Source organism: Marmota flaviventris, chromosome 3 (genome assembly GCF_047511675.1).
Source record: "Marmota flaviventris isolate mMarFla1 chromosome 3, mMarFla1.hap1, whole genome shotgun sequence".
NCBI lineage: Eukaryota > Metazoa > Chordata > Mammalia > Rodentia > Sciuridae > Marmota > Marmota flaviventris.
The window spans coordinates 137,331,871-137,466,354 of NC_092500.1; the positions used below are offsets into that span (position 1 = coordinate 137,331,871).

The following is a 134,484-nucleotide window of genomic DNA, read 5'->3' on the forward strand; positions in this document are numbered from 1 at the left end:
ATATCAAATAAATGCATACCTTTTAACTCGAAATTTGTAAACTCAGCTCAAGAGTAGTCGCTCCTGAGTCTGGGTAGTAAGTTTGACCCATCTAATGTCGACAGACTTGAGATGATTCTTTAATTCCAAGTCTTTGGAACAACACATATAATTATAGGGAAAGAACAAAAATAATTCCTTAATATATTTGTTGACTGAAATTATTTAATCACTTTGGGAAGGTAAGAAGAATTATTACCTTCTTCCTGATTAAAAAATGGGTAAATTCTTTTGCCATTTGTAGCTGAAGGCAAATTCTTAATTATGATCTTTTTAGATTTAGCCTTATATCTTATTCAAAAGGTCTCCCTCTTGTTTCTGTTCTTAAACTTTCAGAAAAAAAATCCAACCAGTTGTTAAACCAAGGCAGTATTAAAAATTAGATTATATAAACTTAACATTAAATAAATTAAATTACAAAGTAATGTAATTTATATACAAATACAAATATAAAAGGCAATAAGTACTAAAAATAAACACTTTCCAATTATTTTACTGTTTTATATTATATCTATCTTTTGTATGTGGATAGTGGAAATTCTATATAATGATATGTTGGCATGTATTTCTTCCCAACTGTTATCAGTTAAATGATATTGGTAGCTTGAAATCACTATAGTGGGTGTATTTATCCTGTGAAAACCCGCAAAGACTAGAAAACATGGTTTTTCACTTCTTCTACCTCAAAACTAGACATATTAAATCTTTACCAACATACCACTGGTACCTTGCCACAGGGCTTTCCGAGAGAGGCCCTTCTCTCTGTTTTCCAGAAGCTGCATCTCCATGTGACTCTGCAGTTTTTGTCTGGGATACAGCTGACTGGTCTAAGAGTGAAAAACTAACAGCAGATCAAGCTAATGTTTTCTCTTCAGAATTTGAACTAAGATTCCCTAAGACTGGTGGATGAATAGCCAAGTCATGCTCACAGCAGTGGTTAGAATAAATATCCTTGAAGTCTAATAAGATAGGTCCCTAGAACTGACCTCATTACCACACTTCTTAGGACCTTATAGTATCACTTTCCTCTGGATTCCATCTGATTTTATCTTTTGAATATATCTTTTATTTGAGCAAATGTGATTATTATTCTATTCCTTATAAATTAATGTGCCTTAAGAAAAATTATTTTACATGCTTGAAGTTTCTGATGATTCCAAAATAGGAACTATCTGAATGTTGGGCACAATCAATGCAAAAGTCTTGGCTGTGTAACCCAGAGAAGATTATTTAAATTGACAGCCTCTCAATTTCCTCATTGGTTAAAATTAGAAGTATACACTTTAGTGGTTTTTAAGCCCCAAGAATCTATGGATGTACTTAAAGTCCTCTATAGGATTTGAAAAAGTTACTTTAAGTAGATCAGGATATGCCTCCCTTTTCAAGTAGGGATATTCTGCTGTTACCTACTTTGTAATTTGGGTCTTCATGTAAGATTTATTTTGACAATTTCCACCAAATACTCTCTACCTCCATCTCCTCCAAAAAAATTTTAAAGCTTAAAAAATTTCCAGACTAAGCTCTCTCTAAATTCTTTTTCAGTCTTCTATAACTTTACAAGATAAATACATAATATTCATGTGAATATTACAAAAATACTTAATTTAAAATTTTTTTTCTGCTGTTATTTGCATCATTTTTTCTTATTAGAGAGTTTCAAAGAAACCAGGGTGGTCCTACTAATCAACTCAGTCTCAGTCTGGTAGCTCATCCTTGGCAAATATTCTCACCCATTTTTCCTGTGAATCCTGGGCCTGGTCTGACAATTTTGCTTAACTCAGTGTTATGGATAACTAATACCAATCAACTAGAGTTGGCAAGAGATGAAACCAGTTTGCCACCCCTCAGAGTTTCTCCATGTATGTATACTGACTTATCTTATGCTATTCTTGATGTCTCTAATGGTTCCCTCTTTATGCTGAGCTTTCCATCTGTTCTGAAGGCTGCCCTTCTGTTTGGTTATCTGCCCTTAAAGCAATTTCCCATCCAACACCTGACAGTCTGGGGTGAGAGCCAGGGACAAGAGTATGTACTGGTTGTACTAGGCCTTATGACTAGATACCTACTGAGTTTGTCCATATGGACCTTTCACAGGAGAGAGTGCTGCAAGTCAAAGAAGATAAAGCAGTAGGTTATTTGCTTAAAATATTAAGTTTCTTTTGGCCTTTGCTTAATAAATAAGAAAAATAGCTAATGAACATCTTTCTAGGAGTTTTCAGTTATTGAAAGACATTTATTATACTCCGTGGTTAAAACTTTTTAGGCTAGCCTCCTCTTTTCCTTTCTAGTCACTATCATCTACCCAGGAAAACCACTATGTTAATTTCTATTATTATTGCTCTTTTGAACGTGATGAATGGAATAATATAGATAGTTCTTTCATGTCTGGCTTCTTTGACTCAACTTTATGCTATGAACTCATCCATATAATTACAGGTAGTTGAAGTTCAATAAGTTTTATTGCTTCATAATTTTTAATTGTATGAATGTAATACTTTTAAGATGAGGCATCAGATGTTTCCCAGGCTGGTCTTGAACTTCTGGGTTCAAGTGATCCTTTCTGCCTTTGTCTCCTGAGTAGCTGAGATTACAGGTGTGTAATCTGTGTAATCACTGTGCCTCCAATTTTTTTGATCCTGGCTATTACTGATAGGCATATAAATAGATTCTGGGTGTTTTTTCCCCAATTACAAATAGTGCTGCTATAAAGCCTCCTCAATATGTCTTTTGGTAGACATAAGTACATATTTCTTTTGAGTATTTTACCTAGGAATGAAATTGATATGTCATAGGACATGCATATATTTACCTCTAGTAGATACTGCCAACAGTTTTAGAAATATTGTATTATTTATTTTGGTACCTAGTGTTATGCTTGTGTAATGGATGATCATTTTCTTACTCTGAGGCTGTTCTCCACCAGAATATACCTTGGGTAGGTGTGGAAGCTTTAATCACTATCAGACATGAAAACAGGATATGACAATTGAGAAAGACTCACCTGTTTTCAGGGGTGGCTTTGCTGGTTGCAAGTCTGAGCTGCTATTCCTTGTTTCCCAAATATATCAGTCCTTGCCACTAAATAGTAGACAAAGACAGAGAAGTTTGAAAGACCTAAACAATAGGAATCAAACAATGAAGCACCATCAGCAAAGACCTTGGAAACTGTGTAAAACAGACTGGATAGTTGTAATGGTCAATGTGAAACTATTACTAGTCTTGAAGTTAAATAGTTAAATGTGTGTGTAACTCACAACTTGGTTGTTGTCACCAGTGAGGTGACAGAACAAAAAGGAAGGACTCACCAGTCAAGTTAATGGCCTTTAGTCATAGATCATGCCAGACTTCCTCAGAGGACCAAAAGAAGTGAGCTGCAAGGTCTAATCCAGCAAGATTCTGCCAAAGTAATGTATAAGAGGAAAGCCTCTGTACTAGAATCTCAAAATCACAAAACTTGTTCCTGTCACTTCATTCCATGGTCACATTTGGTCCTTTATCCTTCTTTGTCAACCCCTTTATTTCTCCTTTTGGCCTCCCATCTGGGTTGATTACATCTCCAGATGTGCTGCTTAGTTTATCATTTCCTTTAGTGTCTGATGAGCCATGGTGTTTCCCTCCCTCTTCCACTCCACTACATTTTCTTCATTGTAATTAACATCATTAAAATACTCTTGCATGCCAATAACTGGGTAGATAAATGGTCTGGCTTCATGTTGCTCAGCTATAACTTAGGTATGGGTAAGAGAAAGGGCAGGGTGCAAGTCAATGTCCTTGGGATATGAGCTAGTCAAACTAGAAAACAGTTACCTCAATGCCTTGGGTAACTTGATTCCTATAGTCCTGGAGGCTAGGGAATTGAGCTCCAGATTCCTGGTGGCTAGCACTCTGAAGACAAAACACCACGGAAGGACCTACACTTTCTCCTTTTATTCTACCCACTTTCCCCTAAGGAAGACAGCTATGAAGGTGGGAAACAATGTTTATGACAACTTTCCTGAAAAGGAGACTGTTCAGTTTACTCTTTGGTACATTTGCTCTGTCAGAATTGGGTAGGCCAATGGTTTGGGGTACCTGGACACAGAGTCTTGGTTGTAAGTGCTCCTCCTATTTTAACTAGTCAAAATTCAGGAGCTCAGAATGTATAAAGTAAAGAACATGTTTTAATAGAAGTTTTGTTAAGCTATTTCTATGCACGTGTACACACATACACACACACACATATATATTTACAAATATATGGTTTATTAACATGCTTGGAGCATTTTAGTTAATTAGAAACATGGGTTTAGGAGGCATTCACCTCTTCAACTTCATTATTTTCTAGGAAATTGTGGCCTCCGAGGCACTATAATTAAGATGTAGCAAAACCAAGAATGTAGTCCAGATTTCTTGCCTTCTAACTAATCATTTATCCACTGAGATATGTGCCTTCTTAGAAAACACTTTTTGACTCAATCCTTGCTGTTCAAAAATTTTAAATATGTTTCAGAACATTCTTTTTACTTAGACTGTGGTGAATATTAAGTGATATTTCTTTGAAGGTGTGGGATCTCATTATGGCATAGGGGCATTACTTTGTATATTATTCTTAATAGAATTGACATAAAAATGAAGACAATGGGCTGAGTGTATAATGACCCAACAATAGTATCTGAAATTTAAAAAATGACTCTGATTCAGGTGTGGTGTCCCCACAAAGCTCATGTGTGAGACAATGCAAGAAGGTTTGCAGGAGAAATTATTGGGTTACATCCTTAACCTAATCAGTGAATTAATCCCTGATAGGGATTAACTGAGTGATAACTGAAATGGTAGGATGTAACTGGAGAAGGTGGGAATTGGGGGTGTGGCTTTGGGGTATATATTTGTATCTGGCAAGTTAAGATCTCTCTTTGCTTTCTGATCACCATGTGAGCTGCTTCCCTCTGCCACACTCTTCTGCCATGTTTTGCCTCACCTCAAGCTCCAAGGAATGGAGCCAGCCTTCTATGAACTAATAACTCTGAAACTGTGAGCCCTTAAATAAAGTTTTCCTCCTCTACAGTTTTGCTGGTTGGGTTAAGTCATGGCAGCAAAAAAAAAAAAAAAAAAAAAAAAAAAAAACTGACTAAAACAGATTCTAAATTCCTAATACTATGTGTCTTTGTATAATTTTTCCTACAGAAATTAAATTCAGAAAAATATCTGCCTAATAAAGGGATTTGGTTATTTTTGTGTAGCTATAGCTATAGAGCCCTGGACATGGGAAGAAAACAGTAACTATTCTTAAGGAAATTGGTTTTTAAAGGAAAGGTACAATGGAAAGTTGTAATTAAAATAATTTTCACACAGACATTTTATCCAAAGTATTCTATAAGCTGAAATCCACAACATCTTATAGCAAACTTTAGCTTCTGTTTGAATAAATTTCTTGCAGAAATTATATCATGCGAATTTACTAAGACTATAGAGAGTTTAGTATTTCCTTTAGATCTGGAATATCCCCCAAAGGCTCATGTGTTGAAACCTTGGTACCCAATGCAGTAATGTTAAGAGGTAAGGCTTTAGGAAGTAATTGGATCATGGGGGCTCTGATTTTACTGAAAGATTAATCTATTGGTACGTCTATTGGGAAGTGGTAGAAACTGTAAAAGGTAGAGCCTAGTTGGAGGAAGTAGGTCATAGGAAAGTATCTCTCTCTGGTCCCTTTCTGTTTTCTAGATACCATAAGATGACAGCTTCCCTCTGCCATGTCCTTCTGCCATGATGTTTCTGCCTTGCCACAGTCCTAAAAGCAATGATGCCAGATGATTATGGACTAAAAATATGAGCCAAAATAAATTTTTTCTCCACTAAGTTTATTTTATTAGGTATTTAATTGCAACAATGGACAGCTAACACAAATAAAAATATATGAATATAAATGTATGAACATAATACATGTTTAAGATCATCTTAAAAATTGTTCATGTGTAATATGTTATTGTTTTTATCTCCCTAATTCTCTTCAGAGCTACTTAATTTTAATTAAAAGCAACTAATAAAAATTTATGAGTCTGCTCAAGAATTCCAGCATTAGGACATGTTGGAAATTCATGAGGAAATCAGGAAATTGTGTTGAATTCAAAGTAAACAATTTTAGAGAAACTGTTATATTTTTTGGAAAAATTAAATGGAATTCAGAGAAATTGAGGGAAACTTCTTAATAAAATAAGAAGCTTTTTATTACATAAAACCAACAGGCATGAATAAACAAGCAGAAATGACATCCTAAACTACGGGTTTTGTTTATATGTTATAAAAGATGTTTTTTTGCCACTTTTGGTAGCTTTAAGGAAGCAAAATCCCACTGACTTCTATTAAAACAAGGTGTTAGGAATAGGAGTAGCAGGACCTGGACATGAGAACTTTATTTTGGTTGCATCTGAAAGCCCTAATTTTTTAAGAATTGCCATAATGAACTGATCTTAGTCCCTTGTCACTGTAGCACAACTGAAACCACTGGTTAGTCGTCTTTATAGCTCTAATATGCTTTGTGAGCTTCTCACCAGTCCAAAATATGGAAACCTAAGCTAGCATAACTCAGTATCAAAATTGGGGTTAGAGGTGGGAAACCCTATAACATATGAAGAATGTCATATACATTTTCTCATAAGACAGTTACTGACAATGTAGCAAACAAACAAAAACACAAAAATAAAGAGCAAAATGTGCTTATCAATTCTTGTGTTTATACCAACGGCCTCCCACAAAAATTAAGGGTGTGTTTTGAAATTTTGTCTTTATCAAGAATTTAAAAAATCCTTCACTTATTTGTTTAATACAGTTCTGATTTGTTGAACTGAGTGATTTGGGCATATTAATGATTCTAAAAATAATAAAAAAAAATTAACGGTAACCAAAAAAAAAAAAAAAAAAAAAAACAGCATTAGACTTCCCTCAATAAAAGTACCACTGTGTAGTTGAAACATGGTTTGACATAAAATCTGAAATCTTTATGACTTGGACCAAATTTGTTCACCTCATCTTTGTTGTACCTGGTAAGATACAATTGCAAATTATTCACGACCTCGTGTCATAAGATCAGGATACCGTTAGGCGGTGTGACTTTCGTAGAGGAGTGCTATCCAGGGCTCCGACACCCACCCGGCAAGGCAGAGGCAAGGAGCCACGGGGCCCGGGACACCCAGCACCCGAGGGCTCCGGAGTTCCGCTGACCCCGCTGTACCCGGCGGTGTTGGCTTCTGGCGCGGCCAGCTGCCGGCACGATTATTTACGACTGCGTGGTTGGACTGAGGTCGCAGGGCCGAAGAACTGCCAGGATTCGCCGCCTCGCTCTCGCTATTCCCAGGGTGAGCCCCCGGCCCTGCCACCGGCAGGTTACCCCAGGCCTGGAGTCCGTAGGGTCTCTCTCCACAGCCGCGGACCGCTCCGCCTCGACTTCTCGCGAGGTTTCGGTGCCCCCCTCCCCCTCCCTGCTCCCTTGCAGCGCCGGTGCCCAAGGCTCCCGCTATGGCTGCACTGCGGAGGCTCCTGTGGCCGCCGCCCCGGCTGCCGCCGACGCTTTCTCCTCACCAGCCCTTTCTTGGGCCGTGGGGGAGGCCTGCGGGGCCGGCCCCGGGCCTTTCTGGACGGCCCTACTCCTGCCAGGAGGATGAGGAGGGGGCTGTGGCTGAGGCAGCTTGGCGGCGGCGGCGGCGCTGGGGAGAACTGAGCATCGCAGCGGCAGCGGGCGGGGGTCTTGTCGGCCTCCTGTGCTACCAGCTGTATGGGGACCCCAGAGGCGACTCCGCGCGGGTGCTGGCGCCCGGGCGTCCTTCCGAGAGCGCGGCCACAGAGCTCGAGGACCTGCCCCGAGGCCGGGGACTGCTTCCCATCCCGGTGGCTGCTGCCAAGGAGACGGTATGTGCACGAGCGCGCGCGCGCGCTGGAGGCGGCCCGCAGGTGACGCGCGAGGGTTGGGCAGGTATCCCACCTGTGCACGGGGAGGGATGGTGAGGACTATATGCACGGTGCGACTGAGACCGTAGGTCACGGTAACACTGGACGTTGAAGCTTGTAGAGATATAGTGAGCTCCGTGGCCGTGGGTAGAGAATCTCCTGTGAGCGAAACTGAGACCTAGGCCGAGCAGCCTAGGATTTGTTTTACTAAGTGTTGGGAAGACATAGATGATACTGTCATTGACGCATCCGGAGCTTATGGGTTGCTACAGCTACCGCCTGTCAATCAAACACTCCTCCTTCTCCTCCAAAATAAAACAAAACACGACTCAGAAAGGGGAGGAGAGGTAAAAATGTGAGAGCTACGTGTGTGAGAAAGGAACCACCAGACTAGGCAGGGCAAAAGTAAATGATTCAGGAAATCGAATGCAATAGGATGAGCTTTGAAGTAGTGGTCTGAGGTCTCAGAAGTCATTATATTAGTGTATGGAAGTACCAAGGATAGAAACGCTAAATCTTTGTAGCTTCCTTATAAGTCAAAATGAAAGATGTGGGCTGGGAATGTAGCTTAGTGGTAGAGCACTTGCCTGCTGTGCATGAAGCCCTGTACTCATTTACCAGTGCCAAAATAAATAAATAAATAAAAATTTAAAAAAGGAGGAGGAGGAAATATGGTGACATCAGAATGTAAAAGGGGGAAAAAACTATTCAAGAAGAGTATATTTCTCTCCCACCTACCCCATTAAAACAAGAATTAAGGGGCTGGAGATAGAGCTCAGAGGTAGAGTGCTTGTCTGGAATACTTGAAGCCCTGGGTGCAATCCCCAATATAACAGCAAAGTTAGGAAACTATAAATGAAGCTCCTACAGAGGACTTTAATCACATGAAAATGTCTAACTATAGTTGATAATATATATTAGACAGTTGATAATATAGGTAAAGATGAGTGTGAGGTAAGAGTGACTAAAAAGGGCATAATTGATGTTTTTATCACATCATCATATTTAATAAAGAAATGCAAATAAATAGAAAAATTGTCTAGGGAAATTTTCCTTGCTACACTAGAAAAGTGTGAAAAAGTTAGATAAAAAAATAATTTAGAAAAGAGACAACTGTACTGTTTTTAACTTTAGTGAAATTTTGTAGCTTTTATGCTTTGTGTAAATACATGGTGGTGATCTGAGTGCATTGGTTATTTTGATGCAGGTCATTGATGCATTTAGGTTAGGGAATCTGCTTCATGGAACTTCTCGAAATAAATCATAACCACACAACCCAAATACTTTTATGTAATGAATACTTAAAATAACTAGCAAATACCCTCAGCATTCAATACTCTCCTTCTCCCCCAAATAGTACATTTTTGTGGCTTAAGAGGAAAGGTATCATTAAACTTTTTTTTACCAAGTTGTACCAGGTTAGAACTTTCAGTCAACCACAGTTGATCTGGGAATAGATTAACAAGGTAGGGAACATGTAAATAGTATTTTCTTCTTTTTTATAATTAATTTTACTTTTAAATGGAGAGACAGTAACATGCAGTTTTCAAAACCAACACTCAGAAAACTAGAACTCAGGATCCACCACTTACTAGCTCTGTCATTTTGTGCAAATTACTTAATCTCTCAATACCTGTTTCCTTATCCATAAAAGAAGATAACAGTCTCACACTCTTATGAGAATTAGAAGGGTTAATATATTTAAAACAGGATGACACACCTGGCATGTAGTGAACATTCAATAAATTTGTTTAATTAATTTATTTACGTATCTATTTTTTTACATATTGCTTAGTGTGTATGAAAGTTCCTGTACATTGTTTTAGAAGTCATATAAAACTGGAATTCTGTGTCTTATCCTTCCCAAATCTCTGGTCCTACATTTTGATTGTCATACCCTTTTTTTATGTGACCTTTTGTCACCTCTCTGAAAACTTTTGTAAATTTTTTATTCTTGATTTTTAAAATGTTCACAATAATGAGCTTTGGTATGTATAGTTTTGTGCTACATACTTAAGGGCCCTTTCAATATGGAAATTCATGTCTAAAATTTTGTGTAAAATTTTCTTGTACTATTTCTTTGATATTTTCTTCTACATTTTTTTTTTTTTTTTTTTTTTGGTTCTCATTTTCTGGAACAGCTAGTATTTGATGACAGATCCTAATTTAATTCTAATGTCAATCTTTCTTGTATTTCAGTTTTAACAATCTTGTAAGTGGTTGGCTTTTATGGAAAATATCCTTGCCTTTATCTTCCAGACTTTCTTCTGAATTATTAATTTTAGCCATCCTATTTTTTTTAGAACTTTTTTATATTCTATGTTCATGGGTTCATGTGTTACAGGCATTCTGTTTTGTTTTGTACCAGGGATTGAACTTAGTGGTGCTTTACCACTGAGCCACATTTCCGGCCCATTTTATTTTTTATTTTGGGACAGTGTCTCCCTAAATTGCTAAGAGCCTTGCTAAGTTGCTGAGGATGGCTTTGAACTTGTGATCCTCCTGCTTCAGCCTCCTGAGCATTTGGGATTACAGGCATGAGCCACCTGGGCCTCTTTTTACTTTAAGAATATAACTTGTAATTTTGTTTTGTTTTCTGCTCTGTGCATTACTTTGTTTCTTCTAGGTTCCTTCTTTTTTTTTTTTTTATTTTAATCGCTGTTTGAGTTAACAGATTCTCACTTTTATTTTGCAGATTATCCTCACATATCTATGGTTGTTGCCCATCTATTATTTGAGATCTTCTCAAAAGTTCTTTACATGAGCATGGCTTTTCATTGGGTGATCATATTTTTTATTAGAGCAGCACTCAAATGTCAGCATTTCATAGCACTTTTTTTTTTTTTTTTGGTATCATTGAATTTCTTCAAAGAATTAGAGAGGTAGGGGAGCAGTAATATTCTGGATGCAGGGCCATGTACATAGGTATAAGAACATATATTGGGGAAATACCTAATGCTCTACTTATGTATTATTTTTAATCCTATTTTTAGTTCCATCACTTACAAAGTGTCTATATAGCTGCTTGTGTTTCCAGTACCTCGCATTTCTGAGATTTATACTTCCATTTAGTCTTTCCCAAGAGTGCCTCTGCTCCCCTAGGTCAATTATCACTCCTCCATCTCTTCAATTTTACAGAAATGTTGGTGAATTCTCTTGATTGTTTTAATCTCTTCTTCTTTTCTCTTTTTAGTCCTTATGTATTTATGCCTTTTTAAATTTCTTTACTGTGATTTTAGTGTAGTTGAGGAGGAAGTGATTGAAAGAAACTTAGGGGATCAGTCTGCCATTTTCCAGAAATATTATTTTAAACCCATGCTTTATTGGATTTTCCTGAAGTAGTAGAAATGAAGTGATTCTTTTTGATGTTTAAGACTATAGCTAAGAACTTTTTTAAAAGCAGCGTATTATGCTGAATATGTAAGCCTGGCACTTAAATTACCCTGTATGTGTTATAAGGGTAATTTAATTGATGGGACTGAACAGCAATAACCTTTAGAAATATGGTTCTCTTGCCATAAATTTGAATAGTTTTGTTTTAAAGATGCTAGCTGAAAACTTCTACCACAAGGCCTTCGCTGACTCCATAGATTTTTTAAAAATACTTTTGCTTATCCTATACTCTTGGATAATTACTCTTTTGTAATTATTTGTTAATTCTGTGTTTTCTCTGCTTCTCTTAGTCCTGTAAGAAGAAGCATTGTGTTGGTTTTGGTCAACTTTATGTCTTTGTTGCCTCAGGCTAGAGCTTATCTCTGGTGATAATAAATATTTGTTGAATTAAATAAGCCTATGTTAAATATTAGCGTGGGGCATGAACATTAAAAAGCACAGCCACAATCTGGGAGAATTAATGTTTAATATTTTCTTCAGCTAAAGTATTTGTAGCATTTGAATCAGGAAGACTTCAGACAAGGTCAAAATTCCAATCTTTGGGAGACCAAATCACGTGACACTATATTTATTTTAATTGTGTAAGTTTGACTTGCCAAAATTTTTAAGTAAACCTTGGCCTTGTACTATAATAAGATTATAAAGATGCTGACAAGATTTTTTTAGAATCTAGCTTTATCATTATTTTCAAATATTTGTTCTAGAACCACCTTTTTGTTTCAGGCTCAAAATAAGAAAAATCTGTTGTATTACTTCATACACTTTAGCATTTTACTTACTATATAGAACTCATAACCTGTATTTGGTTTGTTCATTTTAAGAAGCTTCAAACAATTTAGTTTGATTCTGGAAAGGATAATAAGTTAGAGCAGTTTTGTATCTCTTTTGCATTTTTCTATTAAAATGTCCAATAATCATGCATTTTAAAGTTTCTTTCACTATGTATCTTTTCTAATCTATTTTCAAAGCCGCATATCTTGAAATGTGAGGTTATGCTTATTTTTTCCACAATGTTAAAGAATTTACCATATGCGTTAATGGAGAAGAGTGAAGAAGGTCACATAGATATGAAATTGAAGATGAGTTAATTCTGTGTAAAAATACATTGTTGTTTAGAAAGCTAAATTGGATGATCCCCTTTTTTGGTTTCCTGAATCAACTCATCACACAAACAAGTCTACCACATTCCACCTGTACTACATCTAATGGCCTATGTAGTAGGACACATATAAAAGAGTGTAAATAAAAATAAAATAAAAAATAGGTCTGGGGGATATGACTCAGTGGTCGAGTGCCCCTGAGTTCAATCCCTGGTACCCACCCCTCCAAAAATAGTGTAGATTATTTTTTCTCTACATACATCACAGAGTGAAATTTAAATACATTTTTTGGGGAAAAACACTTCTTGTTTCTGATTACACCAAACCTAGAGTTGTGAAAATGAATGCAGCTTTTTTCTGGTTTTTTTTTGTTTTGTTTTGTTTTTTAAAGACAGAGTGAGAGAGAGAGAGAGAATTTTTTTTTAATGTTTATTTTTTAGTTTTCTGGGTTTTTATGAAGAATGGTTTTGACCTTTTTTGGAATTTTATTTTATTAGATTCACATTGGAAATCAGGACATGAAGCAGTCATAGACAAGCCTTTTTTTTTTTTTTTTTAATGTCATAAAAAGTTTGTACCTTGAATAAAACCTTAAATTAAACCAAACTTACTTCTGTAATTATTTTCCAAGACTTGGAAATTTTCAAATAATGCCAGGCAATCAGTTTACATAAAAGGTATGTAACATTTTTTCTTTTTGGTCTCTGTACTATAATCTACATTTTGAAATTGAATATGTGAGAGTGTGTGTGTGTGTGTGTGTGTGTTTTGTTTTTTGTTTTTTGGTACCAGGGATTGAACCTAGGGGCACTTAACTACTGAGTCGCATACCCTACCCTTTTTAAACTTTATTTTGAGAAAGGATTTCACTGAATTGCTTAGGGCCTCCCTGAATTATTGAGGATGGGCTTGAAATTGCAATTCTCCTACCTCAGCCTCCCAAGCCACTGGGATTACAGGCACTTGCCACTGCAGCTGGCCTGGATTGTATTTTTTTTTTTTTTTTGGTGGTGCTGCTGGGGATTAAACCCATGGCCTTGTGCATTCAAGGCAAGCACTCTTCCAACTGAACTGTATCCCCAGCCCCCTGAATTGTATTTTGAATTGAAATTCAAGTGTATTCATGCTTTCTAATGTAATTCTTAACATGTAATTCTGCTTATATAATTTTGAGATGGACTGCTTGACTACTAAGTACAATGTGGCTACTCTTTTAGAAACCAAATATATAATTTATCTCTAGTAATTTTTTGAGAAATAAATGGCATTTTCTACCTGAAGATGTAAGAGGACAGTTGGGACCATCAAAGCAATTGTACTAACTCTAAATTTTATTGAATATTTCTGGGATACAACAAGTTCTTTTGATATCTACATAAATTCAGAATGATTAAATCAAGCTGATTATGCATAATTTTACATATCAGTTTTAACTTTAATTTTCGAAGCTTCTTTGAGGGAGAGTTTTTTCATCACTCTCATTTTACAGATAAGCCTTGTGTATTGTAAGATTTTAGTAAATTAACATTTAATGAGTTAATGAATCTAAAATCCAGAAACAAATTCTTTTTTTTCTAATTCTTGTAGTTTTTTAGAAATACTATGTTTACAAAGTCATCTCGTCCAAGCAAATTTGCATGTGACTTTTATAGAGATTGGGAGATGATCTAAGCACCTTAAAGGGAAGCAGAATAATAGATGTCTATAACCTCTCTGTGTTACCTGTTAGGAGTAAAAACTAGAAGCAGCCCTGGTAGCATTTGCCGCGACATGCAACTAAATCAGTCAAGGGTCACTCCAGGTGAATTGTGCTGGCACTAAATAATCACACAGACACAGAAAGTACCTTTTTCTTGGGGTTCAATGATGGCTCTTCTGCTCCAGCTCCTGCAAGAGAGGCAGGCAAAAGAGAGAGACCACGCTTGAAACCATCCCATTTATTGGAGGGAAAAACATTCCAGAAGCTTCAACCCAAATAAGGCAAGGGATTGGGTTTCATGGGGTTGCTTGGTGATGTCTTGCTGTCTGCAGTTTGAATGACATATTGGAAAGCCACACCCATCTCAGGTGTTGTGTGGTATCAAAAGCAGAGCGAGCGAAAAGGACACATACATTGCACAGCCCAGTCACATCAGCAATGTTAGTCCAGTCCCCTCATGCTCAAAGGCTCATAGCTCACACACACAGCCCATGCATGGCTGGCTTGCAGCAAGCATTAGCAGATGTGAATTAAATATCTAATTTTAGCCTGATGAAATTATAGGTGCAAAGTGCATCCATTTTTTTCTTTCTATAAGCGTATAAAACAAAAGATTCATTTTCTTTGGAGACATCCTTAGTTTTTCAGCATTAGTGGTTAGTCAAATGCTTAATGCTTTTCTCATTATGAGATGATTGTACATGTACAATTGTATATCTAAAGTATTAGCTACTTGATTTCCATGCTATTATTCCAAAGTTCTTAGTAGCTATCAATGTAACAGTTCTGTCAGCAAATGGTCCCTTTAATTTCCTTACTCTCCACTTTCTTTTAAATAATATACATTAGGTTGGTTGTCCTGGATATAGTTTTTGGACTTGGAATGGTATTATGGAAGATAATTTTTATTAGAGGCTATGATTCTATCTAAATGATTATTGTTGTTATTTGGTACCGGGAAATGAACCCAGGGTCACTTAACCTCTGAACCACATCCCTAGCCCTTTTTTATATTTTATTTGAGATAGAGTCTCGCTAAGTTGCTTACAGCCTTGCTAAGTTGCTGAAGCTGGCTTTGAGCAGTCCTCTTGCCTCAGTCTCCCAAGCTGCTGGAATTACAGGTATGCCCCAGAGCACCCAGCTAATATTACTATTTTTTTGTGGTGTTGATGCTGGGGATTGAACCCAGGGCCTCACAAATGCCAAATGTGTTCTGACACTGAATTATATTCACATCCCTAAATAATTAATATTTTAAAATAATTTTTTGTCAAGCAGTTTCTTTTCATTTCATAGCCATAATAATCAAGATTTCCATTTCCTATCCTATTTGGAAACACAATAAATGTTTCCATCCATTTGTCTATCACCCATTTGTTCATTGAAATGCTTTATTCAAAGAAAGTTTCTTGAAGTATAGTAGGTACTATGAATTTTGTGGTAGATGGAATAAAATTTATATACTTTTGTAGTTTATAATCAAGGGAGAATACAAAGTAACTCTTATACAACATGGTAAAATGATATAACAGGAAAAAGAGTATACTAGGGAAGGATCTGTAACCCAGACTGGAAACCTTAAATGTAGCTTCCTGGAGGGAGTAACATCTAAGTTAGGATTTGATGGATGAATAAGAATTATTAGGTAAAGAGGGACACAGCAGTGAGCTAAAGGAAAAGTTTCCAGTTGGAGACATAGGTCATGAGCTCATGAGAGAAATCTGTACTATAGAAATCACAATGAATTCCACTTTTATGTATAGCTATAGTACACCAGTTAAAAAAAGCAATAAACAAAAAGAAGAAGACCAGTAGAAAAGAGGAAGGGGATCAGGGAAAGGAGGAAGGGAGAGAGAGGGGAAGTATTAGGGATTGAAGATGAGCAAACTATGTTAAATGCATTTATGATTATGCCAAAATGAACTCCAATATTATGTATAATTATAAGGCACTAATAAAACCATCAAAAAAGGGAATGGTAAAGACAGTAGAATGAATCAGACATAACTTTCCTATATTCACATATGAATACACAACTAGTGTAACTCCATATCATGTACAACCACAAAAATGGGAAGTTATACTCCATGTATATTATAAATATATATATATATATATATATATATATATATATATATATATATATATATATATATATATATATTTATGTGTGGGGGGTGAAAATACATTCTACTGTCGTGTATACCTAAAAAAAACAAATAAAAAAGAAAAACATTAAAAAAGAAATAGATTTGAAAATCATCAAATATTAAGAATGGATGACATTGTTCAAAATATGAGAAGAGATACACATGTAAGGAGCAAGTACTGGTGAGCATCAGTGACTTAAAGGAATGAAGGAGAGAGGGAGCTCAGCAAAAGCTGGGAAATAAAGTCCAGACAAGTGAAAAGAAAGCCAGGAGGGTCATAGAAGCCAGTGAAAGATAGTATTTGAGAGAGGAAGTAATCAGCTGTAGTGAATGCTACCCAAGAAGTCAACTAAGATGAGAGAAAATATGCATTGGGTTTTACAAGAAGAGTTCATGAGTGATTTTGATAAGACCTTGGAGGTGAAAATCAGATTATAGTTAGATAAATTTCGATTGAAGGTGAAGAAAAGGTATGATGGGAGAGTTAAGTGTTGACAATGCTTTCAAGAATTTGGCTGTGAAGGGGAGAAGAGAGAATTGTAGCTTGAGCAATTGTAGATTTATTTATTTTTTTTTTACGGATGAAAGACCCTATGTTTAAATGCTGAAAGAAAGATAAAATTTAAGGGAAATAGAGGATAATTAATTTGTTTAAGTCTCAGGTAGAAGAGGAAGATAAAAGTTAAAGCACTAATCAGAAATTTAAATTTGGATAATAGGAGGAACACCAATTCCACTGTAATAGTGAAGGGATAAAAGGAAATAAATTTAATTGCAGGCTTAGTTACAAGTAGTCACAGTAGTTCTTGTCTGATGTCATCTATTCATTCTATGAAATAGGAGGTAAAATCATCTTCTGAGAGCAAAATACAGAACTGTATGGAGTAACCATGACACATTTGGGAGTGAGTGGCTTATTGAAATAGCCACTATAAAAAACTAGAAAACCATGAAATCTTTTGACTTGCCGTATTTTGTATTTATAAAGTTAAATACAAGCTTTTAAATGGTAAAATGAATTTTTAACTTGGTCTTGAAATGCAGTGTTTTTACATGGTCATAAGTTTTGCTGTTCTAATTTAAAAGTTGTATATGTTGTCCTTTTTTTGGACACATATAAACTATAGTAATCTGATCTAATTAGTACTTTTTTTAACCCGTTATGTCATATTTAACTTAGACAGGAAATGCACCAAACTTTTAATACAATACAGATATTATAATTTTTGTTTAAACTCAATGGGCAAGTTTTAACTGGAAAATGTTAGGTCTCACCGATCTCCCATAATTGTTATGCCAAATACTGAGAATTGTTGTCGGTTTATTTTGTGTACTATAAACCCTCATGTATTAGAGATAAAAATGTGTTTTTAAAAAATCAAACAGGTGGAAGTGTAACTCAGAGCACTTGCCCAGCAAGAATGAAGCCCTAGGTTCATTTCCAAATGCCACAAAAAATAAAATAAAATAAATGAAATAAACAGATCCAATAGGCCCTATTTGTGTCTATTTAGCATTAACAAACTGCTTAGTCATTTGTGTATTAAACAAGATTTTCTAAATTTATTATTTTCTTCTTTTAGGTTTGTGGTGAATAGAGATCAGTGTGACCAGAACTTTACTCCCTTTCTGTTTTCAATCTTTATTGGGACCCTCTCCATATTACTTCCTATCCAAATAAACAGATCACAAATGAATTTTATGTGCTCATAGTAAAGAGCACATTCTTAGCAAACTCTTGGTCTAGTATTGTGCAGATACTCTATCACTTGTCTGTCATGTTCCCTTCAACCTGCCAGCCCTATTGATTTCTTTATTGTTATAAAAGTCAGGTAACAATTTTGGTTCAAGTATTTTTATCATGTGAACTTTATAAATGAAAGTCAAGACATCTTATTTGGAGAGACTTTCTTTGATTCATGTTTCAGATGTAATGTTGTATTGTGTTAGATGTAATATTGTATTGTGTTATTTGTGAAGAACTCTGTCTTACCTGAGATAAGGCTCTGCCTTCCACCTTACTCCATGTTAGAATAGCTCCAAAATAGGCTAAACCTTAGGTCATTTAAAGTTGTGTTCAAAAGTTGATTTTTGTTATAAATATTACTGTGATCTCAAACAGGGGATATAATATATAGCTAAATTATATTCGAGGTAATAAGAGTCATTTTTCTTGCTTCATAGCTATTTTACAAACTGAATATGTTTTTCCTCTGTTCATCTTGTTTTGTATTTCCTTGTAAAATGTGTAACTCTTGCCTGTTAGTGTTTTGCAGAGGCACTGCTTCTTAAAAAAAAAAAAAAACCTGGGTTAGTTTGAGATAAGCCATCACCTATAGGACAGATAATATTTAATGCTGACTTCTAGTACTAATACTAACTCCAATTGAATGAAATGGGCTACTGTAAAATTATAGATATTGAAGTTATAACCAGTCACTTCCTCTTTAAGACTGGTGAAACTGGGTATTTGAAAACAAATACTTGGAGACCAAAGTCAAAGAAGTAAAAAGGCCAAGGAAAAAGCAGCCAACAGTTTGGCCCTTGCCCTCTAAGGTCAGCTAGTGCCCAGAAAACAATGGGACACCTCTCCAGGCCCTGCAAATTTGGTGGGTCACCACATTAAGAGGGTAGAGAACAGGAAGACAACGAGTACACATTCTGTAAAGAGGAGGGTCATTGAAGATGGATATGTCCTTGGTGCTTCCAAGAAAAGCTACATATGGTTAGCAGGACTCTGACCCATCTTGGCAGGTGGCATCGCTAGTAAAGGAAAGCTAAAGGAGCCAAGAGGCTTCACACACATCCCTAAGAAGAGTGATCTCTGAGGAATCTCAGCTGACTTTTTTTTTCCCGTAGCTTTATTGAGGTTAAATTGAAGTGCAATAAAATGCACATATTTGAAGTATTCATTTTGATCCATTTTGACAAGTATGTAATCAAAACAATCAATATAAAGAACATTTCCATTACTTTTTTAAAATTTGAAATCATGCAGACTGTGTTTCTTGCATGATTTATTGCATTAGAAAAGAATCACCTTAAAATATATAGAACCTCATCCCCACATGTAAACTATTTCAAAATTAAATGGCATACTTATAAATATATTAGAGGTCGAGAAAGAAAGCACAAGAAAGGTAAATAAAAAGTGCTTTGAACTAAGTGATAATAAAAGCTTAAAATATCAGGATCTCTGTGATGAAACAGTACTAAGATGAACATTTATAACTTAAAGAACTTGTATCAGAAAGAAGATAGAATAACAAATTATTTTCAAATTCTGCAATAGGAAGATGAAAATGAGAGTAAGTAGAAATATATGAAATAGAGAAATAATACAGTTAAAATTTGACAAAAATCAAACAAATCTAATCAAGAAAAAAGCAAGAACACAAAAATTAATATCAATGGAATGGAAGCTATCAAAATAACACTGTAGATGATAAAAAAAATCTTAAGGTAATATTACAATTGTATGCCAACCTATGTGATAGCTTACATAACATGGTCTATATTAGATAAGGATCCCTGTGCTGCTTGAGAAAAAAGTGTATTCAGTCATTGATGGATGAAATATTCTATATATGTCTATTAAATTCTCAATTGCATTTTTTACTTCTTTAGCTTCTTTAGTTTTTGTTCAGAAGATATATCTAGTAATGAGAGAGGCATGTTCAAGTTACCCAGTAGCATTGTGTTATGGTCTATTTGATTTTTGAAATTGAGAAGGGTTTGTTTGATGTACATAGGTGCTCCACTTTGGGGGTGGCATAAATTTTTACAATTGTTATAGTCTTGTTGATGTATAATTCCTTGAAGCAATGACCTTCTTTGTATCGTCCGATTAACTTTGGCTTAAAATTCACTTTTTCTGATATGAGGGTAGAAACTCCTGCTTGTTTATGCAATCCATATGAGTAATGTGTTTTTTCCCGTCCTTTCATCTTTTTCTGTGGATATTTTTGCCTATGAGGTGAGTCTCTTGTAGACAGCATATTGTTAGGTTTTGTTTGATCCAGTCATTTTTAGGATATGACTTGTATTCCTGATCATTTGGGTTTATTTTTAGTTTTTAATCTGAATTAGTTTCTCCTTTGGTTGACTTCCTTTAGTGTAGTTCCTTTCTTTGCTGGTTATCACTATTTTTAAAATTTCATCTTCATGGAATATTTTGTTGAGAATATTTTGTAGTGCAGGCTTTCTAGTTGCAAATTCTTTTAACTTTTGTTTATCAGGGAAAGTTTTTATTTCATCATCAAATCTGAAGCTTAATTTGGCTGGATATAGGATTCTTGGTTGGCATCCATTTTCTTCCAGAGCTTAGTATATGTTATTCCAGGACCTCCTAGCTTTTGAAGGTCTGGGTTGAGAAATCAGCTAAGATCCGAATTGGTTTCCCCCTATAGTAATCTGATATTTTTCTCTCACAGCATTTAAAATTCTTATTCTCTGTGTTAGACATTTTCATTATAATGTACCTTGGTGTGGGTCTGTTGTAATTTTGTACATTTCGAGTCCTATAAGCCTCTTGTATTAGACTTCCCATTTCATTCTTCAGGTTTGAGTCATCTGGAGTATGATGCTCTACTCTCTGGATTTCTGGAGTAAAAGAGGAATTTAGGCAGAGTTTAGGTTTACATGGGACTCAGGCTCTTTGCTGAATGTCAGTTGGTCTGGAGATTTTGTCAGCACACCTCCAGTGCCCAGTGCTTACTGGTTCATGCTTGAAGACTATATCCCAGGGGTCTCCCCCTGGGTACCTCTTGCTTATTAGGGGACCTTATTCTTAGTCCCCTACATCACCATTGGACCCCATGTTTCCTTTCTCAGGTTCAGTCTCCAAACCATCTCTCCCACCGCCACCCTTCTGAGTTTCTGGCCAGATGTGTCTCTCCTGGCTGGTTCTGCAAGCAGTTAGATTGGAGGGGCAGGGGTGGACCAGGTGGGTTTCCATGACTAGCTGTCCCCTGTGTAAACATTTATCTATGTTTGATTTTCTCCTGGTCACTTAAGCACACTCTTTGTTGTGCAGCCTGTGTTTACTGGGGCCTGTATTTAGGGCCAAACTCGGATTTCCAGGAATCGACTCCCTCAGGTGCCATCCCCCATGCAGCAGCTGCAAAATGTTTCTTTCCTTTGCCCTCCTCACACTGCCTGGAGAGATGGCTTCTTTCCTCACACACAGATATTGTGCAGTGTGTTTCTCAGGTTTCCCAGGCAATGTTCTTGACTCTAAATGCTCCATACCCAAACACACCTCAGGCCTCCCAAAAATGTGGTTCCTCTAATTCCTTTATCCTTCCACCATGCTCATGGAGGGACTGCACTGTATGGTGCTTCTGGCCTGGCTGTGGCTTTGGCTGTGCTGCTGGGGATTTCTTCCTTATTTTATTATATCCAGCTTCCTGAGTCCCCAGTCTGCTTTGAATGTCTAGTTTTAAATTCCAGTAAAGGCCCCCCCCAACACACACACCTTTTTTTGTTTACCCACCTTGCTGAGAAGCTGCCTGTCTGCTTTCTTGGTTTCACTCCACAGAGCAGCCAGGAATGCTACCTCCTGTTTCACCATATTGAAAACCTCCCTCAACTGACTCTTAGGGGTAAATAGGAACAAGGTCAGTTTTGACCAACTTGGTCTTAAACACTTGGCAGTAGAATATAGCCTGAGCACAGTCCTACATGAACATTTTAAAGAAAAAACTTTTTTTTTTTTAATGTATCTGAAGATATACACTTCTGTCAGCCCTACCAAAAGTATGTAAAGCTGGAGGCTATAAAGGAAGAGTTCTTGCATGAGAGTGCCTAATAATTGTGATCACAAAGGACTCTATAATTGCAAATTTGACCTGAGTTAATTTGGGTCTGATTTCACAGACCTAAAAGTCTTCCTAACATCCTACATTGATAAAATTGATCTGTTTTTCACTGATGTGATTATGAGTTATGTCTTCATGGTTTTCAGAGACTGGCTTGAAATACTAATTGTCTTTGTGCTAATGGCTCACAAAAAAGTAAGGCTTTGCTGCCTTGTTATTATCTTAGCATGATCCCTGCAGTATGTATGCCTTGTCCAGTCACCTGCCATCAGCCTCTGTGTACCTCTGAATTGCTCTGATGCTGAATACCCATAACTCTCCACGCCCCACCTGAAAGAGAACAGGGACTTTGGGTTACATCCCCCAAATTTGCCCCTGCAGTTTGGAGATGTTGTTGCCCATTTTTCCATAAAAATGGAATGTAGAAATTGACAGAGCAGAAATGTAACAGTGGTCCACTTGTGCTTTGAATATGGCCCTTGCTGCTCTGCTGTTGCAATTTATTTTTAAAATGAACATATTTTTTTCTCTTTGTCTCTCCCTGCTCTTCCCTAATTTCTCCCCCTCCCTAATCTCAGGGGAAATACAATTACCTTTCTTCCCCATCCTAGGCAGAGTTATCTGTCCTTGAGTACACACCCACCATAGGAACAAAGTAATCCAGACTTTGGTACCAGAAGATCTCAGAAATGACTGTCTCCCAGATTAACAAGTGAATTACAGCTCCAATAGAGAACATGGGAAATGTAGCCATTGAATCACCTCTTTTAAAGCCCCTTATTCCTGCTGATGGTCAGCATCACAACCTTTGGAACAGGAGTCCCCTGTTTTTCTCCTTTGCTAGCAAAGCAATAAACCTTCTTTGTCCTGTTTCTCAAAACCATGTCCTCATTATTTGTTGGCATCAAGGACAAGGACTAAGCTTTTGGCAACACAGCGAGGCACATTTTCTCACCAGTTAGATTGATACAAATACCAGTAATAACTGCTGTTGGCAATGATGTGATATAACAAAGGATTCTCATACTCTGCTAGTAGACATATATATTATTCAGAAAATAGATTGTTGTTTTGTAGTTAAGTGACTCAGCAATTCTGTCTAGGGTTAGGAGTGTACCTCAGTGGTGGAATGCTTACCTAGTATACATGAGGCCCTGGGTTCCATCCCAGCTCTACCAAGAAAAAGAGAGGGCGGGGAGGGAGGGAGGGAGGGAAGAGGAATTAAAAAAAAAAGGAAAGAAAGAAATACTATCTAGACATAATGTGCACAAGGAGACATGTTTGTAACAGTCTTATTACATGCCTCTGCTAACTCCTGTTTCTCATCCTGTAACAGCTACTGGACATTAAGGGCTCCACTATATATTTAGCATACTCCCACTTTATCTTGTCTCAGGTAAAAGGAAATGATCTATTGGAAGTAAATTTGCACAATTTACTACTTCCTCAAAACTAGAATTGTCTTCATCCCACTTCCTTTCCTGTAGTTTCACAGCAAAGAATGACTCTTCCTATGAAAATAGAGAAGAGAGTTTGGGGTTGATTATTTGGCATGATAGTGATTTTTCCCTAACAGGGCTAAGGAGCCCGAGAGAGAGTTAATCTAGCTATAGAGTGATTATAGAATTTTGTCCTTGAATTATGAAAGTAGGATGTTAGAGAGCTTTCAGGCTAAGTTATTAGATAACACTGCTACTTGAATGTTGAAGTTCTTTCCGACGCGATTGGGATGTTGAGGAATATCATGAGTCATGTAGTACAGTCCTCTTAAATAAGTAAGTAGGAATGACTATACTTGCTCTTGTCAACTATAGTCATTCCTACTTACTTATTTAAGTGATATAATGAGTTTATATCTGCCTTCATTAATATCAGCAATGACTAGCATCCAGGGGACTTTGGTGGTGGAGATGAGCAGAATGTTTTTATCATCACACTTACCAAAAGGTGGTTGGTAAAAGACACAGTTCCACAAGTATGTTGAACTCTTTGAAACATATTTAGGGTGAAATTCTAAACAGTTAAAGAAGATTTTTGCAAAAGTAAATATTCTACTTTTAAATGCATAAAATCCTTCAATAACTTCACCTTAATTTATAGGATATATCATATTCCAGGAGCATTTTCTTTTCCTTGGGACTTACTCTTCTCCAGAAATATCAGATTAAGTTATCTAACTGCATGTTTTTATTTTCTGCTTAATTCTTTTTTAAATTTTTTTTATTAGTTTCTCAAAACATTATAATGATCTTGACATGTCAAACATTTGATTCAAATGGGGTATGAATTCTTATTTTTCCACGTGTACAGATTGCTTATCAAGACATTCATATCATTACCAAGACCCATGAAAAACATAATATACAGACTCATGTTCAAATATATTGTTTGTTAGAGTAGGCAGCTAGTTTGTAGTAACTAGACCTTCAAATTTTAGTGGATTAATGCAAAAGAAGCTTACTTGTTGTTTATGTAACAGTTGTAGATGGGTTCCAGGTTTACAGGAAGACTCCTCTGTGTGGCTGTCTTCCCTAGACTGATAGAGACTTTGTCATCTTTAACAAGTGACTTCCAAGGTTAGCCAACATGAAACATTCCAATTAAGCCAACAGGGGAAGGTTGAGAAACAAAGAATATAGATGGAAATGTTTTATGGGATATGTCTACAAGTGGCATCATCCCTGCCACTCATATTCCATTTTCTAAATTGTTCATGTGGCTACATCTGACTGCCAAGAGATACTGGGAAATGGATTCTACCTGTGTGCCTAGGAAGAAGAAGAAGTAGGTAATTAGCAGATTCCTCAGTAATGATGTGCCACTGCAAAATAAAACAAATTTTCAACTTTTTCAGTAGGTAGGGTATAGTATTTACTTTCTTATTTCTCCAGTTATCATTTTCTATTTCCCTTGATGTAATAACTCTTAAAAGTAGAATAAATCCAAAGTCATGAAGTTATCATGGACATTATTCCATTTTAAACACATTTAAAAATGTATTTTCTTTCTTCTAAGTTGCCATATTACTATGTTGAAACTTATCTTTTTTTAAATTTTTTTTTTTTTTAGTTTTGTATTTTGTGTGCCTTTATTTTATTTATTATTATGTGGTGCTGAGCATCCATCCTAGAGCTTCACACGTGCTAGGCAAGCGCTCTACACTGAGCCACAACCACAGCCCTTAAAACTTATCTTGTAAGACAAATTTCTATGTTGTATTAACCATCAAGTCCACCAGGCGACCAGCACGCTGGTTTCATTAAAGAGGTTCGTGGCATAGAAGTTAACTAATGAGATCAAAATAAAACACACAGTCTCAATTACCTTTTTTTATGACCAGGTCCAAGACGGCTCTCACCTCTCTGGGTGTTACCTCGAACCACTCGGTAGGGCAGCAAGGCTTACTCAGGGCTAGCAGGAGAGAGAGAGAGAGCACACCAGGGAGTGGCCTTTTATTGGGGAACAAGAAATTCAGGAGAAAATTCCATCCAATGAAGGTCGAGGGGGGCAGCATTCCAAGGTCAGGGTCAGTGATTGGCCTAAGGGTCAGTGGTCAGTCACACCCCCACACGGACAGGCTCTCGCACCTGGAGAGGGTGGGGATAGCTCCGACACAGTTTGGCCAGAACGCCTCACACCCAATCCGGGAGATGCCCAATCACGTGCGAGAATGGCTTCCCACAATCAAGAGCACCTGTATCACCTGTAATTCCAGTGTTTGGGATGCTGAGGCAGGACGACTGCCAATTCAAAGCCAGCCTCAAAAACTTAGAGAGGCTCCAAGCAACTTAGTGGGACCCTGTTTCAAGATAAAACATACCCAGGGCTGGGGATGTGGCTCAGTGGTTAAGTACCCCTGTCTTCAATCCCCTGTGTTCAGTACCAAGAAAAAGGAACGTGTTTTCCCTACCAGTCCAAGTTTTGACATTCATTTTTCCCTTTGCACCTTGTTCATACATTTTCAGCTAATACTTTATTAATTAATATAATTAATAATAGCTATTAATAATATAATTAATATAGTTTTCTCCACTACCAAACATCATGTACTTAACTTTTAAATTCTCAGTTTTAAAAACTGAGTTTACATAAAAATTGTTATCAACAAAAGCATGTGTATCACATGTAAGTATAGGTTTTCTATTGTCATTAAGTAGCGCTCAGTCATCTCAGTCTGCGGAAAAAAATCCTACTGCCTTGATAAAACCTGAGGGAAAATCTGCGTTCTACTTCAAGCCTTACAGTTTCCTCGTAACAGGAGAAATTCATTAGCCTTAGTCTTCTGTAAAACCGGCACCATTTGAATCTGGTCTAGAGTCATTTTCCAGGTGTTTATCTGCTGGAAATCTATGAGCTTGCTATGGTTCTGTGCAAAAACTGCATAATTCTATATTTGGGAATAGAGAAGAATTTATTTTATTTCTTTGAATTATCAGTCCTTTACTTTTATAGATAACTGTGAATATTTCAAACTGAAAGTATTGAGACATTTTTTGGATAATGCAACTGAACCTCCAGACAGTGCTCTTCAAGATAAAACTCTTAAGAATTAAGTTAGATGTGCATACTAATTATACCTTTAAAAATGTTTATTTTTAAAAATGAGATATGATATCTAGAGAAGTTCAATATGAGTGCTTTGCCACTACTTCTCTGACTCTGTGACAGTGATTAGTTCACTTAAACTAATCTTTTTCTGTGAAATGTCATAGTAATTGAATTTATAAGGTCCTTTTCAGTTATTCGGTTCTTTCATCTTAAAATCACATCTTTTTTGGTTTTTACTAGTAGTTGTTGTAATATTAATTCAATCCCCTAATCCTGTCCAAAACTAATTTTAAAACCTATTTTATAAATTAAGTACTAGTTCTGTAAACTTTGTCCCAGAAAATGCCTTTTTGGCTTTTATTACTGTTAAATTCAAGTGATACTAAAGTTTTTTTTTTTTTAATATTTATTTTTTTGGAGTAGATGACACAACACAATGCCTTTATTTTTTATGTGGTGCTAAGGATCGAACCCGAGTCCCGCCTGTGCTAAGCGAGCGCTCTACCACTGAGCCACAATCCCAGCCCTGATACTAAAGTTTTTCCAGAGAATAACAATGCCAATGTGATGGGAACAAATTGCCAAAACTAAATAACATCTGATTTTAAAAACTTTTTCATTTTTTTCAGTAATTTCTACTATGAGAAATTTAATAGATATAATCTCTTGTATTTTCTTGCTCTTTCATAAGTGATTTTTGCCAAATTTAAAAGATAAAGAGCTAATGTTCCACCATTCAGAATGAAAAGTTAACATCTTAATATATGTTTCTAGTTTTTTTCAGAGAGATACACTTATCATACATGTTTGCTGTATTGTTTTTATATCTTTATTTATTTTTATGTGGTGCTGAGAATCGAACCCAGTGCCTCACATGTGCGAGACAAGCGCTCTACCTCTAAACTACAACCTCAGCTCCATGTGCTGTATTTTTCAATGAAGGACATAGCTTTTTAATAGTTTCTCTTTACTTTTTAAAAGAAGACTTTATTTTTTGGAGTAGTTTTAGGTTTACAGTTAAACTAAACAAAGTATAGAGTTCGAGTGTACCCATTTCTACACATGCACTCTTCCCCCACTATCAACATCTTGCACCAGAATGGTACTTTTGTTAAAATTTATGGATCTACATTACCATAGTCATTATTACCCAGAGTCCATATATATGCATTAGCTTTTACTCTTGGTGTTACACATTCTGTGGGTTTTGACATATGTATACTGATACTGTATCCACCATTATAGTATTATACATAATTATTAACTGTTTACAGGGGATTAGTCGTTAAGAAGGGATAAAAAATTGAAACAATACTGTAAGGCTGAGGGAGAGTACCTTAGAAAGGAGCTAACTTGGAAGAGAAGCATTCTGCCTAGGTTGTAATTTGGGGCTTATTAGCAACTAGACGTTTTCCATGGTTGCTGGGCCGCAGGAGACTCCTCATTGTAGGTGCTTCGAGGCTGATTCATGGGTAGGCAACCTTGATCTGTGACCAATGAGCAGGAGACTCTCCCAGTGGGAAACAGGTGGGTGAAGGACTCGGGGTCCTATCTCAATTACTCATTTTTGTCTATTTACAAATGATCCAAATAAGAGGGTCCATAATGAAATTTCTTAAATAATCAAGTTATTCCAGGGAATAAAATGCCAGCTTCATAAGGATTACCTGCTGGAACATTTGAAAGGCTTTGATTGAGTTTATTGATAGATTACTTGGTCTATGGTTGATCTTATTAACTGAATATTTCTGTCTCCCCAGATTGAAGCTCTAACCCCCAGTGTAAACATATTTGGAGATTGAGACTCTAAAGGAGTAATAAGAGTTAACTGAGGACACAGGACTGCTACTAGAGAGCTTGTTTCCTCATTTCCTTCCTCCCTTTCCACATGCTCTAAGAAAAGGTCTTGGAGAACATAGCAAGAAGCTGGTCATCTACTAACCAAGAAGAAAGTCCTTACCAGAAACCAACCATGTAGCACTTTGATCTTAGATTTTCAGCCTCTAGAACTGTGAGAAAATAAATTTCTGTTGTGTAAGCTATCCAGTCTACGGTGCTTTGTTATGGTAACCCAAGCTGACTAACAGTTGGTTAAGTTCAGGGTGATTTATTTTGGGAAAAATAATCTGAACTGTTAATAATGTGCTATTCCTTTTCTTTCAGTAACAATGTAGGAAAACCATCTTGGAGTCATTGCATAACCAGGCCTAGAGGACAGTGGTTCAGTTCATAACTAGAGATTTTGTCATTAATGGTCAGCTATCACTTTAAAGAAATAGAGTACCGTATTGTGTAATCTACATGTTTGGGACTGAGCCAGGAAGACTGAGAAACAGGTGATAGAACATAAGGCAGATGAGAACAACAATGAAATGCCAGGTAGTTGGAATAGATTTATCACCATGGACATTCTTGAAAGTTATACATCCTGGTTTTTAGTCTTTGGCTGATCAATTACACAAATATTTAAACATTTTTTAAATATATACACCTGAAATTTGAAGATAAATGAGTATCAGATAATTTCCCATTTCAAAAAAGAATCATTGAACATGTTTGGCTTTATTGCTTTCCCCACTCACATTTTTCTGAAGTCAACTACAGTATTCATAACAGACAGCTATTGACTTTGTGTGTGTGATGCTGAAGGTTGAACCCAATACTTCATGTGGGCTAGGTGAGAGTTCTATGTCTGAACTATACCTTCAGCCCCATTACCAACTTTTACTATTTTGTTTTAATTTTTAAAGGAAACATTATTAAATAATTACAGTAAGCATTTTAACTATCTTCACTCATTCATTTGTTCAGCAAATGTTTGAGAAACTTAAAAGCCAGAAATTCCTCTAGGTGCTGAGGAAACTGAAGTGTACCAAGTAAACCCAAATCCCTGTCTTTGTGATATTCATATTTATGTAGAAAGTTGGAGATACAAATTTTGGGTTTTTCAATATACTTATAATATATAAATGCTAGATAAAATCATTAGGAGAGAAAGTACTTGTAGCTTAAAAAACAAAACACAACAACAACAACAACAACAAAATGAGACCTGGCAAGGTGGTACACATCTGTAATCCCAGAGATTTGGGAGGCTGAGGCAAGAGAATCACAAGCTTGAGGTTAGCATCAGGAATTTAGCAAGACACTGTCTCAAATTTTAAAATATATATATATATAAAGGGCTGGGAATGTAACTCAGTAGTAAAGTGCCCCGATTTCAATATCCAGTACAAAATAATAATAATAATAATAATAATTTTTTAAAAAATTAAGTTACCCAAAAGGGAACACTAGAGGGGTAGGAAGAAAATCAGGAAGAAATGGGAAAGTGAGAATATAAATTATTTAAAGGAAAAGAAAGTCTCCAACTGTGTCAAGTGCTATGAGATGAAAACTGAGAATTCACCTTTGAATTAAGCAACAAGGAAGTCATTGATGACCTTGGCAAGCAGTTTTAGCAGAGGTGTAGGGTAGAACCTGCTGATTAAGTTCAAAGGAGTGAAAGGAAATTGGATACAGGAAATGTAGACAGCTCTCTGTGATAGCCTTGCTGTGAGGGATAGGAAAGGAAGGGCAGGGAGGAGGGGGAAGGATAACTAAAGGGGGAAGTGAGACACAAAACTTTCTAAGATGGTAGAAATAGCAACTGTGTTTGTTTGAAGACAAGTACTCTATAGAAGAGGAAAAAATATTGAAGTTTCAGGTCAAGGGAGGTATTACTGGAGCAAAGTCACTGAATAGGCAAGAAAAGATGAGCTCTAAATAATAAACCATCGTGCTATACTGCCTCCTTAAAAATACTTTCACTTATAGCATCTTATCAAATATTGAAATGATATATACAAAAATGCTTGTACCCTATAAATAAGAGCTACTATAACAATACAAGTAAAACTTTTAAAGTCATAAATAGTCAGTTGCTTTATCTAGAAGCTTTCTTTCTTTTTTAATTTGATCTCAGCCAGTATTATACTATCTGGCTTGTTTTCAGCTGTGTCTATTTACATACACAGACATTTGCTAAGCATCAAAACATTTCACCTTAGAGTACTTTGGGATTTTCCCATACTGGGAATTTGATGTTTAACCTTTCGACCACCCAGCAAGCTAAGAAAATGTTACCTCTTTTATCTTCTTAAGACTCTTTTAAATAAGCCTGAAGCCAAGTGAGAAAGCCAAATGTAATGCTCCCAAGATCAACTTTTTTTTAGCTACTTGCATAGAATCTCATGTATGTCCTGAAGATTCTTGACCATAAGATTCTTAAATGTAAATTTAAAAAATTACTTGTTTGTTAATGTTTTATAAAAATGTTGCTACAATTGTCAACATCAGGTAGGATTTTATCAAATGCTCCACTTCTTATATGAAATTGAGCACATTTTAAAAATAATTTTTATTTTTAAAATTTAATGTTAACTTGATTCAATATAAAGCAAATGTGTTTTAATGAAACTAATAAGAATAAGTAATCTTGATAATTTTGGTTAATAAAAATGATCTTTACTTTTCCTTCTTCCATTCTTCATTATCATTTCCCTGTTTCTTGGTTGCTAAAAGGTAATACATTGTACAATGTTTAGATAATATAATTGTTTCAAGTTACTTCTTTATGGTATTATCAGCTTGTAGTCATCAGTTTCTCTAATTGTCTAGTAGTGAATCCTTTATCTGGCATTTAATCTTTCTCCCTGGGAAAACCAGACCTTACCACAGAGTGAATTTTCTAATCGTTGACCTGAAGTAACATGAGACTGTCTTGGCAGTGAACTGTGCTTTCTGTTATTCATAGGAAGGGTAATGATGTACTCTATTGCCTGAAGGCCCTAGTTTCTGTACCTTAAGAAGTAACATCTAAGTACTGATTGCAAAGTTCTGTGTTTGGAAATTCCAAGAAGATAATTACATTGACACTATATTTTTATTTCATTTAGAAAGATAAGATAACTTAAAAATGGAACTTTTATCATACCACTTATTAAGCTTCTCTGCTCTGTCAGTATGACTTAGAGGATTCACAACTTAAAGTTATAATTATTTTTATGAATAAATTATGTACATTGTGAGTATTTTTGCAATTTTATTTCCACATAAAATTATCCATTTGTATAAGTAGGAAAACTGAGGTTAAAGACCTAGAATGTAACTCCCAATTTCTCAACAAGCAGACAGGAGTTTTCTAGAGATAGATTTCTTAAATATTTTTAGCAAAAAACAATATTAAGTAGTCACTGTAAAATGTTTTCCTAGGAGGTATAAGATGTATTTTCCCTAAAAGGAATAATGTGAAAAGGCAAACTTAAATTCTCTTCTGGCTATAGATTTCTGTGATTTTTATCTTTCTACTGCAAGGCCTCACGCTTAAGATAATTCATGTTTCAACTCTGAAACATGAAACACTATACAACTCTATAGTTGTATAGTTTTCAACAGGAGCTTTGTAATACCTTTTTTTAATACGAAAAACTCCAATTCTTCAACAAAATTTGCTGTACCTAAAAATACTGTACATTACCTTAAATTTGTGATATCTATATTTTTCTATTCTGTAAAAGATAGCACTATAAAATTATCAAAATGTGTAATTATAATATCCATGTGATGCCAAGAAATTATAACTGTATTATATTTAATAGGAATATTTGTCAAAATCATAATTGGTAGTTTCAGTGTTTTGAAGTTTGATATTTTATTTTCAGAGTGAATTTTATACTAATGAAAAATGAAATTGTTAGAATTTAGACCATATCTATACACATATATGTATTTTTAAGAAATTTTATATTTTGTTTCTGTTACTTAGGTTAGATTTTAGAGTCATTATTTTTAGAGTCATTTTAGATTTTAGAGTCTTTTTTTTTTTTTAGAGTCATTATTTTTGTTGAATGTTTTGAGTATATCAACGTGTCATCAAATTGAGTTTAGTAATAACTCAGTTTTGTAATTATGGAGCAAATTTTTGAAGACCATGATCTTGATCCCTGTAATTGGTTGAATTCAGTTTTTATAAATTAAACTATAGGACAGTTAGGGTAATTACTGCTCAGCATTCCCTAAATAACGTAGGTAGGTCTGTAGAAGAAGAGCTAAAAACATCTGTTTATACTTTATTTTTTCTCAGTATTCAAGGATGGAAGATCAGACCCAAATGTTTTCTTAGTCTTATTGGAGTGTTTTGTGAAAAGGTCAGAGTTATAGAAGCATTTTGCCAAATTTGGAAGAACAAAGCTAGGGAGAGTGCAGGAGCAAACAACATTAAATTTTGAGCCAATGGGGGTTGTGTTTTAAGATTTTGAAAGATACATTCTGCATGGAATAAAATGTTTGGAACTGTTGGCCAGAGTGAATCAGTAATTTAATGTTTCCTGCAAAATTGATGAAGGTAACCTTGATGAGGCTTTTAATCCTATAGATTTTGATTGTTTTAGATGTTAGTCTTAGTCTCTCTTAAACACACACACACGCAAACACACACAGTTTTAAAGTTTTCCCCCAAATCCTTTATATTTCTTTACTCCTAATGTCACCCAAAGTGGTATGATAGACTGCAAACTATAGACTATAATCTTTTCATGATAGTTAGAATTTGGATTCTCAGCTGTGTGCCAACATCCCTTGCACTTAAGTGTGGCTAAGTTACTAGGTTCAATTGAACGTGAGCAGAAGTGGTTTATAACATTTCTAGTCCTAGCCTATAAGTGCTACTCACATGAACTTCTTGACATTCTCCACCTCCTTTGAATGATGGTGGCTGAGGCATCATTACCCTGAGTCTCTGAACAGCCACATGAAGAACAACTCCTTGATCCCACCTCCATCCCCAGTCCTAGTATGTTCTTTCTAGATCCTTATGTAAGAAAGACATGAACTCACTTTTGTTGTACTTGAGCCATTTTATTTGAGGAATTTAGACCACCCTGTTTAATATAGCAGAGAAGAAGTTATTTGGAGAAAGCCTTTATTATTGGGAAGGGAAATGATTGCTTTTTGACAAAAATGAGTTTGTTAGCGAGATTAGTCTCCTACATTGTCCTGGTATCAAAGTTTACCTAACTGCCCATCTGTAGGCCCAGCCTCACCACAGACGCTAAGACCAATAGGATAATATAAGAAACTTCAGGTTTAATGGTTTAATTGGCCACTTGGTCATTGTGGAAGTAACTAATCCTTGTGATTTATCTCTAGTCATATATCTAATCCTCTATTCTTAGATTTCTGCTTTATATTTCAGTGACCTTATGCCAGTTTTACAGAGACTAAATTTCTTCTCCTGTACCCAGGCTTCTCTAGATGTGATCTACTCATCGATTCTTTGAATAGTAGAGTTCAGCCAGTTTGCATGCTGCTGGTACCTCTGTGCATCACTGGTATTCCTGGCTAAGATCCAGAGTCTGGATCTTGTTCAGTACTATGCCAAGAAAATCATACACTGTATCTTGCTTACCTTTCCTATTCTAACTTTTCATTTCTTCTACTGCCGTCACCATCTTTGATAAAGCTCCTCCTGTAATCCTACCAAATTTGAGGTTCTTTCATGTTATATTCATGCTTTGTTTGTAGGGTTTTGTTTTTGTTTTTGTCCAACAACATACTGCTTTTTTCTATGTTAAAACTTCTGATATTCAAATTTGAAAGGTTGTACTCTTCTTCTTCATGGAAGGTTTTTCAGACCTTCCCTAATGTATAAGTTGACAGAATTCTTATTGGATGCTGTCCATTTGTTCTTTTCATTTAATTAGTCAAAACTTAGGAGGTTTTGTGAATTTCAGTAATTCTTTTGAGAAAGGTATTATGGAAACAAAAATTACTCTTAAGTTGTAGAAAGAATTGATAATGTTTAACTGAAGGAAAGAAACCCAAATATTATGTGGTTAGTAACATTGTAGTTATTTTAAAATTTTAAGTACAAAAAACTTCTTAAAGTCCAAATATGCAATTTTATATATTATAATGACTTAGGAGAAGTGCCTAGAATTGAGTTTTTCAAGCTTCAAGAATTAAGTGAAAGTTATTTTAAGATTTTTTTACCAGAATTCTTACTCTATTTAAATAATAAACATCTTATAACCCCCTTAAGCCTTCTTATTGTAACAGCTAAACTTAATCAGTAATCAACATTAATTTAAGGATGGCATATTCAGCCAACTTTTAAAAGATAAACACCTGTGCAACTTGACCCATAGAGGTAGCCAAGCAGACTTTGCTGAGTGGTTTGGCCTGCTGAGAACCGCAGTAAGTAGCTGTGTTACTGTACCATCTTCCTGGTAGCCCTGAGACGTAGGTAAGTAGCCTATTTACAAAAGGTTGGCTCACTGAGGCTTTGAGAAGCATATAGGTGTTCTTGCCAACCTACTCTTGGCCCAGAAAGCAGTTGGGCAGCCTCAGCCTGCTCTGAGCAGATTGTCCTCCAGATACCCCACATAGTTACCCACACAGGCCTCAGATCTGACAGGGACCTCATATGGACCCACTAGTGTGTCCCAGTCCTTTGTGCTGACAGGCAGCCTACTTCCCTACCAAGCATGATGCATCACATCTACTTGGACCCACCCAGGCATTCTTTCCCCTGTGTGATCACAGAAACTGATGAGCCTCCCACATCTATAGCTGGACACACAGCATCCAGAGCTGTCACTGAACCCACTCTGCCTCAGAGATTTGCAACCCAGCCTGTGGTGCAGTTCCACAATTCCTGCAGTGTAGGCCACTGAGATGCCCATAGACATTGTTGATTATAGCTGAAGAAGCTACACACTATACTAAAGCTCCCACTTGGAACCAAAGCCAATATAGCCTATTCAACCAGTACTTTAGGACATATCACCAGGAGAAAGTCTTTTACTATGAAAACTACCCTATAAAATTAGTAAAGGCAACTGATACACCAAATGTACAAAAAGCATGAAAAACCAAGATAACCTGCTGCCTCCAACAGAATACATTAATTCTCTAGGAACAGATCCCAGAGAAAAGGAAATTGACCAATTGCCTGAAAAAGAATTCAAAGTACTTATTTTAAGGAAGCTTATGAGATAAGAATGACAGACAATTCAACAAAATTGTGAAAACAATGAATTACATGAATGAGAAATTTAGTAAAGAGAGATCATAAAAAAAGAACAAACAAATCTTGGAGCAAAAGATTTCAGTAAGTGAAATTAAAAATACAGTTGAGGACCTCAACAACAGAATAGGTTAGACGGAAGAATTTCTGAACTTGAAGATAGTTCTTTCAAAATAACCCAGTTAGACAAAAAGAAAAGTTTAAAGTATGAAGAAAGCCTTTAAGACCTATGGGACAACATTAAGCAAACAAACTTTCACATTATGGGTGTTCCAGAAGGAGATGAAAAGAGAAGAGAAAGGCATAGAAAGCCTATTCAACCAAATAATTGCTGCAGACTTTCCAAATCTTGACAGATAGACAACCGTGTCTAGAAAGCTCCAAGGATTTTAAATTTAAATAGATCCTCTCCAAGTTATATCATAGTCAGACTGTTAGAAGCACAAAGCCAAAGAGAGAATTCTAAAAAGAGCAAGAAAAAAGCATCAACTAACATATAAGGAGATCCCTGTTAGATAAATAGCAAGGTTTGAGCAGAAACCTTATAGACCAGGAGAAAATGGGATTATGTGATCAAACTCCTGGGATTTGGTGATGGGGAAAAACCTGAAAACCAAGAATACTATATCCAGCAATGTCTTCAAAAATAACCTTTTCCTAGGGCAAGCAAAAACTGAGAGAATTTATCACAAGCTGACTAGCCCCCCCCCCTCCGCTACTTCACCCCTCACCCCATGCTTAAGATAATTAGTCAAGAGAAATAAAGGGGAAGGGTATCCAAATTCAAAAAGAGAGAGTCAAATTGTCACTGTTTGAAGATGACGTGGTCTTATATGTAGAAAAATCTTAAATGCTGCACCAAAAACTATTAGCATTAATAAACAAGTTTAGTGAAATTGTGAATGCAATATTAACACATAAAAATTAGTATTGTTGCGGTATGCCAGAAGTGAATTATCCAAAATAAAATCAAGAAAGCAGTTTATTTACAATAACTACCAAAAAAGAAAATAGAAATAAATTTAACCATAGTGTTAAAGGTATTTACAATGGAAACTATAATACCTCTGAAAGAAATTGAAGAAGATACATAGACAAAGGAAAGACATTCTGTGTTCATGGATTGGAGTAGTCAATACTATTAAAATGTCCATTCTATCAAAGCCATCTAGAGATTCAGTACAATCCCTACTAAAATAACTCTACCACTCTTCACAAAACAATAATAATAATTATTAAATTTGTATGGCGCCACAAAAGATTCCAAGTAGTCAAAAGCATTCTTGAGCAAAAAGAACAAAGCAAGAGGTATTACACTATTTGATTTCAAAATATACTACAAAGCTGTAATAATCAAAACAGCAAATTATTGTCATAAAAGCAGATGCATATATCAGCAGAACAGAACAGAAAGCCTAGAATCAACCTACACATTTATAGCCAACTGATTTTTAACAAAGATGCCAAGAACACACAGTGGAGAAAGGACAGTTTTTCATTTTTTCCAGTAAATGGTGGTGGAGAAAATAGGCCTCCACATGCAGAAGAGTGAAACTGGGCTCCTAATCTCTTTCCAGTTACAAAAACAACTCAAAATGGATTAAAGACTTAAATGTAAGACCTGAAATCATGAAACTACTAGAAAAAACAAGGGAAATGCTTTAGGACATTGGAATGGGCAAGGAGTTTTTAGACAAGACCCTAAAGCATAGGAAACAAAAGCAAAAATAGACAAATGGGTTATATATCACTAAAAAGCTTCACTCGGTAAAAGAAATAATTATCAGAGTGAAAGGACAACCTACAGGGGCTGGGGATGTGGCTCAAGCGGTGGCGCGCTCGCCTGGCGTGCGTGCGGCCCGGGTTCGATCCTCAGCACCACATACAAAGAAAGATGTTGTGTCCGCCGAAAACTAAAAAATAAATATTAAAAAAAATTCTCTCTCTCTCTCTCTCTCTCTCTTTAAAAAAAAAAAAAAAAAAAGGACAACCTACAGAATGGAAGAAAATATTTGTAAGCTATACATCTGATGAGAGGTTAGTATCCAGAATGTGTAAGAACTCCAAAAATTCAATACTAATCAAGTAACCCAATTAAAAATGGGTCATAGACTGATATAGACATTTCTCAGAAGATGTACAAATAGCTAAGAGGTGTATGAAAAGATGCTCAGTCTCACTAATCATCAGGGAAATACAAATCAAAACTACAGTGAGATAAAATTTCACACAGGTGAGAATGGCTATAATAAAAAAGATAAATAATGAATGCCGGTAAGGGTGCAGAGTGGGAATGCAAATTAGTACAGCAATTATGAAAATCAGCAGAGATGCCTCAAAAAAATTACAAATTGAACTACCATATGATCCAACAATTCCATTATGGGAGTATGTCAAAGAGATATCTGTACTGCTGTGCTATTGTTGCACTATTCAGAATAGACAAGAAATGCAAGCAACCTAAGGGCCAGCAACTGATGAGTGATACACATACAAAATAGAATACTATTTGACCATAAAAAGAAAGAAATTCTGTTGTTCGTAGCAACATACATGGAACTGGAGATCATTTAGTTTAAAGTTAGTCATGCACATAAAGACAAATAGTGCATGATCTCATCATGTCTAATCAAAAAAAATCTATCTCATAAATGCTGAATGTTTTCTCTGATATAAGGTGGTTGACTCATAGTGGGGTAGAGAGGGAGAGCATGGGAGGAATGGATGAATTCTAGATAGGGAAGAGGGGTGGGAGGGAAATGGAGGGGGCAGGGGATTAGCAAGGATGGTGGAATGTGATGGACATCATTATACAAAGTACATGTATGAAGACTTGATTTGGATGTCTACATACTTTATATACAAACAGAGATACAAAAATTGTGGTATATATGTGTATTAAGAATTGTAATGCAAAAAAAAAAAAAGAATAGCATTACCTTAGATTAGGTAGAGGGAAGTGAAAGGGGAAGGCAGGGGATGTGGGGATAAGAAAGATAGAATGAAACAGACATTATAACTTTATGTATGTATGTGACTGTATGACCAATATGATTCTACAATATGTATACTCAGAAAAATGAGAAATTATATCTCATTATGTATGTTATATCAAAGTATATAAGTACATTCTACTGTCATGTATAACTAATTAAAACAAATTAAAAAATTAATTTAAAAAAGCCAAAAAAAAAAAAAGTCTATCATAGAAGTGGAGAATCAAATAGTAGTTTCTAGAGCCTGGGAAAGATATGGGGGAAAGCAGTGGTGGAGAGAAGATTGTTTGTTTATGGTAAAGGGGTACAATTGGATAGGAGAAACAACATGTTCTTTAGTACAGTAAGATAACTATAGTTGACAGTGATTAATAGAATATCTCAAAGTAGCTAACGAGAGGTATTTGAATATTTTCAACACAAATAAGTGATAAATGCCTGAGGTGATAAATATGCCAGTTACTCTGATATAATCATTGCACATTGAATACATCTTTAAATGTTACACTCTACCCAATAATATATACAATTACTACGTCTCAAAAATGATAATATATCTTTAAAAAGATAGATATCCTTAAGCTATAATGTATTTCCTTTTTCATTAGATCTTTGTATTCTCTTTTGTTATCTCAGTCTAAATGCTTAATTTGATATTAGAAAACTTTCTTTTGGTTTTCCTTAACAGCCCAAACATTTCTTCTGATTGTCCATTTGACTATGATTTAGTATCCTTTGGGCGCTTATTACCCAGTGGCCAATTATTGTTTTATCCACAAGCATTCATTTATTCATGCAGTAAATATTTACCTAGCCTCTTACACATGTCAGGCACTGAATTAATCAGGGAGCTAAAAAAGTAAGAATTTCCTGTTTTTCTCAAAGAATTAATGCTTTAATAACAGAGATATATAGTAAACTCCCCCATTGTGAGTGGGGAGAAGGAATAAAAATGATGTAATAGGAATTTATAAGGGAAATAAGTAGAATTTATAAGGTAAAATATTGACTCTCAAGGAAAATGCATTGTTAGCATTTAAGATTAATCATAAGAAAGGTGGTCATTGAGTGTTGATCTGGGGCAATAGATTATAAAATAAAGAGGGTATGAAAACAGCAGAGTAAAAAGAGTATAAGAATCACATATTTCATTTGATATGGAGCAAAAATTCATCTCTTTGGCAATACCTGGGAAGGTATAAGTGCTCATGTTCAGAGAAATTGCAAACTAAACAGGGAACTGAAGTAGAACTAAAATATTACTCAGGATGACTGTAGTTCAATGACTATCCCAGCTTCTAGAGCTCATCCCGGGCACAGATGAAAATTAGGTTCATTCTTATTTTTAATCAACAGGTTTGGCTTAGACTTTGGTTAGCATCGCTTCATTTCATAAAGTTTAACAGAAAATAAACATTGAATGTATTGATAATTAGTAGAGGTCTACAGCAGAAAGAATAAAAATAAAAAAGCATTAAAGAGACCTGGGAAGTAACAACACAAAACTCTGGGTGGCTAGAAGAGCATGCATCACAATTCCAGAGAAACTCTTGAAAAGGTCTCAGGCACAGGTTGGCAGGGAAAAACCTAAATACTGAAATTGGGAAATAGAGAACTCAGAGGTGAAATTGGGAAACCAGATGCTCTTTTCCTGTTCCAAGAACAGGACAAGCAACACCCAAATCCCTGGCCTGAGAGTATTTGGTTACCTCAAACTTGGCACAGGATTGGTTCCAGAGACCGATGGGAAAGCATGAATTCAAGACATAAAGGATTACATTCAATCTCTTAAAAATTTTAACTAGAACAGATTTTTAAATTGATATTTTAATAAGGTATAGATAACCTCCATGATATGATATGATACTTATTACCTAACAAAACTTGTGTTACTAGTCTTTTCTGAATTGAAGAGCTTGGTTAATAGGTTTGGTAATAATACTAAAACCATCCAAACAAAGCTAGGACTATATGCAGACAAAATATTTCACCTTTTAATACCATTTTGGAAAAGGCATATCCAAAAAATATGGAAATCAGAAACTTTGTGTAATGTTTACTTTAGAGAAATGATTTCTTTGAAGCTAAGTTAGCTCAGTTTTCAATTATCTATTCTCTTACCCTTCAGTTTTTCTTATTAGCCAGTATAAGACTAAGGGTTTTCTCTTTAATATTTCTTAACATTTTAAAGGCTGTCACTTCAACTTCTCAAATATGTATTTTTCAGTTTGACTGTTAATCTACAGAAATTAAGATTTTTTTCTCAAATTACTGTGACTTCTATATACCCTCTCAGTCACTTTATCCCTTCAGTTCATAAATAACATGGCCCATATGTTACCACTTTTGAAAGACTCATTTTTAAGTGCATAATATTGAACTGATAATAATGATTTTCCCTTTAGCAATTAATGTTTTAACAACTAATAAATATAAATCAGGCTTTTGAGCTTTCAGATTGGCTTTTATGCTTTACGCTTATTGGTGGATTTTTACTATTTTGGAAATTTTGATACAAAAAGTATCATTTACTGAAAAATAAATATTAATGAAAGATTATTTAGGTTAATTTTAAGCTTTAGAAATTAATTTTAAAGGATAAATGATTTAAATAAGCAAAAAGTGGAATTTAAAATAAAGTGGATTAGCTAGCAAATACAGGTATATTTGTATTAACCTATTCCTTGTAATATGAGACAAGAAATCACATGCCATTGTGATCCAGGGAAATGGCTGTATTTGTTTTTTAAAAAGTTCAGAATATTAACATGATATAAGGTCATTGTAATTTATAGGCAAGCAGAACTGACAAAAGAATTAGTAAACTGATTTGATATTTCCTCCTTTATTTGTTGATGAGTGTTTCTGAATGTTCATAATAGTGATGTTAAAACTTCAGAGGGTTGAAATTTTTTTTTTAAACTTTGAGAGGTTCTAAAGTAAAGCTAAATCTCTTAAAGGTCTGGATTCCTTCTGACATTTCGGTAATGAACTGGCCTGCAGCTTCCCTTTCCTCAGAGATTCTATTATATCAGATATTCTCAGCAGAACTTCATGAGCTACTCTATGATAATTTACTATATACTGTGAAGTTTTACTTGGTCAGAACTTTATTACAGTAAAAAATTATTAAATTCTTCATCTTGTGCCATTATATCATAGTCTGTAGATAAACTACAGACAAGTAAGCATGTAAATTCAAAATGGTTGAAATTAGTTAGGCATATGTAGGCAGAACAAGCTTATTTATTTACATTTGTTTCTAAAACAGTTTTAGATTAAGTAATCTTCCAATTGATTAATTGTTTTATAATTAATTCATCTGTATATAATAAACTCATACCAAGTATTTGTTGAAAGAATGAATGATTATATATTAGCTTATTAGTTGATGTTAAATATTCATCTTGGAAAGTATACTAATTTATTTATTAGTTAATAAAAGGAGACCAGGTAGACACCAATTCCTGATAATTCTCAAAATCAATAGCAAACATTACTTTTATTAGTGGTTCATTAGAAGCATCCTCCTCAGCCCTGTGAAGATCAGAAGTTCAAGGCCAGCTTGTGTAGTAAACAGGACCCTATCTCAAAAAAAAAAAAAAAAAAAAGTACTTTGTTATAGAATCATTCTCCTCAGAACAAATCAAGAATGGTTAATATTATTATATTTTCCAAAATCATTGTACATGCCTATACTTCTGATAACTAAGACAATGAAAATAAGGAATTACAGAAAGGAGAAGCTACAACTGTCACCATTTTGAAAGAATTTATTATCATGTACTTAGACAAAATTTAAAAAGTCATTCAAATTAATGAGACACTTTACTAAGATAGTTGGACACTAAGCAAATACATTAAAGTTCCCAGCTTTCCCACACATCAAAAATAACCAGTTGAATATATAATAGAAATAAAAGTTCTCATTCTCAATTTAGATTACTCAGAAATTATAGAAAACTACAAAACTTTAAAAAATTTTTTTTTCGTTGTTGACAGACCTTTATTTTATTTACTTATTTATATGTGGTGCTGAGAATCGAACCCAGTGCTTCACACATGCTAGGCAAGCGCTCTACCACTGAGCTAGAACCCCAAAACTACAAAACTTTACTGGAAGTTATAGTTGAAGAACTGAATAAATTCTATTTCTATTGCCAGGTTGGAAAAATAATATTGTGAGACTTTCATGTTTCCCTAAATAAAACCAAAATTTGGTGTCAATCCAAACAATACTAGTAGGAATTTAAAAGTGTAACTTGACAAAGTGATTTTGAAGTTCACTAACATTTTTTAAAGCATACTTAGAAAATATAGTAATTAAAAAAGTATTCCATTAGAGTAGAAAGACACAAATAAGTCAGTGGAAGAGAATAGAAAATTTTAAACCCAATCCAAAGATTGATGTCCTCTTCTGCATTCTTCCCATCTCATTCTCAGATAACCTGATGAGTCCAGTTATCCTCAGTTGTTGGCAATTAGACTTTTCTGAAATTAGGCCAGTTTAGTGGGATTGCAATAATTGTTCTTCACTTTTTTGCCAGTCCATATTTCATTTGAGTGGTACCAATATTTATTAGATTGTGTGATTATACTAAACTGAGACAAGGCAATGGAAGAAGCAACAAGCTGGTGGTATCAAAGCTTTTTAAAGCACCTATACTCTAGTTTTCTCTTTAATTCATAAATCATATTCTTCTCTTTTAGGGTGCATGTGTGAGCCCATGGGTGTGTACACACACAAACATATGCATATATTTGGGGGTATTTGGACACAAAACATTCCCATACTTCTCCCCAACCCTTCTTTTAAGATGAGACCTGTGGGCACCACCTAATGCTGTTATCAAAAGTGATGAGCAAGGCAACAAGGGGTGAAATTCATGCAGTGAAGTATTAATGATAACCATTAACACTACTTGGTAAGATTTGTTCTCATACCCTTATTTCAGTGGTTAAAAATGCAAATATCACAGGCTGTTAAAGTAAAACTGTAGGAAAATAGTAATAAGCGCTTGAACAAAGGTGGTGACAATGGGTGGATGTAAGAAATTAAAGGGGAGCTATAGGCTTTGTTAATTGTTAGCAGAGGTAAAGGAGAAGGAGTTGTAAGCATTAGCTCATAAAATGTGGATCGAGTTCCCAGCTACAGTGGTCAAGCAGGTTTAGCATGCTGGGACAATTAATAGACTATGCTTAAGGAAGGAAAATTTGATGAGAAAACAGGCACCATAGACACTAATGGCAGCACGAGGTAGAGGCAGAAATCACAGATCAAGTCATATTAAGTTGAGGCAAATATAAAGTTTATAAGCAAAATTGTGATTCATTACATTCATCTGAGGCTTCAAGTTGTGGTACAAAAACAGTGGGAGTTCAGTCAGTGGCCAACCATGAAATTCACTGGAGATAAATCATGATTGATTTGGGTTACTAATAAGCCCAGGGAAATAGTCTAGTAAGAAAAAAGCAAAATAGGCGCAGAATAATGTGTTCAGTAGGCTTTAAAAGTGTCAAGAACCGAGAACTGGGTTGGAAAAATATGCATTAATATTTGTTTATATGAGCACGGAATACGTGAATTTGCCTCGAAACTGGTTCCATAAGTTGCACATAGGAAGAAAAATTAACTGGAAAAAAGACAGGAATAAAGGAGGTTGTTTTACTGCCAAAAAAAAAAAAAAAAAAGCAGGGGGCTGGAAATATAGCTCAGTTGGTAGAGAGTGCTTGCCTCACATGCACAAGGCCCTGGGTTCGATTCCCAGCACCACCAAAAAAAGCAGACTGATCACAGGCAAGATTTGTTTTCCAGCTCTTAGAGGAAGAAAGCCCTGGAATATGTGTATACAAGGTTACTAAGCTGGTAACTTAGCACTAGTAAGGGAGATTATTGTTCATAATTATCATTAGGTTGTTTAGTGTATCATGTTTTACTTGAGGCAGAGCCAAAACAATTTCCTAGTATCTATGGATTGCTTGAGCAGTTGTTATTAATATAATACTGAGCCCTTTTGTCTTTGGTATGGGTTGCTTTATCTTCGAGATACCATTTTCTTTTCTTATTGCTCCACTTAAGAATTTTCCAAAACCTTTTGTTTTCTGTTAGATTAAATCCAGTGCTTTAGCCTGGGGTTCAGAAATCATTATTAACTGGCCATATCTTCCCTTTACTTCTTCATGAATGTAAATCCTCTATTCCAGGGAAGACCATCATCATCTTTCAAATGTGCTGGATAAACTTGCAGGGTACATCTCTCTTCAAAATACATAAAACTTGTATTTTCTTCTTAAGGAAAACTTCTTTTTAACATCAACCTATAGTACTTTTCTTCTATTTACTTTCATTTGACGACTTATTTACTTTCTCCATGTTTGTATCTTTTCTTTTTCCAACTAGTATTGTGTTACTCTACATAGATTGTAAACACGTTAAAGTCAGACACCCCTTATTCCTTTTCGTGTACATACCATCAAAAAATGGGGAATGGGACTAGGGATGTAGCTCAGAATCCTTGACCAATGTCATGTACAAGGCCCTGGGTTCTATCCCCAGTACTGCAAAAAAAGGAAAGAAAAAGTAGGGAGTGAAATTTTCTTTCTTTTAGTGTTTATTTAATTATTTGTGTAATGTTTTGAAATGTCATCATCTTCAAAATGGTGGAAAACATCATTTGTCTGACTTTTCATTTAATAAAGTGTTACTTAGAAATAAAAAAGTAGTCTCTTTGTTGAAAATGCTTTTGGATAGCTTGTTTTGGTTTCCCAAAGGATGAGATACTTAAATAACTTTAATATTTTGTACATAATTTGCTTTAAGACTCAATAGGCAAAAAATAGAGACAATAAAGATAATAAACTTGCCATCCTAAATAAGAAGTTTTTCTAATATAAATTAGTTTTATGAAATATGTGAAAATTTACATATTGTTGGTGAGCCCATAAATAACTATAAACTCCTTTAGGATGTATAAAAAGGTCTTGCCTAACCAATTCTACTCATAGGAATTAATCCCAAGGAACTACTTGTGGATATTTCTAAATATTTTCAAGCCTGATTTGAGGCGGGGCTTGGAGTTCCGGGAATTGAACTAAAGGGTACTCGACTCACATCCCCTATTTTATATTTTATTTAGAGACAGGTCTCACTGAGTTGCTTAGCATCTTGCTATTGCTGAAACTGGCTTTGAACTTGTGATCCTCCTGCCTCAGCCTCCTGTGCTGCTGGGATTACAGGCGTATGCCACCTCGCCTGGCAAGCTGATTATTATACCATTGTTTTATAATAGTAAAAAGCTAAAAATCATCTGAATATTTAGCCACAATGAATTGTTTATTATTACTTATAAAATCTTACCATGAAATATTATAGTTTTTCAAAATAGTCTTCTACTTTAATAGTGACATAGGATAATGGTCCTAATAGTAAAAAAGACTATAGATTACTAAACTCTGTATGTAGTATAATCCCATTTTTGTCAAAAAAGAAAGCAAAATAATTATATCTATTGATTTTTAAATTCAAAAATCTTCCAATTATATGCAGTAGCTACTAGAATATCCTAATGTCATAAGAAAGTGGCCCTGATATATTTAATGGAGTTCTGATTATTGAATAGCATAAATAGTTTAATTCCATTTCTTTTGCCAAAAATGATACGATATATCTATAAATATTTAAAAATGCTTCTACATTGTATAGACATTAATTTTATAATCAGGAAATCCTTCTATTAAAAAATTAATTTCCTATATTTAGTTCAGAAAGAAAATAAATAACAATGGAAAATTGTCTATAAGGAAATGAACAAAAACAGGACCCTCCCCCCCACACCATCTTCTAATTCTGTTCAACTTGACTCTAGGCAAAATTCAGAATGACTCTTGGTGGTTAATATACCATAATGATCTAGAGTTAGTAATTCCAACTTTAATTGAAACATTACTTCTGTATGATTACCTTAGTGATAGTCATGAGCAGCATATCAGGCTTTAGTTTCTCCTTTTAGAAAATTAATGGACTTAAATGAATTGACTTCTAATCAAATAAAGAAGTATATAGAGAGTACATGGTAAGCATTCAGCAAGTGTTGGTGTTTCCTCTAAAGGTACCACTGGCTCTGTAATTTAATGTTCTCTACAACCAAAACTTAAGATATAAACCACTCAAAAAATAATAAATCTTTGAAGTGCCTATTCAGAAATCTTCAAGTCTTTAATGACATTCAAAGTAGAATCTTTTGATTCATTTTATTCATGTAAATTACTTATTTATAAAATGATGAAGGTTCTCCAGAATACCAAATATTTTCACACTTTTTCTTTACTTGATTAATTTACTATTAACATAATTAAAGATATTTATCTTCTAAAAGGAGAAGTTGTTTCACACATTCAAAATTTATTTGCTTTATTAACTTTAGGTTGCTGTTGGCAGAACAGATATTGAAGACTTAGACCTCTACGCTACATCTAGGGAAAGGCGATTTCGTTTGTTTGCATCTATAGAATGTGAAGGGCAGTTATTCATGACTCCGTATGATTTTATTTTGGCTGTTACGACAGATGAGCCCAAATGTAAGTATATTTTAAGATTATCTTAATCATGTTAGATTATATTGTTATCTCTACTTTGTAAAAGTATGCAGCAGTATATGCTTTTTAGAATAACTAGAAAAATAGTATAGTATTTCAAGACATATGCTATACAATGTTACCATAATATTTCTTATAAACCCTTATCTATTTTCTTTTATCACAAATTATCAATTGTTTCCTCTTCCTTGTACATTAAAATTCAACACCAACTTACTTTTGATATTCTTTATAATAGGCCCTGCATACTCATACTTTTATCTAATCTGAACAGATTAATCTCTTTTGCACTTGTCATTGCTCCTGCAATATAAATGTAGGTTAATTTTTTCTCACATTTCCATGTGTTAGTGGTTCTCAAACCTTTTGGCATTATGCACATTCTTGCAAATTTCTTGATACCTAATTTAATAACAGATAACTGGATTCTCATATGTGTTTTTGTTTTCAACCTATTGGAATATATATTTTATTCATATAAATTACTTATTTATAAATTGATATAAAATTTCTCCAGAAGACCAAATATTTTCACACTTTTTCATTTACTTGATTAATTCATGTAAGTATATGAAGGATATCCACCTCACTGATAATGGGAGTGGGTATTTTCATATCTTTTTCTGATAATTGTAAATATTCTTTGATACTGTCTCACAGCATGGCTAGTGGTAGTTCAAGCTTCAAAAGCCTCCAAAGATAGTGATGAAAGAGTAATGACTGGCTTCACTGAATGAGGTTTGAAGAGAAAAATTATGATTTCAGTTTAGACATAATGTGTTTAAGATATGTTGAACATATGAAAGATAAGACAAGTGGATCTGTCTCAATTCATTTAAGTTGACTAAAAGAAAAATCAGAAGTGTTTAGAATCATAGAAGCCAAAGAAAATGGCCAGAATGATCAAATAAGTAGAATACTATTGAGAAGTTAAATAGTACATCTAGTGGATGTACTATAGTGAAGATTATTGATGATTTTTTTAAAGTGATGTTTTAGTGGACTGATTAGGGCAGAGACCAGATTGTAGGGCTGCATAGCAGATGAAGAAGTGAATATAGTGAATGTAAACAACTCTTTGGAGATATTTACAAAAAAAGAAAGGAAATGTGGCTGGAGTGGAATTTAAGGTAGAGGCTGTTAGAGTCCTGCAGCCGGACTGTGGCAAGAGGCTTGATCTTGGAAGATTTTAGCCTATAATAAATATATTTTTAAATGAGATTTTGACCATTGACTGAGGGAGTAGCATGTAAAGGAGAGGAAACTATGTGAACAAAAATATAAAATCAAGAGGGTATTGGTATACTTATAGCAGCCCCTTTGGGAATATATAGGGCAGTAATAATAGAAAAGGCTGGAAAATTAAAAAGGGCTCCTTTAAAAAATAATTTGAAGGCTATGATAATTATATCCCCCTTATTAAATTGATTTTGTATAATATGGATTTTTAAGTGTTTATTATTAAGTAGTCTGTATTAACTTTATTAACTGCAAGTAATAATAACCTCAGAAGAATTTTTGGAGATTGAAAAACTGCTTAGTGTAGTGCTTGACACAGTGAGAATTTAGTGAATATTGATACAGCCATCATAATCATCATCATCACTTGAGTTCATAACCAGAATTTTTTAAAAATTTGTTTGAAAACTAGAAAATTTCTTGTTTAGAAATTCCTCTTTAAAATTTAGACCTTAACAGGTGAATTTCATATTTAGAACTACAATTAGTAATTGATTACTTTTATACATCAAAAATTATTAATTTAGATTTTTTTTTCTTTTTTCTTTTTCTTTTTTTTTTTTTTTTAGTTGTAGGGACACAATATCCCCATTTTTTATTTGTTTATTTTTAGGTGGTGCTGAGGATCAAACTCAGGGCCTCACGTGAGCTACAACCCCAGCCCTTAATTTAGATTTTTTAAAATGTATTGTTTTAAAAATATTTCATACATATAATATTAAAATATAAAGAACATAAACTATAGCTTAAGAAATAAAATATTTCCAATAGAATTTAAGTCTTTTCTCTCCACCTAAGTTATATTTACATATGTAGTAATTTCATATGAGACAAATGAATTTAGAAAGTCAGAAAATCCTTTGAAGAACAGCCTTAATGGCTCTTTAACCTTTTTACTTTTACAAAAGCTAATAATATTGAACATGGAACATTTCCAGCAGAATGAATATATCTTTTGTGAATAATTTACTGTGGTAATCTCATAAACCCTACAAAACTCAAGAGTATGTCTAACTTCCTCTTTTGATAAATAGCTTATGAACATTGCATAAGAACATGTGCATGTACTTTTGCACCATTCATTTTTCTTCCTTTGTTTTATGGGTATATTTTAAGAGCAACAGAATCATAAATATTATCATAAATCATAAATCTGTTCTTTTTTCATTGTTAAAAAGTAAAGTGGCATTATTAAATGAATATATAGTCTTATGGTTAATGTTATTGCTAAATTATAATTTACAGCCTGTGATTTTAATCATTTGATTACATGTTTTTATACACTCTCTTTGGTAAAGGAAGAATGTTATTATGACATAGAAATCTATCTCCATGAAAATTATTTTGTCAAAGTTTAGAAGCTTATTTCTTCTCTTTGGTCTTAAAATGAGTTGTTATATTGCCTTAAAAAGAGTTGCATAGCAAAAGAAAAGTACCTTTCTTGTAATTTTTAATTTGCTGTATTGTTGATTATACATTGCTCCATTCAATATAGAAACAATGATTGGTTGTCATCAGTGTAATAAAGCTAAAATAATATATACCAGTTTTCTTAATGCAGCTGTTATAAGACTTACTCAATTTGGAAATAATTCTTAGGCAGGCATTACATATTTATAATGTTCAAATATGAACAAAAACAACAAAAAAACCCAACAATACTGATTGAACATAAGTTTTATAATGCTTGCAATTTTCAGGGGTGTGAAGAGGAAATAGAAAAAGAAAGTGATCCCAAATGTTTTATTCAACTACAATACTAGTGTTCCAAGATGTTTCTTAAGTAGCTGTAGCGAAGAAGAATGAAAAAACACAATAAGAGTTTCCCTCTTACTTTACCTGCTCTGTCATCTCTTTTTCTCTTTCCCCATATCCTTCTTTGTCCTAGAGAGATCTTATCTATGAATTATTTTCAGGAATATTAATATATCTTATTCCTATATGAATATTTTATGAATATTATTATTTGTGCTTTTAATCTCATAACATGTTTAATATGGAATAAATTCACTTTCTTATAAATCCAGGAATCCATCACCCTGCCACCTCCCTTTCCCTCCCACCCCTCAGCCCTATCTAGAGTTCATCTATTTCTCCCATGCTCCCCCTCCCTATCCTATTATGAATCAGCCTCCTTATATCAGAGAAAACATTTGGCATTTGTTTTTTGGGGATTGGCTAACTTCACTTAGCATTATCTTCTCCAACGCCAACCATTTGCCTGCAAATGCCATGATTTTATTCTCTTTTATTGCTGAATAAAATTCCATTGTGTATATATGCCACATTTTTTTTATTCATTCATCTACTGAAAGGCATCTAGGTTGGTTCCACAGTTTAGCTATTGTGAATTGTGCTGCTATAAACATTGATGTGGCTGTGTCCCTGTAGTATGTTTATTTTAAGTCCTTTGGGTATAACCCGAGGAGAAGGATAGCTGGGTCAAATGGTGGTTCCATTCTTAGATTTCCAAGGAATCTCCATACTACTTTCCATATTGGCTGCACCAATTTGCAGTCCCACCAGCAGTGTATGAGTGTACCTTTTTCCCCACATCCTCGCCAACACTTGTTGTTGTTTGTCTTCATAATAGCTGCCATTCTGACTGGAGTGAGATGATTTCTTAGAGTAGTTTTGATTTGCATTTCTCTAATTGCTAGAGATGTGTATGAACACACGAATTGGTATCAACATACTTTATATACAACCAGAGACATGAAAAATTGTGCTATATATGTGTAATAAGAATAGTAATGCATTCCGCTGTAATTTATTTGTTTTAATCAATAAAAAATAACATATTCAGGAATCACCAAACTAAAACAATCTCGTTATGGAAAAATATTTCCTATTCTACTGATAATATTTATTATGAACAGTTTGTAGTACATGAAACAGATAAGATCATACCTTAAATTCAGATCTTGAGATTTAAAAATCCTTGCTTTTTGGACATAGAAGCCTGGCTTTGAGTTATGCTTATAGATGGCTACTGAATATGGATATACATTACATGGAGTATTTATTATCTAATTATTTTATATTTATTTTAGTTGCTAAAACATGGAAGTCGCTATCCAAACAGGTAAGTTAAAGCTCTTGGTATACATATGCATGCATATTCATATACACAAGCATACAAACACACATACACACACATGTATTTATATGTATTTTTAAAATTAAAATCACATCATGGTACTCTTTTTTTTTTTTTTTAATCCTCCATGTTGTCAGAAAATAAAAAAGGTAGAGAATTCCAAGGACTAGTAAAGCTATAGCTCAATGGTAAATATCATTTGTAAATGTAAACTGGTATACTCCTATTTGGAAAACAATTTGGTATTATCTGATGAAATTAAAGATAATATACACCCTGAACTTTGCAATTACATGTCTGGGTTTAAATTCTATAGCAATGCATACACATGTACCTAGTAAAGTTAAACTTGAATGTCCTTTATGACCCATTAATTTCACACCTGTGTGTATAACTAGAGAAACCATTGCTTATATGCAGGAGAGGTTCACAAAAATGTTGGTAGATTGTTCATAATGGCATAAAATAACATAAATATTAATAGTAGACATATAAATTTTGATATAGTCATATGGTAAATAGTATAGAATAATGAAAAAAAGGCTTTGTAGTAATGCTATAACTAGATGAACCTCAGTGAAATGTAATGATAAACAAAATAAGCAATTCACTTAAGAAATATAATCCTATTTACATAAAGTCCCAAACTGGGAAAGTAAAACCATATTACTTAGGATTGCATTCATAGGTGGGAAGACTGAGAAATGATTAACATAAAATTCAAGATGTCCTTTACTTCTAGGGGAGATAAAGGGTAACATCATCAGTGAGGGGCTTAGAGAGACTACTAATGTACTGATAATTTTCTATTTTTTGATTTAGTCATTTCTAATTTCCTTAACTAAAGGGAATCCTCAAAAGCCTATGGCAAATGACACGTTTTCTGGTGAAACATTAGAGACATTTTCTTTTAAAGTCAGATATAATAAATATATACCTGCTATTACAACTATTTCACTACATTTTATTAGAGGCCTAGCAAAGTATTACATCTCATTAGCTTATATTTCTAGTTTGCCATAACAAAGTAGCACAAACTGAGTAACTTATCAGGCATTTATTTTCTCACAGTTCTGGAAGCTAGAAGTCTAAAATCTGGGCATCAACAGGTCATTTTCTTCTGAGGCCTCTCTCCTTGGCTCTCGATAGCTGTATTCTCCCTCTATCTTCACATAGTCTTTCCTCTGTGAATGTCTGTGTTCTAATCTCTTCTTATAAGGACACTGGTCATATCAGATTAGGGCCACCTCATACAATTACCTTTAAAGAATACCTCTCCAATATAGCCAGATTCTGAAATATTGGGAATTAGGACTTTACATATGAATTTGGGGGGAAGGAGGACACAGTTCAGGCCATAACATGCAAAATGACAAAGAGGAAAAAAAAAGAAAGGATCCAGTGATTGGAATAGTAGCAAATAATATGCCTGAGAGAAAAATTTAAAAATGCAGAGATTTATTCAAATAAATTCAAGGTTATTATTGAATGTAAGATCAGTGAACCAAAGTTAATTAACGTGCTGGTTTGGGGCTTCTGCCATAGCAGTGGCAATTAGAAATTATTATCAAATAAATGAATTTCACAAGAATTATTACATACTTAAAAGTGTAATAATAGAAAGTGTGGAAGAAGTTATTAAGTCACATTTTTAAAAGGACAAAAGTAAATGAGCTGGGCGTTATGACACACACCTGGAATCCCAGCAGTCTGGGAGGTTGAAGCAGGAGGATTGCCAATTCAAAGATAGCTTCAGCAACTTTGGGAGAGAGACCCTGTCTCAAAATAAAATAACAAAAAGGGCTGGGGATGTGACTCAGTGGTTAAGTGCCCCTGGGTGTATTTAATCCCTAGTACCAAAAAAAAAAAAAAAAAGAAGAAGAAAGAAAGGAAAAAAGACATGAATAAATGGAGCATCATATTCATGGATGACAATAAGCTATCTCATAATGATACTGGTTTCCTCCAAATTTATCCATAAATTTAGTGCAACACTAACAAAAATTCCAACAGAATTTAGAAACCATATAAATGTCAATCATTAGAGAAATGGATAAAAAGAATTGTAAAACACACATACCAAAGATAAATATAGTAATATAGAATTAAGATAAATAAATATATTAGAGCTACATATATTGAAGTGAATAGACCTAGAAAATACAAGGATAAGCAAAACGACAAGTTGTAGAATAATATAGACTGTAGTTCTTTAAATGCAATGACCTTTTCAAGGATGTATGTGGTCCAAGTCATTTTCATTATAATGCTGAAAAGATACTTGTTTTATTTACTCTTACTCCTTCAGAGTGTAGATTTTTCTAAGAGGCTGCATGATGAGTGATGACGTCATTGCTCTGACAGCTAATGGAATGTATGCTTGTGTATTCTTGTGCTTTAAAAAATTTTTGTTTTTACTTTAAAATAGATTTACCCATATAAACCATATGTCTTTGAGGCTAACAGTATTTTTAAGTATGTAAAGAGATGAATTTTAGAACTGCTATTATAGACAACTGCTATGAAGCCATTAATATGAAAATGAAGAATATTTGATAGGAAAATATGCCCACAATATATGGACTAAAAAGAGGATGTTCCAAAGTAATAAAAGGAGGAAGATTTAATATTTGCAGTAACAAATGCTATATAAGGATTTCCAGCTACAGAATCAGATAAAAAGAATATTAAAACTTACATGTGTTTATCTTGGATCGTAATTATTTTTTCTTATCTATGCTTACTAATTTTCCTGTGATGTATATGTATTAACTGTATAATTAAAAAAAAACTGTACTCATTTGAGAAGGTTGTATAAATACCTTAAAAAGCATCTGTAATTTTGGGAAACTTAATTTAACTCAGAAAACATCTATTCAATACTTCTTGCAATACTGCAGTTTAATTCTGACACTAATCACCAAGAGATTATATAAAGGCATGTTACCCAATGAGACTGCCTTCATTTCAGATGCTTGCTGTAAGTTCAGGGATCTCCAGGCACCATATTTCTGACCTACAAAACCAGGGGTTTGCCACAGTTCCTTACCACAATTCCCCTTAGGTTTAATGGAACTCAGAAAAATGCTATGCTAATGATTACAGTTTTATTACAAAAAATACAAATTAAGACCAGTCAGATGAAGAGACAAAGGGTTAGGTCTGGGAGGGACCTGACAAAGAGCGTTTTTGCCGTCTTCATGTGAAATCAGGGGGTGTTCACCAACCTGAAAGCTCCACTGAGCTTGGTATCCAGGTCTTTTCCAGATCTTTTCTTGGGGTTTTATGACCTAGTATGATTATTTGAATCATTGACCATATGTATAACTGAACTCAATTTCTATTCCTTTTCCTCTCAAGACATTATGCCTGGGTCACTTCAAATCATAGTGTTCTTTCTGGTGATCAGATCCCATCCTGAATCATTTCCTTAGCATAAAGTCAAGTGTGATCCAAGATTTATAGTCTCCCTCCCAGGGGCCAGGGTCAAAAGTCAGTCAAGTTAACTTTTTATACAGCACTGCAACATACAAGAGAACAAGGTAGGCCCTGGGGATAAGGAGAGAGATTCTCATCATGAATCAAAATATAAAAATTTTAATAAATCTTAAGTCCTCAAAGTTATCAGAAAACAATGATCATTTATAAATACCACAGAGTATTTTCGGATACTGCCACATCAGGAAGTATTTATTTGATGTGTTTCTGAAACCTGCATATGCCCCAAATTTCCTGAGATATATGAAAAAACAGTCTGATTCAGTAGGGCTGGATATAGGAATGGAAATTCATTCTTAAGTTCCCAGGTAACACCCAGATTGTTGGTGAACCACACAGTTTGAGTAAGAGGGATCAGATATAGAAATAGAAGTGGTCTCTGTTTTTTTTTTTTTTTTTTTTAATATGTTACTAAGCAGAGTGGTTTTTAAATTTCAGATTAGTCTGTTATCTTACCAAATCCTTTAATCAGTATTCTTTACAATTAACCAAATTACAGTTTTTATTTAGTAATTTTTATGAAGTATGCACAATAATTCAAAATTATTATATGAGCAATGATACAAACATTTAAATTCTTTAATAATATCCCACCAGCAGTGTGTTTTTTTTTTTTTTTAAAGCTGACCAGATAGCAGTTGAGTCTGTGTTCTTTCCTATTTAAATTAAAATCTGAAAAAAATTGAAACTGGTCACAACTCAATATCCCTGTCTTTCCACTTTATCAGTTGTCCTTATTCTTTGAGTCACCATAAAAATACTCTTCATTCCTTTTTAGCATATTCCTTTATTAATCTCCTCTGCTCAAAACCCCCTCAATCCAGTAATGCTGAAAAGAACAATATGAGGCCAGGTGATCATATTGACCTTGATGAAGAAATCCATGTGGCTTTCATAAAACTATTCCTTTATAACTGACTCCAGAACTTAAACTTACTGTTTTATCTTAATATGGTTATCTTATCTATATATAACTCCAGTTACTTATCTGAAATTTTGAGTAGCTCTAATTCATTATAGGATCTTTATCATTTATTTTATATTTGCACTGTGGGCAAATATTGTTATTTTGTGGGTGAATAAACTGTAGGACAAAAATAGGATAAATATACCACATTTGAGGTCTTTTAATTGATTTTTTTTTTGCTTGAACATTCAACTTTTTAACTCTATTTTTTAAGAAAGTATTTACATATATGACACCTTCTGTCATAGGAATTAAATCAAATGCTTTCAGAAACACCACCAGTTTGGAAGGGATCATCAAAGCTATTTCGAAATCTTAAAGAAAGAGGTAAGTTAATTTGAGTACTTACACATTTTAATATTGACACTGCTGATTATACTATTCATGTGTGTATATTTCTCCCATACCTGTAGTAATTTTTAAAATTGCATATATGTATATAATATAGAGAGAAAAATCTGAAAACTAAAACACCAAAACATGAATGCTTTTGGATAGTAATGTTATATTTGGTGGCATGATTTAGGATGGTTGTTTTTATGTTATCTTTTTTATGTATATTACTTAATCTTCCATATTTTTTAATGACAGAATGAACTTTCATAATTTAAAAAATTACTTTTTGAAAAACCACGTTGAAAAGCACAAGTTATATTTACCACAAAATAAAGCATGCTTCAAAGAATTAGATTTTGAGCTATTGATGTAGCTCAGTTGTAGAGCACTCACCTAAATTGCATGATGCCCTGTATTACAAAAGAATATCCCCAGCATTACCAAAGAAAGAAATTTTTTTTTTAAAAAAAAAAGCTAAAAATAATAGATCTTCAAGTATCTATTTTTCTTCCTTTCATTTTGCTTCTAAGGAATTATGGATATTCCTGAATTTAATCACTATGAAAAACTTATCAGACATGTCTTTTGGCAGCCAAATTTACAAAATCCACCTGCTTAATTTACTCCATTATTATTATCCTGTATCTAAATTAATTTGCTTGGAATCCTATTACATGGCTTTTATTGCAGTTTTCTTTCACAACATACTTTTTGTACACATTTATGGAAAAATTAGTTAATGAAATACATGCATATTAAACCTTAAAAAACCTTTAACCTTAAAAAGAAATGACACATACTTGTTTAGATTTTTAAATAAAAGAATATGCAAAAAAATTAAATTAAAATTAAATTTTTCTTTTTCATCTTTGCTAATCAGTATTGGTTTGAAAATATTATACTTATCCTAGCTTAAAGATAAATACTTTGAAGGAATATGGTTATAATTCATATACTTAAATTAGAATTAGAAATTCAAATTTCTGCTTGGTGTGTTGGTAAACACTTTTCATCCCAGCGTCTTGGGAGGCTGAGGCAGGAGGATTGCAAGTTTAAGGATAGCGTGGGTAATTTAGCAAGACCTTCCACAAGTTATTGAGACTCTGTCTCAACATAAAAAAATTTAAAAGGAAGCAACAGCTAAGAGTTCAAAGTAGATGAAATAAATAAATAAATGAGATTTTTTTTTGCATGAACACTTAATCTTTTAAATCTATTTTTTAATAATAAATAAAGGGCTAGGGAGGAAGCTTAATGATAAAGCACCTTTATGTTCAATCCCCAGTAAACAAAAAATAAAGAAAATTAAAAAATATTGCTTCCACCTGTTTCACATGGAATTTTAAAAATACAACTTATCTTTTATTATAGACTTTACATAACTATGGTTTTTAAATATTTGAGAAACCTGGGCCAAATTGTCTTTAAACAGTCTAATTTTTTTTTTTTTTTTCCTGGAAGTTGTCTCAAAAACTATCATACAGATTACAGGGTAAGATGATAGGATCAGTAATGTTCAAAACTCAGAAGGAACAGATAATTCTGGTCAGACATAATCAGAAAAAAATGCATAGGAAAAGGAAATTCTTTTTAGCTAAGGAAAAGCTTTAATCTAAAAGCCCTAAATTTAGGCATGTCCTAATATTCCTCATGTTATATGCATGTTTCTATTTTTCTTCTTTTCAGGGAGAGCATTTATTCAGTACTGTTTAAATAGAACTATCTGTAGTGGAGAAAGCATTCTACTTCTATGCTGTTTCATATGGTATCCACTGCCAAATGTTGCCATGGAGCACTTTAGATGTGGCTAGCATAAATCAAAACTGAAAAACTGAATTTTCAGTTTTATTTGACTTTGATTAATTTAAATTTAAATAATTGCACTTATTCAATGACTACCTTGTAGGATAGTTTGTATCTATGTCATATGCTTCAGATTGTCAAGATAATTTATGATTCAATAAGCTTTAGAGCCATCAGACTAGGTAAAGTAGAGAAACTCAGAGATACTTGCCTTTTTTTCTTTTCTCCCAGAGATTAAATGGCAGGGCAATTATAAACCTAAATCTTTAGAGCTATTGAAGATTAATTTTAAAATGAAGAAGCTCATCTGCTTGAAATATTACCCAATAAGAAAAAAAAACCTGAAATACACAGTATTTATAAAAACTTGTTACATAGACTTAGTTATAACAGCCAACTATAATGTATCGTGATACAGGAATTAAACAGTATTATGCTTTTTAAGGAGCTTTCTTTAAAAAAAAAAAACATTTATTTAGTTATATATGAACACACAGTATCTTTATTTATTTATGTGGTGCTGAGGCTTGAATCCAGTACCTCACCCATATGAGGAAAGCACTTTACCACTGAGCTACAGCCTTGGCCCCTTAAGGAACTTTCTTTAAACTTTTTTTATTGAATTCTCAGAAGAAACCGAGTTGACATCTTATCCTGTTTCTAAAGATTGCAGCATTACTATATGCTTAGTGTTTAAAATACACACACACACACACACACACACATGTATTTATTTATTTATCCTGAGTAACCTTGAATAAAGTGAAAGGTTTGTCTATAAACTTTTCCATTTTTATTATTGGAAAGCATTAAGAATCTATAATTCCTATTCAGAAATATTTTCAGTTTTTCTTGACCATTTTTCTTAAATTACATCATTAGTTTCATTTTGTTTTTCTTCCCTATAGATTAAGCCACCTTAGTAAGCATGTAGCCCTACAGACAGGTGCTTACCATGATCAAGACTTAAACACTATTAAGTAATTCTCACTTTGAGGGTAATCTTAAATTTACTGTCAAATACACACTGCATAGTAGTTATTAAAATTCTTTTTACCAACCAGCAAGTCTTGTGTACTCCACCAGGTGAATTAGAACAATGAGATAGGATAATAGAGGTAACAAGTCCCATTTCTCTTTTTTCCTCTTGCATTTGGCATTTGTTTTTTCTTTCTTTTCTTTTTCTTTTTTTTTGAGTGTTCTCTACAGAATCTAAGTATTGTATCTTTATATACATTGACCATTTCAGAATCTTTCTCCCATAACATTCACGGAAATCAACCAGAACTATCTGTCCATAGGTCACCATGTTCTAGTATAAACAAAAGAAGAGAATGCTTTCAGAGCTTCCTCGATAGTTCACTTCATGTCTCTGACAAACTGCCTGAAGTGGCTTCTCTTTTCTTTGTTCTGTAACAAAGAGAGTAGTCTCAAAGAACATCAGATAAAATGGAAACTTTAAAGTTCACAATCTGATTATTTAAAGATTTTTTAATACCCTTTAACTAAACATCAAAACTATCTGCTATTTAGATAAATAATGCAGACTTATTTCTGATTATAATTTTCTTAGTATTTTACTTAGATAATCAATTAAACCCTAGTTTTGGGTGTTCTAGTCCAAAAGTAAGAATTCAAGTAACAATGTATACTTTTATTTACTTCAAACAGACTCCTTTTAAAGTTAATTATGGGGCTACAGAAAATTCAGGGTGCAGGGTACATAAAGTGTAATCCATTAAATTAAATTAAAAATTTCTTAGTGTACATTTAAATATTATTTTTCAAAAATAATAAATGATAATTAGACAGCAGGAAACTGGTGACTATAAGTCTTATTTTTTGAATGCAGTATAAAAATTGGTTTTCTAAGGAAGGATGTCTTAATGTTTTATCCAAGTGTTACTAAATATTAATCAAGCTTTTCGCAGTATTAACCATTTCTGCCTTTTTTAGTTTCATGTTGGATTCATACATGGAAAAATAGCATAAGTTTAAAAATTACAACTATAAGTGAAATTATAATTTTCCCTTTTTTTGCCAATATATTTGAGAGCATTAATGGGAATTTTATATATGTTTCCAAAGTGGTCTGTGGAACAACTAAATTAAAATTAATTTTGCTGCTTCTTTTGCAGTTTTTTTTATAATAGCTTAATCTCCTTTAAAACAATAGTTAGCATCTGCTTATTTACAGTGTCTTTTGCTAGTAGAATATTTTAATTTAATACATAAGAGGAAAAGTAATATTGTATATAGCATAATTGATACTATTTTTCTTCTAGGTGTGATTTCTTACACAGAATATCTTTTTCTTTTATGTATTTTAACAAGTAAGTATGCTCATTAAATTTATTTCTAGATAGAGTTTTCTTTTTCAATGTGAATCTTGGAAAATAGATCTTCTTTAGTTTTTTTTTTTAATATTGAAAATGACTTTAGGCTTATCTTTGCTGTTCTGCAAAATTCATGTCTAAATGCTGCAGAAATATGCCAAGCATAGCACTATTAAGAGTCAAAAATGTTTTGGCTTGCGGTCTAGTAATTAGCTCATGAATTACAAATTTAAAATCAGTCATTTTGGTTTTATTCTTCATGAAGCCCCAAAGATCAGGACATATAATTAAGTTCCTACTGTACTCATTTGAATCAAAATTTCTGCAAGACTAATGGGAGAGAGTGAATCTTGAGTCTCCACACTAGTAGTCAATCAGAATACTCATCATTCTTACCCTAAAACAGCTTTGTTATTCTCTTCCTCACATCCAAATAATAACATGGTTTTTGCCTACTAAAGAAAGAGATGGGTATGCTGTGAAATTTTCTTTTGAGTATTGAACACAGCTGTAAAAGCTTCTAAGGAGTTTGAAGAGAAAAGGTATGAGACATTTGGATTAGAACTAAGAAAAATATGAAAAGAGGACTGGCAGGATGTGGACTACATAATCTATAGTATCTATGTATTAGTGTTCCCTTTTCCTTTTTATTTTTTTAACTTCATATTCTCGTCCAATGTTTGTAAGGACTTCCTTTGTACATGTATGTTTTAGTCAGCTTTTTTGCTGCTGTGACTAAAAGATCTGACCAGAACAATATTAAAGGAGGAAAAGTTTATTTAAGAGCACACGGTCACGGTTTCAGAGGTCTTAGTTCATAGAAGGCCAGCTCCATTCCTTGGGGCTTGAGAACATCATGGTGAAAGAGTGTGGTGGAGCGGAGCAGCCTACATGGTAATCAGAAAGCAGAGAGAGAGAGAGAGAGAGAGAGAGAGAGAGAGAGAGAGAGAGAGAGAGAGAGAGAGAGAGAGAGAGATCTCCACTTGCCAGATGCAAATATGTACCCCCAAACCACACTCCAGTTTCCACCACCTCCAGCTACACCCTACCATTTCAATTACCAATTAGTTAATCCCTATCAGGGGATTAATTCACTCATTTGGTTAATATCTTATAACCCAATCATTTTTCCTCTGAATCTTCTTGCATTGTCTCACATGTGAGCTTTTGGGGGGACACCTCACATCTAAACTATAACAGTGTACTTTGAAGATCTTTTTAAAGCTTAAAACTTGGTTATCAGAGATGGTGTGAATTTTTCTTTCTTTCTAAAGTCAATGGTAATAAAATTAAGTTTAGATTCCTAAAATACATGCAAGATTTGGCTAACATAAAGGATTTTCTATTGTTTTTCATATTTTCAGAAAAAGATATTATGGGTTAAATAAGTAGAGCTATCTGTTTCTCCTTTGCCAGGTTCAGGATTTCACAATGGGTCAGTAGCAAGTATATCTGTAGTGGGGTATATCTTGCAGGGGTCCTTTCTAAACTTTATGCCAGTCATGTCAAAAGAAAAGTCAAATACTTTGAGAAAGTGTGTGTACTGAGCTTCTATTTGAAAGACATGTTAAAGTTTTCTTCAGCCCAGGTTTCTTCTTTTTGTTCTAGAAGTGAAAAGAAAAAAGAGTGAACCTTGTTATAAAGTTTATAAAATTAAAGCAGTTCATTATCTGTCTATAAGTGTTTCCTTTTTATTTTTTATTATTTTAACTTATGAAACTCTTTCTCAGAAGAGCAATTGTTCCTTGTATTTTGGAGGAATTGGGAATTACATTATCAAACATCTTTTTTTTATATTTCTCTTTTTGAAGCCTTCAGAAACTTAAACCCAAATCTGAAACCTCTCATTCTTGACCTTTACTTCCATAGGTCATTTGAATTATAATTTTCCAAATTGGAACTGTTTCATTGTGTCATATTTTTATTTTTTTATATCACTCTAAGTAGTTAAACATTGAGATTATTTCAGATATGATGAGCTGATAGTTTTTTTTTAACAAACTAACAGACTTTGAATGTTTATTTTTAGAAGAAAAGTAGTCAATTTTTGCCTTTTGTGCTATACAGTATTATAAGATACTTTTAAAGTATATTACCAGTTTGGTTATTAAGTCTGCTATTGTGTTTATGTCTTTATAGTTTTTGTTAAATTTAAATAATAGTAACATGTTGCTTTTATTTTCTTGGTTGAGGAAAATATTTCCATAATGCATTTGAGAAACTGTTTACAACTAATACAGATTTTGTACTTTCAAAATACATTTTTCCATTTCTTGAATATTTTTTCTATTTTTTTATGACAGAGCCACATGCAGGTTTTAGAATAGCTTTCAACATGTTTGACACTGATGGCAATGAGATGGTGGATAAAAAGGAGTTTTTGGTGGTAGGTATATTATGTGCTGCATTTTATCAATAATAAATATTGCTTATTTTATATGTTTATGCTTTTGCATTATCGAAGTACTACTCTAGAGGAAAGAGTGAAAAATCTATACTTCAACTTTAGTAAAGAAATATATACTCATACTTTCAATAATATTTTCATTGTAAAAATAAACATTATGTTCATAGTATAAAGATGATTAAAATTGTGTATAAATACTAGCTAGAAGTTTGGAATGTATCAGATATTATCTATTGGATAGATAACAAGCAGTCCTAATATTATATTTTCCCAGGTTAGTATTCAGTCTTTATTATATCAACCACCTAATCATAAATATTTGCCATAAGCATTTTCCTTCCTTCTCAATACAGGGTCTAGATAGTTTCCCTTTTTCCTTATCACTTCCACTCACTGGTGCCTTTTATTGCAGTATTGTATCCACTTCCCTATTCCCTTTTCTTGTCTTTGAATAAGGGCTGACAGTTCTTAAGTATTTATAGGTAGATCTTTCTTACCTTAGTCCAGCCTTAGTGCTGGTCTGACAGTGTCTTCAGCTGCTCATTTATCTTCCCGCCTCCTCCTCCAGCATTTTTCTCTTTCTTTTTACCTATGTATCCTGAATCTTTTTCTATGGTAAAATTTCTGTTTTTGCTCTAAAATAGAAATTAATTTTTCCTTAAAGTAGTAAGGTCTACCCTTAACATTTATGTTCAAATCTGTCTTTACCTTCATAAAAACAAAGGGGAAAATGGCACATAGTCATTTTACTTTCTATTTTTGTTTTTTTTTCCTTTGTAATACAACCATTAATAATCTCTCAGAATACCTCTTAATAAGCTTCAAATTTACTTCACAGACTAGAACACAGATGAAATCATTTTTTTCTCTGGTAGAAAAGAGAAGAGAGAAAAATCCTCATCAAAAGTTCATTAGTACCCATTCAAAGGGAAATAAGCAAGACTAATTAGTGGGATTTATCAAAAATCTTAAACTAACAATGGAATATTACTCAGCAATAAAAGAGAATAAAATCATGGCATTTGCAGGTAAATGGATGGTGTTGGAGAAGATAATGCTAAGTGAAGTTAGTCAATCCCCAAAAAACAAATGCTGACTGTTTTCTCTGATATAAGGAGGCTGATTCATACTGGGATAGGAAGGGGGAGCATGGGAGGAATAGATGAACTCTAGATAGGGCAGAGGGGTGGAAGGGGAAGGGGGGGGGCAGGGGGTTAGCAAGGATGGTGGAATGTGATGGACATTATCCAAAGTACATGTATGGAGACACAAATTGGTGTGAACATACTTTATATACAATCAGAGATTTACGAAATTGTGCTGTATATGTGTAATAAGAATTGTAATGAATTCCACTGTCATTTACTTTTAAAAAATCAATTTAAAAATTAAAAAAAAATCTTAAACTAACATCCACATAGCCCTTGCCTAAGGGTAGTCCCTGAGCCAAAGCCATTGGACCTGTAACCTACATTCTAGTGCTTTACAGAATTGTCAAGAGGTGGGTGTTCTTAGTTTTGTTGCAATAAATGGAAATATGCTAAAATAGATAAGTTTAGTGTAATGTAGTTTTGTTATGATAGTACAGACTGTATTTGGGAAACTCTCAGAATATGTCTATTTAGCTAAGAAATTTTGAGTAAGTATTCTATGTCAACACTGCTAAATTCTACCCCACTGACATATAGATTAACTTGGAGAACTCATTCCCTTGAAGTAGTTTTATATAGATGGCTTTTGGAATGCTGTCTGTTTATGGAGATGGGAGGTTAAAGTATTATATTGACCTCCTATTTGTTTCTACTCTACACTCTTCTTTGGGTTTTTGTTTTGTTATACTGGGGATTGAACTAGGACCTTGTTCATGTTAGGCAAGCACTCTACTACTGAGCCACATCCCTGGCCCTCTACCCTCTTTCAAAAAGCTGCTTTCCCTTTAAAGCTGGTATCCGGTCTTTTCAGTTGCTGTACTACTGCCTGATACATGATAATTTGCCCATTTGAGAAGCACTCCTAAAAGCAGGAGGTGGTCTAAGTTATTTGAATAAGTCTAAAGTCTTGGGAGGTAGCATATTTTATTTAACTTTCATCTATTGTGTAATGAAATAAGAATTTGAAGTAGTGTCCAAATATTTTCTTTGTTTTCAGAATACACCTAGCATAGTGTGATAGGTAGGTGCCTCAAAACTTTTCTTGGGTATTTGATTGTTGATTAATTTCCTTTCAGCTTCAAGAGATATTCAGGAAAAAAAATGAAAAGAGAGAAACTAAAGGAGATGAAGAAAAGCGTGCAATGCTGGTAAGAAATACTTTATAGTGATTTCAGGTGGGTTTTCCAGGTGAGAATTACTTTATTCACGCTGGGAAATAGTAATTGAAGTTAGAAATTTTCTTGAAAACTTTTTACAGTTGTTATATAGAAAAATTCTTTGTGTCTATATTCCTCAATATCAATATTTACATTAAATATTGATATTAAATATCTGTACCCATAGTCACATTCATTAAATCATTTTCATTCATATTATTGTTATATGTGAGATTTGAAGGGTATATCATACAGCATATTAATGCAGATCATTATGCATATAAAAATTAAAAGGTGAATTGCAAAGATTTAATTATGATATAAATGAACTTAATGCTAATATAACAATATAAATGTTGGAACAAATACAAGGCAGTAATGTAGATTTTTATTAACATTCATAGAAATATATATTATAGATTCTTCTTCTGGAATGTATAATATTATTGTCTTATTCTGAAGTTAGAATTTTCTAAGCAACATTTCCTTCCATCTTATTACCAGTTTTTTTGTTTGTTTGTTTGTCTCAATTATTTCAGCCTAACAACAAGTCAGTTCAAGTTACAAAAATAACAAATGAGTTCAGAGACATGTTGTCAGACACTATAGTAGGCACTTTGCATGAATTTACTCATTTAATCTACCTAACAACTCTCTTATTATCCACAATTGTAGATGAGGAAACTGATAATTGGAAAATATCATATCCAAAGTTATATAGCTATTAAATAGGAAAGCTAAGATTTGCGCCCAAGTATGGCCAGCTCCAAAACCTGAACTTTTTTTTATTGTACCATATTTCTTCTTATGGTACTTATATACCAGAAATACAGACATGTAAATAATTGTTTTATTTGCAAATTAGTCCCCCTTTAAAGTAATTTAATTGTTTTATTTTTAAAATAATTAACTTCATTTTTTTATTCTCATGGTTACTTGTATTAGTTTTTCTTTAAACATGAATTATTGATAGCAGTTGGGCACTGTATTAATTCCCAGTATATTAGTGAAATATTTAATTATATCTAATTTAATAAATTCAGATTACCAGGACTATGAAAGACATATACTTCATAAGATATTTGACTATGATAAAATTATCAATAGTTGATATTTTACTGTGATGAAATTATCAATGCATTATGGCAACACTTATAGAAGACTGTCTTAAAAAAACAAAGAGCTGGGTGCAGAGGGGCATGCCTATAATTCCAGCAGCTCAGGAGGCTGAGGCAGGAGGATTGTAAATTTGAAGCCAGCCTCAGCAATTTAGCAAGACCCTGTCTCAAATTTTTAAAAAAGGGGTGGGGGGAGGTACTGGGAATGTAGCTCAGTAATAGAAAGCCTCTGGGTTCAATCTCTAGTATTGCCAAAAAAAAAAAAAAAAAAAAAAAAGAGCTGGTTCTGATTATGTTAGGGAAGTATTAAAGGGGTATTAGGTAGTTCTCCACTTAATTTAGGTCTCATAGTTTCCAAATTGTAACTAATAAATTTTATGTTGATAGCCCTGTAAATGTTTTCATTTAAAGTATTTGCAAAGACAACTAGAAAATTAAATACATTCTTAAATTTTATCTCCTATACATAATACATTAAAAGAGTAAACAGTTATTCTAATTTTAATAGATTACCTCTAACTATAATTCACTGAATCAGCAAGTTGTTAATGAAATAATTTAAGTAGATTTAATTATGTTAATGAATTTGGTACGCCTTAGTAATAAATAGAATTTTAATGGATAGAAATATAATTGTTTCATTTATTTGTGTATTTAAAATACTTCCAGAGAGGATTTATTCATCTTCCAATAAAACTACAATATGATTCTAATCATTAACATTTATTAAAACACATGCATCAAGTAACAAAGGGCGAGAGGAAGGGAAAAAATATTAGCAGACAGTACACATTGGTAAAGTATACAGTATCAGCACAAAACTTATCTTCTTGAGCTTCATTACAGCCAAGGTAAAGAAAATTTAATATTGATTTAATGCAAATATTTGTAATAATGATACAGTAAAATCTCATTAACTTGAAATTATGAAATCTGAATTACTACAGCATATCCAAGTTGTGTTGTTTTATATGTATATAGGTCAATGAAGCATCCTTAGCAAATATATGGGTAAAGATATTTTTTTTTTTTTTTGAGGGAGGTTACCAGGGACTGAACTCAGGGGTACTTCACCACTGAGCCGCATCCCTAGCCCTATATGTAAAGGAATGCTTACTAAAGTCATTGATCTCCTCAGGTGTCTCAGAAGTTTTATCTTGTATGATTTAAATAGTGCTCCTAAAGTCTCATTTATATAACTTAACTATCAGAACTGTTTCTTAATACAGGAATAATCTTTAGTTCTGCTTCTGATTGACATTACTTTTCAGCAGTATAGTTCTCTACTAATATTTATTACAATATTTAGTGATAATGTTAGTTTTAATTTACTATAAGTAATTGCATTTTAAATAATGCAAACTGAACGAATAAATTTTATTTTTTACTGTTGTAAGTATAGAGGATCATTTAGAACATCAAGTGGTGCTGTCAAGATGCTATAAATGACAGTATGATTCTACACATTCTTAAAATATTATGGTTGAGTTTCAAAGCAACTAAAATCCAGCTCATTGTGAAAATATGTGGGTTATATTAAAGAAGCAGCTTGGAAAAAAAAAAAGAAGCAGGTTGACATAGGCTGAGGAGCCAGATTTTTGGTGTTTGAATATTAACTATGCCACTTGTTATTGGTGTGATCTTGAATAAGTTTCCTTAACTTTTCTATGCCTCAGTTTTTTCTTTTGTACAAGTAGGGTAAATGGGAGTAATGACTACGACTACATGTGATTTTTATGGGAATTCAATGAACTAAAACACATGCCATTTAACAGTAGCCATTTAACAGTATGCAAAATATAATAGAACTCAAAAAGGTTAACTAATTATAAAACTTAATAGAATCACATAACTACCTTATACTAAATATTAACATACTCAAATAAAAATTAAATTTTAAATTATTTCCATATAAAAAAATAGCTATATTTGAGAAGGAGTTAAATAAACATAACATTTCTTGGGATACTTACATGCTAAGCTCTGTGCTGTGTTCATAATAAATGTTACTCCCATTTTTGTCCTTATTACAGTTCTCCCAGGTAAGTACTGTACCTGTTTTATGGACGAGAAAATAGTCTAAGAGAGGTTATTTAGCTTGTAAAATGTCATAGCATTGATAATAACAGAACAGAATTCCAGTACAAGTCTCAGACTATTTCTACTGTCATGATGCTATATCTAGAATTTCGCCCATCCCATGTAAAATTGCTGAAACCCGTCCAAATAAAGCTGCATACTTAAGAGGAGTATGTCTTACTCAAAACGATAGTGCTATCAGGTTACAATGAGCATGGTTGAAATGGTCACAAATTCACTAAATGTTTTAATTATATGAAATTTTTAAAACTTTGCTACTCATCTTTAACTTATCCTACTTGCATTGTGTGTGTGCTCTATATAGAATGTAGCATAATGATTTGCCCTTCCTAATTGATTATTTTGTCGTCTTTTTCTTTTTTCTTTTGCTGTTCTTGGGTTCATTCTGAAATGTGACTCTTCATGTGGCCCTTTGTGCTCTATGTCAGCGTCTTCAACTTTATGGATACCATTCTCCTACTAATAGTGTATGTACAATACTTTAAATGTTCTTTATGTATATAGCCCTCACCTGTTATACTTGATGATGTTATTTCTTTATTATACTTGATGATGTTATTTCTTTATATAAAGCTATATCTGATATTTAGAATGTTTTGGAATTTATTGAATATAATAAGTACAGTTGAGCCAAAACTGTATTTATATTCTAGGAAGGAATTTACATTTCCTTCCTACACTTATAAGAAGACTAAAATAGACAGAGTGATTATACATTTTTATTATCTTTATATTAAAGGAAAGGTGAGTGAACAATAGCCACTAAAAACTTTAGTAGAATTATTGAAATGTTATATTTTTCAGCAATATTTGAAAAGGTGTATACAAATAACAGAGCAATTAATCTGTGCTCCTGTGCATCATGGGTAGTTTAAGATCTAGATCTATCCATCTGGTACATAATCTCTGATCAGTTCTAATAAAGAAGCATATTAATAGACAAACTTTTTAGTTTTTAGTACATCTCACAGTGTGTTTGTTTTTTCTGAAATTCTTATTACCTGCCTATTTCTCTGGTCTGTACACACAAAAATTTAATGTAAGATGATAATTGATTTATTTAATATATCAGTGATTATGTTAGTTTTCAAAGAAGATTATGATTTTCAGACTTGTCTTGAAAAATTTGGGAATTCTTATCAGTGAATTTCTAAATTTACTTTTCTTATGTTGAGCTTTCTTCTCTTTTGATAAAGTCAGAGCTTGTTGGTTAGCCCAGCTAGTAACTAACCTACTAAGAATAGACCATGGCCCTTTTTGTAATGGACAATAATTTATTTATTTTCTCCAATGATCATTCAGCCACTTACAAGGCTTCCTCATACTCTAGCAATTCCACCTGAGAAGCCCTTGAATTCAGGTGATTAATTCATTATTATTCTGAGAGTATTGTAGCCATAGTGTGCAATTCTAAAAGTAAGTATATTATCTCATATACTGAATATTTAATCAAAATTCCAAATTATAAAAACTAACTCTTGCCTTTGATTTGAACATGTACTAAGACATCAATAACATAAAATAAACTCAGGTTATTTTGCATAGTCACAGGAATTGATCTAGAATAATTAGGGAATAAGTCAAGTCTGTGGAACTCATATAACTGTTTTAATCCTTGAAGAAACTGTAAAACTTTTTCTACAAAATTTACTGCTGTTTTCCATTGGATATAGTCTATCATTTTCTTAATTTTTTAAAAGAATTTCTCTTAATCATTTCAAAATTTTGTAAAGAATGTGTAAAATGAAAATGTAAAATTTGTAAAAATTACAGATTGTAATACCATCTGCCTCATAAAACATAATAATACTTATAACTTTATATTTTGTTTCTGATTTGTCATCATTGTATAAGTTTTTGTTTTTCTTTTAACATCATAAATAGTTTTCATATAGGATGATTATCTGCTTTTTAAAAACATGTCACAGGGCTGGGATTGTGGCTCAGTGGTAGAGCGCTCGCCTAGCACGGGCGGGACCACCCGGATTCGATCTTGAGGCACCACATAAAAATAAAGGCATTGTGTTGTGTCCATCTACACCTAAAAAATAAATATTAAAAAAAAACACATCACAGAGTAATTGTAAAAAGGAAATAGATTCTAACAGCTCTAGTTTAAACTATATAATACAAATTGTAGTCACTCATTAAGAGAATAACATTGAGAAGCAGACTTAAAATGCATATTTCACTTATATTATGCTTTCTTCCTTAAAAGGAAATTATGTGTATGATCTTATATTTCATTGGGTAACATTTTTCTTTTCATTATTTTACAGAAGACAGCTTTCCCCCCATGTATATAATGCATATGTTAAAGTGATATAAATGGCTGTTATTTTTATTCAGTCTTGTGAATTTCATGATTTTGAACACCGTTGGTAGTTAAGTTAGTTTTATAAATTTTGTCTTATAATAGAAAAAAAAATTTGTTGGTATTGGGTATTGAACCTGGGCATGCTTTACCACCGAGCCACATTCCCAGTCCTTTTTATTTTCTATTTTGAGACAGGGTCTTGCTAAGTTGCTGAGGGTTTGTTCAAAAACGAAATGATTATTTTCAAAAACTGCAAGCAAAGAAAGAAAATATTTAAAAATTCAAATAACTTGAAAAGGTATATAAAATATCACTGAAGTATTACACAAATATGTTAGTGTAATGTTATAAATTAACCAATAATTATTGGATATTTTCCAGAGTTGTAAATTAATGGAAGTGATTAGGTATTATGAAGCTGAATATAATCTAAGAGATTTATAATAATTAGTTTCTACCTTGGGAAAGAAGTTCCTTTAGGAAAGTCAGTGGCCTATAGAAGAGATTCTTTGACCCCTGTATTAGCCTGGTTCCAAGATTTAATCCCTTTTATAGTTGATTCTGCCTTTATTCAGTTAAATTATTTTCTACTTCAGCAAGAGATTGAATATATTTCCTTGTGTCCAAGAAGATAGTTGTTACCTTATATAGCCTATTCCATTCCAAGTAACTGTGATTCTTTTCATATTTTTCATATAATCAGCTCTCTTTTATTTTCCCACACAAATAAAAAGTAGTATAAAAATCCAAAAGAATAAATAATGTTAAAGTCAAGTATGTTTGACTTCACCTTGCCTTGTATTATGATTTTTTGAAAGATTATTCTTAATTACCCTAATCACATTGCCATCAGAAAATGTACCAGTAGTTTTTATCAGTTACTTAACATGTGTGAGAAGTGTTTTATGTGCAAAAACCATGTCAATATTCATAAGTAATCTTTATTTTGAAAGAAGATATTCTCCAATTTGGGGTATAGGGCTGTAATATATGTACATATTGCCCTGCATGTTAATTATGTGTTTTAAATCTTCTGTTATTATTGATTTTTTTATCTGCTTCATCTGTCAGTTAGTATATTGGATTATATATCACAATGATAGATTTATTAAGTTGTACTTATAACTTCCTTAATTTTTGTTGCAATGCATATTTTGAAGCATTATTATTACCTGCATAAGAATATGGATTATTTATATCTTCTTAGTGAATTGTATCTTTTATTATGTAAGATACTAATTTTCTAGAAGTGCTTTTTGCCTTAAAATCTAGTATGGTAATTAGAATAAATACACTACTTTTGTTTTAATATTTTTATTATTTTCTATTTTTATGGGTTTTTTCTTTTGTTTCCCTGTAGTGATAATGAAGCTTTCCCTGCTTTTTAAAATATATATTCAGCTCAGAAATTTATTACAAATAAAATATAAATATAAAATAAATTAGTAATTATAAAAAGTCTAGCCACCATATAAATCAAGAAATAAAACATTGCTATATTCAAAGAAATTCTTTCACAAGTGATTGAAGAATCATAATCCCTTGCTGTCTTTCATAATAGTCTTTTATGTAGATCTTTGCTTTGCTACTTATTCATCCTAAGCAACATAGTTTAGTTTTACCCATTTTTGTGCTTCATATAAATATAATCATATTATATGAATTTTTTGTCTTCTTTAGACACACTACCATGATTGTCTTGCCAGTTTCATCTCCATTATTGTATATAGTCCTAATTCATTCTCTTTTATTGATGTAGGCAATGATTCTCAAACTTTTTTTCTTGTAATCCCATTATATTGTTGTAAATTATCAAGGCTCCCAAAAAGATTTTGTGTTTTGTATCTATATTTACCATATTAGAAATTAAAATTGAGGGCTGGGGTTGTGGCTCAGTGGTAGAGTGCTTGCCTAATACATGTGAGGCACTGGGTTCAAGCCTCAGCAGCACACAAAGAAATAAATAGAATAAAGTTTAAAATTTTCCTTTGAAAAATAAGAAATTAAAATTGAGAGCCAAGCGAGTCAGCACATACCTGTAATTCTAAAGACTCCAGAGTCTAAAGCAGGAGGATCACCAGTTCAGGTCCAGTTTGGGCAACTTAGTGAAACACTGTCTCAAAATAAATAAAAAGGGCTAGGGTTGTATCTCAGTGATAATGTGCCTCTGGATTTAATCTCCAGTATTGCAAAGAGAAATTAAAATTGAGGATTTAAAAATATTAATCCATTTTCAAATAATAATAAAATTTCATGACATGTAACATAAGCATTTTTTTTTTTTTTATTGCACTGGGGATTTGACCCAGGAGTGCTCAACCCCTGAGCTAAATTCCAGTCCTTTTTCTTTTCAATTTTTATGTAGAGACGGGATCTTGCTAAGTTGCCCAAGATGGCCCGAACTTGTGATCCTCCTGCCTCAGCCTCTCAAGTCACTGGGATTACAGGTATACACAACTGTGCTGAGCTACATAAGTGTTTTTTTATGAAAAATAACTTCTTACAAATATAGTAAGGAGTGGTATTGTTTTATATTCTTTGCAGACCTCTGTAATGCTAGGCTTAATAGAAGACATATGGTTTCTCATAGCCATTTTTACATTTAGTCTATTGCAATGTTATTTTGGCAACAAATATTGTCAGTTGTTTACTTCCAAGTGGCATCTCACTTGATTCATGTAAAAAAAAAAAAAAAAAGTCTGCCAAATACTGAAGTTTAAATAACCATAATTTGTCTATCATTTGTTCTTTCTTTCTTTCTTTCCTTCCTCTTCTTTCTTTCTTTCTTTCTTTCTTTCTTCTAATTAGGTATATATGACAGCAGAATACATTTCGATTCATTGTACACCAGTGGAGCACAAATTTTCATTTCTCTGGTTGTACACCTCATTTGTTCTTTAAAGTAAGAATGATGATTCATGAAAAGAGTGGCTAGTTCATCTTGCAACACAAACCATCACACAAATGTCCTTACTTCAGAAAAATCTTAGTACATCATTGCAGCAGAAGTGCTTTATGCATTCTTCTTGTTGTTTCATCTAACCAAATATTAAAAAGATGTATATTCAACCATTAAACTCTAATAAAAAATATGTATATTCAAAGTTTAAGCAAATATATTCTTAAGCAGAATTTCTTTCTTTCTTTTTTAATTTCAACTATAAATGGGAAGCACTGAAGAATATCATGACTTTGGTCTTTAGTGACAGTGCCTCATTTGCACTAAGGCCCCAGAAGTTTTTATTTACCATTACTTTTACATCATCAGTACAAATGTCAACACACTACCAAAGGCAAATCATGTTTTTAAGATGCTTAGTGTAGCCTTTTTGGTTATTCTCGATGAGAAAGTTGGTACTAATTACTGGCCTATTATTAATTGAAGTCTGTTAGATTATTTCTACCTCTATTTTAGGTGAGTTGCTTTTAACAGTGTGTATTATGAATTTTTCTTGTTTCCTTTTGTCCTGGTTGACAATTTATGCTTTTTAATTGTAGAATTTAGTTATTTATATTACTGATTACTTGCTAATCTATTTTAGTCAGTTTTTTTTTTTTTTTGCCACTGTCATCAAAAACGCTAAAAGAACAATTTTAGAAGAGGAAAAGTTTATTTGGGCTAGGGTTTTAGCGTTCTCAATCCAGCTCCATTGTTTAGGGACCAAGGTAAGGAAGAACATCATGATAGGATTGTGTGGTAGAGGAAGGCAGCTCAGGACATGACACCAGGAAGCACAGAGAGCTCCCCTCAACAGGGACAAAACGCATAACCCAAAGTGATATACCCAATGACCTGCCACTTCCAGCCACACCCTACCAACCTACCATGGCCACCCAATGAATTAATCCAGTTAATTCATTCAACTGGATTAATGTACTGATTAGGTTGAGGCTCTTATAACCCAATCATTTTACCTCTCAACTTTCTTGTATTATCTCACACATGAGATTTTGGAAAACACCTCATATCTAAACGATAACAGGCCAGGAGCAATGGCATACTCCTGTAATACTAGCTAGTTGGGAGGCTAAGGCAGGAGAATCACAAGTTTGAGGTTAGCCTCAGCACTTTAGCGAGACCATAGTAACTTAGTGAGACCCTATCTCAAAATAAAAAACAAAGAGCTGAGGGTGTGGCTCAGAGGTTAAGTGCCCCTGGGTTCAATCCTCAGTACCAAATAAATAAATAAATAAAATTATAATACAATTATAGTTTCTAATATGCTATTTTTTCATTTTCTTCCTTTTTTTAATCAACAGAAGTTTATTTTTAATTTTTTTCTTTATTCAAGTTAAGAAGACATTCACTATAATTTGATTTTTTGAGGAGGGTGTATTCTTGAAATTTTAGTAAGTATGCTTAAAATAATAAAATCTTAGCTTAGACAGTATTATTTATTTTCTTCTTCAAAAATAGAACATTAAATTGCTTTAATAGTTTTTATTCTCACCTAGCATGAATACTTAGAATTGTTGTAAAGTGTGTTTTTCCCCTAATACCACAATTTAGACTTTAAAAAAAATATGCCATCAATGTATATTTTGGATTACCTACATGTTTGCCATTCTCCCCCCACCCGCCCCCAGTACCAGGGATTGAACCTAGGGCCACTTAACCACTAAGCCACATACTCAGCCTATTTATCTTTTATTTTGAGACAGGGTTTCACTAAGTTACTCAGGACTTTGTTAAATTGCTGAGACTGCGTTTAAATTTGTGATCCTCTCACCTTGGCCTTATGGGATTATAGGCATGTGCCACCGAACCCAACATGTTTACCATTCTTTACTCCCTAGTTCCTTCTTTAATCTTACTCCTTCCTAAATCTCATAACTTATATCTACAAAATATATCCTCAAGTAAGAGTCTTTTGGTGAATTAAAGAAAAACAGGCTGTGAGTGTAGTGCAACGGTAGAGCATATGCCTAGCATGCACAAGGACCTGGTTTGATCCCAGCATCACCCCCAAATAATAAATAAATAACCGTCTCTGAAAATATCCTTATTTTGACCTTGTTTTAAAAAATAATTTCTCTGAATATATTTTCTAAGTTGACATTTACTTATTCTCAGCAAAAGATGATATCATTTCATCGTCTTCTGGCTTCTCTTACTGAAATTGAAAGGAAAACCCTGAATCTAATTATTTTCCTTTCTTAGGTAATCTGTTTTCTTTTTGACTGCTTTTAAATCTTCTTTGCCTTTATTTTTCTACAGTTTTGCTACAGTTTATCTCTCTGATTTGTTTTTTTTTAAGCATTGAAAATATGAGGACTATTTTCTTCCATTTTATTTTTCACTTCATTAATTCTATCTGTATATAATCTGATTTTAAATTTAGTACTGATTTTTTCATGCCTAAATATTATATTTGGGTTTTTTTCTATTAGACCTAATAATCTTGGTAGTCTACTTTTCCTAAATAATCCTTTCAAATCTAGGTTCATACTAAACTTATAAAGCTAACTTTGCATTCTCTCTCTTTTTAAATATATGACAGTGCAGAATGCATTACAATTCTTATTACATAATAGAGCACAATTTTTCCTATCTCTGGTTGTATACATAGTATATTCACACCAATTCATGTCTTCATACCTATATATCTAATCATTTCAGTATCTGAAACCTGGTTCCATTGTTTGTTTATTCTGCTGTGTCTCATATATGGTAGCTTTTGTTCTTTAACATTTAGTGATTTTGTGTTGTAAGGATATATTTGTGGAGGTATCTTTGTGAGGATTTTTTAAGTTGTTAAAGGTGTGTACTTTCAAAGAGAATTGTGCCTGTTGTTTTTCCCCATGACACACCTGGGAGACATGATAGCCCCACACAACTTTAAGTTGCAATTGTCAGATTGCTGTTTTTAGGTCCACAGTTGTCGCAATGCCACAAAATGTATAGTTTTCTTTCATTTGTGTGTGTGTGCGCGAGTGTGTTTAAATATCATTGATAGTAAAGACAGTTTACTGTCTGCTTCTGAGTTGTTATTTTTTTCTTTAGTTGACCTACTATCTGAGTATCATCTTTCTCAGATCTTAACAGTTATGTAGGGTATTTGTCTGGTCAACTTTGGGAAGCCATTATTCTGCTTACCACAGTGATACGTTGCCATCTCTAAATGAATCTTTCTTACTAATTTCCTCTTTTCCCTTATTTTCCTCCCTCCTTTCTTCCCTTTCTTCCTTCCTTTCTTGCCTGCCTACCTTCCTTTCTATCATAGATAGCATTTGATGACTTGAATAGGATCCTCCTTTGACTCAGCTAAAAAGGCATAAAGAAATCTTGACCAAAACTGCAAATTTAAGGGAGTTTTACCAATAACAGTCTCAGAACTCAAGCAGAAAATGTATCACACTTACAGGGTACAGTACATTCAGGACATCATATTGCCTGTGCCATCCATTTTATAAATTATTCTGAACTATATGTGTGTCTTTTTTTTCCTTTTAAATGAAAGTCTACACTAACATGACCCTCTGATAAAGGAGCCAAAGGTTAGATCAAAGACAGTGAGAAGACTTCTGGAAGTCTTTGCAAATTGCTCTCTATTTACATCGCAAAGCATCATAGTTATCTATTTCATAATCATCACAGTGCTCAGTTACATTTGGACATTTTCCCTTCATTTTTTCTCTTAGTCTATTTATATATATTTTGGTTGCATATTTTTACTTTGTGTTTCTTGCTATTAAATTCCAGTTTTATTTTCATTGCTACTTTAACCTTATTTTAAATATACTATTATATTTTCCTCATGTTACAGTTTTCTATTAGTTTTGCATATTCTGAAATATACTTAATTTCATTACCCAAGTTATCAATTAAAATATTAAGTACTAGCTCCAGAATAAGCAAATATTTAGGCATTAATGAATATGCCTAACAAATTACAGTGATTCATTAGCTTTTTTTTCTGCAGCAATAGTTGCTACAAGTATATTGTCCCTGCCCTCAGAGCCTTTATAATTTGAAAGATGGTGTAAGATAAAACAAAAACAAATATATCCAGTTATAGCAATTCAGTTATATTCTAGCATAATTTAGTCTCTGGAGTGAAGTGATGAGTATAAAGCTTTCTGTAGGAGGAGACTTATTGAGCTGTTATATTCTAAACATCTTTTTGATTTTAAAAACTTGCATATTATCCTGGTAAATATACATTTTTAAAATATGAAGAGTAAAAAAATCTTTATATTTTCTTTATCTCCTAATTTTTTTGAATATTTGTGTGTGTGTGTATATGTGTGTGTGTGCATGTGTGTGTTGGTGACTAGTATTTGGCAATATGGAAAAGATGTGAGTTTACAAAAGGAATCATTTCTATTATTCCAATAATAGTGTACAGTAAGCCTTATTTTCTATTTTGATAGGTTTTACAATCCTGTTTTAAAAATCTTCTATTAACCTTCTAAGTTACAATTAAAAATGCATTTCATATTCAAAATATGTCTTAATATTTGAGAGAAAGAATTTAATCTAGTTAGTATCTATTGAGGTTATTTCAAACCTACATAAAAGAAAATGAACCGTGTTAGTTCAATGTTTTGCTAATTTTACCTGTTTAGTTTGTAACTACTTAGTTAATGCTTATTTAGTTAGAAAAGGTAGTGATGGGCAGATTTTCTCTCATGTTGCCACAGTTATTACTTATGGTAACACTTATGTCTGTGTTAACATTTTATTGACATTTTATTAAATTGTGAGTAGTAGGCAGCTAATTAAAATTAAGACGATCTTTGAAATAATTCCTACACAACACTATAGTACTGCACTACAGTTTTATTAATGGTACCCACTTTTATTTTTATCTATCTATCTATTTATTTATTTTGAGACAGTCTTTTGCTGTCTTTCCCAGGCTAGCCTGGAACTCCTGGGCTCAAGGGATCCTTCTGCCACACCCTCCAAAGTATCTAGTACTGCAGCTGTGTGCCACCATGCCCTGCTGACTCTAGACTTTTAAAAATTAAGACCAAAAAAATAAGTAAAGTTCTCACATGTCTCACCTAAGTACAATATGGTGCATTTTCTTCTGTCAATAACCAAAAAATTGCCTCACCTGAGAACCATGTAATCTTCCCTGATACATCCTGATTTTTTTTAAATGTTTATTTTTTAGTTTTTTAGGTGGACACAATATCTTTATTTTTTTTATTTATTTATTTTTTATGTGGTGTTGAGGATTGAACCCAGCGCCCTGCACATGCCAGGCGAGTGCCCTACCGCTTGAGCCACATCCCCAGCTCCCATCCTGATTTTAATTATTTTTTTGTTTAGAGATTCAAGTTCGGCTTGCAGTCCAGCATTTTCATAGGAAGATTATAATACTTTTTAATCTTGGTATCTTCTTACTAACCAGTACTGCGTTAAAAGCTAGTGTTTGATCCTTGTAATAAAGATTAGAAAGTGCCTTATCCATTCAAAATAGACATACCTACAAAATTGCTGAGTGGTTTTGAGGCAGTCAACTTAAATAGGTGTATTTCTTTTTAACAAGCCTTGAATTAATTTAAACTTTGTTTCTCCAAAGTATATGGATAAGATTATTTTCCTTTTGGTACATTGATAAGATAATGTATGAGAGCCAAAAATAATTTTTAAATTAAGTATAATATAATAGGTCACTACAAACTTACCAAAATCTTCTACATATGAATTTATTTCATACCAGGTTATGAATAAAAATTTTTTTGGTGGGGGGATTGAACCCAGGTATATTCTGCCACTGAGCTAGATTCCCAGCCTTTTTATAATTTTTGATTTACAGATGGGGTCTTGCTAAATCACTGAGGCTGTCCTTGAACTTGGATTCCTCCTGCCTCAGCTTCCAAAATAGTGGGGATACAGGGTGAATAGTATTTTTGTATTTTCTTAGAAGTTTTTCATGTCTCAGTAGAAGGGCAAAGGGAGGGATTGGAGAAATTGACTCTTTTTGACAAAACCACATTGAACTTAGAAACAGCAGCTATATACCAGTACACCTTTGAAAGCACTATGAGTTTACCAGCAGTGTAATTTAATACTGTTGTATGCAGCAGAAAACAAAAAAGGTAAGCTAATGTGTTTTCTTTTCTTTTAAGGTCAGTTAGAAAGACTTAGAGTGTATAATTGTCATTCTTTGTAACTATTCTTTAGATTTCAGTTGTGCTTCTTAAAATTTCTATAGGTACTGAAAACAGATACTGAGGAACTTGTCTCCAGAAGCTATTGGGATACACTGAGACGTAACACAAGCCAAGCATTGTTTTCAGATCTCGCAGAGGTATAATTAAACCTCAACAAGGTCCTTGTACTATTTGTCATTTTGTTAAATCTAGTCTTCATTTTGTTTTAGAGTCACAGGATGAAACAACAAATGTACAATATTTTTTTATTCAGTAAAGTAATAATTACTACACGTAAACTGTATTTGAATGTCAGCTGTGCTGACAAGGGCTGCAAGACAACCTACAGTTGTCTGTGTTAAATGAATTTCCTTCTTGTTAAAACATGATTTGCCAACTTAATTAAAAGGAAACAGTGTGTGGTCAGAACAGACAATAAAGAAAGAAAGGAATAATTTACTTTGCATTATTTAAGATTGCCAGTGCATGGTGAAAATAAAAAACAAACTGCGCCTCCACCAGGCATTCTGGCCTCAATCCTCAAAACATGGCAGTGGGCTAGCTGCAGCACATTGTCACCAAAAGTGATTTCCTGTCTGATTTCCTGTGCTGCTTCCTGTCCTTCCAGCAAAATGTTTACTGTGCAGGTGGTGGTAGGGGTAGGGGTGGGGGTCAGATCTGCTTCTATCCGGAGTAGATCTGCTTGGGGACGTGGGCTATGCAGATCATGAGGTGGTAGGGGAGGCCAGAGCAATGTTCCTCGCCAAGCAGGCTTGGCCATGCATCTGTGCCTAGGGTGAAAGTGACCTTCTCACTCTGGGACCCTGGGAATGGACACAGGGTGACCCCAGCACCTGGCAGCCAGTCTTCCTGTGACCCTCCTGACAACAGTGATGCCACTTGCTTTCTATGTAGTTGAGACAGGGCGTAAGTTATTGTTTGCATTAAAAAATCGTGTTCCCTGTGTACATTTTTTAAAAAAGGAAATGTCTCAGAATTGTGTGAGGGTAAAACTGTTTGAAAAATCAAAAGAAAAACAGACTGACCCTATTTTAGTTTTATTATCATTTTTTAATTTAGTATTGACACGTACCTTACTGCTGCACATAGGGTAGGCTGCTTCTACCACACCCCATTTTTGTTAAACCACAGTCAATAGAGATTTTAATTTTAAAGGATGGGCTGTGTCTTTAGATTAAATACTGTCTTATGTTCACTATTAAGAATTTTTACACTTAAAACTCAAGGTGTTTTAAGTAAATATTTTGTAAAAGCACTTTTTTAGAGTACATTAGGATTGTAGCTCAGCAGTGGAGCCCTTTGCTAGCATGTACAAGGCAGGCCCTGGGTTGGATCCCCAAGCTGCAAAAACAAACAAAAATCTATCATCTTACTGGAAAGGACTTCTTGGCAAATACTGAGATTTGTTTTTCATTACCTTTTTCTCTTTAAAAGTTTTCTTCTCATTTCTTTTTCTAAACTTTAAATTTGACTTTTAAAAATTACGCCTAAAAATTATAGAGAAGGAAACTGCAATCATCAATTGTAATGCCTTTTTTTTTTGAGATGGAATCTCACCAATTCCTGGGCTCAAAGCATCCTCCTGCCTCAGCCTCACAAGTAGCTGGCATGGCAGGGGTGTGCCACTGTGCCTGGCTTAGTTGTGATTTGTGTTATATTCCATTATCCATCTTTATAGTATTACTCAATTTGGCATCCAGGGATGGATGCCAAACTAGGATAATTTTGTCATTTCTGCTCAATTTTAAATCCCAAAACAAATAAATTATACATTTTTTTCCTATGCTTAATCTGTAATATATAAATATGATGTAATTATCACCATTTATTACCTCATATAATTACCTTTTAAATTTGAATCATGTTTGGGTATGAAGTGGAAGATATTCTATTCACATATATCTTAGAAATACTTTATTTTATAATCATTTAAGTAGGACAGATTAGTTGTACTTATTTAAAAATAAGGGTAACTGGGAACACTACCCCTGTAAGTCCCTACAAGCCAAGTAACTGTGGCCAAGCTTCCAGGCTTCAAATTAATAGTCATGTCCCTATTGTCTCCCCCCCATACTAGAGTGTCTACCTCCCAATTTCCAGCCTTTCTTTAATCCTATCTAACTGCTAAAATTCCGACAGATAAAATCTGCTAATTAGATTTTGAATTTAATTTAAATATTAGGAAACGTTATATCAGAAGAGCAGTCAGGTCTTGTATACTCAGAGGATGATGATTTGTGTGAGAGTATTGGAAAATGTTTATGGTTCTATCAGAAGTATGCTGGCACTGGCTTTTACAATTTCCCAGAACTAATTCTATACCTCTTTCTGGCTTAACAATCTTCGATATATCTTTGGTACCCTAAAAGTGGTCTTAAACACCCTTTTTAAAGTTTTTATAAAATCATATGATGAAAATTTTCATGACACAGCTGATACTACTTTCTAACCAAAATCTCATAAATTCAGATTTCAATATAAGCATCAATATAAGCATTATCATGCAACATGCTGAATACAGAGGAAATCTAAATTTTTCTTACTTGCCTTAAACTTTACTTATTCTTACTAAGTTTTTTTTCAAGAGAGAGAGAGAGAATTTTTTAATATTTATTTTTTAGTTTTTGGTGGACACATCTTTTTATTTTTTTATTTTTATGTGGTGCTGAGGATCGAATCCAGCGCCCCATGCATGCCAGGAGAGCGTGCTACCGCTTGAACCACATCTCCAGCCCAATTCTTACTAAGTTTTAATAAATTATTTAAAAACAAAATTAAAGCAAAAGATTTCCTTCAGCCCTTAGATACAACTTATCACACTATAATAAATGAAAAGATGTTGAAAGGCTATCTACAGTTCCTTATTTTAATAGTTGAATCAATTTGTATTTTGTACAAATTTACTTCATTTTTTTATTTGATCACTTAAAATTATTTACTTTGTATGCTGAGAATTGAACCCAGGGTCTAATGCATGCTAAGCAAGAACTCTACCACTAACTGAACTACACCTCAGCCTAAAATAATTTTTAATCAAAACAAAATTAGATAATAGCCTTTCATGTAAATGGCCCTTTGGATTCTTTTGTGACTTTTCCTGGCTTTGTTATGAAAACACCTGAATTTATTTTATTTTAGCAATGAACATAAGAATCAAGGGGATAAAGTCTTTATTATTTGTTAAGTCTCTTGTACTTTTCATTATGTAACACTGGTAGGATACCAAGGACAATGGTGTAGTTTTCAGTGACTACAAGCAGTACTCTGTTTCACTAAATGGGGAAACAAGCTTTCTCTATTTCCATTTTCTAATTTTTTTTTCTCTAACATCAAACTGTTACTTATGCCTCTGTGGATCTGGATTATTGGATAAGTGTAACCTGAATCTAATAAGATTTTAACGCTGAAACATTTTAAGATGTGCTCTACTCAATGGGCATGAGAACTGGCCAAGTGAGGTCATTATTTCAAGCCTGTATAAAACCAAGCCATCTCATTTCAGTATGCTATGTCTTACAGTAAATGACTTATAGTAAATGACTTCACAACACCAGAGAAAGATGTTCCTTATTGAGTTCACTAGTTTTTGGTGTTTCTGGGACCTCTCATTTTTAAGCTATTTTTTTTTATTTTATATAGCATGTGCTTTCAATGACAAAAAAGAAGAATGTTCCATATTCTAGTTATTTTCAATTTTTTGTTGTGTCTAATCCTTTTTGAACTTCTTGAAATATATTTATTTGGCAAAAATAAATAATAATAGCTAACATTTATTGAACATTTACAATGTGCTTGTCACAGTGGTAAAATATTTATATGTGTTATCTAGCTTTTGAACAACTTTTTAGAATATGTACTGTTACTATTCCTGAAGATAATAATGTCCTCAGGGAGATTAACTTCCCCAGGGTCACTTAAATAATGAGAAGTGTCATTATTCAGTGCCAGCCAGCTGACTCTGGAATTCATCATCTAATTTGCTCACCACACTACTGCTTATTTCTGAAATAAGCAACTTTTGGAAAAATACCTCTTCTTACTCTTTACACACTTTGTCCTTTCTTCTCCTGATCCATTTTTCTAGCTTCAAGACAAATACCCTGGTTTTTCATGCAGACTGTCTAGAACCTCCTCTCATGCTTCACTTAAGCATGCCTTCAGAGATATTTTCTTCCCCTGTTTATTTGTTTGAAGGATTATAAACTGAACAATCTAGATATATAAATTATAAAAGAGAGTCTATAGTTAACATCAGGTATCTTCCCCTCCCCAATGCTATATGGCTACCAATAAGAACATCTGTGTGATTTTTTTTTTCTTTTACATTCCTATTTTAATTTTACCCACAAACTTGTTATTATAGATAAAAAGTATCCCCATTTAACAGATAATGAAGCCGAGGATCAAAAAAGTTAATGAAACAAAATTTTTGATTCTAAATCCTGGCTTTTTTTTTTTTTTTTTTTTTTTTTTAGAGCAGTCTAGCCCTTAAAGCTACTGGTGAAATGGCACCTTTCCAGGGGAACTCAAATTGTAGTCTCCTTTACATACATAGCACTGAAAGGCTGGTTCTTCCACTCTTATTCTTCATTATTCAGAATATATTTTGTTAAGAAGATATATTTAAAAAAATAGTATGTTGCACTTGACTACCTGCCTATATTATTTTTCTTCTACCAACAAATCAAACTGCTAACAGTCCTTCAAAGAAGTTGATAGTGTTATTAGGAAACTTCTCAGATATTCCAACTATTGAGAAGTCTTAGGACAGAGACATAGGTAATCAAAGTAGCAGAGAAATCACTGTAGAAAAATAGTTTAGTGCATTAATAGAAGTACATGTTAGAAGGGAGATCAGAATGTGTGATCTCTGCTAAAAGAAAAAAAAAATGATTCAGGGAGAAAGGAAATAAAGATCCAACCAGTTTTAAAGGATAAAATAGCTGTGTTCATGAAAGTTTGGAAAGAGGGTTGTGAGGAATCAAATACCAAATTTTATTGTGTAGAGGTGGGTGAAATGAGACTTTTTGTCAGGGACAGTAGAAAATGAGTTCTTTGTAGAGAATTTTTTTTTTTTTCCCTATGTCCTGTTGTGGAGTACTATCAGTATTATGGCTGAGAAGTGACACATTTCAACTGTGTATCTTTAGTGAATATCTGCAGTGATTTTTTAAAATATAGAAAATGATTTAACCTCTTATGTTTCTTACATTTCCTAGGATGCTATGTAGGAGAGTTACATTCATTTGAATTTTATGATTTTTGTACCTGAGTTTATAAAAATAGGTATGAATTAATGTCTATGTGAAGAAGGAGGGGAGGGAGGGAGGGAAGGAGGGAGGGAGGAAAAAGGGAGACCTACAATGCTTTAAAGAAGGAAATTTCTATAGCCATTGAACTTTGTAAGGAATATAATCAAGCAGTTTAAAGAAAACATGTGTTGGAACTTAGTTTACTAGGTTGTATAGAAAGGGGAAAATCCTCTAGTATTAACTTGTGAGAGATTCAAGGAAATCATGTAAACCCTTTTTTTAAACCTTTCAAAAAAAATATTTAAATTCCAAGATATATTATCACTGTAGTTTCAAAATATAATATCATCTATTTAAAATATCACTGTTATTTAATAGGTCAGTATTCTGCTTAAAAGAATGTTTTAGGAAGTTTGGAGTCATTCTCATGTCAGTTCTGTGTCTGCAATACACTCACAAAAATTTACCTCTTTTGACCACCTTTAAAAAATGGATTTTTCAGATTAAACAGGAAAATCCAAATCAAATTACTGAAATAAAAATAGTATACTTAGATGTTTACTAAAAGATTTAAACTATCTCAGATAATTTAAAGTACATGTACCCTATAGGCATAATTTGAGATTAAAAGCTTCTTAAATATTGTCATGTCTTGAACATTTGGGGTGGGGATAAAAATCAGTTTTGTTAAAAGTTTTGTTTTTAAAATTTGAACTTCCTTTTAACTGTAATTACATTTATTAATATAGCCTACATTTCTCATTCTAATGTTCTTACCATTGCATTCTTGATATTTATATGTTGATAAAATTCTTTGAGGAATTTTATTTTATCTTTTTAATTGCAATTACCTTTTAAATTGTGATTTTTTAAAGCGTGCTGATGACATCACAAGTTTAGTATCAGATACTACACTTCTTGTACACTTTTTTGGAAAGAAAGGAAAAGCTGAGCTGAACTTTGAAGATTTTTATAGGTGAGCTTAATTTTTACTTAAAATTGTTAGAATTTTGGGCTGGGGATGTGGCTCAAGCTGTAGCGTGCTCACCTGGCATGCACGGGGCGCTGGGTTCGATCCTCAGCACCACATAAAAAAATAAAGATGTTGTGTCCACCGAAAACTAAAAAAAAAATAAATATTAAAAAATTCTCTCTCTCTCTCTCTCTCTCTCTCTCTCTCTCTCTCTCTCTCTCAAAAAAAAAAAAATTGTTAGAATGTTAATGTCATTAGAAATCATCTAGTGCAGTGATACCATTTGCTACTCTCATCTTAACTGAAGATACTCTTTATATTATCCACTTCCACTAATACCTTTATACCAGTGTTATATTGATAATTGTGACAGGAAGTTGTTGAAAGATCAAAATGTCTTCATGTCTTTATTGATTGTTATCACCTATATGTCCAGAAGTATACGCCCATGCCTTAGTCTCAATAAGCCACAGTAGTATTAAGCAATTTAAGTATCATCACCACTCTGCAAGGTGTGTTTATTATCTCCACTGTACAAATGGGGAAACTTAAGCCCTGAGAGGTTATTTGCCCCAGGTGCTACAGTCATTGAGTGATAAAACCTCTTATAACTTGTCCTCTTTTCTTTCCCATTTACCAAGAGGATTTTCATAAAGCTTTGAGTCATCATTTAATTAATTTATTTCCAAATAATTTTTTCTAGGACAGTGAACATTTGATCATTGCTTTTGATCATTTTTTATTGTACTTTATCATAGATTCATGGATAACCTTCAAACAGAAGTTCTAGAAATAGAATTCCTTTCCTACTCTAATGGAATGAATACCATCAGTGAAGAAGATTTTGCTCATATTCTTCTACGATATACAAATGTAGAAAATACATCAGTATTTTTGGAAAATGTGCGTTATAGTATACCTGAAGAAAAGGTATCTAATTCACTATTTATTTTGATATATACATTATCTTGTAATTATATAGGTCTATAAAATACCTCTTTTGTTGGTTTTCTTTCTCCTCTGTGAATCAAAGATTATTTTGGATAAATTTTATCCTTCTATGTCCCAAGTGTTCTCTCCAAATTTTAAAAAATTAATTTTAAATTCCAGGTAGATACCCATATATTTGTTTTAGGTATGCTAAAAACCTTTAAAGCTATTAGAAGTTGTTTTATTCAAATTAAGAATATTATTTTTCAAGAGAATTCTGCTGACTTGTATGCTTTGACTAGTACATGAATATCACTTCAAAACAGTTTATATTGACGTCATTTATCTCACACACCATTCATTTCTATAACACCCTTAATAAAAGGTCATTTGAAGACTGCTGTTGATGAGTGAGTGATCTTATCTGCAGTTGAAGTGAGGCTTTTCAAAGAGTTTGGAAGGCATGAATGGTTAAGAACCTGAGACAACTGGTTGTCTATTTGTTTAGTAACAAATGTGTTGTCAGCACTACTGAGCAGTTGCATTATCTAGTGGTATTTGAACGCATCATTGCAACCAAATAGAACTGGTGTCACAAGTACCCTTTTAAGCATGGGATGTTTTGGACATATTGCCTCTGTTTGTGTTTATAGAAGGATCAGGTTAATCTTTCCAAGAAAAACTTGCAAATGTTTGACTTTGTTTAGAATGGATACACTGTGACAATGTTAACAATTCTCTAGGTCCCCTAAGGAATGAGAAAAAAAAAGGACTTGATGCATTTGGCCATTAGTTTACATTGCTTTTTAATCAGGGAACTTGTATCTATTAAGCTGAATTTTTCCAACTCATACATAATTCCATAAAAATAAATATTAGAAGCTGTATTACTTGAGCTACTGTAATATTGTTTAGAGCCTTGAATCTTTTTTTCTTTTAATTCTTTAATTAAGTGGAAATATCAAAAAATACAGATTCTGAAGGTCAAATTTCAGGAATGACAAGTTTATAGAAACTTTTTCTTCTGTTTTTACAATTAATTTTTACATCTAAAATTATATCAGAATGAAGTCTTATGTTACATTCAGCTTCTGAAAACTTCTCATTGATAGAAGTATCTTAAACACTACAAATCATTACATTAGAAATAAAAAATTTTGCACCAACATTAATCCAAATTTATTTCTTTTCTGTTTTACCACATTAATTCTGAAAACATCCTTGCAGGCCAGTGATATTTCTACCGCTCCCTACTTACGTCTTTCTCTTACTATTTTTCTCTCCAGTGGTATTGTGGGGAGTGCTTTTGAATAGCATTTTATATGTATAAAATATTTTTATTTCCATTCATTTATCTAGCAGATATTTATTAAGTAGATGCCTATCTACTATTTATGAGTCCTTATATTAAGCACTAAGGATAAAATGACAAGATAAATAAAATTTTCTTTTATAGAAATACAGAGATAAACAAAAAAATGTTATTCAGATACTGATGTTATGAAAAAATTATGGTGAATAGAGAAGAAGGTAGATTCTTTTGTGAATTTTCTTAAGAGAACCTGTGAAGAATGACCTATGCAAAGATGTGGATAAAGAGCATTTCTGGCAGAGATAACAGCAAATAACAAAAGCCTGGGGAGGGGAAAAGCTTAGTTTGAGAAAATTACAAAAGACATTTCCTAAAGTAAATAAGAAAGTAGTAGGTGATAAAGAGGAAGAAAAGAGACAGATGTGGGTCGGGTCTTATAAGCCAAGATAAGGAATTCATTTTATTCTAATAATGACTTTTTATATTGCTGATATATTTTATTCTAATAATGATACCAATAGTGTTAGAGTATTTAAATTCTACAGCAGAAATCATCTAAACTACCCTAGCTCCAATTTTTTTTATTGGTTGTTCAAAACATTACAAAGCTCTTGACATATCATATTTCATACATTTGATTCAAGTGGGTTATGAACTCCCATTTTTACCCCGTATACAGATTGCAGAATCACATCGGTTACACATCCACGTTTTTACATATTGCCATACTAGTGACTGTTGTATTCTGCTGTCTTTCCTATCCTCTACTATCCCCCCTCCCTTCCCCTCCCATCTTCTCTCTCTACCCCATCTACTGTAATTCATTTCTCTCCCTTGATTTTTTTCCCTTTCCCCTCACATCCTCTTATATGTAATTTTGTATAACAATGAGGGTCTCCTTCCATTTCCATGCAATTTCCCTTCTTTCTCCCTTTCCCTCCCACCTCTCGTCCCTGTTTAATGTTAATCTTTTTCTCATGCTCTTCCTCCCTGCTCTGTTTTTATTTGCTCTCCTTATATCAAAGAAGACATTTGGCATTTGTTTTTTAGGGATTGGCTAGCTTCACTTAGCATAATCTGCTCTAATGCAATCCATTTCCCTGCAAATTCCATGATTTTGTCATTTTTTAGTGCTGAGTAATACTCCATTGTGTATAAATGCCACATTTTTTAATCCATTCATCTATTGAAGGGCATCTAAGTTGGTTCCACAGTCTAGCTATTATGAATTGTGCTGCTATGAACATCGATGTAGCAGTATCCCTATAGTACGCTCTTTTAAGGTCTTCAGGGAATAGTCCGAGAAGGGCAATAGCTGGGTCAAATGGTGGTTCCATTCCCAGCTTTCCCAGGAATTGCCATACTGCTTTCCAAATTGGCCGCACCAATTTGCAGTCCCACCAGCAATGTACAAGTGTACCCTTTTCCCCACATCCTCGCCAGCACTTGTTGTTGTTTGACTTCATAATGGCTGCCAATCTTACTGGAGTGAGATGGTATTTTAGGGTGGTTTTGATTTGCATTTCTCTGACTGCTAGAGATGGTGAGCATTTTTTCATGCACTTGTTGATTGATTGTATATCCTCCTCTCTGTTCAGGTCCTTGGCCCATTTGTTGATTGGGTTATTTGTTTTCTTATTCCTAGCTCCAATTTTCTGTGAATAAAATCTTATTGGAATACGGTCTTGCTCATTCACTTAATGTATTATCTGTGATTGTCTACGACAGCTTTTGTACCATGATGATAAAGTTGAATAGTAACAACAGAGACTATATATAGCAGCAAAAATGAGAATATTTATTCTCATGCCTTTTACTTGAAAAGTTTGCCAACCTTGCTTTAGAGTTTATTCATTCAAGTATTTATTCAATAAGTATTGACTATCTACTTTAATATTCAGATATGATCTAATTCATGTACCACATACCATCTGATTGATGTTTCAAAAAATCATCATGGCTGCTACATAACAGGATAAATTTTAGTTGGCCTGGCTTTGAAAGAGACAAGTTAAGATGCTTTCATAGGAGTCCAGGTGCAAGATAAGTATGACTTAAACCAGGATAAAGATAGAGAAAAGGGTCAGGTATTGGATCACTGAAAACAGAACTGATAGAACTTGTTTATGGATTATACCTCAATGCGAAGTAAAAAGAGGAATCAAGAAAAGGTGAAACAATGGTACCATTTTCTGAGCTAAGTAAGACTACTATAGATTTAGGATTAGAAGAAAATCAAAAATTTTTTTAGGAACAAGTTAAGTTTGATATTCCTACTAGATATCTAAGTATGGATAATAAGCAGACAGTTGGATATGTGTGAATACAGTTTTCAGGGGTGCAGTCAGGGATGCTGATTAGTAGTCATTAGATCTTAGGTCATGTTTCCAGCTAAAATTTGTCCTCAGAATTTCAACCTTTTGCCTACAGCCTACTCAGCCTGTCCACTTGGAGAGCCAATAGATATCTCAGGTTCCAAGGTTGCAAAACTTGTTCCATTTTACCACATTTCCTGTTCAATTAATGGAAACTCCTAGTTTACTTAGAAAACATTTTCACTACACATTTTCATTATACCAAAAGTAAACCCTATAACTATTAAGCTGTTTCTCCTTATCTTCTTTTCCCTCTAGCACCTGACAGCCATCACTCTCCTTTCTCTTATGAATTTGCCCATTCTAGATATTTCATAAATGGAATTATACAATATGTGATCTTTCAAATTCTTTCATATTTTTGAGATGTATCCACATTGTAGCTTGTATCAGTACTTCATTCTTCACAGTGAGTGAATACTAATCCCATTATATGTATGTGCTACAATTTAATTTTTCATTCATCCATCCACAGACATTTGGGCTCTTTTTACCCTTTGGCTATGTGAATAGTGCTGCTCAGCATATACCATTTTTCAATTCTTTTGTGTATATACCTGCAAGAGGAATTGCTGGGTGATATGTTATTTTCCATATGTTATTTTATTAATTTAGCCATCTTAGCATATGTGAAATAGTACTCCATGCTCCATGTGGTTACCTTTACTTTAATATGAGTCTTTATTTCTTCATATGGGTGCAAGTTACTATCTATATCTAGTTTTCTTTCTTTTCAGCATAAAGGACTTTCTCTAGTATATATATATATTATTTTTAGACTGTATAAGTGACTTTGGGTATGGTGGCTGGCATTCCTAGTGTGGTCTGCTGGTATCAAACCTAGCAATACGTTATCTTGGCTTTTGTTCATCTAGAAATATCTTAATTTCTTTTTAATTTTGAAAGGATCGTTTTGCCAGTATAAAATTCTTGGTTGGCAAAGTTTTTCTTTCAGCATTTGAACTGTATCATTCTGCTGACTTCTGGCCTTCATGATTTTGATGAGAAGTCAGCTGTTATTCTTATTTAAGATCATTTTTACTGAGGAATCATTTCTCTCTTGCTGCCTGCAAGATATCTGTTTTTGGCTTTCATTAGCTTGATAATAATTTGTCTTGATGTGGGTCTCTTTCAATTTATTCTATTTATATATCATATATGTAGACTTAGGTCATTCATTAGATTTGAAGTTTTCAGTCATTTCTTCAAATATCTTTCTGCTCAACTCTCTCTCTATTCCATCTATGTTGGTACTCTTGATGGGCCCCCATCTGTTCACTTTTCTTCATTCTTTTTCCTTTCTTCTCAGACTGAATGATTTCAAAGTTGTCCTTCCTCAGCTTCTCTGATCCTTTCTTCTGCCTGCTTAGATCTGTTTTTGAACCTCTGTAGTGAGGTTTTCATTTCAGCTATTATGCTTTTCATCTCTTTTTGTTTGGTTCCTTTTTTTCCCCCTCCTGTGTTGCTGGGGATTGAACCCAGGGCTTTTTGCATGCGAGGCAAGCACTCCACCAACTGAGCTATATCCCCAGCCCTGTCTGGTCCCTTTTTGTAATTTTCTGTCTCTTTATTGATATTCTCATTTTGTTCATACATCATTTTGCTAAGGTTTTTTTGGTTTGATTTTGATTTGTTTTGTTTTAATTCTTTATTCATGATTTCCTTTAATTCTCTTAAGATAGTTGATTTAAAGTCTTTGTCTAGTCAGTCCAGTATCTAGGATTCCTCAGGAATAGTTTCTGCTGAAGCCATGCAACCATCCATTTCTTTAGTGACTTTTCCAAACTATTTAGTAAAGGAATATAGATCCATGTGGTATATAGGTATTAAGTTTCTGCTCTGTTACCTTAGTGGTCCGAGATTTCCATATATGTCTAGACCCAAAAGAAGAACAATAGTGCTCTCCTACTCTTTGCAACTTGGCTGTGAGACGGAGCACTACTTGAACACTGAGCAAGACTTCTGAAAACTCTCACTTAGCCTTCAGCTGTTGCTCCTGTAGTGCTTACAGTCCTGCCACAGACCGTAGCATAGAGTTCTCTTGTCTTTTCTGAGCATGCATCCATCCTGGGCATGTGTATTGTATGCCAGTTTCCTAGAAATATACAATGGTACAGTGGCCCTTTGAGTTTTTACTGCTCAAAGAACTATTCTTACCAGCCTCCTACTTTCCAACCTTTTGGATTTTATCTGCTATTTTTTACATCTTTCATCCCTTGATCCAGGTAGATGGGGGGAGGTGTATATGTTTAAATCTTTTGACAGATGTTCTGTTACCAGGAATGTTGCTCCAATCCAAGGGGAAGAGAGCAAAAGAAAAGTCAGTCTCTCTGTGAACCTTGAGACAGGTTCAATCACATACCACAGTATTTTAAGAATAAGGTCCATGTGCATCCCCTGATACCAGCAGACCACACTAGGAATGCCAGCCACCATACCCAAAGTCACTTATACAGTCTAAAAATAATGAATGATAATTAAACAGGTAAAAGTACCCCAACATTTTATCAGTGAATTTTATCCACCCGTTTCTTCATTAGTCATTAGTCAGCTTGCTATAAATTTGGATTGGATTACAGGGTTCAAAATATTTTTTTTGGTTCTGTCAGTCTTTCTAGGTTTATGGTTGTTTCTATGGATGGATTGATTCTTTAAGTACCCTAGTTGGCCATTGTCCATGATGTCACTCCCCCATTTTTCTTCAGTGCTTTTCACAGTTATTTCAGCCTTGTATACTTCAATCATTTTAGAGATAAAGAGTACACACATTGGATAGTCTTAGCCTTTTGGGGGCACTATTATCATGACTACAGACAAAGCACATCAATCTGAACAACTAGTATAATACTAGAAATCTTTATTGAACTGTATCTTACTGCCTCAGTTTTTCCACTTATGAATTCTGCTGTTCAAGCCAAATGTACCTATAAGTATATATTTATATCCTGAGTAACATTTTTCAACAAACGTATGTAGTTTTTATCATAAAATATACACATAGCATAAAATTTCCATTTTAACCATTTTAAAATATAAAATTGAACAGCATTAAATACTTTCACGATATTGTGCAACCATCACTACTGTCTAGTTTCAGAACTTTTTCATCATTCCTAACAGAAACCTTACAACCATTAACAGTGATTGCCCATTCCCCTACCCCTCAGACCCTGGCAACCACTAATCTTCTTTCTGTCATGGATTTGTCTAATATAGATATTTCATTTTAATGAAACTTACAATGTGTGGCCTTTTGCATCTGACTTCTTTTACTTAGTATAACTTCTTCATGGTTCATCCCTATTGTACTAAGTATCAGCACTTTGTTCCTTCCTATTGCCAAATAATACTCAGTTTTATGAATATACTACATTTTGCTGTCTCTCAGTTGTTGAACTTTTGAGTTGTCTTTTATTTGGGCTCTTATGAACCTTGTGTATAGCCTTTTATATGAACATGTGTTTTCAGTTTTCAAAAGAATTGAGAATATATAAAGAGCTAGATCACATGGCAACTTTATGTTTTAATATTTCAGGGCAATACCAAAATGTTTTCCAAAGCAGATATACAATTTTTATAATCCCATTAGCAACATGTAAGATTTCTAATTTCTCTCCATCCTCATTACCACTTCTTACTATCTCTTTGTTTATTTAGTCATTCAAGTTGGTATGAAGTGGTGTCTTACTGTGGTTTTGATTTGTATTCCCCAGCATTTTTTCATGTTCTCTTTGTTGGCCATGTGTATATCTTTTTTGAAGAAATGTCTGTTCAAGTCCTTTGCCTGTTTTTTAAATTGGATTGTCTTCTTGTCACTGATTTGTGAGAGTTCTTTTTATATTCTGTATACTAGACCCTCATCAAATATATGATTTGCAACTTTTTCTCCCATTTGGTGATAAGTTGTCTTTTCATTTTCTTGGTAGTGCCTTTGATCTTCACAAATTTTTAATTTTGATAAAGTTGGGGTTATTCTATTTTTTTCTTTTGTTTCTTGTGCTTTTAGTGTTATATTTAAGAAAAACAATGCCAATTGATAGATTATGAAATTTTGTCTCTAGGGGTTTTTTTTTGTGTGTGTGTGGGTGGGTGTTTTGTTTTATTTTGGCATAAATTTTTAGTTTTGGTTATTAAGTTTAGGTCTTTGTTCAACTTTGATTTAATTTGTATAAAATGGTGTGAAGAAAGGGTCTAACTTTTGCATATGAAATATCTAGTTATCCCAGCAAATATTTTTTAAAAAATAGTTTCTTCCCCAGTAAATGGTATGGGTACCCTGCTGACAATTGACCATAGATATTTAGATATTTAGATATTTTATGTCTATACTTTCAGTGGATGCATTTTGATGATTTGAGTTTTTTAGTTATTATCATTATTTGATTTTTGTTAGCCTGTAAACCATTTCCTTTCATCTTACCTCTAACAGTTCATGGATATATTCTATTCTGGGGATAAGGATGGGAAGGCAAAAATAGGCCACTTCTCTTCTCTTGGCCTCTTACCCAGACTATATGTCCCTTACTGCTGTTAAAGATGGTTGTTTCAAATTACCTCCTTAAAAATAAATGTCCCACTTTTTATTTTACAGTTTCATATTTTCAAACAAAGTGTTTAATGTGTACAAGAGAATTATTGTGTGGTTTTTACTTTGATCTGTCTTTCCAAACTTTGAGAATCATATTTTGAAAAACCTAGATTCGAATGTTGACATTGTAGTCTGTCATTCTTTGATTTGTTTCTTAAATTCATTTTCCTCAAAAGTATTGATATTTTTAACTCAGGAGACAGAGGAGATTTGCAGGTTGAAGGCCAACCTCAGCAGTTTAGTTAGGCCCTATGCAGCTTAGTGAAACCCTCTCTCAAAAGAAAAAAGAAAAAGGGTAGCTCAGTGGTAAAGTGCCCCTGGGTTCAATCCCCAACACACACACACACACACACACACACACACACACAAAAAGTATTGATATTTGCGCTACTCCTTTGCTTAAAAATATCCCATTTTTCTGGGGTTTTTTACTTGTAATTTGTCATCTTGAGACAAAGACTGTTGCTGTGACTGCTGGTCACAATATAAAGTAGTACAGAACCAAAGCACTGATCGTTTTCCCTGACAGCAAGCTGTCCTCATCAAGATATTTCCTTCTGGTACAGTCTTCCTAACTAATTCTAACTGTCCTCTCTAGAAGAAATGGCAGATAGGATCACGGCACAAAGTAGGATCCAGGATTGGAGTAGCCATAAATAAATGCAAGAAAAAGACAAAAGTATGCAAATACAATGAGGATTTTCATATTGCAAGTAAAAGAGGGGTTATAATTGAATTGGAAATAATGTATACCAAAAATTGGATATTTTGGTGATAAGTCATTTAATCAGTAGTAAGCTAATACATGAAAATACACTCCTCTGGTTCTTTGCCTAGCTTTCCAGCACTGCCTCTTTAGTGTCCCTTTGTCTTTTACCCCCACATTAAAATCAGAATTTGTTAAGTCTCAGCTCTTGCTCCTCTGCTCTTTTCTCTGTGTACTTTTTCATTTATGTTAATTTTGTTGAGAATTCATTAACTGAAATTCAGTTTCTGTCCCAGTTTGTACTCTCTGAGATACATCGTACTTATTTCCAATAACCTTTCTATTTAACTGCCATAATATCAGTGGTAGCAATTGTACATTCCAGAAGAAGCCACTCTTAACACCACTCCTTTACACGATCCTACCCTGAGGCCTGTGTTGGGCCTGCCAATGCTGTATCTGTTCAGTCATTGACTTCCTCCTGCTGTCTTGGTAGCATTATCATGACAGGGGCAAGTTCAAATAGACTACTGTTGACTTTTGGTCAGCATTTTGATTTTGCATGGTCATTCTAAAGACATTGACATTGAATGCTGAATCATATTTAAGGGAATACATGTGCAAAGGAAACTTTCTTATGGTTTTTTTAATTACCATTTTTTAAGGGTTAAAAAAATGAGCTTTATGTAAAGGGTTTTCAAAATTGAAACTTTTTAATTCATTTTTTATTGTAGCATTGTTTGAAGCTTTGAGCTTATATGACAGTGTTTAAAACACATTCATTATTATTGTAAGGGTAGAAACACTACCCAGTGAAAATAAGTCTGAATGAATCTTAGATTCCATTTGGAGAAAAATAGTTTCAACATGTGCTCTGGAAATGTTTACTTTCAAGATAAATTGAAGATTAATTTGTTTACTTGTATTAAGTGTAGATAGTTATTTTAATCAATTTGACACTATTGATTACATTTATATTTATTTTTTCAAAATAGGGCATCACATTTGATGAATTCAGATCATTTTTCCAGTTTCTGAATAACTTAGAAGACTTTGCAATAGCCCTTAATATGTATAACTTTGCAAGTCGCTCTATAGGACAAGGTAAGTAATCACCCTTCAGACATTTAAAGCAAAACATATACTGTACCTAGAGACTTTACTATACTGTCTTTAGCAAAATGTCAACTAGATATATGGTATTATCATCAACTGGCCTGAAAGTCTGATTTACACTTTCAGTGAGAAGTAACTGACACTTTAAAGAAAATTAAACGAGTTTAGGGTATTAGAGATAAATTTTTTGTTGAATTTCTTTTTGCCCTTAATTTCATATATGGGAAAACAATGTTTGTACAAAGAAGCCACCTCTTGACCACTTGATGACATTGAAGGACATGTGTCTACCTATGGAAGAGCCAGCTGGCCATGTCTCAGACATTCTCATAGGATGTTATTTATTTTATTGATTTAATACCTGCTGGCTGAAAACCCAGAAATATATCAGCAGAGCCATGTCTTAGCCATGAATTTACATTAACTGACTTTTAAGAATTGTGTATAAAATTATATTATCAGTTTTGCTTCATTTATACACAAATACAACTAAAATAGAATTCAGAATGCTATAGTCCTCAGGACCCACTCACTTGTTCCGACACTATTGTTTGGCTAAGAAGCCAAGGTCTTTTACTAGAATTCTGTGACAGTGACCATCACCTTCCCTCCCCTCAAGGACATGTCCTTTTATAAAATTCTTGCCATAGGAGGACTTTCTGTTTATATCTATTAAGAAGATTTTACTATAATGTCTCTGCCATAATCTATCTGTGTTAATTCACAAGCTTATTATATCTCAGGGTTTTTTACTGTTCAATTCCAAGGAGAAGCCAACCTGAACTTCCTAAGTGGTGATGATAATCATCTCTCTCAAAAACATAAAGGGATTAGGGGTATGGATCAGTAAGGACTTGGTTTTGACCCCCAGCATCAAACAAAACTAACATCCATAGATCCATTATAAGGTCTCATTTATTTATTCATTGACTAAAAGAAACCTGAGAAAATTTTGTATTTCTTCCATTTTCTAGTCTACAACATTCAAAGAAATTGATATGTTCATGATGTTGACTTCATCTCAGCCTAATGTAGTGTTTTAAAACCAAAATTTTGGGAAGCCATGCTTTCACAGACAGCCTTTACTACCAAAATATTTTAAAATCATATCAGTTTACTTAATTCAGAATAGAAAGTCATTCTTCTACTTGGTGGAACTAGGGAAATGGAAAAAAATTGTAGTGCTTTTGTAAGAGCTAGGAATATATCTGTTTCTTTTGTTATTACTAGCATCTTAATTTGGGAGTTTACGTCTTAAAAGGACTATTGTATGAGCCACCTCTGTGTCGTTTCTGCCATTAGCTACTTTGCTTTCTGATGTTTCCTAGACAACTCAAGAAGAATCTTCCTAAAACATCAATTAACCTTTCTATGATACAACAACTATAGAAAACTCCTGAATTTCCAAATCGCCTGTTGGAGAATGTACAGGTTCTTCACCTTACAATCTGTGCAGAGTTCCTTCAAATCCTTTATTTTCCCTGTGTTCACCCAACCAGACTGTTCACTATTTTCTGAACTTGCTTTATGCTTCTCCCATCTGCACCCATGCCTTTTTTCATTTACATCATCTCATCTGTCATTCTCTGATCCCTATAAGCTGAAATCATCCACCCTTAAAGGCTTAGTTCAAATACAAAATCACAGCCTTTCCAAATCACTGCCTTTCTCTTCCCCTCCCTACTCCACACTGCAGACAGAAGTACTCACTCATTTCAGATTCTCATTGTACTTTGTTGGTACTTTTTATGTGGCCCTGTGTAATGGATTTTTGGGCAAGTGTCTCATCTCTTATCTGAGCTCTTTCCTCATACTTAAAGGAACTGTCACTGATGCTCATTAAACATGCACTAATTATGACATTATTAACATAAAATACAACTAACTGCTTCTTGCTCTTTCATTAAAACCACAAAATATCTTCTTGTTCCCTAAAAGACAATAAGATTAATAAAAAGTCCTGTGATATATAAGTAGATTATGATGTATGTTTAGAAAACAGCTGCTTTTACAACCTTTCCAGTAATTAACACATACTAAAAAAAAATAATGTTAATGATCTACTTTTTTTCATTTTTTGTGACATTTATCTAGATGAATTTAAACGTGCTGTGTACGTAGCTACTGGACTCAAACTTTCACCACATTTAGTGAATACTGTCTTCAAGATTTTTGATGTTGACAAAGATGATCAATTAAGTTATAAAGAATTTATTGGGATTATGAAGGACAGACTCCATAGAGGATTCCGGGTAAACCTACAAATTTCAAGTCTATTGATATCCTTTTTAAAATCTGAGGGGGGAAAAATAATAAGTTCAACTTACATATTTAAACAACTTACATAATTAACAATTTAAGCATAAAATGCTCTCTTTGCAAAGAAAAACCATAGGCTTTCCATACTTAAGCAAAAACAATTTTACACCTAAAAAAAAGTTCATGCTTTTTCAATAATTTTCTAATAATTTATTTTCATACACAATTAGTTTAATGTCTTTATTTGGGGTGAAGTATTGCCAAAATTTTTGAAAAATTCAGTTTGCACATTGGCTTTTTAGACTTGTTAATATACAAGTATACCTCTACTTTTTCTTTTATATAAGAAATATTTCCTCTAGGTATCTTGAGGCTTTTAAGTCACTACATATTCATTACTGTTTATATGGAAATAAATTTCAAACGATTTTTATCCGTTTAACTATTTTTTCCTGTTGACATATTAAAAGTTAATTGCTAAATATTCAGTGATTGTTTTTCTAAGAGCCATGCTTTAGAGCTTGAAATATAGCATGAGCCAATAAATGTATATACATCCAACATATTTATGGATGTACCACAAATGGAAAACAAAAATTTTTTTCTACTAAAATTAACAGCTAGTATATTCAGTCTTCCATCTTTAGCAAGAATATCCCTAAGTACTGTGCTTTTTAAAATAGAAAAAGCTATCTACATATAGAAAAAAAATCAAGATTTATCTTAGATTATGTTTTTTTATGCCTTAAATTATATAATGACATTAAAACTAAGCTATCGGGCTGGGATTGTAGCACAGTGGTAAAGCGCTTGCCTAGTACATGTGTGCTGGGCTCTATCCCAGCACCACATACAAATAAATAAAAGGTCCATCAACAACTAAAAAAAATACTAGGAAAAAAAAAAAAAAGAAAGAAAGAAAGAAAAGCCATCTTTGTAAACATGCTGTGTACTTAACTGCCACCTAGTGGTTAGATTTTAATATTTCAGTTCATGCCACAAACAGGGTAAGGACATATATTGAAAATCTCTCTAATTTTTCTGCAAAAAATTTAGAGTAAGAAAACCAAATAAATAAACATAAACTATGCTATTAACCTTTTATACTATTTCTCCCTTAAGCATTAATTTTTTTGTATGTGTATATTACATTCCTGTGGTTCCCTTTGGCTTTTATTAACATTTGCTCAAAATTTTTTAGTTTGTTTTTAATTGACAGATACCAATTGTATATATTTTGGGGGGTACAGATATCAAGTTAATTAATATATCTTTCACATCACATATCTATTATTTTGTAGTGAGAACATTTTTAAATGTATTTTTCAGCAATTTTGAAATATACAATACATAATTATTAACATTGGTCACCTTTCTGTGCAATTTATCTTGAAAATTCATTCCTCTTGTCTAACTGGATCATTGTACCCTTTGGGAAACTTCTTTCCATATCCTGCAGCCTTCTCAGCACCTGCTAACTACCATTCTATTCTATTTATATGAGTTTAACATTTTTAGATTCCACATTTAAATTAGGCTGAATTTTTCTTTATGAACGTTTGAACACTTTTGATTCTCTCTTCCACAGGGCTATAAAACAGTACAGAAGTATCCTACTTTCAAATCCTGCCTAAAAAAAGAACTTCATAGCAGATAAGTATGTTATCTCTGTTTATCTAAATTTTTTCAGTAACAACAAAGGAATAATTGTTATTTTTCTTTTATAACATTTAAAAATAGCTGAAAAAGGGCTAAAGGTATAGCTCAGTGGTTGAGCATGTGTACAGCATTTATAAGACCTAGGTTAGATCCCTAGCACCACAGGAAAAAAAAAAAAAAGAAAGAAAAAATAGCTGAGAGAAACACAATTATAATGTATTTTTAGGCCATTAGAGTGTTTTAAAATTCTTATGTTAAACTTAAAATAGTTTTTCACCTGAACAGATACAACATAATGACCTAAATCATATGTTTATAATCTAGGATTATTAGCTTCTAAGGAGTATTTATTACTATATTTTGAGATCATGATTCTGAACTTCTTCTACAACTTAGTAGATATTTTTTTTAGAATTACTTAAGGTGTGTAGCACTACTCAGTGTTCTTCCACATGTAGTATCTCATTTAATTCTTTAAAATAGATATCCAATTTAACACCAGAGAAAAACAAGAATTCACAAGTAACTTGCCCAAGATAATTTGCTACTAAGTGACAAACCAGAATTTGTGCTTCAGTTTTTTCTGACTATCAAAACTATGTTGTTTATTCTTTATACTATCACCATGGATTATAATAATTGAGTAAAGTTCAGGATATTTGTTCCATTTGTAATGACCCAAAGAACTATCTCAGACTTACTAATCTCCAAAATGAAGGTTATGTTTTTCCTTTTTTCTTTTCAAAGTCAACTATAGGTATACAGTTTGTGAGTTCTGATTAATTAGATTTCCACAATGGGAAATTTGATTGTTTTTGTAAATAAGTATATTTATGTGCCTGTTGCTTGTTGTTTTCTTCAGGCTTGAAACATTCATATATGTCTACAGCAGTTGTTTCCTAAACTGTTTCCTGAGTATATATCACTGCATATTTTTCTTAAAAAAAAAAAAAAAAAGCCTGCATAGTCAAGTTTTATGATAAAAATGGTTAAATAGGTTCCTTCTCCATAGAATTTATTAGATCTTAATATGCTGCTATTCATTTTTGTCTTTAAAAGTAAATTGCAGTTATCAACATTTTGCAAAGTAGCTTTGAGACCTAGTGTTTTTGGAATCCACTTTGGGAAATACTGGTCTAAAATGTTTAGAAGCAAGTATTTACTTGTCTGAAGTTTAACTATTGTGATCCAGGTAATCAAAGAAGATTTTCCTAATCTCTATTTTAAGGAAGCTTATACTGCCTTTGAGAATTTAAACAAAACATGTATTTTAAAAAGTAGGACCATTCATTTAGACATCCATAAAAGGTAGTGTTCCTAACCAATTTGTAATAATATCACACGATCCATAGCTAGAAATTGCTTTCTCTTCCTAGACCTAAGACTGAGGATTAGGTAAATTCCTAATGAAACACTGAACTTCAAAATTAAAGAAAAGGAGGGTGGAGGATGGGAAAGGCAGCGGAGCACAACAGACACTAGTATGGCAATTTGTAAATCAATGGATGTGTAACTGATGTGATTCTGCAATCTGTGTATGGGGTGAAGGTGGGAGTTCATAACCCACTTGAATCAAAGTGTGGAATATGATATGTCAAGAAATTTGTAATGTTTTGAACAACCCACAATAAAAAATTAAAAAATAAAAATAAAAAAATAAATAAATAAATAAAAAATAAAAGACCAAAAAAAAAAAAATTAAAGAAAAAAATTTTAATTAACTTAAGTCTGCTTACTATTTTACGTGGAATGTTTTTGAGTGCCTTACTTTTTCACATAATTTTCATAAGAATTTTGATTAATGCCATCATGTCTCAGTCATATCCAAGTAAATATTGCTTTATTATTGTGTTTTTTTAAGTAGATATTCCTAAAGCAAATATTAATGGATTACTGTTTATTTGACAAATGCAAGAAACAAAATTTCTGAGAGTGGAAACAAGGCTGAAATCAGAACATAAAGAAAAGGAAAGGTGAAATGCTATGGAATTTATGTATTTTTCTTGAACTGAATTCTTAAACATAAAACAGATGAAATGCATCTTCTTCCTACAGATGTTATATATAATCAAGTTGACCTTTTGCCTTGATTTATTGAACTCTGCACTTTTTCATTCCCTTCAGAAGTATATGCATACTTCCACTGATGATATAATAATATATTTAAAATATTTTTATTTATTAGGAATTTTCCTTATTTTAAAATAATTTATGACTCATAGAACACAGATCATTTAAAAATGGTCAACATATTTGTTTTTGGTTTTGGACTGTGAAGTTATTTTCAGAAAGTGAGTATTGCTTCAGAATTATTTTAGAGCCCTTAGAATTAATTGTTTTTAAATCCATTTTATTTATCAGGTTTTTTAATTTTATTGAAATTATTTTGGAAAAAAAGTAGAAATTAAGCTGACAAATAGTATGATGGTTTACATTGTACTTTTAAATTTTAAAAGTACTTAAGTAACATATATTGTTTGACTTGTGTTTGACTTTTTGTTGTTCACTTACCAAAGCAACAGAATGTCTGATATTCTTCTATGTATATAGAAAAGAAATTTTAACTATAGATTTTTTTCTCAAAACAATAATGAAATAAAGGCATACATTGATGGTTAGAATCAGGGACACTTGTGATAGTAGTCACTATCATTATTGTTTGAAACTTGATGCTGATTCTTATTGTAGGTGGCATATGTTAAAACACTAGTAAAATAACATCTTACAGCTCTGTGACTTATTGCATATTCTTAATTATGTCTAGCATCAAAATGGGTATTATAAAAAGCTAGCAAAATTAGAAGACTGATGTATATTTAAATAGAAGCTAATATTGTTTCTTGTGAAAGGACCACATACAAAAGTGATGCCAGTAATACTCTAAATATAATTCATTATTCAAAATAATATGTCTTAAAAGGGAAAACAAAAACTTTCTACTGAAAAATCACAAATAAGGTTTTAACATAGAGAAATAATTTGATAGTATTAAATAGAAATCTTTAATTAGAAACATTTAGTTTATACAAGGATACTATACGAAAGTCGTACAATGAATTAAACTAATGTATTTATATGTTGCATGTGGAAGATATATGTTCATTTATCTTCCTAAGATATATTTAATTGTTATATACACTCCAACTATTACCCTGCTTTTACATATGAAAATAGAAGACACTGACTTTTTTATAAGTTATAAAATGTGAAATTGATCTGCATTAGCTTATTTATAAAAGTAGTGTTATTTCCAAGAAAGTGTTACTGTTAGAATTGATTTTGTGTTTGTTAGACTTTTTACATTCTTTATCTTATCTTATTTATTATGCCAATATAGAAAAATAGATGCTTAATTTTAAGAACCCCATATGTAATTATTATGGTATAATAATTACATCTACTTTCAAGGTTATCTATCTACTGTACTTTGCATTGATTATTCATAGTATTATCTGTTATCTAAAGTAATGGAAAAATGTGATGTAATCTTTGGCTCTAAGTTATATTATCTTGTGTACATGGGAAATATTATAAAATCAAATTAGCCCATTTAATATCCTTTATTAGCCTTCATTCTTCCAATGAAGAACACTGTACTATATACACATGGTTATTATTTATTGTTTGTCAGAGTGAATGGATGAGTATCTGCTTACAAGTCTGCAACAAAATATTAAAATGGGAATAAATAAAACATCCTAATCAATTTAAATGGAAAGAGCATAGTAAATTACAGTGATTTACTTGAACTTTATTATCTATAATATAGGAGGTAAAAATATCTCACTGGATTTTTGTTTACACCAATTTAAATATTTTTAAATGCTTTGAAAATAATGTACTTGTATGTTGTTATTTTCAGTATTTCCTTATGTAAACTTTTCTTTGCAAAGATTAAGCTATACATAAAATTTTACTATGACTACTTTTTACAGAAAGCTTATGTGACAAATGATTTAAAGTACTTCTCAGAATCATTTCATAATAAGAAATTCATTTAACTTAAATTCCAATTAATTGTCCTTATTATAAATTACAATGGAAAAGCAACCTGTCTTACATTCTTGTATTATCTTAAAATAAATATACCTGTCCTTGAATCAAGAAACATTGTAGTTTGCTTTTATGTATATCTGTGGTCTAATGTTTTTTTGAAAATGTCACCTCCAAACTTTGGAAATCTTCATGGGTTACCAAACCTACACTGATATTGTACTTTCCTCTGTGGTAAAACATGCCTATAAAATTGATCTCATCAACACCATTATAGGGATGTAAATCACAGACCCATAAAGACTTACAAATTATATCAAAATAATTCCTATATTATAGAATTATGGTTATTATTACCAGAAGTCTTTTCAGAAAGTTTACATGTTATCTAATAGCTTATTCATTTTGTTACGCAGAACTGATTATTTAAGTGGCTTAAAGTAATTCAACGAAAACTACAGAAGCCCATTTTACTAATGTTGGTATTTTGTAGGCATCATCTGACACCTGGAAATTTACCATTTTTCAAAATGCATTAGTTCCCATATGTTTCTTATAGCCATATAGTAAATTAACATTTTTTAAAGCACAGTTCTTTTATTCTCAAATGATGTGAAAAATATGCATTGTATAAAATTCAGCAAATATATAATAAAAATTCTAAATGATAAGAAAGGGTTGTGTTGATTTTCTTTATAGAATTTTACTTTATTAGTAGCTCACGGAATAATAGTTTATCCTGCAATGTCATATGTTGAATTCTATGAAATATTGTATTTGTATTTATCTTTATATCACAATCAATATTTTTGGTACATGATTTGAAAATAGAAATATACCTGTAATTGTGATATGTGCATATGAATATACAGTGCTCAGAGAAAGTAAAACACAAATTTTCTGGTAAGGATAAATTTTACCCAACTTTTCAAAAGAAGAGAGGGACAAGTGCTAATGAAAAATAGAATAGTAAAAAACAAGAATGGAGTTGGAATCTGAATAAGGATAGATTTTCAAAATTGTAATGGAGTAGAATAAGTTCATGTTAAAACAACAGTATGTACTTTCACATTCCAAACGCAGAGATAGTTTTGTAATATATAGTGAGTATGTGGGACAGTTCAGTCCTCTCAAACATTGGTAATGAGGCTGTAAGTTTGGGAGCAATATCTTTAGAGGACAATATAGAAATACCTCAAAATTTTGCTAGATTTTCACTTCTGAAACTATAATATCCCAATATGTACATTTATAAATTTACATGCCAACAAATATATGTAGTTAATGAAATCATATGTAACTATTAAAAAAGTAGGAGTTTCATTTATAGTGTTGATAATGACATGATCTACAGGATATTTTTATGGGAGCACAGTAAATATACTCTGCTAGTATTTGTGTTCAAAACATACTTTCACTGGATAGAATAATACTTTAATTGTGTTCAAGTTATATGTGCATGTTTTACAAGTCAGAGTTCTAAAGTCCTTTTTCAAAATTCCTTTTTCCAGTCTATCCTCATCTCTGCAGGCAATGACATTGATATCTTTTAGCAGTGTCTATAGGTATCTACTCTTAATATTTCAAGATAATATACTTATGCTAATATTTTTATTATTCTAATTCTCAGATTACTGTTGACTTCCTACAATATTAGATAAAAATTTGGCACTCTCAGGCAAGGCCCTGCCTCTAAAAATACAGATCCATGCTTCCCTTTCCCCATCCTTTCAGCATAATTTTAATTAAATCAGTTATTATAGTTTTAACAATTATTATATTTCCTTCCTTTCACATCTTACTTTCCCTAAAATTAATAATGTTTTCCTTTTTCAGTTTACTTGATTTTATATACCTTTCACTTACCTATCATTAATTTATTCTAGACTTATTGCCAGAACTATACACATATTGTTAATACATTTGAACATTTTAGAATTCCCTTTTAGAGCTCTCCATCTCACTCTCCCATCTAGAATGGTTGTTGCACTTTAGATTGAAGAGGCCTGGTACAGAGCTGTCATTTCAGGACCTCCCTCTCTATCTGCCAGGTCAAGTTTGCATAATAAGTAAATTTTTGAGTTGTATGCCTTGAAAATGGCTTTATTCTCCCCTCATGTTTGGGTAACTGTCTGTCCAGAATAGAAATTGAAAATAGAAAAACTTTCCCTCAGAATTTTGAAAGCATTGCACCATTATCTTCCAGCTTTCAGTGTCATTCTTGATAAATCAGATGTCATTCTCACTCCATGTTTTACAAGTCAAAGAGTTCTAAAGTCCTTTTTCAAAATTCCCTTTTCACCTGGTTTTCTCACTTGAATAGAATCTTACTTGAGTAGAATCTTCTTTTGTCCCTATTATTCCAGAATTTCAAAGTGATGTACTTGATAGAGGTCTTTTATTCAATGTCTGTTCTGGGCCCTCAATAGTTCTTTTACTCTAAAAACTCATGGCATCCATTTTTTTAATTATTATTTCTTTGAGAGATTCTTTTCCTTTTGCTTTTGTTTTGTTTGTTTTGATTTTCTGCCTATTTTTTTTTGGGGGGGGGGTTGGTGGGGGGCGGTGGAGATACCAGGGATTGAACTCAGGGGCACTGGCTACTGAACCACATCCCCATCCCCATTTTGTATTTTATTTAGAGACAGAGTCTCACTGAGTTGCTTAGAGCCTTGCTATTGCTGAGGCTGGCTTTGAACTTGCAATCCTCCTGGCTCAGCCTCCAGAGCTGCTGATATTAGAGACATGTGCCACCACACCCGGCTCTCCCTAGTTTTTCTAGAATTTCCATTCAGATTTCTTTTGCAGGGGGAGTGCTGGTGATTGCACCAAGGGGTGCTTTACCACTGAGCTATATCCCCAAACCTTTTTATTTTTTATTTTGAGACAGGGTCTCACAAAATTAGTTAAAGCCTCACTAAGTTGCTGAAACTGGCCTCAAACTTGTAATCCTCCTGCTTCAGCCTCCCAAGTCACTGACAGGCATACATCACCACACCAAACTATTATTCAGATACTGAACCTCCTATATTTAATCTCTAATGTTTTTCTTTTCTTCCCTACTGTTCATTTCTTAGTCTTTTTATCATACCATTTCAGGATGTTCTTAATTTGTCTTTAAAAAACTTTATTCATCTTTAAAAAATTTATTCATCTTTAAAATTTTTTTTTTCTGAATTTTGTCATCTCCTATATTTCTTTTATGTATTTCAATAACTTTTATTCTCTCCCTGATTGTTTTGTTTCAGTTACTTTGGAATTTTCTTCTGCTCCCTTTATTGCCTCATTCCCCTTTTGGTTGTCTCTGATACTTTAGGTCTCTAATACTGGAGGCTTTTCTCAAATAATGGGTAATCCTTTGCTACACGTTCCTATTTTAAAACACATTGGAATCTATGGGCACAGGATGAGCTTTTGGCTGATGGGTTTCATTCTCTGCTAGCTGCATTTCTTCTGCTAGGCAGTTCAGAGCTTGGCTGCTATTTTGTTCATAGCTGAGTTCAGGAGAAGAGACCTTGAATCACCCTTTCTTCCATTGTGCTCTTCTTTTTGTGCATAGGATATCTCAGGTTTGACCTCTGAAGCCTTTTCTGCTGGTGTGTATGGGAGGCGAAAGAAGGTAGAGCAAAGGAAATCTAAATGCTTTTTAAACCAAATTTCAATCAATCCATCCTATTTATAATGCAACTTTCAAAAGCAGATGGATCCTTCATTTCTTAAGCTTTTCAGGAACTCTGCAAGGGAAAGCAGCCTCTCAGTGTCTCTAGGCTTTTAAGTTCTCATTGGCCTGTAAAGTACTTATCATCTGCTTCTGAGGTTTAAAATTTTGTTTTTGTGCTCTCCTTTGTAGTATAACTTCTCATTTGTCTGATTGTACATGATGTGGAGTACACAAGTCATGTGATCATATATGCACATAGGATAATAATATCCAATTCATTTTACTCTTACTCTTTCACCCTCCACTCCCTTCTCTCCTCTCTGTTTGGACCAACTATTCTCCACCCCACCCCATCCCCCCACCATTGTAAATTAGCATCCGCATATCAGAGAAAACATTTGGCTTTTGGTTCTTTGAGATTGGCTTATTTTGCTTAGCATAATATTCTCCAGTTCCATCCATTTACCGGCAAATGCCATAGTTTCATTCTTTAAGACTGAATAATATTACATTGTGTATATATACCACAGTTTCTTTATTCATTCATCTGTTGAAGGATATCTACTTTGGTTCCAGAGTTTAGCTATTATGAATTGAGCTACTATAAACATTGATGTGGCTGCGTCATTGCAGTTTGCTGATTTTAAGTTCTTTGTGTATAAGCCTAGGAATGGGATGACTGGGTCAAATGGTGGTTCCATTCCAGGTTTTCTGAGGAATCTGCTTACTGCCTTTTGGAGTCTTTACACCAATTTGCAGTCCCACCAGCAATGTATGAGTGTGCCTTTCCCCCCACATCCTCACCAACATTAATTGTTGTTGTATTCTTGGTAATTGCCATTCTGACTGGAGTGAGATGGAACTTCAGTGTAGTTCTGATTTGCATTTCTATAATTGCTAGAGATGTTGAAGATTTTTTCATATATTTGTTGATCAGTTGTATTTCTTCTTCTGTGAAGTGTCCAGTTCCTTTGCTCATTTATTGATTGCATTATTCGTTTGTTTTAGTGTTAAGTTTTTTGAGTTCTGGAGATAAATGCTGTATCTGAGGTGCATGTGATATTTTCTCCCATTCAGTAGGTTCTCTTCACATCATTGACTGTTTCCTTTGCTATGAAGAAGCTTTTTATTTTGATCACATCTCCTTATTGATTCTTGATTTTACTTCTTTCACTTTAGGAGTCTTTTGTTAAGGAAGTCAGTTCCTAAGCTGACGTGATAGAGATTTGGATCTACTTTTTCTTCTATTACACACAGGGTCTCTATACTAGTGCCTGAGTCTTCTATCCACTTTTGAGTTGCTGTTTATGAAGGGTGAGAGAGAGGGGCTTAATTTCATTTTGCTACATATGGATTTTCAGTTTTCCCAGTACCATTTGTTGAAGAGGCTATCTTTTCTCCACTATATGTTTTTGGCGCCTTTGTCTAGAATGAGATAACTATATTTATGTGAGTTTATCTCTGTATCTCCTGTGTAGCTTTCTTGTCCTTGAAATAGAGCTTAACGTTTTTAAAAAATCCTTTTTCTGTTGTTTTTATTTTGTTGTTGTTGCTGCTATTGCTGCTGGAGTTTTTTTTTTTTTTTTTTGGTCTTGTTTTTTGTTACTGGAGATTGAACCCAGAGAAGTGCTTTACCACTGACCCACATCTCCAATCCTTTTAATTTATCTATTTATTTTATTTTGAGACAGCGTTTTCCTAATTTGCTTAGAGCCTCACTAAGTTGCTGAGGTCAGCTTTGAACTTATGATCCTCCTATCTCAGCTTCCTGAGTCACTGGGATTATAGACATAAGTCACCTCACCCAGCTCTGTTATTAGTTTCAAGGGGGAGTGAGAAAAAAATCTGTGTGCAAAACAACATGTAGTATTTAAATTCCATACTTAAAATATATCCAAAAATACCCTCAAGGAAATTAAGAATGATTATCTTTGAAGATGGAGGCCATGGTTATGTTTAATGAGATGCTATTTAACTGAATGTTTAGCATAAGCATGTTTACTTTTTTCAAGAAAAGCACATTTTAAAAACTGAGGGTTTCTGTCTGATAAAAAGTGAGAATGTACATGAAGGCCTTGTGTTGGAAGGATTTATTCACCAAAATCAGAGTTAGATACTTCTTGAGACAAAAAGAGAAGGTTTTAGTAAAATTGAAAGTATAATGGTTAATGTGAATTTATGAAACTACCATATAGTTTAAGTATGGATGATAAGGCTGAGAAAGGAATTGATAAAGAAATGTGGATGGAAATCAGTTCCTGGATTAAAAAAGTAAAACATGGTAGCCATAACCTGATAAAACATATTTTAGTCACATTTACCATAAGAGACAACCAACTTGATTGTAAAACGAATTCAGTATGGCATTTCCTAGCAACATACTTTCAAGCTGGTGGCTTGAAGCAAAGAAGTAGTTGAAACAAATAGCTTAAAGTTAAGCAAATGTTAAACGGAGGTAGAGAGTTTAGGACAGAATGAAATATCATAATGATATTTCCAGTCTACAGCATGAATTGCTTTAGCAAACTTAAGGTGCTATAAGAGTTAAAAGTTCAAGCTAAAGAACCTACCAAAAAAGCACTCTGAAAATCTATACTTTTTTTGTGTCGTTGCTCTTTGGTGCAAAGAGGTTCTCAAGAAAATGAGTATCTTATGTACCATTTGTGCTATAATATTTAATTACATTGAGTGTACAGAAGATTAGCTGTCTCAAAGATTCTTTTGAAATCAGATTGCACATCAAAACTGCATTGTGCCCTGCTAAGTAAGCAAATTTAAGAAAGAGGAGAAGGTGATGTCAAGACTTATTACAAAATGAACAAATAAACGAATAGGATTTGCTAGGTGTTCAGCCTATTAAAGCACAGCCAAATGTCAGCCTTCATTTGTCAACTTAAATATGTTTTTCTAAAATTTACAAAGATTCAGTCCATGGAAAGTATCCTTTAACTAGTATTTGGACTAAGAAATAAGCAACAGGAAAATGATGAATAGATTAAAGCAACCACTCGGTTTCTCATGGTGATATATTACCACCTAAATATGTATGCTACTCGTTCAGATAAAGACATTTGTTGCCTTTTATTTTTGTCAATTACCTGATTATACAATTAATACATGTGTTTTTCTCCTAAATTTATATGATTTTAGAAGCTTGGGTTAATTTCTATTCCATAGTCATTAGACCCCCCCCCAAATAAAACATACACCAAAGGATTTCTAGATTCCAGGGATTCCAACCTTCAAAATTAAAAAAAAAAAGAAAAGAAACAGAAAAAGAGAGAAAGAAAAGATTAATTCTTAAAACTTCAAGAGCTGAGCTCCAATAGGTGAGACTCCCCAGCCACAACAAGAGTTCACAGGTGGTTAGTTAGAACTAGAATAGTGAGTAGTGAGTTGGAGTGTCCTGAAGCCAGAGCTCTATGCTAATGATGTATGAGCATACTGAGCTTTGAAATAAGAATAAGGAAGACGACCTATAAATGTGAGATTCCCTCTTCTGAGTTAAAACTGTTAAAGGAGTCCAGAAAGGTCCTGAGATGAGTATACACCTATAACGAGCAGAGTTATATGAAGCACAGGAAATGGTCCCATAAGACTCACAGATAAGTATCTCCTTTTAAAGAAAGACTTCTCAATACAGAAAATGCAGCCACATAAAACAGAATCAACAGCAACAATAAATTTAGAAGCCAAGGTTACCATGGAGTTCAAACCAACCAGAAGGTAAAGGTCGCACTGAACAACTGAAGAATTAAATTAAAATCACACCTTAGACATAAAGGTAAGAACTCTATAGTAAGCTCTTGCTCTATAGTAAGGGTAACTCTAGACCCATCCAGAATATTAACCCTTAACAGGATCAAGATGCCTTCCAGGACAAAACTCAGTAGAAGAAAACAAAATCCCTACAAAATAAGCAAGTATTGTATTTTCTAAGAAGCAGGAAAATGTGACCCTTAGCCAGAGGAAATAAATAAGCAATCAAAAGAAATAAGCCCAGAGGTGGCCTAGATATTTGGCTTAGCACATAAGTGTGTTCAAGGATTTAAATGAAACGGTGGAAATAGTGAGAAAAGAAATGAGAATTATAAACGGTAAAAACTATAAAAGTCAAATGAAAAATTCTAGGATTGAAAAACACAGTTTTTGAAATAAAAATTGTATAGAATTAATAAGAAGACTAGAGACAGAAGAAGGTAAGACTTGAAGGCAAGAAAATATAAACGACCCCCGAAAAAAATGCTGATTAAAAAGAGAAACTCTACTGATTCAAGAGAAGCCCCTCAGTGACTGTGATCATGTAAAGCCATCCATCATAAGTGTTGTTGGAGATCAAGAAGGAAGGGAAGGGACAGCAAAAGAAAAAAGTAATGTCCAATTTTTTTTCACAAATTTGAAGAAATATACAAACCAGAATTTCAAGAAGTTTAACAAACCCTGAACAGAGAAACCACATCCAGTCATATCCTAACCAAGTTGATGGAATACTAGAGAAAGAAAAATTGTTCTATCTTGAAAGCAGCCAGAGAATAGTGGGTAATGAAAGAATAATTGCTGACTTCTCATCAGTAACAACAGAGGACAGAAGTTATCTGTCAAACATCTATAAGGTATAGAGAGATTTAAAAAAAAAAAAGAAGTATCAATCTACAGTACTTGACCCAACAAAATAGCCTTTTATAATATTGGCAATACAAAGATAAAGATGCTACAGATAAAGATTATCAGAGAATAAGTGACCAGCAGACCTGCACCATAAAAAAGTTAAAAGGATTATTTCAAGCAGTTGGATAATCAAGCCAGCCAGAAACCTTGATCTGTACAAAATAATAAAGTTCATCATAAATCCTAAACTTTTAGTGAATATAAAAATTTTTCCTATAACCCATTAAGTCCCAAGCTTTCGAGTCTGAATATTTCAACAAAATTGACACAGATACATTAAAATACTTTGGAAATCATAATCAAGAGCTTATATGACTTTTGTTATCATTAAGAATGAAAACACAGATTTTCCTTTTAAAAGAGCATTGGGACAAAGTATTATCCTTTACATACATAAGTCATCCTATAAATAGGATGTTAGGCAAATGTGATAACTGGGATACCAAGACATAATGGACTAAATGTATAACAAGGCAATTGACTTTAAAGCATACATAATGCATGCTTGAGTTTATCACTAAAACCTTTGATAATATCTGTTAGGGTTTAGATTTTTGGTATCCCCCAAAATCTTATGTGAGAGACAATGCAAGAAAGTTAGAGATGAAATGATCGGGTTACAAGATGTTTAACCAAATCATGCGTTAATTCCCTGATAGGAATTAACTTGGTGGTAACTATAAGCAAGCAGGGTGTGGCTAGAGGAGGTGCGTCCCTGGGTGTATGCCTTTGGGGGTTATATTTGGTCTGGTAAAGAGAGCTATCACTTGCATGGCACACTCTCTTTCTCTCTCTCTCTCTCTCTCTCTCTCTCTCTCCCTCCCAGCCCCTCATTTCCTGAACCACTTTCCTTCCTCTTCCACTATGATGTTCTGCTCCACCTCAAGCCCCAAAGAATGGAGCCAGCTGTCTTTGGACTGAGACCTCTGAATACGTGAACCCCCAAATAAACTTTCCTTCTTTAAAATTGTTCTTATCAGGTCTTTTGGTCACAGCGTCAAAAAAAAACTGACTAAATATTACAAAAGACAGAACAGAGTACATAGAAGTATACTGTCCTAAGATTCTTACATGTTGGTGAAGTGGTATAATATTAAATCAGCTAATCTATAATGTGACCCATAGAACCATAGATTAGATAAAATTCAATAATAAAAAATATATATTGGTGCATCCATAGGTGGGAAAAGAGAAATGAGGGGGGCGGGGGAACCCGCCGGATGACAAATAGAAGAAAATAACAAAGTGATAATATAAATTCCACAAAGTTAACGATTATATACTTGGTTTGAGTATGGTTTATCTTCCAAGGATTCATGTGTTGGATGCTTGCTTTTCAATGTGGCAATGCTGGAGGTGATGAAACCTTTAGGAAATGGACCCTAATGAGATGGCCTTAGTCATTGTGGGTTCAGCCTTCAGAAGGGAATGCTAGTCTCTTAGAGTAAGTTTTTGCAAGTGTCAGTTGTTACAAAGGAGGGAGCTGAAACCCTGAGCCATACTTTGGCTTCCTCCTGTCTAGTGATATGATCTCTTCCCCCTACATACACTCCTGCTTATCTACCATGAAGCTTTCACCAGAGCCGACCTGATGCTCGCTCCATGCCCTTGAACCCCCAGAACTATGAGTTAAATGAACTTCTTTTCTTTATAAAGTTGCCAACTTCAGGTATTTTATTGTAGTAATGGAAAACTAATACATTAAATGTAAGTTCATGAAATAGTCCAACTAAAGTCAAATATTATTAGATTGATTTTTTTAAAATGAATATTATTTGCCAACTAGAAAAGAAGGGCTTTATATATAAATAAATGGATAGGGTGCACACAAAATTATAGAAAAAAAAATTAATGATAGGGAACTAGAATGGTTGTACTGACTTCAGACAAAGTAGATTAACAAGGGAAGAAGTGTTACTAGATATATTAGTTGGGGTCCAGTTAGGAGGCAAAAACAACATGATGATTTAAGGGAAGTTTAATGTAAACAAGTGTTGGAATAATGGTGAAGTGACTCGTGAGAGTTAAGCAGAATTCTAACAAAGGAGTAGTAGAAATCAGAAGCAACTGTTTCCACTGGGACTGAGAGAAAGCTCACAAGATAGAGCTCTCCCCATACTCTGCTGGGATCCAGATTTCTTTGGAAAGGCCATAGCTTTGGTTCATTGGGTGGTAAGGAAGTCACCGAGATGCCACGTAAGTAGGATTGCTTGAAGTCTCTGGAATGCCAAGCAAGCCATCACATGGAAGCAGAGCCTGTCACCAGAGTTCTCAGCCTCAGAACTCACTAGCTGCCTGGGGACCTGCTGGTGGCTGGACACTGCTGGAATTGGGATCTGGAGAAGTGACTCTCTGCAGGAGTCCAGCACATTTGCAGAGTTGCTCTGGAATTCTCAGGCTAAAGAGAAAGTGTGGGTGGGGGGACACAGGCCCATGGAAACTCACATGGAGAGAGCTGCCAATTTTAAAAACCTAGCCTTGGAGAATCCATATAAGGACCAAATGGGGGGTGGGGGGCACTCTACAAGAGCCTAGAGATTGAGCCATACCAGAATCAGGCAAAGAAAATCCCTTCCTCCTTCCTTGTTCCTCTAGAATCTTCTGCTTTCAAGGTTGAACACAAGGCTGGCTAGCAATGGAAAAAAAAATTTACAAAATCCAACTTCATGATTACATGTAGGCAAAAAGGGTGGATTTGGAGTTAAAAGGAAATAGTAAGCAGCATGGTCTGACCACTCAGCTTCTAGGTATACCCTCTACATACTCCAGAATGCCAGGCCACAATGTTTTCCCTAATAGAACACTCTGTTTTCCCTAATAGAACCCTCACTGTCTTCTCAAAAAGAGAAGATGTACCACCTAGTAATCTTTGTGTACATCACTGTTGCTGTATTGATTTCCCCTCAAAATCCATCACAGTTCCAATGCATAATCTGTTGCTAAAAACTAAATTGTAAAATTAACCTCTAGCAACTTGCATATAAATTTCTTTGAAGGAAAGGAGAGAGAAGAGGAAAACACATGCATGGAAGCACAAACCTAAGAGAAGCAAACAGAAAGCAAAGTAACTGCAACCCTTTCTTCTGTTATTGGTCAGAAGACCCTAACCTGAGAATTCTCTGCCTAGTAGAACAATTCAAACCTTCATTCCTGAAGGCTGTGAGTCCTCAATTATCTTACAGTTTTCCTAACCTTTCCTACTGGGTATAGAGTACTAACAAACACCCCCAGGGAGTCTCCTGGATTACAGCCAGTCCTCTTTTCCCATAATGTGTAACACCAACCCAGTTTCCTCTTGGTAATAGGCATCACTCTCCCATCTACAAGAGCAGACCACCTTTCCACATGTTGGTTCCAGTGGGAATCTAAAATAGCCATATGGGAATCTCTTCTTTCTCCAGCTCAGTGGAACCACTGTTGTGTCACATAATGGAATCATGCTCCCTTTGAGTAGTAAGATCTTCAAATGACAGAACTCAAAAATGCCAGAACAAGAAGCAAATATTCTACAAGTTAATTCTTAGGTACTGCTGTGACTAAATGTTGGTGTCTCGCCCTCCCCATCAAATTCATATCTTGAAACTTAATTGCCACTGTGATAGTATTCAGAGATGGGGCCCTTTAAGAAATGACAAAGTCATGAGGATGGAGCTGTCATGAGTGAGATTTGTGCAAGGGAACTGTACACCCCATCTGCCAAGTGAAAACACAGCAAAAAGGCACCATTTTGAAAACAAAGAACAAGACTTTATCAGATAGACACTGAACCTTTTAACAACTCAATCTTGGACTTTTCAACCTCTGGAACTGTGAGAAATAAATTTTGATGCTTATAAATTACCCAGTGTATGGTATTTTGGTATAGCACCAGCAACAACGAAGGCATAATAAAGAAGCCATTCTTACTTCCTGCCCTTAATTTCTGTAGTCATATATTCTGGCTCTGTGTACCATGTAATTGTTTTCTATAGAAGGGTTATTTCAATCGGGGCTGGGGCTGGGGCTGGGGCTCAGCAGGAGAGGGCTCATCTCGCATGTGTGAGGCCCTGAGTTCAATCCTCAGCACCACATAAATAAAGTAAAGGAAAAAAAAAGAAGGGTTATTTCAATCAAGTTTTTCCACCATTACCAGAAGTTAAAAATTTCTTTGTTAATGACATTTTGTTTGCTTGCCATTGAGATTTTTGTTATCTATGGATCCAGTGTTCATGTCCTTTGTCACAAATATTGATTCATGTCGTCTTTTTCTTAATCTACTCATTCAGTCTCTGTGATTTAAATATATAGATGATTTGACTGTCATTTAAATTGTAAATATTCTTCCAGTGTATTGTTCAAATTTATATATATGTAATATATATATATATATATATATATATATATATATATATATATATATCAAATATTTTAATTATATGTATATATATCAAATATTCTAATTTTTATATATCTGGAAGAAATCTTTTATATGCCATTTCTTCCATTGTTTGTAAGCTTAGAAATATCACTCCCAATTTAATATTCTGTCATTATTTTTATGGTTTGTATTTTTTTATGTGTTTAAATAAAAATCCACCTAGGATTAGTTCTTTTACATGTTAAAAAATAAGGTCCCAACTCCAGTTTTTCCACAAATATCTAACCAATTTGTCCAACACTTTTTACTTTTTCCACCTAATGTAATGCAAGTTATATTTCAAATATTTTTACATACTTAAATCTGTTTCAAGAAGCAAGCTGAGCATCCCTAATACAAAAATTTGAAATCTGAAATGCTCCCAAATCCAGAACTTTTTGATCACCAACCTGAAACCATGGATGGAAAATTCTACACTTGACCTCAGATGATGGGTCGCAGTCAAACCTCATGTGCACCACCAAAAGTATTGTATGAGTTACCTTCAGGCTAGTTGTATAAGGTGTATATGAAGCCTAAATGAGTTTTGTGTTTGGACTTGGGTCTCATCCCTAAGATATCTCATCATGTACATGTATGTATTCCAAGATTTTAAAAAATCAGAAATCAAAACATTTCTAGACCTAAGCATTTCAGATAGGGGAATACTCAACCTGTACTAATCTCAAGGGAAGAGAAGGTTAAAAAGTAAATGAATAAACTGTTCTCTTCATTTGAATTGTTTTGCTACCATTGAAACCACATTATTTCAATTACTCTAGCTTTATGTTTTCAGAATCCATAAGACTTGTCTGTCTTCCCCTTCAATAGCCATATCTCAATTCCCCTTTAAAAAAAAATTCTTAACTGTTTTATTTGTTTATGTTTTCCGATGAACTTTAAATTATCATAACTCCTCCAAATAGACATTTTTATTGGAATCACTTTAAAATTATAAATTAATTTTAAAAGAATTGATATTTGTATTACTCAGGATTCTCCCTAAAAACAGAGTCAGTATGATATACATATAGAGAGGAGATTTATTATAAGGAATTAACTCGTGACTGTGGAGATCAACAAATCCCAAGATGTTCAGGGTGAGTTGGCAAGTTGGAGACCTGGAAGAGCCAAAGTGTTCATTTTAGTCTGAGCCCTAAATTCACTCTGGCCTAAGAAACAGGAGAGCTAATGGTTGAGTCCAAAGTCTGGCAGGCCTCAGGGCCCAGGAAAAGTCAGTGTTTCAGTGTGCAACGACTGGGCAGGAGCAATTATCTCTTCTGTAGGAGACAACCTTTTGTACTCTTTAGGTTTTCAAATGACTGAATATGACCCATCCCCATTAGCAAAGACTGCTTTATTCAAACTCCTATTTTAATGCTGATCTCATTCAAAAACATTGTCACAGAAATACCCACAATAGTGCCTGACCAACCATCTGGTCACTAAGTGGTTTAGTCAAGTTGACACATTACATTAAGAATCATAATACCTTTACAATATTTTATCCCATGCAAGAATGATTATTCAAGTTCAGTTATTTATTCTAAAATCAGGATTTATGGCTTTAATTTTCCAGGTCATACCTACTTCTTAAAAGTCTTTCTTAGGTCATACATACTTATTATAGCTCTTAAGGAAAAGAATTTTCACATAAAAATTTCTACCTGACTACTATTGGTATATAGAAAAGCAATTGATTTTATTTATTCAACCACTTAGCTGAACTCTTGGTAGTTTTGAGAGTTTTTTGATTACTCCCTTTAGTTTTCTGGTAGAAAATCATATTACATAAAAAATGATGGCAAATGTATCTTTGCCATATCTATATTATTGCTCTTATTTCTATTTCTTCTATTATTGCATTGGTTATATCTTCCAGAACAATGAAATACTTGTAGAGACAGTATTAAATTCCTATTTTAATAGGATTATTTCTGATGTTTCAATTTAATATTTTACTGTTGATTCAAGACAAATACTTTATCATGTTTAAGAAAGTATCTTTTATTTCCTAAATTCAGAAGGATTTGGAAAAAGGAATAAGTAGTAAATGGTCTCAAATGCGTTTTCTGCATCCATAGATATGATTATACTGTTTTTCCTGTTTGACACCCAAATGTACTATATCTTCTTTATAGACCTCCTAATATTATAATATTTTCTACATTATTATAATAAGTTCTGGTCATGGTTGACCATTCTTCTCATTTCTGGCCAGCTAGGGAGAACGATGGGGAAGACAAGACAGCCACTCCCCCTCCCACAGCCCTGATGCCCAAACCCCTAGTGGAAAGGCAACCCCCAGAGCTATTGGCTAAAAAAAAAAAGTCTCTAAGTACTTAGATTAGGGGTAAGTTAAAGGCTCATCTCTACTGAATTAAGGTCCCTGGCAGGCTATTAGTTGATGTACAGTGGCACTGCCAGCCTAGGACAGGATGTCTTCCATCATGCCCCAAGACTTTGTGGGGTGTGGATGCCCCACTCTGCTCCTTCCCCCATCTGTACCCAAGTCCTGCCAGGGGGTGGAGAGTGGCAACAGTAGCTGGGCAAGGGTGGGTAGGATGAGGTCAGAAAAGGCAGAGGGTGGACAAGAACTCATCCTAGGGAGTTGGGGAGAATGGAAAGGAGAACCTCTGGTAAGCAGAGGCTATTAGCCCTTCTATGAGCTCTACTATCACACTGGCTTCTTGTATAAATCACAAATTCAAAGATAACATTATTAAGATGTAATCTTAATTATTAAATTATTAAGATGTGATGTACACCTATAATCCCAGCTACTCTCGGGAGGCTGAGGCAGGAGGATTGCAAGTTTGAGACTAGATGGCATTTGGTGCATTAGTCCAGTAGCTAAGCCTGAGCAAATGTATGTGAATACTGTCATGTGATAGAGTCCCAGGGCACTTGTGACGGTCTACACTCACCCTACAAGTATTCCTATGCCCAAGCAGGCATCCCCTCAGTTTGTTCCATGCTGGATGAACTCTTTTTTTTTTTCTCCCAACTTTCCTCAGTCTGACTTGTATATGCCTCTTCTGGCCAATGGGAGAAACCATCAGATTCCATGCTGTGAAATATGAATTGTGCAATTTCAATGATTCCAGATAGGAATGAAATGTGCTGATATTTGCCTTTGAAATTGGCATTGCATAATGTAAAGATGAACAGTAAAAGTCACACTAGTAATTTAAATTTTTTATTTACTTAGAATGACATTAAATAGCAAATAAAAAAATTGTGAACAGTTGAAGGAGACCATAAGAGAAACAGAAAAGCTTTATATTTTAATACCTTAAACCACACTTTTTCCTGCTTTTTTGAACAAATGGCTCTGTATCTTCATTTTGCACTGGCCTCCAAATCTTATATAGCCATTTTTTTCCCCTAATGTAGGGAAATTTGAGTCAGTGCGCAAGTGTCTCTGAATTTGGAAAAGTATAGGAAGATAAGAAACGGATAAAGAGTAACATTTTATGCTACTTGGGAATGGATACTGATTTTCACAAAAATTTAATGGAGGAAAGAACTCCAGCAGAATGTAAATTTATAACAAATAATAGCAAGATGTTATAACATTTTCTTTTGCAGGAGGCAGAAACTATTAAGGAAAAAATGGGGGTTGAAAGAACACAAAACATTCTTCAACTGTTACAGCAAAACTATGGGCTATGGGGGAACCACAGCATTAGATCTGCTAGCCTTGGAACAATGGGGAAAGAAGCGATGAATGACAGCTCAAAGAAATAAAGCACAACTAACAAAGAACAATGTGAACTATGTCTTTAATTCACCCAGTGCGGGGAAGAAGACGGATTGGCTCACTTTTCAGTAATTAAATATACGCATCATCTTCAAATTCATGAGAATGAGGAACTACTGTTTAGAAGTCACTGAAATGGCTCTCACATTCCCACACTTCATTGTCACACAATGTATTGTCACAGAGGTATTTTCACTCAAGATGAATATGTAATTAATTAGTATTCCAAAAAGGAAGTTGTCTGGGGTTCTCTGTACTTGGTTTCCTAGTATCAATTTCTCATTTAGGTGATTCATGAAATTTTTCAATTAGTTTTCTATGGCATTTTAAGGAATTGATTCTGTTTCTGCCTTTCAACTAAACGAATGAGTCAGTGTATCATTCAGACAGGCATAGACTTGCATAATTATAATGTTAAATGATCCTCGCGTAGAATTGAGGAAATGGTCAAGGACCAAAAGCAGAATCCAGATACACTTAACTATTTGAAAAAGAATAAATTACAAAGCATGCATAAACAGGTGGACTATATTCCCATCTGTTGAGAATAGTATGGAGGCTAAGCATGGGCTCTAGAGTCACTGTACCCTGATTTCACCTCTTGGCTGTCACCAATCACTTTTGCAGATGTGTAAGGTTCTGACACTGCACATCCTCAATATTTTCATGGATAAGATAATGATCCGGTGACTATGAGGATTTAATGTGAAACTGCCCATGAAGCACCAAGCTTATCATATAGTAAGCACTTAATAGATGCTAGTTATTATTATTCCTGAAATAAGTACATTATTCATTTAGAACCAACTTATTTGTAATTGATGTTAACCTTGAAGATTACAAACAGGTAATAATTCATGGCTATTAAAACTATAAAGTAGTACTCATTACTAAAGTGGAATAAAAGCAGTGAAAAGAAAATGTTTTAAGCATTTTTTCTGGTAATAATTTAAACCTATCCTGTACGTATTTCCTCTATGCTATTATACTGTTTGGTGGAGGAGGATGCATTTTAATTGTTGTTATCACTTTCACTTATTGAAGTGTCTTGGCTTTCAGGCATCTACTTAGGTTTGTTGAATATTTTATGCTGTGTCTATGAAATATATAGTTCATGTGCCCAGGACTATTTCTGTATAGTAGTTTTCTTTATTCCTAAAAACAAAAATGAGGAATGCCTATGGCAAAAAAAAGAAAGAGGAGAAGGAGGAGGAGGAGAAGGAGAAAGTCATCTCTCTGTCAACTCCTCCTGCTGATATCTCAAGGATTACAAATAATACATTCATATAATTTGCATTTTGCCATTCTTATTTTTTTAATTAAGTCAGAAGCTAAAATACATTCCTTTATTGACAGAAAATTGTTCTATTGCTCAAAGTTAATTTAAAATAAAATTTGATCATTGGAAATATATACATTATATATATATATATATATATATATATATATATATATATATATTAAATTTGGCTTCAGTTGTCTAGTTTTATAATACTCCCACATAATATCCTTTTGATATATAAGATTTGTCCTTTAGGAAGTGGGAATAAAGCTTTATTCTTTTTAAACAGCTTTGTTCAACCCTGTGCTTAACATAGTGTCTGGCATTTTGTGGATAACCAATAAATATCCATTGAAAGAATAAGTGGATAAGTGTATGAATGAATGAATGAATAAACAAAGTAAGGCATATCAAGTATGAAGGGCAAATGTAGTCTTTGCTTGACTTTTAAAATTGCTAACACATTTCCTAAACTATGTCTGCATTGTAGCATTAAAACTAATAAATACAATCTTTTGTATAATTCAGAGTATCCTAGTAAAATGCAGGTTCCAACCACTAAAGTGTTCTAGTGTTAATGGATTTTTTTTCCATGACGGTAATGCTGGCAGAAGCTAACATATTCATCATATATATTATGCATGTAAAATGCTTAGTGATGTATGTATGTGTATATTATGCACCAGAAACCAGACCATATGCTAAGCATTTTATGTGCATACTATTAGTAATACTCTCAACAATCCTATGTGGAAGATTAGATGATATGATATTCCCCATCTTACCTCTCAGGCTTAAAGAAGTTACCCAATTCAGACCCAGGTTTTCCTAATTCCTGAGCCTCTGTGATAAATTGTCTACTGTGATATAAGGACACTATGAAGTAAACAGAGGTGACTGGTTATTCCTGGAAGAGATGCTAGTGAAAGGTTATGGTTTGGTGGGAAATTTAGTCTTCTAAGCAAATACTCTATCTGGAGCTGGAGTAGATTGGGCATGAGGTAATGGAGAATGATGAAGTATTAAGTCACAAAACTGGGTTGGGACAAGGCCAAGATATTGGCCTATCTAAGGACATATAATTGATCATCCAATTGAAATCACTTCTGAAAGTGAAAAAAAAAAGAGCTATTCATAATGATATCAGGACACCACCACAAACCAGGACAATCTATGGTGAACTAGGATGACAGATTTCCCCATGTCCTTCTCTTGTTAACTTATTTTCTTTTCCCCTCTCTTACTTTTTTAACCTTGTTTCTCTCCCTCTTTGTCCTCCCTATGTCTCTCATTGGCTCTTCCTATGTATGTGCCTTCATTGGCAATAATTTGCCATGATTATTTGGGGTTGGGATGCTCGCTAAGTGCCTCGTATCTGAATCTGGCTAAACAAATGCTATAAATTATAGCATTTTGCTGCTATATTATCTATTACTGCATAACAAACTACCCAGAATGCAGTGGCCTAAGAAAGCAAATATTTATCATCTCACACACTTCCTGAGTCAGTAGAGAGCACCTTAGTTGGCTTATTCTGTTTGAGGATCTCTTGTGCACTTGCAACAAAGCTGTGAGCTAGGACTGCTATCATCTGAAGGGATGACTGGGGCTGGAGGACCGACTGCCAACAAAGTTTACTCACATGGCTTTGCAACCTGGGCCTTTCCATAGGGCTGCTCCTGACATGGTAGCTAGCTTCTCACAGATCATGTGATCTGAGAGACAGCAGAAAGTCACAGGTTTTTTTTTTGTTGTTTTGTTTTTTGTTTTTCTTTTTTAGTCTTTGAAACTGTTCATCATCATCTGCTTTATTAGGTTATGTCACTGTTATGGTCTGAATGTTTGTGTCTCATTAAAAGCCATGCTGGAATCCTGATTCCTCTACATCTTATACAACTAGAAGAATGAGAATTTATACTCCCACTTATATATGATGTGTCAAAATGCATTCTGCAGTCATGTATAACTATTTAGACAAATAAAAAAATTAAAAACAAAAACAAAAATAGAAATCCTGATTCCCAAGTTAAGAGCAAGTTAGCATTTGAGAGCTCATCAGGCTACAAGGATGAAGCTGTCACGGATGGGATTAGCGCTCTTGTAAAGGGGCTCTGGAAAGCTTGTTCAGACTTTACACAATCTGAGAATGAAGCCCAAATGTGTGTTCTACAAACCCCAAACTGGCCCTCACCATATCTGTTAGCACCTAGAAGTTGAAATTCCCAGCCTCCAGAACTTTAAGAATGAATTTCCTGTTGTTTTTAAGATATTGATTTATGGTATTTTGTGCCAGCAGCCTGAATGAACTAAGACACTAAGTCCAGTCAACATCTGAAGGGAGAGGAATTAACTTCAGGTCTGAAAAGGAGAAGTATCAAAGAATCTGTGAAAATATTTGAAATTAACACAGCTGCATAGTTTTCCAAAATATTTGACTCTTTAATTTTACTTCTGGGATGCTATCCAAAGAACACAAAAAATATAAACAAAATGCTATATTAGCTAAGATATTTATGTTATACCAGTGAAACATTAGAAAATATTTAAATATCTAGAAATAGTGGAATGTTTTAATGAATTACAGTATTGCTACAGAATGGAATATTTTTCAAATATTTAAGATTATTCTGAAGCCTATATAGTAACATGAAAAAAATTGTGATGAAATATTTATGAGAACACAAAATTATATGTATTCTATCATTTCAACTCTGAAAAAAATACACGAAGATAGACTAGATAAAAATAAACTAAAATAACAATGATTGTGTTAATTCTTAAAATCCTGGTACATTTTTATCTTCTTGTTTCAAAATTTTCTGTTATATATAGAGGTTATATATTGTTCTGCTACACACAATTCTGTTATTTTTTTTTTTTGGATTTTAAAAGAGATAATAAAGAATAATACCAGCTTCCTCAAAAAGGATTCAGTAGGCAGTTATGTCTTTTTTTCTATGTAGCAAAAAAATAGACTCTACTCAGATTTACAGTTAGGCTGGAGTTACGGAAGAGATAGGGAAGAGATGACACACTCAAAAGTGTTAATTGAGAAGAATTTAAATAAAGGAAACCAAGAGGGTATGGTTGAACTTCTGGGGAGTTAGGTGATCATCCCCACGCCCCTACCCCAGACCTCAAGGATAAAGGGAGACAGAAAGTGTGATCCTCAGTGTCAGTCTGGAGGAGATGGAACAAACTGTTATATGTGGTTATCTAATCCTCTGACAGTCTCCCATTGATTAAACCAATGAGAATACAGAGGGAAAAGGAGTCCTTTGAGATCAGTTGGAAAAGGTGACACTCCCACACACACCAGCATCACCACTTCAGTCACAAACAGAGCAGAGAACAGATCTAGAAGAGCAAATGGAAATAACCAACAAAAAGATTATTTAAAATAGCCGACGAATGTTCTGCTTTGGTGAGATTCCAATGCTACTGCATACAATTTACACCTTTTTACTAAAAATTGACATCAGCAATGTTTGGGGAACATATTGCCAGGAAACCATTCACATAAATATGTCCAAATTTCACATTAGTTGTGGATTATTTCATGTGTAGACATAGACTGTGTAGGTCCTGGAAATTTAAATTGGTCTGAATCTGGATATACATATCTCATACCAGATTTTATTAAGTATTGACAGTATACAAACTGCAGGACATCTTTGGTGATATACCAGTGAACTTCCTGATAGTTATTTCCATTCAAATAATAGATGTAAAAGTGGAAATTTTCTTTAGCTATACTATGAACTTCACTCAGGCAAGTTCCTTGTTGAAATCCAGATTTTTCCGTTGCAGCCCCCTATGGAAAAACGAACTGTAATGCCAGTACCTCAGTGGTATTTCTAAATAAATAGCTTAAAATATGATCTTGTGGTGCAACTCTGATAAAACTTCAACTTCTCTAGAAACAGCTTTAATGTTCTTCCAAATGAGAATGTTCCATTATATAATTGACATAAATATACTTGTATTCTATATGAGGGAACATTATGGTAAAAATAATCCCACCCACTACTGCCTATTTAAGACGGAACTTCTGTACCATTCTTTCTTCTCTCAGTGGTTGCCTCTGGAAGCTGGAACTGTCTTCCCAAACCTCCTCCTATCCCCGCCCACTGAGAGGATGGTTTTGTTTGTCATAATGCCTAGGAAAGCGCCCTGTCGTTTTTTGGTGTGCAGAGATGCTGAATGACCTGCAGGGCTCAAAACAGCCCTACACAGGGGATGATGGTCTTGCTTAAAAATGCCACAGCATCTTAGCCCTTAAGTGATTCTTCCACTTTTTCTAGGTTAGATCTTTTATCCTTGTATATTTAATATCCCAGTGTACTTAAGACTCTTTTAATAAAATCTCATCTGGAACATGAAGGGGTTGGACCAAAAAAAAAAAAAATGATATTTTGCAACTGCATCTCTCAGACTCTGAGTAAGCTGAAGAGTTAAACAAACCAAAACCAAACGACAGTGTGAGAGTTGTTAGACACTTGAAGGAATAACTGAAGGATAAGATCCTGAAAAGAATCTTAAGATGTGACCTCAGTAACCATCTAAATGGATGGGTATAGATAGACTCCCATGAAACTTGAGAGATACCGCCATTCCCACTTCTCAATGTCATGTTTCTTTTCTGCATTTGACTTTGAAGTTATAGTTAGCAGTAGATATAGCAGCCAGAGATTTTGCTCTTCTACAGTTGACTGTGAGCCCTCTGGATTGTCATGGCCCACTCACCCCTGAGGCCCTCATCCTGTATTTCCTTTCTGCAGACTCCACACCTTTGGAATCTTCTGTTCCTTCCTTTCTACCACATCCCTTATCCAGTTGGTCCTTGAGCCTGTCCTACAATCTCTTTCTTCCTCTCCATCCCCTTGGTCACTATTCAAGTTCAAGGTTTCACTTTTCTTTAGCTAGACAGGAGTTCTCATGCTACTTGTTTCCCTACCAGTCAACTTTATTCACCATTGGGCTTTCAGAATTATCTTCCTAACTGAAATCTAACATCTTATTCTTCTGTTTAAAATTGTTTAAAAAGCTCTCTTATGACTTTTGGGTAAAATTCAAACTCTTTTGAATATCAGTCAAGGTCTTTGGGTCTTGTTTTAAACACCTAATATCTATATCATCTTTTGACTATTCCCTATTCTAAGCTCCCTTGTGATGATTAGTTGACTATTTGGTCTTAGATCGTTTCTTATTTTTCTTATGCTTTACTTTATATACAGGGAACTGACCTCTGCAAACCATATTTCCCAGGCTATGTTGCCATCTGGCTTCCAGGTAAATTTGTGTGCTTGAGCGCTCGCCCTTTCTCTCTCTCCTCCTCAAGCTATTTCCAGCAGTGGCTCAATTACCTCCAAGGTCTCCAGCATCTGTCTGTCATGTTCCCCATCTGAAGCTCAGAAATAAACACTTTCACTTTTTTCACCCAGTCCTAGGTGTGGTAATAATTTCCTACAGTTATTAATCTTATGCTTGTCTCACCTCATCCTGGTTGCTTTTTCAACTGTTCCAATATTTTAAAATTTAAATTCCTATATTAAATTCCTCCCATAAAAATGCCTGAGTCTTGCTTTTCTGGCTGGACCTTGACTGATACCCTCTATCTTCAAGACGAGATGGAATTTGCTGTGCAAGAAAACCTTTCCCCATGATGAAAATTCTTACTTGTCCTTTAAGTTTTACCATGAATTCCACTTTTTATCCAAAGTTCTCTATTGCTGAAACACTGAGTCACTTTTCCTCTGTTGTTAATGTACTTGGTACATTACTACCATGAGCATTCATCATATTATTGGAAGTTGTTTGCATATGCTCTTCTAACTAGTCCATAAACTCCTTGAGACTACAGACTGTGTTTTTGAATTTTTAATATCTCCAATATCTTAGTACACAGCAGGCAAACAGTAAGTATTTGCTAAATAAAATGCCACCGAAGTTTGGAGAATTTCCTAGTCATATTTAAACAGGCTCAATTGGTTAATAATTTTTAAAATTTGCAAATATATCAGATACTTTAGCTGTTTTCTAGAGATGATAGTTATAATTGGCCTTTTTATTTAAAAATACTTTTAGCCAAACTAGATAATTTATTCTAGTGCTGGAGGCACTATCATCTATTGCAGTGCTTACTATTTAAGAAAATAATAGAATATTGATCTTTTAACTTTAGTTTCCGTCTCAGAAATTTGTATTCAAGTATGTGTGTTTATATTTCAAGATGCTGTTAAGGAGTAATTATAAATTTTCGTGACTAGTAATGGGTCACAATGTAACCACTGGAAAAGTTTCATTACACATTAGGTATAAATGAAGTCAAATTTGCCTTTTAGAACTGTATAAGTTTTACATATTAATTAAATTAATATATTTTTCAACCATTCACGAAGTGACCTTACCAAGTTGTCAAATCTTTTTTGAATCTTAGAATCTGAAAAAAAGTTATCTTTAATATTTGATTGAATTTAAAGGAAAGATTAAAAGAATGAAAATGTATTATCCAAACCTATTATTTTCTATAGTATGTAAAACTCAAAATCTTGGGTCCTTTGATTCTGAACCCTCGACAATTATACCAAGTGTTTAAAAAGCCAAAATCCATGTTGTCTCATATTCCAGATATAAAGGTTACTTATATTCCACGGCCAACCTAGTATCTCATACCATGACCCATTACCAAAGACTGAAATATGAGCAGAAAAAGGCTTTATCAACCAGTGAAATATTCCAAAGAAACTCAGAATGGGGGTGTTTAAGTATCACTTGAAAATTATAGACTCAGAGATTCTGAGCTATAGAACATAATTTATACTGGATAAATGCTAGCTGATGGAAGAATCCCTGATGATCAAATTTTTCTGATACAAATCCAAAGCCAATATAACATTTTTGTTAAATGTCACCATTAAATATTCTTTATTTTTCCTGCTCTTTTTGAAGGCCAGAGAAAAAGGCTCTTGTTAGATTTATTTTTTTTCCCTTCCACAATTATAAATTGCAACATGAGCTTGATTTCTCAGTTACATTTAAGTCTTTGACAACACTTGGAAATACTTATAAAAATTAAACATTTTTAAAAGAACCATTTGATTTCTTCCTTTCCATTCCCCTTTCCCTCCCCAGGGTCCTTTCCTCTCCTCTTCTCTTTTCAGGAGAGGGTGTCTTGAACCAGAACCAGTGTGGCAAGACACATGAATTCTACTTCTATCCATATCTGCCATAAAGAAAATGTAACATGACAGGCTGGGGCTGGGGCTCAGTGGTAGTGCAATTGCCTGGCATGTGTGAGGCATTGGATTCAATTCTCAACACCATGTATAAATAATTTTTTTTTAAAAAATAAAGCTCTATCAACAACTAAAAAAAATTTAAAAAGAAAATATAACATGACTAATCTAGCCTACCACTTGATAGAGTTAATTTAATCAGTTATTTGTTAGATGCCCAATGATTATCTGCTAAGCCCAAAATCAAGAGAGTCCTGATGGCCACTAGATGAAAACAGACCATTCTGTGCTTCAAAGGTAGAATTACCCAAGAATCAAGTTATATTTATCAAGCACTGATGTTTTAAAATCTTAATTCAATATTTATCTGTATATATAAGAATTTGAGTATACAATTTTATTGTAATAAGTGTCTCCTTGCAAATATTTTGAAATGAATTATTTGTATGCAAACCTCAGGTTCAATAATCTATGGTATTATCTCTATTATGATCCACAAGGCTCCTTACTCTTAGGACTCCATTTAAAGAAAAAAGGTTCCTAACACCGTGAACCTAAAATACCCTTCAACTTCCTATCACCTGTCATTTTTGTTTCTATAAAACAGTGGAAGTATAACTAGATAGGGGAATTTTTTGTTTCTCACACGAACATACGTTTTAGTTGCATTGTTTCTTACATAAAGCCTGTCTTGTGAATATTCAGAGGCGATAGTATGTCAAGTCAGTTCTGTCCAACACAACTTCCTACAATGATGGAAATGGAAATATCCTAGGTCCATATTTTCCAACATGGCAATCACTAGCCACTTGTAGCTATTGAGTATTTGAAATATCATGTTTGCAACAAAGGAACTGAATTTTTTATTTAATTAGTTTTGATTTTAATTTGAATCCCATGTATGGCTAGTGGCACTTATTGGACAATGCAGGTCTGGAGAGTGTGAGTTGAAGGGCACCAAGTAATCTCCTCTGTCCCCAAATTCTCATATCCCTATTTCTCACAGTGCCTCAGTCACCATGGGCTGAAACTGACCCTTTAAGAAGTGGGATGCAGAATGAAATTAAAACTGTGCCACAGCAGAAACTTCTAGAGTCCTGGGAATGTCCCCATCTTTGTGTGTGATATATGTATGTGTAAACTCATCAAACTTGAGTTGGATAATGAGTTGTTGTTATGGTTTTGATATGAAGTGCCTCCCAAAAGCTCATATGTGAATCAATGCAAAAAAAAAAAAAAAAAAAAAACTAGAGGTAAAATGATTAGGTTATGAGAGCCTTAACCTGATCAGTGTGTTAATCTATTTTAGGATTCACTGGATAGTAACTGTAGGTAGATTAGATGGGACAGGAAGAGGTAGGTCATGGGGGCTTGTCTTTGGGGTTTATGTTTTTTTGTCCCTGTTGAACAGAGCTCTGCTTCCCGTCTTGAGCTGCTTTCCTCCATCACACTCTTCCACCATGATATTCTGCCTCAGCTCAAGCCTGAGGAATGTGGCTAGCCATTTATAAACTGAGATCTGTGAAACCATGAGCCCCCAAATAAACTTCCCCTCCTCTAATTGTGCTTGTCATGTCTTTTGGTCACAGCAGCAAAAAGATGAGTACAACAGTGATTACCAGGTCCTCACCATATTTTTATGTTACACCTCAATAAAACATTGAAAAAGAAAAACTCTCTGTGCCAGTCAGGATTTCAACACATAGTTGACTCTCTCTCTCTCTCTCTCTCTCACACACACACACACACACACACACACACGTTTTTGGAGGTGTATAGGCCATGCACGGAATCAAAAGAAAGCCTGGAGCTAGAAGAAGAAGCTAGGGCATGGTTAACATGCTGCCACCAAGAAAGTTCGCTTAGGATGCCACTGTTGACCTTAACATCACTGGACACTTGAAACCACTCTGGTAATTGAAACTTCAACTCTACAGGGTCTCATATAATAAATTATAATTGAACATATGCCATCATATCAACCTTAAAAATCCATGCTGTAGCTGACAATCCATGGGGAGGGAATACTTGCTCACCTTTTGGGTTCATGGGCCCTGCCCTGTCCCATTTAGGGTTAATAAAGGGGGTCAGTGTAGGCAAAAATATTTAATTGAAAATTTCCAATTTATTTGTTGTACCGAGGATTGAATCCAGAGGCACTTTACCACTGAGCTACATCCCCAGGCATTTCTCTCTTTTTAATTTTGCTAAGCCAGCCTCTAATTTAGGTTCCTCCTGCCTCAGCCTCCTGAGTCACTGGGATTACAGGTGTGCACACCACCTGACTCCAACTTAATTTTATAGAGAGTAACCTGAGTGTAAACTATAAAGAAAAAAAACAGCATAATCAAAGTGACTTACTATACAGAAAGGTTTTTTTTTTTTTTTTTGGTCTTTTGAATTTTCAGATTAGGGTTGATATTTTTATTAATTAATAATTAGCCCCTAAATTATAATATAAAACTATATAATTATAATATAATTACAATTAATTATAATTATATGTAATTGATCATTAAGTTAGAATTTATAATTGCCTTAATTAAGTTCATGGTTGATGCTATTTAATCTATGAAAAATAAGGTTCAGGAGAGCTACACCGCTTGGTGTGTGCCTGCCACCTAGTGGCAGGACACACTAACACTGCTGTAGAAATACTGGAGAGCTTGAAAGGTGAGGTGGGCCAGTTTGCCCCACTTTACAGTTTTACCAGTGTTTTGTGCCAATCAGTTCTATACTTAGACCTTTGAAATAATCTTTCATTCTACATAGTTTCATTCTAGTATAACTAAAAACATAAATCTATGGGGGACAAAACACATCTAAGCATTATTTCATCCACACATTTCCTGGAGACCCTCATCATTACACAAAATACATGTATAAAGATGTGAATTTGTTGTCAACATACCTTATATATAATCAGAGATAAAATAAATTATGGTATAATGGTGTATTAAGAATTGTAATGCAAATATATATATAAAAGACTGGTTCTGTTTTACATGTGTCCAGAAATAGGTGGTTTGGGTGTGTGATTCTTTTCCCAGAAAATATCTTGATTACTTATAAACATCCAAGCTAACACTAGTCACTGATGTCATAGATTACTGGCTTCTAAAGGAATTCCCCCTCCCTTCCTCCCGAAAAGTGATAGGAAAATAATCAGAGAGGATCTCTTTCAAAAGGAAGAAATAAATATCAAACAAGTAACTGAATGAAATCAATAAAGATAGGAGGTTTGGCTGGAAAGGTGAGATAAGGTTGGCATAGGCAGTATGAATGGAGGTCTGTGCTCCCTGAGACAAGGTGAATCTGTGGCTGCCTGGGTTTGGTTGGCATGCCATCTTGATTCATACTTGCAAGGAAGTAAATGAAAAATTTAATCCAGATCTGGAAGTAGGAGGACAATTTGGAGTACTAACCATAAAGTCATGATAAGATTTGAGGTTTGGGGACTGAAGAATCTAGGTTTTCTCATGGAAGCAGGATCTGATCATAGGAATTTGAAATTTTGAAAGCTGAATGATATTAATAAATTTGAGTGGACAGAGCATCCAGGCAGAAGCTTGGAGTTATGATCATCAGGACCTGGGTGGAACAGGCCTTTCTTCCCTTCTCAGGTGCTCTCTCCCCTCATCTTCTTTTCCTGGCTGCCTTGTTTCTCCTTCTCTCCCCTAGTGTTGCCCTCTCCCTTCTTTGCTGTGGCGGACTCCCTTTTTCATAAGTGGCCACATCAGTTCTAGTTACACACAAAACCCACAATTTCATGTAACTTCTAAATATCTAATTTAAAGTTGGTGAGTTGAAACTTGTTTCTCTCTCTAAAGAGTAATTCTCTAGTATAGCTTCTTAATTGTCACTTTCAAAAATATTTCCTGTTGATATAAAGTCCTAAAGAAGGGGAGAGGGAAAACCAAAGCTTATTCTTAAAAATAAAAGTAATCCTTCCACTCCAACAAAGTCTGGTATCTACAGGTTGGCTACTGACCAAAGAGCTTACATTTGTATGTGCATGTTTATGCCTAATTACAGACTATGTGAAGATAAATCCTGTCATTGTGTGGCAGAGACAATTCTTCCTGCACTAGATTTATCTATCTATCTATCTATCTATCTATCTATTTATTTATGGGAATTGAACCCAGGGATACTTTACCACTGAGCCACATCCCCAGCACTTTTTATTATTCAATTTTGAGACAGGGTCTCACTAAGTTGCTGAGGCTAGCCTTGAACTTGTGATCCTCCTGTCTCAGGCATGGGCCATTGATGTCCCCCCCAACATTTTTTTAAAGATAATAATGAGTGCAGAATTCAGTTAATATT

The 134,484-nt window shown here is 33.7% G+C and overlaps 1 protein-coding gene across 8 annotated transcripts; it reads left to right on the plus strand.

The window, feature by feature from the left end:
* Positions 1-7,523: 7,523 nt before the first annotated feature.
* Micu3 (mitochondrial calcium uptake family member 3) lies at positions 7,524-121,659 on the plus strand. 8 transcript variants are annotated; one of them, XM_071610418.1, is made up of 15 exons: positions 7,524-7,920; positions 47,155-47,308; positions 51,619-51,650; positions 56,379-56,457; positions 60,555-60,602; positions 62,909-62,991; positions 65,240-65,311; positions 68,967-69,005; positions 80,026-80,121; positions 86,112-86,212; positions 86,968-87,139; positions 97,116-97,224; positions 99,331-99,488; positions 101,084-101,152; positions 121,464-121,659. In XM_071610418.1, the coding sequence occupies exons 1-14, from the start codon at positions 7,531-7,533 to the stop codon at positions 101,150-101,152; spliced, it is 1,602 nt and encodes a 533-aa protein (XP_071466519.1). In that variant the 5' UTR covers positions 7,524-7,530; the 3' UTR covers positions 121,464-121,659. The 8 variants fall into 8 exon arrangements, with proteins under 8 accessions (XP_071466519.1, XP_071466518.1, XP_027810513.1 ...); XM_071610417.1 differs by lacking the exon at positions 121,464-121,659 and adding an exon at positions 103,016-105,262; XM_027954712.3 differs by lacking the exon at positions 121,464-121,659 and adding an exon at positions 103,019-105,262.
* The last annotated feature ends 12,825 nt before the right edge of the window (positions 121,660-134,484 follow it).

Bases quoted from the DNA above. Each gene is read 5' to 3' on its own strand.
- Micu3 (XM_071610418.1), top strand. From the start codon at position 7,531: ATGGCTGCACTGCGGAGGCTCCTGTGGCCGCCGCCCCGGCTGCCGCCG. The intron at 7,921-47,154 runs GTATGTGCACGA...TATTAACTTTAG, and splicing joins TGGCTGCTGCCAAGGAGACG to GTTGCTGTTGGCAGAACAGA. The intron at 56,458-60,554 runs GTAAGTTAATTT...TTTTTCTTCTAG, and splicing joins TCGAAATCTTAAAGAAAGAG to GTGTGATTTCTTACACAGAA.